General features: G+C 42.5%; 1 protein-coding gene across 1 annotated transcript; it reads left to right on the top strand.

The window, feature by feature from the left end:
- The first annotated feature begins 35,157 nt into the window (after positions 1-35,157).
- Pamr1 (peptidase domain containing associated with muscle regeneration 1) lies at positions 35,158-117,229 on the top strand. Its single transcript, XM_027422388.2, has 11 exons — positions 35,158-35,358; positions 62,188-62,364; positions 69,020-69,148; positions 84,361-84,475; positions 86,239-86,456; positions 89,099-89,206; positions 107,467-107,679; positions 109,376-109,442; positions 112,508-112,740; positions 113,990-114,282; positions 116,175-117,229. The coding sequence occupies exons 1-11, from the start codon at positions 35,286-35,288 to the stop codon at positions 116,706-116,708; spliced, it is 2,160 nt and encodes a 719-aa protein (XP_027278189.1). The 5' UTR covers positions 35,158-35,285; the 3' UTR covers positions 116,709-117,229.
- Positions 117,230-123,655: the final 6,426 nt, after the last annotated feature.

Below are 123,655 nucleotides of genomic sequence, written 5' to 3'. Positions count from 1 at the left end.
GTGAGCTAAAAATGATTCCTTCCTCCCTTAATACCGTCTCAGGTATTTTAGTCATAGCTACACAGGACTGACTGAAATGGGTGTACATTGGGAGGGTGAGGGCTGAGACGAAAGGACACATTTCTGCAAAACAGCTGGAAGAACTGAGGTCTCTATGTGAGAGAAAGCCTCATAAATCAGAAATTACAGGGACAAACATATTTTATTATGAGATGATTCTGTTTTGAAATTCACTATTATCTTTGGAAATATGAGTGGATGTATTTGATTTCAACTAACCAACATGGAGAGTTATGAGGTTTTACCTCTAATTTTCACTTGCAGAAAAATTTCAAAAACATGGCAGAATAGTCTGAGAAAATCCATGGGCTGTGGATTGCTAAAGTGCAGGGCTGAGTCTAGCTATCACTTCCTCCAGTCCCCAGTCAGTCTAAATGAATTTGTCTTCTAGATACTGACTCTTGGGGGAGGATTAAGATCACTGGATAAGCCCCATTTCTTTGCTCCATAGATTTGTAGAGAATATAGAAAAGTGGGTAGCAGGGGGTTGCTTTTTCTACATTCACTGGCCTGCAAAGTGGAAGGTGAGACAGAATTGTGGGTACACCCAAAAATATTTTCCCAGGGACCCTCTAGAAAAATATTAGTTCTTTTATGAATCTTTTACATGTGCCTCTAGGAGACCAGGAAAAAAAAGTCCCTGCTCCCAAATTGGACCCTGTTTAAAATATTTATCAGGACAAGAGCCTCTTAGCTGCTGTTTAAGGCTCATCTACTGAAATTAAACAGTTTTGCCTCTGCCTTAGTATAAAGCTGTTAAATTAAGGAAAGAATTAAGACAATCACGCAAATAATTTAGCCTTCCAATATAGTTTTCCCTGAAAAATTAATCTAATTAAGGCAACAGATTTTCTTGCTTGAATTTTCTTCAAACTCCTTCTGGGTTATATCACCTGAGCTCATGGCCCAGGTCTGCAGCCCATGAGGGCTCTTAGTATTGGCAGGACTGGGTGTAGGGATTTATTTGGGGGGGTGGTGGGAAGATCATAATTGAATAAATGAAATGGCTGGCTGCTTTTCCACATTTAGGAGAAGAGTTAATATTAATTTCACCATATTTATATTTAATTTAGTGCTAGAAGTGGGTGGCTTTTTGATGGAGGAAGTCACCTTCATCAGCCTTGATAAAACTTGGATGAAGTGCTGGGGGTGCAGCTTGCTTGTTTGAGTGCCTGCTGAGTTTGCATGAAGTCCTGAGTTCTGTCCACAGTACTCAGAAAGCCTATGTGTGGTGCTATGCATCTTTAATCCTAGCATTCAGGAGGTAGCTGCGGGATTGTAAATTCAAGGTCATTTTTGCTACACAGCATGTTTAAAGCTAGCCTGGGTTATGTGAAACCTTGTCTCAATAACCAAAAAAAAAGAGAGTGCTGGGGAAATGGCTTAGTTGGCAGAGTGCTAGCTTTCTAAGTGAGGAGACTTGAGTTGGATCCCCAGATCTCATGTGAAAAGATGACTTAGCGGCATATGCCTATAATCCCAGCACAGGCAATGTGGGGGGTTGAGACAGGTGGATCCCTGGCAGTTCACTGGCCAGCTGGTCTAGACTGCCAGAAATTCTAGGACAAGTGACTGTATCAAACAAAACATGGAAGGCACCTGAGGAATGACACCTTAGATTGTCCTCTGATCCCAACATACATGTGCTCTCACACGCACATGTGTACCTACACACAGACATGCCCCACCCCCATCCTCATCGCTCCACAAAACCTGGGCACTAAGAAAGCTAAGAACTCTGTGGATAAATCTGGATGAACAAGTGTAAAGTGGTCTTGATTTAGAGTCATTGAAATCAGTTTTCGGGTTGACAGTTGGAACAGAGTGGAGACACAAAGACAAAGTGAGTCAGATATGCTTTTGAAGAATTTCTGTAACAGAGAATGACCAATGAATTTTAGGGAGGAGATGCCAAATCAGAGGTTTCAGAAATATATGATTGTTTCTTTTGCCCAAATTGGAGGTCTCAATTGGATCCCTCCCATTGGAACTCAGGGAACCCCATGGAATAGGGGTAGGAATATTGTAAATACTGTAAAACCTTTAACAAAGAAACAGAACGTAAGGTTAATTTACATGCTGGTTAGGAGCTTTTGCTTTAGGCTTAGGTCTAATGTTTTCAGCTGTACCATTGTTAGTGGGCAAATTCCTTAACTCTCTGGGTTTTGATTTCATAGCTACAATGTTTAATGTTCCCTGCCTTGTAGCATGGCTGAGGAGAGTGGCTGAGCAGATGTAAAGACTTTAGAGCAGTGTTTGCCCCACCACAGCACTTCACAAGCACTAGGTTTAGATTGCAATGGGACACCATAGAAAAGGTTCTTTTAACTCTACCTCCTGGTCTATGGTTCTTTTATTCTTTCCACAACAGATTCAGCAAAGTAAAACTGTCTCCAACTCTGTTCCTCATATTTTCTCTCTAACCAGCATTCTCAAGGTTTCTTTTTTCATTACTCTCTCCTGTCTTTTTAGATACTTTTAAAAACCACTTTCCTGACTCATGCATCTAGGAAGTCCTAGACAAGTCTTCCGAAACCATTTGGTGATATATCTGATCTAGCAATCAGACAAGGAGCTGTGCATACCCATTGTGAGATCATCTAATATAGATTGTTTTCATTTGAATAACAATGGCTCCTGATGATAAGACTCCAGAAAACATCTCCTGTGGACTGTGGACCCTGGGAAAACCTCTTACTTGGTTGATATCTACACTGTGTCTAACAGATCCCCCCAGATTAACAGTTGCAAGTGGTCTAAATGTCACAATGAGCAAAGCTTAAGCAAAAGAGAACTCAAAGCTCACCCCCACAGTAACACACTTCCTCCAACAAGGCCACACCTACTTCAACAAGGCCACACTTCCTAAGTGCCACTCTTTTAAGGGGCCATTTTCTTTCAAACCACCACAGGCAGTATTTCAAAAGATGACCCTTGCAACTGTTAATCTCATCCTTCTTGAATCTTTGTGGCTTCTCCCATCCCTTAAAGCATTTGCTCCAGTACCACTTTTTCAGTGTGGTCCATTGTCCATGTATTTGAAACAGTAACTCTCTCACTTCCTGTGCTTCTGAGCCCTGTGAAAGGTTCCAAAGAATGTGCCATCTTTTAATATATTGTGAGCTTAATTTAGTTATTTTGTGTCCTACCTCTGAAATCAAGCCATTGAGGACAGCATTTTTCAGTGTTTCCGCTCACTGACATCTCATTTGGATATTCTTAGAATAATGGTTACATATATAAGACACTTGGATAATGTTTGTTTAATGAATGGGAATCATCCTTCCATGCCAGACTCATGTTCTCCAGAGTACACACTCCCAGGGGTGTCCTATGCACATATAAGAATATGAAATTTAAATTTAAGGCAATGAATTTTGCTAGGCTGTAATTCCATGGTTAAAAACCTTCAGTTAACCAGTTAATACCCACAACTTCAAAGAGCTGAAGGAATGGTTGTTGTTTCCATGTAGTAAGTGGGAAAGAGCAGAGGCCAGAAAGAAAAGTAAATTGGTCGTGGGTCATAGCACAGGAAAATAATTCAAGAAAATATTAAATGGCTCCGACGCTTTATTGCGATGATGTAAACTTAACCAGGGAGGGCGACCAAATAACTTGATTCTTTCTCCCCTCTCCTAGCTACCTCTCCTTCCCTCTCCCCTCTCTTTTTCCCTCCCTCCATCTCTCACTCTGAGGTTGTACATTATAACCTAGAACTCATTAGGTAGCCCAGATTGGCTTCAAACTTGTAGCAATCCTCCTGCCTCATCATCTCAAGTGCTGCAACTATAGATGTAAGTTGCCAAACCTAGCTCTTCATTGTCTTTCTCTTATTCTTAAGGAATCCATCTCAGTTCTGATGGCTGGGACCAATTGTGATCCCAGTGTGGCAGAGGGTGGACATTCCTGGAAGTGTATACAGTTCTTCAGGATCCTGTTTTGGTGGGTACAGACAGGACTCCACTTTGTCCTCCTGGCTTCTGCAGGCATTGAGAATGTGGGAGTCAGCTCCAGCCACAGGGTTGGCGGCCTTCTGGGCAGATTTTACAGCAGCACATTGATATTTCCTTTTGGCTCAAATGCCTGGGTTGTAGGTCTGGAACATGTATTAGTGGAGTAATGTCTGGAGAGAAAAGGGCGATAGCATGAAAACCCTGGCTGCTATGACAACAGCTGGAATAATAAACAACCTCCGTCCCCCTAGCAAAACCATGGAGTTTGGCTTTGTGGCAAACATTAGGAAGGGAAATGTGTAATACACAAGTTAGATCTTGTGTTTGGCTTGGGTTCTATTCTTTTTTCTCTCTTGTGTTAAAGAAATTTCCCGAGTGCCTCACTGGGCAAATAGAGACAATTACACATCATCCAATACCTCAGTTACCTTCCTAGACATTTTAAAACAGCAGTAATTCAGAATATTTGGATTGAGAAGTCAGAACTACCCCTCTCCCTTCTCATACTCACTCTTCTAGAGTAACTACCACTGTATTGACAATCATAAAATTCATACACATGTACACACATACAATCACAAACACACACACACACACACACTCTTGCTTTGAGTGGATAGGTCTTAGTGGGGTCTAATCAATAACTAGTAACTCTCCCCATTCTCAATTACATGTGCTGTAGTGATTTTCCCTTATAGTTTCTCAAAGGCATCTCAGATGAACCAGATTTCCGGTTACTGTCACGTGTTCAAAGATCCACCCCAGTAAAGTTCAGTCTTCAATCTCTCACTGAATTCAGTTTCTTTCTGTACCTCTCCACCAACACCTCTGACTCCAGCTCAGTCCTGACACAAAGTGATGTGATCCCTTCTTTTAAATTCTTGCACTTGATGTTCTTGTGGGTATTGGTTCACACTGGGTGGAAAAGAGGAAATTAGAAAGCTCTAAAGTCTTGCCTTAGTGCTGTATGCCATTTTTTAAATTGAGCCATACATTTTTTCCTCTTCCCCTTCCCTCCTCCCCTTCCCCTTCCACCCTTTCCCCTGCCCCCCATACTGCCAATTTAACCAGGAGATCTTGTCTTTTCCCCCTTCCTAGGCAGATCCATGTATGTCTCTCTCAGGGTCCTCTTTGTTGTCTAGGTTCTCTGGGGTTGTGGCCTTTAGGCTTGTTGTCCTTTGCTTTATGTCTAATATCCACTTATGAATGCATGTCTAAAACCCACTTATGACTATGTACATATTATATTTGTCCTTTTGGGTTTGGGTTACCTCACTCAGCATGGCTTTTTCTAGTTCTGTGAAACTCAATGCAATTCCTCTAAAATCTGTGACAAGACAAGGCTGTCCACTCTCTCCATACCTCTTCAATATTGTCCTTGAAGTTCTAGCGAGAGCAATAAGACAACAAAAGGAGATCAAGGGAATACAAATCGGAAAGGAAGAAGTCAAACTCTCACTATTTGCAGATGATATGACAGTCTACATAAGTGACCCAAAAAACTCTACCAGGGAACTCCTACAGCTGATAAACACCTTCAGCAAAGTGGCAGGATACAAGATTAACTCAAAAAATCTATAGCCCTACTATATACCGATGACACATTGGTGGAGAAAGAAATCAGAGAAACATCACCCTTTTACAATTGCCACAAACAACATAAAATATCTTGGGGTAACACTAACCAAAAAAGTGAAAGACCTGTACCATAAGAATTTTGAGTCTCTAAAGAAAGAAATTAAAGAAGATACCAGAAAATGGAAAGATCTCCCATGCTCTTGGATAGGTAGGATCAACATAGTAAAAATGGCAATCTTGCCAAAAGCAATCTACAGATTCAATGCAATCCCCATCAAAATCCCAACACAATTTTTCACAGACCTTGAAAGAATAATTCTCACCTTTATATGGAGAAACAAAAGACCCAGGATAGCCGAAACAACCCCGTACAATAAAGGAACTTCTGGAGGCATCACCATCCCTGACTTCAAGCTCTATTACAAAGCTATAGTCCTGAAAACAGCTTGGTATTGGTACAAAAATAGACAGGTAGACCAATGGAAGAGAGTTGAAAACCCTGATATTAACCCACACACCTACGAACACCTGATTTTTGACAAACAATCCAAATTTATATGATGGAACAAAGAGAACATCTTCAACAATTGGTGCTGGATAACTGGATGTGGACATGTAGAAGACTACAGATAGACTCAAGCCTTATCGCCCTGCACAAAACTTAAGTCAAAATGGATAAAAGACCTCAACATAAACCCAGCCACACTAACCCTATTAGAAGGCAAAGTGGGAAATAACCTTGAATTAATTGGTACAGGAGACCGCTTCCTGAACATTACATCAGTAGCACAGACACTGAGATCAACAATTGATAAATGAGACCTCCTGAAACTGAGAAGCTGTAAGGCAAAGGACACAGTCATCAAGACAAAATGGCAGCCCAAAGACTGGGAAAAGATATTCACTTTTTTGATGGCTTTTTTGTTTCTTCAACGGCTGTATAATCTTTCCCATAGTGTGTGTGGATGGACCTTAATTGGGTAAACTGTTGTCCTATTGATACTGATGACTAAGGCCAGTTTTAAATATAAGCAGTTTTTCAGTGGCTAACCCTCTAACACATAGCCTCTGGTCATCATACAAATATCCCAAGAAATGTGACTGGTGAGCAAAAGGCACATATATTTTATATTTTGGTAGGAGAAATATTTTGTGTTTTGATAGATAGAACCAAATCGACATTAAAAATTGTGGCAATTTACACTGGTTCTAAATCACCCCCGCCCCCAAACAGTTGCCAGCACTGCATACTGTCAAGCTAAGCTAATTGGGTCTATTCCAATCTAATTGATGAAAAATGATCCCATTCCTGTTTTAATTTGCATTTCTGAGATCGCTAATGAAGTTGAACATTATTTCATGGGTTTACTAGTCATTTGCAACTCGTGAATTGTTTATATCCTCTGATAATTTTTCTTGTTTTATGTTTAGAACTTGTGTTCTTTAGTCATAAAGCTTTGACTATAAGATATATGACAAATATTTTCCTGCCATCTGTGAATCTCAAGATGCTTTCATGATAAACAGACAGAAGACTGAAGCCAAAAGATTATTCTCTTAATTTTTATTTTTTTACAGTGTCTTGTTATACAGCCAAGGCTGGCTGAAACTCATTACGTAACTCAACCTGTTCTTGAATTTGTAATGATTTTACTGCCTCAACTTCTTGTTCTTGAGTTGCAAATGCAAGCAAGCACATGTGACTATGTGCGAGCACACACATGTGTAGACCAACACCAGGTGTTGTCCCATTCTTTGTTTTTTTGAGATACGTTCTCTCACTGCTCCACAGTTTGAGCTTCACAAGTCTGCTAGGTCTGGATGGCCACAGAGTCCCAGTAATGCACCTATCTTGGCTTCCTGGTTCTGTGATTATAAACATGTGCCTCCATACCTGGATTTTTTATGTGGGTTCTGGGGTCCTCATGCTTATGCAGTAGGAATTTAGGACTGAGTTGGCTCCCCAGGATTACTTCAGGTTGTTTCTGGAAAACGTTAATGTGTTAGTCCAAATAGACTGACAGTTGCAACAAATTACCCCCACATCTATTGTTTCAATCAGTAGAGGGTTCTCCTCCCTCCCTCCCTCCCTCCTCCCTCCCTCTCCCTGCCTCCCTCCCTCCCTTTCTTCATTCCTTAACTATAAAACAGTCTACAGGGGTACTCTTGGTAAGTAGTGTCCTAGAGGTAACTCTTGGGTTTGGGATCCTTTCATTCTGTGACCCTGTTCTTCTCTAGGTCTTCATTCAGCTGGAGATCAGGAGGGAGAAGGGGAGAAGGAAGAGGAAGTGGAGAGGAAGGGAGGGGGAGAGAGAGACACAGAAACACGGAGACAGAGACAAAGACTTTCTCTTGATGTTTTTCTGGCTAGGCTTGGAAGGACACATTACTTCTCTTATATTTTCTGGCTAAAACACAATTATATAGCAAGAGAAACTAGCTATGAAGTCTGTCTATGAACCTGCAGGTGCAGGTGAACACAGCCAACTATGCAACTTAAGGGAACAGACTGACAAACTGAACAGCTATACTTAATTTTTCATAGTTGCCTCGTGTTTCTGGAGAACACCAAGTGGTCCTTCAGGAGAACAGAGGATGATCCTTGAGGAAGAACCTTCAGAACACAGAGGTCCATTTGAATGCCCAAAATCATGATTCCCTATGAAGAAGTCTCATATAATAAAAATTATTTAAGGTCTTCCTCAAAAAGACAAGGCTTCTTCTGTAGTTATATTACAGGGATAAAAGGTAAACTCTCAGTTCTGAAAATAGTCGGGAGGTCTACCTGCCTTTCTCAGAAGTATTTAGAAATGTGTGAAGAATGGCGATTAAACAGAAGGGCTTCGATCAATCAGCATCTGTAAGACTTGGGACTAGGATATTAAGATGTGGATGTGGTCGGCTGAGAGTGCACAGGTCTAACTAGAGCCAGGGTCGAGCTCAAATCAATATCTGTCAGGGTTTGGAAGCCGCTGTAGGGAACTTGTGTGGGCCTTTGAAATGTAATTCTTGTAAAGAATGACTTCTAGGAAATACATTAGGAAACAATGAAGGAGAAACCAGGATAGACTATAGCGGGGGCTTTTGACCTTGTGCAACTTGAGGAGTGAGGCAATGGCCTAGGTTGGTGATAGAAACAGCACCCACAGTTACCCTCCAAAGTGGAGTGTGGGTTTCCACACACACCAAATTATTTGATCTGGCTACCTTCAGTAGCCTTGATGTCTCTTCTGCATCTTTGGAAGTGAGATTGTGAACTCAAGTCTCTATGTCATCGGGAAGCAGTGCATGATCATCTGGTGGTTTACCGAGATTTGCCATTGGTAGTGGAGCCTCCAAAAGTATTTGGTTAGCTGGAGGACTGGCCAATGGATGTTTATAAGCAGAGTGATAGTGAATTGTGTAGTCTCTGTTTCCCAGTTTGTTAAACCTGGGCACTGATGGGAATACCTTTGGAAGTCTCCACCAATATACACAGTGTGTGTGATAGGAAGAAGTCAGCAAGATTCCTGACATGTTTTCTTTACTATGAGTAAGAACCAAGTAAAGAAAGATGACTACTTCTCTCAGAGCTTCAGGTTCTCTTGATGTACACAATCTTGAGCAAGTCATTGTCTCTCCCTGGGACTGCATTATCATTTGAAAAACTTCCATACAGTTGATAGGGTGATTTGTCCTTTTATCTTTGATTTTCTAGAAATCTAAAGACAGCATGTGAAACATGACTATGTGGGAGAATGTGAGCTCTGCCATTATACATTCAGGGTAGGTCCCCATTTCTGGGTTCATGTATAATCCAGTGCTTTTTATATTCCTTGTGGCTGCTCAGAGACCATAATGACCTCCTCCCCACTCACAATGGAAGGCAAGGAGGTCCAAGGGCAAATTCTGCCTCTTGCTTTGTTCTGGTGGCTTCACCTAACATTCTTCACATTCCAAACCCAGTCACATCTGCTCTTAGAGCCCCAAGTATCCCCACAGAGATGGTAGTGGGCAGTTGCTATACACCTAAGTGCATGACTTTGCTTTCCTGTGTTGCAAACTTTGAAGAGTAGAAAAAGTCATTAAGTGATGTTTAGCTCAGAGGGGCTGATAATCAGTTCTGTGAAAGATGATAGAAATAGTGGCCTTTTCAAACTGACTGAATACTTAGTGGAGGTAGACTATACACATGATAGATCCTGGGACTACCGTGAAGAGTGCATTTGTCTCAAGTAAGCTAAGAGGTGAGGAGTGTGAGAATTGAGTGTGCACTGGCAGTAGTGACAGGTCTTTAGAAACAGACAGATAACTGAGGATGTTTTGGCCTCCATTTGCTGGCACAGGCCACCATTTCCAAAAACCTAGGCTTCACTGTTTGGGGATGCATTGGGCTAGAAGTGGTCTAGATGCTTGATGGTCAGCCTATTGTGTTTTTATCTGGTGCATTCTCCCATTTAATCCATCAAGCAGGACAGAACAGTAGTTATAAAAGGTAGTGTTATTCGATTAATTAGCTAGCATAACCTAAGCAGATAATTATTCCCACATTGACCAGGCCTTGTCCTCTTCCCCTTTATAAGGGCATATATTGATGAGATAAAATAATCTACAAACCCCAAAGGAAATGTGGGTGTGGAGCTCACATGAGGCAAAGTTAAGTTCCTAGCAGAACCGTTTCAGTCAGGTGACACACCCTGGGCTCTGACAACTTGGATGAAGGGTTTTTTTTTTTTTTTTTTTTTTTCGAGCCAGGGTTTCTCTGTGACTTTGGAGGCTGTTCTGGAACTAGCTCTTGTAGACTAGGCTGGTCTCGAACTCACAGAGATCCACCTGCCTCTGCCTCCCGAGTGCTGGGATTAAAGGTGTGCGCCACCAATGCCTGGTGGGATGAAGGGTTTTCTTACCATCATTTTGTATACAAACAGGTGGATAGATATAGAATGCGTGCATTGTTCTGAGGTTTCCCTGCGATACTCATGTTGTCTGCTCATAGTACCAAGATGCCCTCCTAGAGAGTGAAGACCCACAATGCTCACCTGCAACTTGACACACTCCATTCTAATTTTCTGATGCTATAAATTTGACATTGTTGCCAAATATTTGTCATTTAATACATATTGTGAGGCCCACTGCAATTCCTAGAAGTAAATCATCAATCTGACTGCTGCATAATATTTCAATACCTCTTAAGGCCAAACCCTCTAGAGACAGGCAATGCAATTGCCTCCAAGAATGAACTTCAGTTTCTGGCTAGACTATCACTCAAAGTACATCCTTCCAGTTGTCTTACTCCAAAATTCAGTTTGTCCTTACCTGTTTAGGGCTTTCTTAAGTGTTCTAAAGTATTCGCTCATTGCTTTCTTAATAGTTTGCAAGTTTCCCTCAAGCAGATACTAATAGAGGCTACCTTGTGAGGTGTTTGCCAGTATAAATGAGATCTTGTATATGAAGTGCTTAGCACATTATCTGGCAAACAGGAAATTCTCAATAGATGGAATAAGCTCTCCAGAGCCTAGAACACATTAGAACTTTAATAAATACCAATTATAGTAATGAGTGTTTGATTACCTCTGGTGATCTGGGGTCTACTTCTCTATAAAGCTAGGTCCCGGAACACTTGAAATATGAGGTATGCAGAAGACAGTAATTACCAAGTCACCATCAATCCTTCCAAATTATTCCCCTTTCACAGATGGCGAAACTGAAACTCATAGAGATTACACATCTCATTTAGGATCATTCAGCATATTTAGTGGCAGAATTGGGGCTCAAACTTCAACCTGAAGTAAAAGCTTTTTATTTTTAACTATCCTGCAATATTGTCAGCCTGGGGAAATGTATTCAAATTTTGCTATTTCAGCAACAATAGTTATGATTGTTCTATTTGGGTAGATAATGATTACTAAGTAAGATTTCTAAGACCTAACATGTATTAAGCCCTGCCAAGACTATTTTTAGAATACCTTTGTGGATCTTAGGATACATTTTTAAAGCATCTTTTAGATAAATACATCTGTAGAGATATAGATAGGTCAGTAGAAGTTATTCTGGCCTCCACTTGTCCCATAATCTAGGCAACCTGAATACAGTGTACAAACTGCCCAGGTATATTTAACACCATTGGAGCTTTTTGTATCATGGAATATATCTCCCCACAACAATCCTATGGGCAAGTTCAGTTCCACCTCATGGAGCATGAGACTGAGGTTCAGTGTTGTAACATGTCCAGTGTTATGTGGGTCTGGTAATACATTGTTCAGTATTTCTAAGTTGGAGTCTTCTGACTCAAAAGTGTTTAAATATAAAATGGATTGATTTGAGTGGAGTCACATTGAAAGAATCTGGCTCAGAATTCATGAGTCACTGGCTAGAACCCACCACGTTTGATGCCCATAGGAACCTTTTGCTTTGGCGTAGCTATTTCTTTGGTAAGGGATGTATTTAGTTCTTCCTCGGCTGTTTGCAGGAGAGAAAATTTGAGGCAGGTGATAAGAAAGTACCAGTGACTTGAGACTGTGAAGTGGGTGCTTGTAGGATTTGGGAAGCTCCCGGAATAGGTAGGGGTAAAGTTTGGTGAGTAAACTGTTAGTTCTTGTAGAGGCACCTGCATGTATGGGGAGATGGAGATGGGAGCATCTGATCCACAGAGAACCAGGAGATCTTGCTGGACGTTGAGCAGAGATGGTTGACACACTGTTGGGGACTGTGATGAGTTTCTGGGATCCAAAGAAAGCTAGGATGGAGTCACTGCTTGGCTTGGTTTTACAGAGGCTGTGGGAGAAATTAGGAGAGATGTGATCATCATTGTAAAATCTAGGCTATACTGTTTGGGGTTCTATAGGTTTAGAAGTGGTCTAGATGCATTGAGCAGAATGCTGGGCCCAATTTCTCAGAGCAAGTGCTATCTTCATTATTCTGCTTTGAGAGTGGAGTGAGGGAGCAGTTTCAGAAGGAAGGAGCAGTCTGTGCAGGGGCCCAGAGCAAGTCAAAGCTAGTCTGTGTGCAGATCAGAAAGGTTAGAGGAAGTCCCACTGTGTATTTTGGCCACGTTAATATATTAGGACATGATCCAGGGACAGTAGGTGTCCTGGAATGATGGATTTTGATGGGAAGATCAGGCTGCTGCCAAGAAAGAGAATAAAGCTAGAGAGGCTAGAAAGAGGGAAATAGGGAGGACACAGACAGCCGGCAGGGAAACCAGCTGTCATAGTCCAGATGGGGGTTAGTGACACAAACCTGAAGCCAAAGCCTGGCTGAACCCATTCAAAGCAGTTTCTTGAGCAGCCGGGTCAAGCTTGTCTGCTTCTGCACTGTCAGGCGTCTGTGTTGAAACAATCCAGTCATGCTGGCTCTCAGATCAAGGCTCTGCTCAGAGCTACCCTGCCTTTTCTAGCTTCCTTGTTCCTCATATTCCACAGGTTATTGGTTCCTGGATTCCCCCTCCCCAAGATCCAAAATGCCCCATGCTCAAGCTACATTTGAATGTAACCTATGCATATCCTCCCCTTATTTCCACTCATTCTTAAGAGTATTTGTAAGATGTAAGTGCTATGTAAATCATTGTTATAGTGTATTGCTTAGGACCCAATGATAAAAATCTACACATGTCCAGATGTATTCAATTGAGTTTGGTTGAATAAGATTGTCTAGAACCCATGGGTACTGAGCATCCACTGTGGTCCTTCCACCTTCCAGTCAATCTTACATTCAACATCGCAATGGCTTCCAGACTCATCACCACAAGTTTCAGCCTGTGCCCTTCAGTTTCACCATGACTCACCTCTGACCTGCTCTTGACCTCCTCCTCCTGGGAGCTGCAGAGATAATTCTGTGACTTCTTGGCTGGTGAGCCAAGACTTCTGTCTGGCTGTGGCTCAACACTGACACAAACCCTGAGCCCAGCAGGGTAGAGGTAGCAGCTTCACCAAGGCCTGGAACAGGGTTGGGATGCTTGGGTTGTGGAAAGACATGGAACCTAAGGCAAGAAAGAGAAGTGAATTATACCCCTCTTTCTGGGATTTTCCCTGTCTCCTTAGTTCTCACTTGACCATGGCTGTACATATAATTGCCTTGGACTATGCCTGAGTTTTATTATTTTAAAAAGTGCACGTGTGTGTGTGTGTGTGTGTGTGTGTGTGTGTGTGTGTGTGTGTAGACATGTATGCACCATGGTGCTTGTAGAGGTCACCTGACGGCTTGCACAGAGTCAGTTCTCTCCTTCTACTATGAGGGTCTTGAGGATTTAACTCAATTCTTCAGGCTTGGTGGCAGATGTCTTTAACCACTGAACCGTCCTATCACTGCTGGCAGTGTGATGATGATAATGAGGATCATGACGAGGATGAGGATTTTAATGCCTGCTCCTACCACCAACAGTTTTTTATTTAATTGACACAGGGAAAATCTAGGCCTCTATCACTTTAAAAGTTGCCCTGGTGGTTGAATGCACCACCACAATTCCGATAACATTAGGCTTGTGAGACAGGCTGACAAAGGGCCTGGGCTATGGCAGGCCTTTTGGGGATTATTTGGACAATTAGATCTTCTTTGAGTTTTGCTTATTTCCTCCTTGGTAGAACCAGGAAGTTAAAAGCACCATGCTTGAGGGTGGCTGATGTGCCAGGTGCATGAAGCTTGCTGTGGTTGGGTCCCTAACATCCCTCATGTGTTAAAAGCTTGGAATCCACCCCCATCCTTATGAAAGGTTGTGGAACCTTCAAGTATGGCCTAGTGTGACATTTAGGTCATGGGTTCATGCCCTTAGAGGTATAGTGGAACCTCTCCCAGCCCCCAGCCCTCTCTCCTTTTTTCCTTGATAAGAGGTGGATGGGATCCTCTCACCACTTGCAGAGGTTCAGTGGGGCTAAGTGACTATGGTATAATGGCTTGTGAAAATTGTCAACTCCACACAATCTAGAGTAATTAGAAGGGCCTCTAGTCAGGGCTGTGAGGGATTATCTTGATTAGGTGAGGTGGGAAGACCCATCTAACCATTTCCTGACTGGAATCCTGGACTGATGAAGAAAGGGATCTATTTTCTTGGTGATGAGATGTGACCAACTACTTCATGCTTCCGTGCCCTTGCCTTCTTGCTCATGGTGAGCTGTTACCATAAACTGTGAGTTGAAGCATACCTTTTCTCCCTTAAGTTGTTCATCTCAGGCTCTGTTTTCATCATAACAACAGACAAGAAACTAAGACACATAGACTGAAACCCTTGAAGCCACAAACCAAAATATACCTTGCCCCTTCATAAGCTGATTATCTTGAGTGTTTGTGACAGTAACAGAAAGCTGATTAACACAGTGTCCAGCCAAGAACATCAACTGCTATTTTTCTTCTTCTGCCTTTAAGATGGTACTGCTCTCTGACTCTACCTTTGAAACACAGCTTACTTTAGTATGAATTAGACAATCTGAAGAGACATGGAATGAGGAGAAAGCACTGGGCTAAAAATGTAACAAGATGATTAAATAGAATAAGTCTGTGTCCAGGGGCCCCACCTACATTTTCTATCCCCAAGCTACTTTATTTTTTACAGGTAGGATTTGAGGCCAGCCAAAGTGCTTCAGGACTAAGCAGGTGGTCTAGGAAGATGGAGGGGGAATTATTTCGGGAAATTTTCCTTTCATAAGTATCTTCAATACCATTATGCAGTAAGACTTTCCATAGCCTCCCTCTGTGGTGTTCTTTGCTCTCTGGCAGCACAATGTTCCTGGAGGCTTGTGTGGTCTTTGCCTGCAAAACCTCCCTGTCACCACTGCTCATCTCACCTCCTGTGAGTGTGAGTGAAGGGGCGGATGACACCTCGCATGGCCAGGACATGAGTCCTCCTGGTCACAGTTGTCTTTACAGGGAACTCTGCTCCCTATTCTTGATATTGCAAAGCTGGTATTCAGGGTACAGAGGAGACATCAACAGAGGCTACAAAAGATGGTACAAACTCATTCCCACACGAGGAAAAATAACTCACCAAACACTCTTCATAATGAAAAGAATGCCGTGTCTCTCTCAAAGGAGTTCAAGAAACAGGCTGAAACACAGTCCACAAAGAGTGAACCCAGTCATGATGGGAGAAGCCTGAGCTCTCACCTCAGTGATGATGCTGTTCCAACCCAAAGGCCTTCACATCACCTTTTCCTAGAGACCAGCTTCCCACTAAGGTGAAACACAAACAACCATGTCAAAGATGAGCAATGAATGTAGTATGGTGAAGAGCCTGACAGCAGTTCAATTTCTCAACAGGAATGCCATTTTAAGATGAGGTACAATTATCCCCAGATTTTAACATGCTGTTCAAGCACCTGGAAATTCTATGCATCGAGTCACTCAGCTCAGCACACATCAGTGGTCCTAATCAGCATCTATTTATCCTTCTTCACCACTAATATGTTACAGGGCAGACCCTCCAAGCTGTCGGCATTGATTGGTAATTGAATGCTTCGCATACAGGCAACTTTATGTAGCATGAATCAATTGTGGGAAGTAGGTGCATGGATTTAATGGTGTGTTCTGGTGAACTGAATAAGCAATTCACTATATAAAGAAGCTTTATTGCCAAATGAAAAAAGTATAATAGCTTGGTATTAATTATTAACAATTATAAAAATATTATGACTTCAACATTAATTTTATTGTTTCCATTAAATTTTATTTAATGGTGGCTACTCATTTCTCCTGACCCAACCTGGCATTAATACAGTGAGTGAAACAAAAGATGTCAAATTCTTACCACAGTGTCAAATACTGAGAGAGAAGGGAAGAAATGATGTTTTATATTTTATAATGGTGAAATTTTTATTCTCCCCAAAGGCAAAGATTTTTAGAAAAAAAAAACAGAACAATTTCTAAAGAGAGGATAAGGATTGTTCTTCTGATTATTCCAATAGCCACAAAGTTCACATTTTGACTCTGACTGATACCGAGGTTTTGTTTGTTTGTTTGGCCTCAATATGTAACCTGGACTGGTCCTGAGGTTTCTATGTAGCCCAGGCTGTCCTTCCTTCTTCCTGCCTCCATCTCTCTAAATGCCATGATTATAGGTATGTGCCACCACACCTACAGACACTATTTGTCACTTTTGGGTGGTTTTGTCCTTCCTTGGATGAACAATGAATCACTAATGTTAACAGCTATTACTTTGACTTCTATTTTTTGTGTATGTGAGTGGTGTATATAGGTGTGTTCCTGTGGATGGACATGCTCACGTGTGTACATGCTTGTAGAGGCCAGAGGTCAACCTTGGGTATCATTTCTCAGTTGCTGCCCACTCTGAATTTTGAGACAGAGACTCTCATAGGTTGACCCAGGGTTTATTGATCCAGTTGGCTGGCTGGCTAGCAAGCTCTAGTATCTGCCTGCCTTAGCCTCCCTAGTGCTGGGATTACAAATTAGCAGTGCTATTCATGGATTCTGTGGATTGAACTTGGGTCTTTATGCTTGTGTGGCAGGTATTTTCCTGATCAGACCTATAATTATTAATACTAGATGCCTTAGTGGTAGTTATTGTTGGCATCAATTGATTAGGCTTGCAAAGCCCCCTGCCTTTGCTAACAGCTACATTTTCCTTTGGATAACCACTCTTCCCCTTGGATCTGACCTTGATTATATGTCAAAGCATACACCTTCCTCTGAAGAGAGACCTGGCGTTGGTACCCAGGTGCAGCTCATGATTCTGATAGCATCATGTTGATGATAACATCTTTCCTTCCCATCACTGGTGCATCTTGGCTTTCCTGCTGTTAGGAGCAGTGTGGCCATTCAGCTTATGCTCTGATTCTGTTACCAATCTCAGACACAATGTCCTTTTCTTTTTCTTTTTACAGTGAAACAAAGGTGATTTGCTTTACTTACAAGCTGTGCTTGTGACACAGTGGGGATATGGAGGCCAGAGGACAACTTTTCGAGAGCCGGTTCACTCATTCCACCATGTGAGTTTGGTCATTCCAAGTTTGTGTGACAAGTGTCTTTATCCACAGAGCCATCACATCTGTCCAAACAATAGAATTTGTGAAGGAGTCCTGACTGTATGCATCCTTACAAAAGAAGAAACTCCCAGGCGGGTTTAAATGCCTGTGCAAGGTCGCTGCCCAGCAGCTACCACTCTGGGCAAGCCATCCAGCCCCGGAAAGGTCTGAGCTTGTCAGGAGAAGGATGGAGAAAAGAAAAGGGCATGCCTGTTCTCCAGAACAAAAGAAGCTTTGGAGGATGTGCAGGATTGCTTCCTTTGGAAGCTCCCCAGGAGGCTTCAGCAGAAAAGGAAAACTTCCCTGTGCTGAGATAACTTTGAAATCCTCAGATCTAGGCCAGTTTCCCTGCTCTTTCTTCTTTCTTTGTTTCTTCTTTGAGAATGTGAGGCCTGATTAGGTCATGCCCTGCACTTGAGCCAGCCCAAGGCCGTGTTTTAAATGACTGTGCTCCTGGTGACCTTACAAGAACACCATCTGAGGCTAAATCTATTTGTTTTACCCTGAGATAATGGAAAATAAAGCCACCTCTGCTCCCCTCCAGACCTGGCTTGCCAAGTTGGTTTTCATAACATACTTTTACAGTTGATTTAGCGTCCCTGAAAATGGAGGCTTAAAAACTGAAAAACCAAGACACACTTAGCTATGCTTGTGCCAAAAAAATTAAAGGCGAAGGCTACAGGTATCGTCACAGAGTCTGTCCTAGGATAAGCAGCCAGCGAGCTTCCAGACACAAGAAAGAAGATCCCGTCTTCCTCTGAGACCAGAGGAGCATTCAGTGGCCATGTGGCTAGGGTTTTGTCTGGAAGTGTGTGCTTGAAAAGCACTTTGCAGACTGCTGTTGGGCCTCTTCTGCCACATTACAAAATCCCATTGGTATTTCTGGTCTCCACCTCCAAATTCCTAGGTCTAGTGGGGTTACAAACTCAGGATTTGCACCCAGTCAGTACCTGGAGCCATTGTGTGTGTGTGTGTGTGTGTGTGTGTGTGTGTGTGTGTGTGTGTGTGTGTGCTAGATCGTGATGAGTGGGGGCAGTGTGAGGAGTGGTGAAAATGACAAGGTAAAAAAGCAAGTGTAGTGCTTGCCTTTTGTGGTAGTTATTTTTCGACCTAAACAATCTTTCAGAAGCCTGATGGGGCAGAAATGTCCGGAACTTAATGTCTCTGGGCCTCATATTCACTTCTGTGAAATGGATACAAACTAGTGTCTAAGTCAGTTTAGATGATAGAATCCTATATACTAGTGTATACATGGTGTCTGCCACAGGGATGTGAACAAGGTCTGTATCACCTTCCACTCTTCTGCCTTCAGGGGTTTGTGGTCCACTAAGGCCCCCATTAAATTTCTCCCTGGATTAATGCTCTATCGCCTAAGCCCATCCCTCCTGCTTTAGAAAACGGATGCTCAGAGACGTTGAGTGGCTTGTTTGAACTCACACAGTTAAGTTTAATTCTTTGTTGATTTTATATGTTAGCTATCTCTCACTGCGTGACAAATCACCTTGGAAAGTATAGCGTGTTAAAATAACAATCTTTTATTTCAAGGGTTGTGAGGTTCAGGGATCTGAGGTGGGGGTGCCTTACATGTAAAATTCTTGTTCAGATTCTGTCTTGAATGTTCTGTCAAGGTTGCCTGAGGCTGTGGTTTCTGAAGACTTGAGTGGTCCATTTCCAGTAGATCCATTTCCAAGGTGGCTTTGAAGGGTACAGAACATGTAGTCTGGCTATTCCTTGCCCCAGTCCCTTCCTGTTGTCACTCTGCTCTGCCTTCTGTCCACCACGATAGACACTGCTCCACCATGCCTTCTCCATCATTATGGAATGAGACCCCTGCAAACATGAGCAGAATAGACCCTTCCTCCTTCTAGGTCTTTCACAGCAGGCATTTTGTCATAGCAACAAGAAAGATGACAGGTAGAGTCACATGGACCCACTCTCCTACACTGTGCAACTTCATGACTGACAGGAAGTAGAAATCACAGGACACCACCTAGGAGGTCAGTGGCTACACTTCTTATGTAAAGACAAACTCCTAGCATCTCAGGCTCAAACTTACCATCTCAGGCTGGCCCCATCAGTGAGGCTGTCCCCATCAGTGACTCTCCGCTTACCATCTCAGACTGCCCCCATCAGTGACTCCCTGCTTACCATCTCAGACTGCCTCCATCAGGGAGGCTGCTTCCATCAGTGACTCTCCGCTTACTATCTCAGACTGCCCCCAGCAGTGACTCCCCATAGGTCTCAAGCTTGAGGCCACACTGCTGTTTCCAGTTTCTTGCATATGCCATGCTCTTCTGCAGCTGCCTTCCAAGCCTCCTTCCTTCCTCCCTCCTGGCCTAGGACATTCATGCTTCACTCCATTTTCTTGTCAATTCCTCCTATAAAGCTGGCTCTGCCAGCATTTCCTCCAAGAAGCCTCCTTCATTCCTGAAAGTTAAGTCTTGTTTCCTGGTTCCATGTGTGATATTATTACTATCAGGTCAACTATCACATGCACATTTCCCTTGCCAGAATCGACAGTCTGGCTTACTCTCTCCAGATGCCCAGCACAGAGCAGATTCCAGGTGAGTTCTGAGTGCAGACTGGTAACTACTTTTTACTCCTCATTCCTAGAGGGAGAAAAATAGCTGTTATTGTGCCTTGTTCTTATATAAGGATATTTTTCATTAGTCCTAAAAATAGAATCAGGCGTATGTTCCAGACTGAGCATGTGGCCTGTAGTTTTGCTTTCAAACCCCCTACATTGACCATCAGGAAGAAAGCACTTTCTTTACAGTATATGACTGTGTTTCCTTAACAACTTGACCTTTTTAAATCAGTGAATCCAGGGTTTGAAAAACCACCAGCAGCCCTACCTGTCACAGGTTGTGTGGAGATTAAGATCTGCTTCCAGAACACATGGGGTGAAAGAGTTGGAAGAAAGAATTCTTAGTTTTACTTGATTTTATGGTTTGGCATATTGAGTGAGATGCTTAGAAGGCTGCTTTCACACCAACCCCCCTTTATTTGTTTTCTTTCTCCTCCTCCCCCATCCCTACCCCCATACCATGCTCTCTCCTTCAACTTTTGAGACAGGGTCACATGTATCCCAGGCTATCTCCCAACTTTCTGTGTAGCCATGGATGACCTTGAATTTCTTATCTCCCTGCCTCTACCATTGAAATGTCAGGGTTATAGGTATTGACCCACCAGTTTATGCAGTAGCAGGGATGGAAACTTCTGTGCCCATGTCAGTGTCTTTAACTGAACTGTAAGTCCAACTATGCCATGTCCCTAAGCTCTCTAGCCCTCCTTTCTTCCACTGAATGGACATGCACACACACACACACACACACACACACACACACACACACACACACACACACACTATTCACTCAACTCATTACTTTATTTGCTGCAATGATATAAAGTGCAGGTGTGTGTGTGTGTGTGTGTGTGTGTGTGTGTGTGTGTGTGTGTGTAAGTCTTAACTTGAGCTAACAATGGAATTCACATCTGTAAAAGCGGTGGTGGTGGGGTCTCATGAGGTGATTTATAGACAGGGTCTCCTACCCAAAGCTGGAAGGAAGGAGGGATGGAGAGAAGCCCATTTTTGCAGCCCATACCTTGTATTTTGGGCACTTAGAGAGGAGGTGCATAAGGACAGTAGTTGAGAAAGTGTCTGTATTAGACAATAGACCCCATAACACTTGCAGGCACAGAAGGGCCTTTAGTAGGTCTGGATGATCCTAGTTGTGGAGAGAGAGAGTTTCCTCCCTTCTGAACAGATCAGAGCAGCTCATTGGCAGCTGGAGACCCAGCAGTTGTGGGGATGAGTAGGCAGCACCTTTACTGTGATTGCTGGCCTCAGAAGCTGGGAGCACACTGAGAATGCTTGGGGACTTTAAATATGGGCAGCAAAAGCAGAGTAGGAGAACATAAAAACCAAGTAGCTGCTTTGTGTCTGTGGTGACTGACTAGATGGCAAGACCCCTCCTGGATGCCTGGGGATGTAAAATTTACAAGGTAATGGCATTCTATGGGATCCTATAAAAGAGCCAATGAGGAATGGCTGTGAGAAGTGACAGTTTCCTGTCCACAGATGACAGAAAATCTTGAAGCACAGATTTATACACAGAGCATGATCATTGATGGGAGAGGCTTGCAGGACTTGGCAGGTGAGCCACCCAACCCTCACCTTCTAGGGAGGATGCTGAATTCTACAGTCTACTTTCCCCAGAGCTCATTAATTTGGCTATTCCAGTTAGCCAGATTGCTATGGGGTCTCCTGTCCTCTGGAGTGCTAGGATTACAGAGACTGTCTAGAATTCATATGGGTACTAGGGATCCAAACCCAGAATCATGCTTGCCTGGTGAGTGTATTCCCCACTGAGCCATCTCTCCAGCTCCAGCAATGGTGCTTTCAACAGAGCAGTTATCCCAGTACTGATAGACAGTCCTCGAGGATATGGATTCCTTGTGTGTATGGATTCCTTGTGTGAACCTGTGAGCGCCTGTGAGGTGCGAGTTAATGACTGCAGCACAGGCAGAGATGCTTCCAAATCTGAGCTACAGCAGGATTGGGTGAGGCTTGTAGGGTTGGTCTCTGGGGGTGCCAGGAAAGGTAAGCAGAAGCTAAAATGGGGGAAATGATAGAAGTGGAAAAAATGACATTTTCTATGCCTCCTTTTGGCAGAACCCATTGGTTCTAAATGCTCTGCAGGGCATCAATCCTGTTTATAAAACCTCTCCCCCAGTCAAGAGTGTTCAGTATGACCTCATGTTCAGACTCTTGGCCTTGCCTTCCTGTAGGGAACTAAAAGAAAAGAAGAAAAGGGGAAGTAGGATAGAGGAAGGGCAGAAAGACATGTGCACAAGAAAATGAGAAACCAAAAAGCATGTGTGTTAAACAGAGAGGCTTTGCAGAGATCCATAATGAGAAAGAGCAGACAAGGGCAGTAAATTGTTTCCAGGGTGCAAGGAACCCAGCACACTTGTAGAAGCCCCACGGGGCCACTGTTTAATAGCATCCAGTCGTCCAGCTGCAGGTAGAGCTCTCACCTGACTCCCAGGAGTGTGCCTTGCCTTTAGAAACCTGTGTGATTTATGAACCCCTCTGGGCTTCTGGCCAGACTGCCGTCCCATCCACTACCTTCAGGCTGACCCTGACTTGCCCTCTTTCCTGAACTTGGTCCAGCAGGTGCACTTGACTTTCTAATGACTGTGGATACTGATGTTTCTCTGAAGCACTTGCCATGGTGGGGGAGAACAGACCCAGGCTGTAGACTGGAGAAAGTTAGACTTGTTGGAGGCATGAAATAGCACTGGAAGTGTGGACCCTGTTACATTTCATTACCTGTTTACATTTCTCTGGCTGCCGTCCACTGGTTACTGGTCCAGAAACAAAGCTGGAAACTAACCTCAAGTGAGATCAGATTTTCCAATGAAATATGATAAGGCAAAGTGTCCAGAGCCAAATCACAGGTAAATGGACCTAGTCTACCAGAGGGACATTCAAGCAGAGCCTGGTGTTGACATGGCCCTGGTCCAGCCTGACTGATGGCTATCCAGAGGCTGGTGGCAGACCACTGTGAAACAGAAGCAGGCAGAAGTTTTGCTGAGACCAAAGGAAGGTATGGACACACTGGGAATTATCAGGGTCCCTGCCAGATGCCTCCTGACCTCTAACTCTTTTGGAGAGTAGCATCCTTCCCCTTATGGTAATTCTGCTGCAGGTCACATGGTCAGGCCAGCAGGGTAGAGAAAAAGAGACTATGAATCCTGGGCTGGGGAGGTGGCTCAGACCTAAGTTCATTTCCCAGAACTTATATATGTTAAAGAGAGCCGGAAAAGCCTGGCATGGTGTTGTAAGTTTGGAATCCCACTTGAGAGGTAGGCAGGGATCCTGGGGCTTGCTGGTCAGGCATCTTAGCTTATTTGGGGAAATTCCAGGTGGGTAGGAGAGCCTGTCAAAAACCAAAAAGGAGGACCAGTGAAGTGATGTCTTCTAGCCTCCGCTCACATATATGCACCTGCACACGTGTATACACACACATGAACACACACACCACAGAGAGGGAGAGAGAATGCCAGTCCTAAATCTTTTAAGAGGAAACACAGTTCATGACTCTTCTTGGTAAGCCACCTGGCTTCATTCCCAAAAGCATGCCTGGAAACCATCCTAATCCATCTAGACTCAGCCTGTGATGCCAGCTCCCTAGGGTCAGGCACTCTGGCTTTTCCTTTTTACTCAGAGAAGAAAGTATCCCCCCATAACCTGATCATGACTCCTTTAGAGCCCATGAGAAGAGCTTTCCTCTGTGACCTTAGGTAAGGCAGCATCTGTCCACCTCAGTCGTCACTATGCAAGTGGCAGCTCATGGACCTACATCTCATTGGAAAAATTTGGTATCTTGTTAGAAATGTGACATCTCCAGTCTCTGTCCCAACCTTACTGGACCTGAACAGAGCCTCATGGGAACTCAGCACAAGGCCCTGTGACACACACAGAAGTTCTAGGCTTCTGTGAGCCCAGGGTGCTGTGCCTCGGTTAATCTCCATCTCAGCCACCAGGGCCATCTGTCCATGCATGCATGTCAGGGGCTGATAGCTGTCCCGCGCCCGCTCTGTATTCCTCGCCAGCAAGAAATACACGCAGGACACTCGGATCCTTCTGCAGACAAGCTTTAATGCATTTTACCAGAGTGGAGACTGAACAGAGACACTAAACCAAGAAAACCATCCCTATATAAAGGCTGACCAGCCGCCTGGGACGTGTTACCCTAATGAATGGCTTCAGCTCCTCAGGCAAAAATGAGCCACGGGATAGGCAGAGATCAAAGGAATGGAGATTACCCAGCGCCTGTGAAGTAATTCACATCTTGGTGTCTTCAGGCATCATTATAATGCAGGAACCGGCTTCCTACATATCCCCCTTTTTTTATTAATTAATGAAAAGGCTTTATATATATTTTTATAAGCAAATAGGTCACCCAAATGTTGAGGGATAGAGGTAGAGGCTGAACCTTCCCAAAATCAAACATTAAGACTGTGTACGGGAGTCACCATCAGGCTGTTAGCTTGACCCGAAGTACTCTCGACCTGTCCTCTGCCGTTTTTCTGGGAAAGGGAATTCTCAGGGCAGGTAACCCTTATGTAGGTCAACGTACCTCCCAGAGAAGCCTGCATAATAGGCAACTCTGTGCGATGCCTATGCTCAGCATCCCTCTTTGGGCTGCTCAGACCAGACACTCTACCCTGTGCAATGAGCCTAGGCTCCGGGTGTGCAAGAGCTGTCTGGCCGGCGGCCTATTGCTTAGCCAAAATATAAGTGCTTGGGTGATCTCTTGGTTTGAGCCCTGGAGCTTACATGCCAGTCAAAAGTAACAGCAATCCGCAAGCGGCTGCATCAAACAATTTCACCCCCACCCCTTTTCTCACAGACCAGCCAAAAATAACAGCAATCCGCAAACGGCTGCATCAAACAATAACACCCCCACCCCTTAAGCAGTGACAATCTCTCCGCCAAGGGCAGGAGTTAATCTGGATAACAATAGCGGCTCTCAACTCCCGGGGGTAGAGGGTGGAGTTCCGACTTTTGAAGGTCTGTAGGGGCTCTTCGGGTGAGTCTTTCTGGGATCCACAGAGGATTTTCTTCATCCTGTGAGAAAACACAATATCGCTCCCCTGGATCTTATGAGAATAGGATCCGGGCTTCTCCAAAGATCAGTTAAGATATCTTTTCATTTTACCATTTCCTTTTGGTTTTTTAGGTTTTGAGGTGAGACGCTTGGCCCGAGCGTCAATGTTAATGAGGCTTTAAAGCCCCAGGCATTCCAGGCCTTTAAGAAGTGTTGAATAGCAGGCATGGCCTTTTCCCCTATCAAAGACTGGGAAAGCCATCTGTAATTTTCTCCGCTCCTCTGATGGTAAGAAGGAGTCGGTTCCAAATAGTGGGTGTGCTGATAGAAGTACACCCGCTGAATTAACAGGCGATGGCCTCATATTTGTTTTTACTTTTGGCAGCTCCTCCTCTAGCTCTGCTTCCTTGTTAGAGTCTAAAATCTCAGAGTCTGAGCTGCTCAGCTCCAAGGCTTCCAGTTTCGTTGCAGGGCAGAGGCTAGGTTCCGAGTCCTCATCTCTCCTAAATTTACCGGGGTGTGACCGGCCATTCCCCATTCTTTCTCCCTCCTTCTCTGTCTCTCCCTCATCCAGCTGAGCTGTTCCTTTTAAAACTTTATCTCTTGAGCTTTTAGAGTCATCAGAGCTATCAAGATTTAAAGCTTTATACACTCCCTTGTCAGTAGACATTCCAGGAGGTCCTTTTTTCTTATTTGTTGCTGTACACACTCCCTTGTCAGTAGACATTCCGGGAGGTCCTTTTTTCTTATATTTTATTGTTAGGCGCGCCCCATCTCTCACCATATTCGGTTTCTGATATGTAATTCTGGACTTCTTTAAGATTGCTGTAACAGTGAGAAAAGTCAAAATAGCTCCTAGTAAAAGCATAGAAGCCTCTATATTAACCTCCCACAATAGCAACATTCCCAAGCCAAAGTCCAGAAAAATCATACCTCTCCGAATTTCTCTCATTACATTCGGTTTCTGATATGTAATTCTGGACTTCTTTAAGATTGTCCCAAGCCAAAGTCCAGAAAAATCATACCTCTCCGAATTTACCATCCTGCAGTTCTGAATCCGCCCTGTAACCAAGGGGTCTCCGCGGTGCCGGAGATGTTAAGCTTCCCGGGTTTCAGCACCATATGTCCCGCGCCCGCTCTGTATTCCTCGCCAGCAAGAAATACACGCAGGACACTCGGATCCTTCTGCAGACAAGCTTTAATGCATTTTACCAGAGTGGAGACTGAACAGAGACACTAAACCAAGAAAACCATCCCTATATAAAGGCTGACCAGCCGCCTGGGACGTGTTACCCTAATGAATGGCTTCAGCTCCTCAGGCAAAAATGAGCCACGGGATAGGCAGAGATCAAAGGAATGGAGATTACCCAGCGCCTGTGAAGTAATTCACATCTTGGTGTCTTCAGGCATCATTATAATGCAGGAACCGGCTTCCTACAGATAGCCATCTCTGGCTATTGTTAACAGGTTGAACAGTTTAGGTTTGTAGATTTTCTTTGATTTACTATCGGCGAGCTCCTGATAATCCCATCATAAGCTGATAGTGGAAAATGTGTTTGAGCAGGCAACCTCCCAAACACTGTAGTTTAGCAACACAGCACAGGTGCAGGGCTCATTGTTACCCTTTGTGACCTGGTGGCCTCTTAAGAGCTGTTGCTCACTGATTCTGCCAGCATCTCATGAAATTATCACACTGCTCATCACTATCTGGAAGAAAGATCCTTTTGCAGCATCACTTTGACACCATCATAAAGTAAAACAATCTTAAGTTGATCCATTGTGACTCAGACTGTCTACACTTGGTTGTCCAGTGCTTATTCTCCGTGACTGCATTCTCATCTACTATTGTCACACTTTACAGTCCTACTTAGTGCCCACTACCATATACCTGTCTACATGCCTCTATTATACACTTTTCCAACCATTAAGGCTCTTAATCAGCCAGCAGGACCCCAAGCCATAACTAGTAGTGGCCCTCAAGCCCTTGCCCACAGTGAAGATTCTCTTTTTTGAGTTCACTCCTGAATAAGGCAGCAACACCACCACCCATCTTTATTGACTATGATTAGGAGGTTGAGTCACACAACAGGGAAATTGATGGTGGTTGCTTCTTCCTTCTCCTCTTTCTTCTTTCCGCCTCCTCCTCTCTTCCTCCTCCTCCTCTCTCTCTGAATATAGGGGTTCCTTCTGTCATGCATAAGGTAGTATCCACACAGCCCTCAAACATGGAAGTTGCCCATGGCTCCTCTCTCAATCCTTCACATGCCATCAATCACAGGTCCCATCTTTCTGACCTCCTTATTGCCTCTTCATCAAGTCACTTCTCTCCACAGGATTGAATGCAGGGTGCAAAGAGCTGTTCAGAGGTTCAATATGACCCAGTAACTGTCTGGTTTTCAAATTGTTTCTCATTGTCCTTGGAGTAAAGTTCATTGTTTTCATTGTCTTGTTCCTTATTAAATGGTACATTCTGATTTTCTATCCTCTGCTCTCTTTTTCTAGGTCTGAAGTTCAATGTCCCTTCCTCAGAAAGGGTTTCTGACCCAAAGGGAAGATTGAGCTCTTTGTTATTGGCATCAGGGATATTCTGTCTTTGCTTGTTGTTGTAGTCACTGCATTTATTTAGTGTTTCCCCCTGTATGTTCTGTATATATTGAAAGTGGGAACTCACACAGGTTTCACTCACAGCCAAACTGCTAGGACCTATGATGACGAGGATAACATACACTAACTTGTGTTTTGACTTGCTTTGTGTTGTTTCCTTCCATAGAAACAAGCAGCCTGATTTATATATGAAACCTTCTCAATCTAGTAAACATTGTGATGAAATTGAACGAGATATTCAATGTCAGGCTCCTGGCAGGGGTGTTTCTGGGACCTGGGCAAGATCCAATTAGAATAAGCCTCATTTTTTGTCTTCCACTAGATGCATATTCTACCTCTAGACCTCCAATTAAAAATGTAATTGTATAAGAAAATCAGTTTTTAAATGTGCTTTTGTCTTGAACCAATTGCAATATAATGTAGCTTAAATTACAGATCTGAGGAAAATTGTACCCACTTTTTAATTTCATCTAACAGTTTGAATAGACTATTGTTTTTGAAAGAGCTACAGTAAGATTTTATAGATAAGTGCAGTAATGGTAAATATTAGTTCTTATGTGTATTACCAGGGTCATTTCAAATTTAACAAATTTATAAGGTTGCTACTATTTTCATTTAAATTTGCTATTTATTTGTTTAGTGTGTGTGTGTGTGTGTGCGTGTGTGCTTGCCATGAAGGTCAGAAAACAACTTGTGGGAGTCAGTTTTCCTTCTAACATGAGGGTCCCAGGGATCAAACTCAGGTTATCAGACCTGGCTGTAAGCATCTCTTTATCCATTGAGCTGTCCCACCCAACCCCTTGTTTTGTTTTAAAGATGTAGAAACTGAGACCCAGAGGGTCGGTGAACTTTTCTACGTCTGTACACCCAGTCAGCAGTATATCCTTGGTGTATACGGGGTCTGCTGCCTACAATGTCTGTTTTGTGCTGAGGTCATATCCAACCCCACCCTCTGCTGCCTTCTTATGAAATGACTTTCCTTTGTGTTCTCACCTCGAATGGCTCAACTCCTTTTAACTCATCAGCTAGCCACTTAGATCATGGCCAGACATTGGCCAGTGTTTTTGTAAAGCTGTGTGTAGCAGCCAGCTATTATTTTCAGTTGAAGTTCATAAATACACACATGGAAGTCAAGACCATGTCTCCCAGCTGTTGCAGGAGCACACGGACTGTGAAGCAGAGAGGCTTGCTGACTTTCAGCAATTCGCATGAATGACATAGAGCCAGAAGAATGTGGCCAGAGAAGAACCACAGAGGCACCTTCTCCTAGCCTGACTCCCATCAGGAAGGGGGTGGAGCAGAGCCAGCACTAGAGACAGAAACATGGCTGTTTAGGAGAACAGCAGGGATTAATTAAGTGTGGAGACTTCCATGGTGGGGTCAGTCATAGCAGGCTCCAGGCAAAGGCCTGTTCTTTTCCACAGGGATCCCCTTTTCTTCTCCTGTCCTGGTCAACTTGAACACGGTGTTTTGTGATACTGATGAAAACCAATCTTAATTACCCCACTCCCTTCACAGACCTTGATCCCTGTCCTCTTTCTTGTGGCTTCTCCAGTGTGTAGGTGGTCTGCAGAGAACAGAACAGAACCGCTGGCATTTGTAAAGACAGCCAACTGTCTTTATATGCTGGCGTTCCCTGTGTGTAGTATATGTGCAATCTGGAGGTGCCAAAAGGGGTGGGATTTGTTGGGGCATCTCATCCTTTCATGTGAAAGTTAGCAGATATTATGAGTGGCTTGACTTCATCTACTACAACCCATTGTTAAATTCTGAGCACTGGTTAAAAGGATATAATTACTATTTCATGTTTTTTCTTTCCTCCCCACTTTTTGAGACAGACTCTCACTATGTAGCTCTGACTGTCCAGGAACTCATTATGTAGACCAAGATGGCCTTGAATTTACAGAGATTTTCCTGCATGTGCCTGCTGAGTGCTGGGGTTAAAGGTCTGTGTCACCACATCTGGGCAGGAGCTAATTCTTCACCCTGTCTGTCATTCCTACTTCCTAGCATGCTATTCTGCCCTTTTCATACATAACCTCTTACGTGGGATTTATTACTTACTCGCTGGAGTATTGGCTAAGAAGTATGGATGTCTGGGAGGCAAGATGGCTTGGTAGGTAAAGGCACTTACTGACAGGGCTATAGGGTTTCTATGGCTACGAAGAGACACCATGGCCTCAGCAACTTTTATAAAAGAAAACACTGAATGACTTCAGTTTGATTGTCAGAACCCACATGGTAGAAGGAGAGAACCAACTCCTAGACCTACACACACACACACACACACACACACACACACACACACACACACACACAGAGAGAGAGAGAGAGAGAGAGAGAGAGAGAGAGAGAGAGACAGAGACAGAGACAGAGACAGAGACAGAGACACAGAGAGATAAATAACTGTGAATTTTTAAAAAGACTCATGGATGTCACTATCATATACCAAGTAAGTGTTAGATTTTAGGTACTGAAGTGAATGCTTTGCTCCAATCCTATGGGAGATGGAACCATTATTTTCCCACTTAACAAATGGGGGAGATAAAACCACATAAGTCCATAGATTATAAGGGTCAGTCAGGAGTCAACATTAAGGAGCATGATCCAGGGTGAGTGCTAAATCAAGAATATTATTTTCTTTAAGAATTCATTTTTATCTCTGTATGTGTATGTCTGTGTACACACTGTGTGTGTGTGTGTGTGTATGTGTGTGTGTGTGTGTGTGTGTGTGTGTGTAGGAGCCCATAGAAGAGAGCGTGTTGAACACACTGGATCTGGGGTTACAGGTAGTTGTGAGCCCCCTTACACTCGTGCTGGGATCAGAACTCAGATCTTTTGCAATAGCAGCAAGTTCTCTTAATGCCTGACCCATCGCTACATCTCTAGAAATACTCCCTTTTAAAGGTTGGGTACAGGCCTTGCAAACATCTCGTTGTTCAGGGTCTGGACACAACAATTGCTTAGATGTATAGAACTATTTTTCCTAAATCTAAAAACGTAATATTTATTCATGTTTTTAGAAAATCTCACCGAGATCAATGTTCATGAAAGTTTGTAGATGAGACCCCGAAAAAGGCCATAACTACTTCTTCCTCGAAGAATTGTGGACAAAATACTTGCATTTTGAGACTTTCAAGGCCCCTCTTAAGCCCACTTTCTCCATGAGTCTCTTTCTTCTGAAGACCCGATTTAGAATAACAGTAAACTTTGTGATAAAAATGATGCTGATATTAATGGGAGCACAGGACTCTACACTTGAATAGGAAAACATAGATTTCAGTGGAGCTGCCCAATCTCAGATAAACTACTGACTTTCCCATATCATTTTTACAGCTTTGCTGATCCTCACCCAGCCCAGCAGCTCCTGTAAAGTTTAACAGAGCATTATTGGATGATTGCTGCTTTCTAGTATTCACATAAATGCTCACATTACTTTGTACAGCAGGGCTTTTTCCACAATGGTTTCTAAGTTCCTTTGCCCAAGGAAACCTGCAAACTCAAATTAGTGGCTCAAACTAGCATGCAAACTCCTGTGGGGATTCCAGAAACAGAAAGGCACTTGTTTTTAGTTCTTAGCTCCTTACAAGTAAAGAGCTGCAACGCAGGACTTCCTTAGGAAGCAGCCAATTAGACTTATAAAGGAGGGGAACTATCTTTTTTTTCTCTCTAACTGTCTTGTGATCAATTAGACAGTAGAAGACAGATTAATAAAAAGAAAATCAAATACGTGCACAACCCATCTACCTGGCAGTATACATGTGCTTATGCATGTTTGTATGTGCTCACATGCATGTATGAGTACAGTATGTATACATGTATGTATGCCTGTATATAGAGGACAACCTCGGGCCATCCTTCTCAGAAATGTTGTCCACCTCCTTTGAGAAAGAATCTCTCATTGGCTAGGAGCTCACCCATTAGGCTAGACTGGCTGGTGAACAAGCCAGGGAAGTCTTCCTGGGGCTGTATTAGAAGAATGCACCACTATGCCTAGTGTTCACAGAGCATCTTAGCAAAGCAATGCATTTGTGAAGTGTCAAGGATAAGGATGATGAGTTTCCAGGGGTCCAAATGTGAGAAGCATAAATATATAAGGGAGCTATTGGGAGACAAGCACTAGATAGTAGGGTTTGTATATAAGTTCCTCCAGGCTCAGAAGGGCTATATAACTTGTGCCTTTCCTCATATAGACAGGAAATGAGGACTCCTTTGTAAGTGGGCTTTTCCAAATGGGAGGAATACAGAGTTCTTCTTACATTAGCTTCTTCTCAGTTAGCTTCAGCTCAGTCTTTTTGTCAGAGTGGCATGCTTGGGTGGCATGTTCTAGTGTTCTTCAGGTTCATCACCCAGAACCCAACCTGTCTGGGGTACAGCTACCATAGGGAGGGGGCTGTTGGGTATTGGTGCAGGGAGGCTTGGATGATGGAGGCAGAGGAAAGAATAAAATAGTTCAATAAACTATTAGCAGACCTGAGAGGCCTTAATATCCACAGGTATTTAGAAATGGAGCCATCTCTACCCCATTGCCTTTACCAAAGGGCCAGGAATTGTTGTCCAGGCACAGAGCAAATTTCCTTTCTCTAATCTGCCTTGCACTCTTTCAGATACCCTGCTTTTTGTCATTTTTTTCTTGTCTTTGATGCCATTCTTGATGCTCATTTATACAAATATCTCCTGGACAGAGAAGTTGACAATAAAGAAGAAAGCCCAAACCGTGTATTTCCTCAAGGTCAGTCTCAGGATAGACAATGATGATGCCTAACAGTCAGTGTGTGCTAGGTGGGGCAGTATCCTTGCATGTATAATCTCATCCCATTTTCCCAAGAGTCTCCAAGACAGGTTTGATCATTACATGCACTGTATGCTGAAGGCAAGTTGAGAGAGTAGGTTAGCTCACTCCACATCATATAGTTTAAAAAGTGAAGCAAGTGGGTGGTGATGGCACACACCTTTAATCCCAGTGCTCAGGAGGCAGAGGCAGACAGATCTCTGAGTTTGAAACCAGCCTGGTCTACAGAGAGTTAGTTCCAGGACACCCAGAGCTACACAAAGAAATCCATGTTTTCCTAAGTAGAGAAAGTAGAGCCCTGGGTCATGGTTCTCGTCTTTCCAAGCTGTCCTGAATTCTGGTGTTCACCCTCCCTCAAGTTGTCTCAGTCATCATTCTCCTTCCATTTCTATGGTTTTCTCCTTGTTGCAGGACTTCATGTGTAGTCCAGAATGATTGTCTTCTTGGGTCTTTGCTTTGGGTCCAGTATCTAAATCATCAAGGTCCCCAACAGCTAGAGGATGAAATTTAGACTCCCTGGCACACTCACACTATGTTCTTGCTCATTGCTATATCCAAATCTCTCTCTCTCTCTCTCTCTCTCTCTCTCTATATATATATATATATATATATATATATATACATATATATGTTCATCTATATATGTATGTATCTATCTATCATTTATATCATCTATCTATTACTTATCCATTATCTACTATGTATCTATCATCTATCACTTACCTATCTGTCCATCCATCCATCCATTTGTCATCTACCTAAGCCATTTAAAATGCATCTTATTGGTTAACTTTGCCATAGATACTTTGGAGGAAATGCATGTCTTAAGTTTTCTATTGCTGTGAAGAGACACCATGACCAAGGCAACTCTTATAAATGAAAACATTTAACTGGGGCTGGCTTATAGTTCAGAGGTTTAGACCATTATTAGCATGGCAGGAAGCATGGTGGCACTCCGGCAGACATGGTGTTAGAGAAGGAGACAAAAGTTCTACATCCAAACCAGTAGGCAGCAGGGAGAGAGAGACAGGGGAGAGGGAGAGAGTGAGACTGAGCCTTGATTGAGCATCTGAGACCTCAAAGTCCACTCTCAGTGATACACTTTCTCCAACAAAGTCATGCCTACTCCAGCAAGGCCACACCTCCTAATAGTGCCTCCCTCTATGGGCCTATGGGTATCATTTTCATTCAAACTACCACAGTGAATATGTACAAGTTTTGAGGTTAACTCATAAATACACATTGTTTCCTAATGGCATTGGCCAGCTTCAACCTTCCTTCTAGAAAATTTTTACTATTCTCTTCCATGAATGGAGATCCTGCTTTTCTCACTAGTTCTGGCCTGGAAGAATCACCCATGTCTCATAACTTTGTGTTTAATCTGCCATCACAAACTAGTACTGGCATAGCTCAGAGCTCCAGGTCTTGAATATATCTTGCTTTGCCATTTGTAGTCCAGTGATCTTATGCAAGTCACTTAAAATCTGAGTCTATCTTTCTGTTTCCAGAATCTGTGGAAAATGTCACTGATTGTACATCTTGACTATAATGGTTATGTGAGTTTTTTATGTGAGTTTACTTTTGAAGCCATGTAGCACAGCAGTTAGGGCTACAACTGGTAGGTCTGAGAGCCACAGGCTCAAACCCCAGCTTGTGTGACCTTAAATGTGTTAACTCTCAAGGGCTCATTTCCCTATTTGTGGGCAAGAGGCACCAGGGTCCTGCCTATATGCACCGGGGGAAGTACTTTCTGCTGCTGAACTCAGTGTCATGGGTTTTGTGGAAGATCAGTATTTCCCATAGCCTTCGTATGCAAAGGATCTGATTTCTAAATTGCAATTGCTTGGAGCAGAAAAGGGGAAAGAGCGCTTGGAGGTAGAGTCGGAGTATTGAGGAGGGAGTACAGGTGGGTTTCCTCTATCTGCCCATCAACTATTGGGGAAGGGGAGTACACAGCTTCACATGGAGTTTGAGGAGATAGTCTCTCCATCCATGGCTTTCAGGGATTAAACTCAGGTCCTAGCATTTAAACAGTAAACGGTTCTGCCATCGTGCTTGTCCCCGGGCTACTCTTCTAATCTGGGTCGGCCTGGCCGGTCCAGGGATATACAATCAACACTTGGTCCAAGCCTCCCATTTTATTCTTCCATCTTTCTCTGTCTCTTCCATCAGCTTTCCATCTCAGGCTCCAATCCCACCCTTCCCTTTCAGCCTGCCATCCCAGCCCCATCCTAGCTTCCCATCCCAGCCCCATCCCAGCCCCATCCTAGCATCTCATCCCAGCCTTCAATTCTAGCTTCTCAGCTCAGCTTTCTAGCTCAGAGTTTGTGGTGATGTGGGATGTTTGAGTGAGCATCGTTCCTAACCTCATAACCTCCCACAACCATTCCTACTTCTATTCTCAGCCTGGCATCTCTACCCTCACCCTCACCAGAGGTTGACCACAGGGAAGTTCAGAGGGACAGAGCTTGGTGTCGCGCAGCTTCCCCGGGGGTCACAGAGTACCAGCCTCCAGGCGTGGCTACATTGCCCCGGGTTTCTGAAGGGTTAAGAGGAGAGCTTTGGGCTGACGTCGCTCTTGCTGAAGGTGGTTCCCCTCGCTGAGGGTGGGAGAGCCCGGCAGGCTGAAACCCGAGCTCTGGCTCAGCTGGGACTTGGGGAGGTCCCGGCAAGAGCAGAGCCGGCTGCCCTGCTCTCACCCAGGCGTCATTCCAGCGCAGCAGCGTGAACGATGGAGCTGGACCGCTGGGCGCAGTTGGGACTGGCTTTCCTGCAGCTCCTTCTCATCTCATCCTTGCCAAGAGGTACTGTTAGTGACTGAGCCCTCCTGGGGATTCATGGGGAGCCAGACCAGGCTGGGGTTGTTGTAGCGATAATCTGGGGTGCCTGCTGATGGCTTTGATGCCTCTGTTGTCTTCCCTAAGAACTAGCTAATATTTCATCCCCTAATTGTGGGAATGAACTATGTCCGGAAAGAAGAGAGCACCTACGCTGTCTGTCTGTCTTCTTAAAGCACCACATTGCCCTGGGAAGTCCGTTCCCTGTGAGTTACTGGTTCTGATTTGCAAAATCCAAGTTTCCGGGGCGAAGCACCCTGCAGGGGTGAAGAGCAGGGGTTGGGTGAGCATTTTTTTTTTAAATGAACCTTGCTTGGTAAAGTCTCAAGTTGGGAACTCCTCTTAGCAGGTCCCCAGCATAGGAGCTGTGCTCATGCAGAAAATACCTCACACCTTGGGAAAGTGTGAAGCAGGAGCTTGGAGAGAATGGGCAAGCTGTTTCTGGGGCTGCAGTGTTTGATTTGAAAGAGTCGTGGCTCCTTTGTTTCTCACATGTTATATGGGTTCCTAGTGGCCCAAGAGGCTGGCACATGACATTGTTTATGACAACCTCTTGGCAGATCATGGAGCAGAAGCCAGGGAATAGCAGGTCTCAGAAGAGATCCCTAGGAGGTGGGAATCATGGGCTTCTGTCTACATCTGTCTTGGATGACTAGAAGGGTGAGGTGTGAGGAGGGCTGAGATGCCAGGCAGGAGGCTCAGGGACAGGTGTGATGCTTGGAGAGAGGAAGTGTGGAGCTGGAGGTGTGAGGTGTGAGGAGAGAAGGTAAGAAAGAGCTCACCGGATGAGCACAGCAGAGATTTGCCTAGGAGGTGAAACTTTGCTTGGGGGAAGGGCACCTGTGAGCCCCTCCTGTAGGCAATCTGAGTTCCTTGGCTGTACCCTGTGCTCCATACAAAAAAGGGTGCTTTGCTCTAGCAGGTGGCTGCCAAGTGCCTGAGAAAGACACAGAATGGAATGGCACTGAATGTGGTGGCCTGCTGCAGAAAAAGAGAACGCAGCCTTCAGAAGTTTCCCTTTATGTCAACACAAAGCCTAGAAACATAAGACTCCCCTTCCCATGTTTGGTTAATAATTTTCATGTACAGGAGCATGCCTGAGTTCAGCTAAAATTTTCCTTAATGATTTACTGCCCAAATGGTGGGAATGTTTGGCCTGGGTATACATCTCAGCAGCACGGAGGAGCTTGCCTGAAGATGGTTAGTTTGTCTCATCCAAATTTCACCTCCCTGACATCTTGTGCAGCCTAGATACAGTACTGAAGGAAGAGAGGAGCCTTTTGAGGAGGGCTCATAATCCAAATGCCTAACTCTTGAGGACTCTGTATTAAGACCCATCGATACTTCGTCTCTCCTTTTGGATACAAATCTCTAGGGTATTCTGGGTGGCCTAGACCCACTCTACTCTAGAGGGTCCTGCTTCCTCTAGGTTCCAGGGCCCAGTGCACCAGACCCCCAGGGTGCCACCAATGCTCCCCTACTTAGTTTCTGTGCCGTGGCAAGTGAGACAGTATCACCCTACACAAGTTCGGAAACACAGCTCAACTTGCCCAGGGGCTGAAAACCTCATTTACTGTTGACCTAAGAATCTCCTTTACCTCTTGCTATGGAAAAGCTCTGAGGAGAATGTAAGGTGAGCTGTTAGCCAAGCTGCTGGCTGAACCAAACAGCAGCTTTATGTGTTTAGCACGATTATCCATTGTTGAGCTCAAGGCAGAAGGCAGAGTGGAAAAGCAAAGTATTTCTTCCTGCAGGGAATGAGTCTACTCCCTGGGCCTGTCAAGAAAAGCTTGGAAGGACATTTCCTCTAATTGCTTTTCTAAAAAGAGTATCTGGTATGTAAACACCCTGTGGGTTGGTCCGGGAAGTTGTTGTTCACGAACATGTGATTCACATTGGAGGAGGAGAGTCTAAACACAGGGCCAAGTGATAAACCTAACATAAACAGCGTGTGAGGGGGAAACCCAACTCCACTGAGTCCACCAGACAGCAGCAGTGCTGCCAATGGGACTCTGCCTAAAAGGAAAACCTCATTGAAAATATGGGGCTCTGGGGAAATGAAATCTTAATACGGATCAGTTCACAAGTGTCGCTTCCAACAGGCACTAGCTTGTAGGGAATGAACATAAATGCAAGTGGGGAAGAAAATTGGAAGCACAGATATTCAGTGAGCAAACACAGCCAGCCGAGGAAGGGAATGCGGAGAGTAAGCAAGGGAGAAGGAGTGGCCAGAAAAAAAATTAGAGCTTCTTTATAAGGAGAGCTATGGAAATCAGCCTTCTCGGCAGGGGTGGAGTTGTGTGAGGAGCATGAAGAGGATGTTACCTTAACACCTACTCTGAGAATGCCTGGAATCCCAACAGGAAAATAATTTCATGGTGGATGTACTTTAGACACAAGACCCGGAGGGCCCTGAGCTGAATCTGACCTAAAAGCTTCCCCTCTGAGGACTAGCTCTCATGGTACCATAAGGCACTATGCAAGCTTCCAAAGCAGGGAAACAACCAGCAGTCCTACCCATCCATGATGCCCATGAACCACAATAATCCTAACTGTGCAGTAGCAGCACCTATGCATCAGTGGTAACCAACAGCTCTCTAATTGTACTTAAGACTTGTTCAACAAGAGGGAAAACATTGTGTGATTCCTTTTATGAATGTCATAGTTACTTTTCTATTGCTGTGATAAAACACCATCAACCAGGCAACTTGTAGAAGAAATAGTTTAATCAGACTTACATTTCCAGAGGGTTAGAGTTTATGATGACAAAGGAAGGAAGTAGGTAGCTGGAGCAGCAGCTGAAAGCTTACATCTTGGACCACAAGCAGCAGGCAGAGAAAAACAAACAAATAAAAACAGGAACCTCAAAGCTCTCTCCCAGTGACATACCCTCTCCAATTAACAGTTCTACCAACTGGAGACTAAGTATTAGAAAGTATGAGCCTCAGGGAGTCATTGTCATTCAAACTACCACAATGAAGTACAGTGAAAATCATTATGAAGAAAATTAAGATGTCAGTTGCCAGGGCCTGCAGGAAGTAATTTGAAGTTAGTGTTTAATGAATAGTGAGTTATGCCTTGATATGATGAAAAGGTTTTGGCAATAAATATTGGTGACATCAACAATGTGTTGTTGATGACAATAAACTATGTATGGTGTGTGTGTGTGTGTGTGTGTGTGTGTGTGTGTGTGTATGTGTGTATGTGCAGTTAGTGAGTTATAAAGATAATTGTGTTATATATTTTTTCATATAATAAAAAATATTTTCAGGACATGGCAAGTGATTCATGTCTACAATCCTGGAACTTGGCAGGAGAACTGCAAGTTTCAGGATAGCTTAGGCTATACTATGAGACTCCCTTATTCTAAAACAAACAAACAAACAAACAAAAATATCTAAATATGCAAACTAGTGGAGCCTTAGGTAAACTTTGGCTGTATAATTTTCAAGATCACATTACCCTGTAACTTTTTATCTAACCTATCTAACCTTGATAAAGCTTAAGGTACACAAAACAGAGGAGAAGGCTCTTGCCAATCTTGTTCAGAGTTTACTATTGCTCTAATTTGGGTAGTTGGGGTGCTGAGAGAGGTCACAAATCCAATAACTACACACTAATCACCCAGAGACCACATGACCTGAAGTATCTTGTCGTGATCCGGCATGTCTCATCTTTAACCCACGACAGCCATGAGGTTTTACCTGAGTAGGGGTGTGTGGACCTGGAAGCTCCCAGCAACCCAACGGCGATAAAGACCAAACACAGGCATCTTGTCATCTTCAGAGAGCTCTCAGTTCCATGTTGTAGAACTAGAGTCATTTCTTTATTAGCCATCTTTTCTGGTGTTTCTTAACCATCCTGCCAACACCACAAGGGAACCATCTCTCTTTGTTCTCTCTGCTCTCTGGTGGCTCGCCCCTAACTCCTAACCTTCTGTCCTCACAAGTTACTCACACACCTCTCACTTCCTCCCTGATGAGGGACTATCCAGATGCTTAGGCGCATAGAGATGCAAATAAGAGGCATATTACCCTGAGGCCATGGTATACAATAGTAGCCTTACTGGCATTAACAATACAATAGTGGGCCGGAGCTTTTCGGTGCTCCATGTTTAGTGAAACCCCAGGTTGGATATCAAAATATTGCATATTTTGGTCCCCCACAGTATCTAGTGGGACACAAGGGTCAGAAACATTGAACCTGACTGAGTTGAGGGAGGCTGGCTCCTCTTGTAGTTGGCACATCCCACCTTCTCATGTTTGATACTGGTTACCAGCACTTGAGTTTATGATTTACATTCTTCAAGAGACAGGAACAGAAGAAAGAGCCAGGGGAAGAAAAAAACATGAAAAGCTGGAGAAGTACAAATGTATAAAACTTCTATGGACTGATTGGTTGGCTAACAGGACTTTGACAAGCTCCTGCTCTATAGCTGTATAATCCTTAGCTATGTTCCAACCCACAGGAGTAGGGCCTACTCTTGCTTCTCTCTGTGACCTCTTTGCCCTCTGGTACAGTATTAACTCCCATCCCATGAATACCCTTGAGTGTGAACTTGTGGTGGAAACTAAGGGTGAGGCTGGATCTGTGCCTGGTCATAAACTGTGGATGAAATACTTCGGAGCATAGAATTTTAGAAGTGGAAGTGTCACAGAGCATGTAAGGCCCTTGTGAATGCTCAGAGTCTTGGGACTCATTTAATGTCACTGGCATAGACTGTGAGTTTGACTCAATCTTGCCTACATCTGAGTTACACTGGAGAGACAGAACTGGCAGAAACCCTGGTGTCTAAGGGACCTATGACTGGCCTCAAGTTACAAAATTATTTCCATCAGCCCAATTAGGGACCAGAAAATTCTGATGTAAAAGAAAACTTCTCCACCTGCCTCCCTCGAGGCCAGCACTAGACACTACAACTGATTTGAGGTGTGTGCATGTTGGAAAAAGTGCCATTTCCATGATAAATGAGGAAGAATGTGATTTCTTCCTCCACATGGCGAAGGGACTGTCAGCCTCGGTCCATGGCTATTTTAGAGTTACAAGCACTCAGCCTCCTCTCCTCTTAGGCGTTCAATGGAAGTGAGATGCTGTGTTTACGTGTTTCAGTTTGCAAATTCCGGAATAAAGAACTCAGAGGCCAATCAGAGCACTCTAGCTACCACATCAGCAGTGAAAATTCCACCAGATTCCAAGCCTGGTTCCCTGTGAAAGAAATTTGTCACCATAAGATCTGAGCCAAAGCTATAGATTTATAATGGAGAAAAAGAAGTTTTTTTTTTTTTTTTTTTTTTTAAAGTATGACAAGCAAGCCTCATATCTGTAAACAGCAGCCTTCAAGCTGGCTGGAATGTTTCAGGCTCTGAACAATGTGACTTTCTGTTTACCACAACCTACTCCACTCCTATCATTTTCCCAGGCTGCAATGACCTGTGAGATGGACTCAGCTCCTGTAGGTTGAGAATGGAGCAAACAGGGAATACACATCAAATTCTTTACTGTTGTTGAAATACCAACAGTGGCGGCAACTTTGAAGGGGCTTCTATCATATTATACTGTACTTGAGGGATTTAATTACAAATTTCGTTACCCAATTGACTGTTTATGATGAATACATGGTTTATTTATATTTACTATTTCTGACAAGAAACATAGGAAGAAATAGGATTGTGAGCCTAAGTTCACATGTGGAAGAACTTAGGCAACGTTTCAGTCCTTGCCTAGGTTGAATGTGGAGTGCCTGTCCTGAGTGCAGATGGTATACGACATGGACTGTAATGGTACACAACAGTACCACAGTAAGCAGGCAGTCCAACGGACTAAATGATGAAAGACCCTGATGTCTGACTACCCCTTGGATGCTACAAGCTCTCAGCCTGGCCCAAATGAGGGCATATGCTCACCTCTGTGGAGACGGATGAGGAGAAAAGCCAGAAAAATCAGCTCCAGTGGAACCACATGGAATCTGAGAGGAGCCATTCCACAGAGTTGAAATGGCTGCTAAGCAGACTCAAAACCCAAGCATTTTCAGGGCTACAGCACTGCACATCCCTCTCTGATTGGGCGTGGGAAGTGGGAATGGGACTTGCCCTGTGGTCAGTTTTAATAATCTGAATCATGTGTATGTTTTCAGGGAAGAGAGCCGAACATGAGGCAGATTTCAAGTTCGGCCCTGACACTATGTATTCCTGCTTTCTTATGGATTTGTTTGTTCTGTCAGGTTCACCAATTGAACACTTGTGAGGCATGCAATAAGGGGATATGGCCTGTGAGCTTCTTTTCCTTTCTTTTTTGGCATAACATAGTTGATGGATATTGCAGGAGATGGAGACTTGGTCCTTCCCCATAAATACCAGGATGCCTTTTAACCAAGTCATTTCAACCTGGAGAATCCAGTGCCTTCCAGACACCATGATCATGGATTTTGTGTCACACCCCTATGTCTGTCACCCTTCAGCCCCCACAGTTGGATAAATACTTTACTCTTGCAGACTTGGTGCTTTCATCACTGACCTCACAGAGGTTTTGGCTGTCTCAGAGGGCTGAGTTAGTGGTTTGGCAGCGTGTGTCTCCATAAGTAGACGCCTGGTCATTTGGTTTTGTGATTGGAAAACCATGTCTACTGCTGTTGCCAAAAAGGAGCAAGAAACACATTCATCCAACTATAGCTCACAGGGAGAGTCAAGGATTGTCTTCATACCCTGAACTTTGGTTTAAAAAAAATCCCAGCCACTTTAATACAAAACCCTTGAGTGGAGGGGAGATCTCAGTCCAATCTACTACAATTGATTTCATTTTTTGAGGACTAAGGAACAAATACTGTTTGTTTGTTTGTTTGTTTTGATTTTTCGAGACAGGGTTTCCCTGTGTAGCTTTGGAAAATATTGGTATTTTCAAACCCAGTTTCTCTTCTCATTACTTCAAAAGATTTCACTAAAGGTAACCAGTGAATCCCCTTGATCACATGATCCCTCTCCCAGAGTTAACAATAATGATGGGGAATGTCTTAGATAGACATCCTAGGATATGGCATCTGTACTTAGATTATGGCTGGGAATTCCTACTCTCATATTTCCAACATAACCCCTGTCTTATCTGAATTTAAGCACAAAGGAAGATGTGGCTGGAGGCAAAGTATATTTGTCCAGGACTTCTTGACATGGCTCTGTCTCTAGAGGGTGTACTACCCTCTTCCAAATGGTGCCCAGAAGCTCCTCTGGGTAAGCTTGACTTCCTTGGCTCATGTGTCAACAGAATAGTATCTGAAGCCTTATAGAAATGTGACAAAAACATTTATAGATAAAACTGTGCAGCTTGATGGATGTGACAGACCTCCAGACTCATCAATAAAGATGGGAACATCATAACAAGAGTCTAACATCCATCTTTGTCACAAATAGCCTTCACTTCAGAAATTATTCCTGCCTCATATGTTCATAGTCATGTGTCTATTCAGCAATGTTTAGTGAGTACATATCAGGCACCAAGAATGTTTTTAGGTGCTGGGATATCATGATAAATAAGAAAGTCCTTTTTATAAAGTCATTTGCAACCTTTTGGGTTCGTCATAGCAATGCCCTCTCAATGCGAGTTTCACAAATTGCAAGTTGAGATCGATACTTAATAACAAAAGAGAGAATCCAGGAAGTTAGGATGAAATAAACCCAAGGATGTAGAGATTAATAATATACAAAGTACATTATAGATTTGAAGAGTTCAGTGACAAAGAAAGCCATCCCTAGTATATCACAAAATTGGTTGGCTATAGAGTCTTCCTTGGCATAATATCTTATTCTACTGGGAAGAATTAGTGCTTCATGAGATACAGTTATAAAAGTTCTAGTGTCTCACAATGAGTAAAACATTGAAGAATATTTTACCACTACAGAAGAAAGGGTTAAAAAAAAAAGGGCATTTTAAAGTCCAAAGAAGTATGGGCTTCTCTTCAGACATTTTTTTAAAAAGTATGGGCAGAATTCAATGCTGTTGCTACTAGTTCTTGCCAAGATAATGAAAGGATCCTACAGAGGATGATGCATCCCTGGTACTGTAAGAAAATTCTGACTAGCTGCCTGGCTCACTGAGAAAATTCATTTCCTGCATTCAAGTTGCTTTAAGCAATGTGATTGGCCTAGGATCACTGGGTATTCTGGGGTGTGAATCTGATTGATGAACACTCGCAGTGGTGTGATAGTCCTGAGGAGTGATGAGGCTTGTGACTTGACTTCCCAATTAGATGCATCCCCTTCAAGAAAGACAGGAATAATTGAGCATCATTCGAATTCTTAGGAGCACTGGTTCCAGTGCCTACACCCATGCCTGCCCCCCACTCCTGATAAGATCCACCCCTGTTCTCCTTGTCCTCAGTCCAGTCTCATGTTATTTCCTCACTACTTCTGGAATAGTTCACACACAATAGCTGATTTGTACAGCCCAGAAGCAGTGTTTGGCTGTTTGCAGTTGGGACATACTCTTTGGAGAGAGCACATGCATTTCAGTTGTTCATTGAGCCTTTGCTATTTCTGCGACCTTGTTTTCTTCCTCTACAAAATATTGTCTTTGTTGTCATGCAACTTGTTTTCTGTGTTGGTCTTCACATGGCCTGTCTCCTCTCTCTGCCTAAACTTGTTTCAGATGCAATGGCAACAGTAGTCGTGGGTGAGGAACAAAAGCAGCTGTTCCTATAAACGGCATCTTGTCTAAGTGGACTCAGGAACACATGATCTTCCCGGAGATTCAGCTCCCACTCACCATGTATATGAGGTTCATCTTTGATGTAAATGTCTCAGTGGCTTTCGCCTTTATTTGTACATGTACACAGAAGAATAAAAGTTTAGATTTGAATGCTTATATATTTATGTATAGATGTGATATGTGTACACATGGGATATAGTGTATTATGATTTAAAACACAACCTGGGATCAAATCACAGATCTGTCATTTACTATTATTTCCCCTCTCTTGGGAGATCATACCAGCTTCTAGTCTACAGACTAAGTATAATGATAGATATAGTGGAGGTTTATTGAAAGTTTTTTTTTTTTTATTTTGTTTTGTGAGACAGGGTTTCTCTGTATTGCTTGAGAGCCTGTCCTGGAACTCGATCTGTAGACCAGGCTGGCTTTGAACTCACAGAGATCCACCTGCCTCTGCCTCTCAAGTGCTGGTATTAGAGGTGTGCACTCCCAATGCCTGGCTGAAAGTTCTAAATGAAATAATTTAATGTAGTTAGCACATTCCCTGGAAAATTGACCATTCTCACTCCCTGCCTCCCAAACACCTCATCTGCCTCCCCACGGTCTTCCTCTCATGTTCATGTCAGTTCGTTCTGTTTTTTGACTCACTAAGATTAGCCAATATCTTAGGTTTCAGTTATGCATTAGAGCCTGGTAGAGTCAGCAGAGGGTACACAAAGACAGTGATTTCCCCTCTCCCAGATTCTTTTGACTGCCAATATCCCTGTGAAATCCCTCCCTTTCTTAATTGATTGTTGGCAGGGCTGGTTTTGTGAGGACCCAGAGTCAGTAACCACAGTTGTGTGAGTTAATAAAAGCAATGTTTGTGCTGAGTCTAGAGAATAGTGTTTCATGGCCCTTCATCCTATCCAGTGTTGCTTGTCTCAGTAGCATAAAATTCGAAATGGAGAAAGAGAAGCAGCAATAACAGGCTTCTCCACCTATAGTAGTAAGGACTTACATGGTCCTCTTGAGGCTTACTTTATCTGTCTTTAGTCCCATTCTATTCATCTGTGATCCTGTCTGAAAAGAAAATCCCCAGACACTTAACATATATTTATATCATGAAGCATGCTCTCTTCCTTTGGTTTTGCCATCCATGCATTCTTTAGACTTAGGGAAAATGCTTTCCTATTTTGTGCCCCAAGGTCTCTTTATTGGAAATGGGGCCAATGGCAGGGACTCAAGAGACAGTGTTTAGCAGAAGAAGTGATTCTGGGATGCTTACATTGCAGCAGAAACACTGAGGTTCCCTTAATAGTATGAAGATGAGATGTTGTCAATGACTGTCTTCTGTGGAGTAGCCAGACAGCCTCAGTGAGAAGTTTCCTTCTTCTTGTTCTAGCTTGCAGAGATGGAGGAGATTACTATAGCAATGATTAGACTGCCTGAGTTGCCATGAACCTCAGGGGTCAAGGACCGATGAGACTCACAATTGCAATTGCAAATTATCTCCCTTTCTTGTCTTCCTGCATTTGATAACTATTATTAGTCAACTGTCTTTAGTAGAAGGAGAATCTGGCTTCCACTGGCATTGGTGAACATGGTTATGAAGACACTAACTTTATGAGCTCTTGGCAATGGCATAGTGGGTCCAGTTATGTCCAATCTTTTGATATGTAACACATTGTTGTAATATACAAAGCTCACCTAAAAATGGTTCAACATAGTAGCTAAAAAAATAGCTTTAAGTACTTTTATGTATTGGGCTACATTCATAGCTATCTTTTGATGGACTGTGGACTCGACATACCTAATTTTACTTGGTGGAAGATCAAGATACCCAATGGAAACCCTGACAATACCCTCATTCACAAGGCTTTGACGTGTGGGAGATTAGGAACAGGGAAATGATTTACAGAATGCCTGGGTCTAGGGAAATACAGATTGGATGTTAAAGGAACTCCTTAAATTTCATAATTTTTAACATAGCCATTGGAATTCCTCAATTGATAAAATTATTACTGGATTCTACTGCCAAATGTGTTTAGATGCATCATTCAAGTGTTTTTTACAATTTCTTTTTATTACTTTTAATTGTGTGTAGGCATGTCCATCTGCATGTGGGTATGTGCGTGTGAGTGAAGATGCCCACAGAGGTTTAGGTATCTGATCCCCTAGAGCTGGAGTTACAGACCTTTGAAATTGGGTGCTGGAAACTGTCCTCTGGAAGAACAGCAAGTGCTCTTAACCACCGAGCCATCTCTCTAGCCTGAGACATTTTTCCCCCAGTGACCAATGCTCATAAAAAAGAAGAGAATCTGCCCATCTTATATTCTCAGATTCAAAATAGCCCAGAAACAGCTGTCTTTGAAGGACTTCTGCACCACAGTTGTTGAGATAAAGGCAACTGGGGGGTTTTCCTAAGACTGTAGGCTTCGAGTACCTTTTGGCTGTGGATGTGAAATTTCCATTTCTAAAGAAAGGCAGCAGGCGTTGCTGGGCAATGGTGGCGCACGCCTTTAATCCCAGCACTCGGGAGGCAGAGGCAGGAGGATCTCTGTGAGTTCGAGGCCAGCCTGATCTCCAGAGTGAGTGCCAGGATTGGCTCCAAAGCTAACAGAGAAACCCTGTCTCAAAAAAAAAAAAAAAAACAACAAAAAACAAAAAACAAAAAACAAAAAACAAAAAAAAGAAAGGCAGCAGGACATGATGTACGTATGCTACCTGAATGAGAGGCACTATGGTTTGAATGTGTTCCCCGTTTTATATGTATGAAAGTTAATCCCCAAGTTCCTATGTGAAGTAAAGGTGAGAACTTTGGAAGATAATTAGGTCTATTCACAAATGAATTAGCCCTTGGATTTTGGAGAAAGTGGCTTTGTTATATAAAAGTGAACTTCCTTTAGCTTGTTTTCACTGTCTAACCTGATGAAGCCCTCTACATAATATTATGCAGAGAGAAGACGTTCACTGGAAGCCAAGCCGAGAAAGTTCCATTGATATGGTTTCAGACTTCCCAGCATCCAGCACCATGAGATAAATAAAGCTATATTGGTTACAAATTATCCAGTCTTGTGTGTTTTGTTACAACAACAAAAAACGGACTTGAAGAAGTGATGTGAGCAGTGCATTTACTTCCCTACTTTTTGTCCTAGAAGATTTATAAAGTGAAATATGGCTTAAGAAAGAAAGCTCAGAAATTTTTAGTTAAATGAGGTTAGGTGGCATGGCTCTGGAGGTTTTGGTGAACTCAAAGGCAGTTTCTAACATCTAGAAGGAGGTGTCATCATCTGGTAAAAATGCCTTTTCTTAACACCTTCTGGGGAGGTCCTGGCTAAGACCTCTGTTGTAACAAATGATGTGGTGTAGTGATATCTTGTTTATAGTCTAACAAGTAAAGCTTACCTGAAGATCAGAGGGCAGAGCTAGCCACTAGTTAACCATCGAGGTCTGGAGAGCTGTACAGACATATAGGAAATGATATGGCTGGGCAGAGAGAGGAAGTGATAATGGGAGGAGACAGGAACTCAGTCTCTTTTCTGCTGGGAAGTTAAGTAGGCAAAGGTGGCTGTGGTTTTGTTCCTTCGCCTCTCTGATCTCAGAATTTCCCCCTATGTCTGACTCTGGACTTTTATTATTAAGACCTATTAGAACTGGTGTTACAATGTGGTACTTACATAGGGTTTGAAACAGATGGATTCCTGTTTTCATATAGTGCCCCCAGTCTTCAGACCGATCTTAGTGGCTATCATGCCCTCTTATATCTTTAATAATGTTGAAAACTTTGTGCTTTAAGGTTCTGCTAAGGGGACATGATTCTCCCCTGTCCCTCTGCCTCTGTAAGTACAAACTGCTGAAGGAATTGCTTCTCCAGCTCATCAACAATAGAAAGAGACCAGGGCCAGATAACCCTAAAGCAAACTGCCAGCACATTCCAGGACAAGTGAAAGTGGGTGCAAAATAATGATGGTGACAATGATGACAGCAGCCAGCTGTCTTTTCTGTCTTACTCATTTGTTTCGCCAAATGTGTGAAAGCTGTGCTGATTGAGCAGCCTTGTGTAGATTGCCTTGAATTCTCTCTATAAGTCAGAACTAAGATATTAAGCAACTCCTGATATTGGTTGACCCTGACTTTTTGGGCATAGAAAACCCCTGGTACATACAGGATAATTATGCAGCAATTTCAAATGACCATTGACTTTTCCATGTCAAAAGAAAAAAAACTTAGGAGAAAAAACTTAGAAAGAAGTTTCTAAATCACAGTATGCTGTCAATTTTGAGAGGTCAGAAGATACTATGGTTACACAAATCAATAGCAATGAATATATATATATATATATATATATATATATATATATGTGTGTGTGTGTGTGTGTGTGTGTGTGTGTGTGTGTGTGTGTGTGTGTGTGTGTACTCAAAGCATGAAAGAAAAGATAGCCACCAAAATGTTGAGGTTATTTCTAAATATTTACTGTTTTACTGATGATTTTCTCATCTTCTCAAAGTGGTTACAAGGATATATCTTTCCTCTTTCTTTTGTACTGAAGCATGTATTATTTTGTGGATGGATGAGGAAGAGAAGAGATGTACATGAGAAGAAAGGAACCAGATATAAAAATGGTCTGGGTGATAATTAGTGGATTGTAACCAGTTGCAAAGTATGCTGTCAATTTTGAGAGACCAGAAGATACTGTGGTTACACAAATGAATACCAACGAGTTGATATATGTGTACTCAAAGCATGACAGAAAAGATGGCCACCAAAATATTGAAGCTATTTCTAAATACTTATTATGTTTTACTGATGATTTTCTCATCTGGAGGGGGATACCATGCAGACATGAATGGTCAGTCTCTATAACTATCCCCTGAATATTAACATGAACCTAAAATGGCATCTTAAAAAGTATCTGGGAATGAAAAAATATTTTATCCAATGAAAAAAGCAAGCAATGAATGTACATACAGAGAGCCCAGGAGCAAGGAAGATGATTTCCTGTGGAGGAATACTTGCTTGGCAAGAATGAGGACCTGATTTGAATCTTCAGCAGACATGTAAAAAGCCAGGCATGGCTAGGCATGCCTGCAACCCCAACACTGAGGAGGGCAGAGACAAAGGCCCCTCCAGAGATCTCTGGCCAGTTAGCCTAGAAAAGTGGTGAGCTTCTAGTTTAGTGACAGCCCCTGTCTCAAGGCAATAAGGTGGTCAGAGATAGATCAAGGTACCTGATGATTTCCTCTGGCTTCTGTATGAGGGCCCATGGACCCTCATACCACACACTTACGTGTGTACACCACACATCCATGCATTTCCCCCTATAGAAACACACCTGAGATTTGAGAAGATTAGTTTTAGCCATGGCACACAGAGAAAGTAAAGTTGACCTTACCACAGGAGCTTGTTTCCCCTAAGTAGTGAACTTTTTCACCTTCTTCCAGTTCTGGATTTTTTTTTTTATTTTTTTATTTTTAGACTGAATTCCCTAAAGAGATGCTTGAGTGAGTTTTAGTTAGGGTTTCTATTGCTGTGAAGAGATGTTAATGCCCATGACATCTCTCCTCACCCCTCTCTCTCTGCAACTCTTATAAAGGAAAACATTTAACTAGGGCTGGCTTACAGTTTTAGAAGTTTAGCCCATTATCATTATGGCCAGAAGCGTGGTGTGTGCAGTCAGGCATGGTGCTAGAGAAGGAGCTGAGAGTTCTACATCTTGATCTACAGACAGCAGGAAGAGACAGTTAGTCACTAGCCTGGCTTATGTTTCTGAGACCTCAAAGCAAGATCCTACCCTGTTTCTGTTCCCTGTTAGCGGCTTTCCTTGGCAGGTATTTCCTATGACTCTGGCATCTTCAACATCTTGGAGTTTCCAACACAATCCAGACTTCACTTTCACCGCTTCACTCAGTGGCCCCTCTATGCCTCCATGCAGGGACATCCCTGACATATACCAGACCTCAGCAGCTTTCCTGAGCTGTGGAAGGAGAATCCATAAGCCCTTTCTTCTATCCTTGACTCTAAAGTCAGGACTATGTGGCTGAAGCTGCTAAGTTCTGATTCTTGCTGAGACTGAAACATGACCCCTTCGTTCAAGAACATTTCACCAGCTTTCTGTTTTTGATGGTTTCCTTCACTGCCTAAGTTTGGATGTCCTGGAACTTGCTTGGTAGGCCAGGCTGGCCTTGAACTCTGAAATCTGCCTGCTTCTGCCCCCTGAATGCTGAGGCATGCACCACTATATCCAGCCCTAAAATTTTCTTTAATTCCTTTTTTTACAAGTTGGAAGCTTAGCTGGGTAGGATCTTACCCTGAGGTCACTACTTCCTTTTTTCCATTTACCATCAGGCTTTTCTTTAATCTTTTTATCTCCTTGAGCACAGGATTGAGCTCCATTCCACTTCCTGGTGCCCCATTTCTTCTCAAGCTGTACATTTTGTATTTTTCCTTGCTTGGCTCACTTCTTTTCATTATATATCTGCATAAGAGTGAACACTAAAAACCACGTGACAGCATCAATATTAGGTTATTTTGAGATTTCTTCTGCCAAAGAAATTAATTGAAAACTCTTCAGTGTAGCCTCAGGCAGACTTTTTAGACAAGGGCAAAAAAATAGCCAAATTCTTTGCCAAAATATCACAAGAATGATTTCTAAGTCGCATATTAATATACTTCTCCTCTGAAACCGTTGAGCCAGGCTCCCACAGTTCCAATCACGCTCAGCACCACTGTCTTCCATGGTTTTGCTAGTCTGGCTCATTAAGTCCCACTTACAGTGTCTATTCTGTTTTTTTTTTTTTTTTTTTTAGTCCAAAACCCCAAAGTGTTCCATATTCCTCCAGGCAAAATGATGGTCTAGCCAATCACAGTAATACTATAGTCCCTGGTACCAACTGGTCTTAGTCAGGGTTTTATTGCTTTGAAGATACACCATGACCAAAAAGCAAGTTCTGGAGGGAAGGGTTTATTCAGCTACACTTCCACATTGCTGTTCATTGCCAAAGGAAGTCAGGACAGGAACTCAAGCAGGGCAGGAACCTGGAGGCAGGAGGTGATGCAGAGGCTATGGAGGGGTGCTACTTACTTATTCAAACCACCACAGGTTGTTTTTCTGTGCTTCCATGAATAAGGTATCTAAGGTTTCCCCTTAGACTTTCCTCATTGGTAAAGTGAAGGCCAAAGTCAATGATTCTGACTTAAAAGAAAGCACACTATGGACCTCTCTGAATCACTTTGAAGAAGACATTGCATAAAGACTACTTACTTTCATAACTTTCTCCTATCACAGTTTATGATCCCATGGGGTCAAGTGACCCACATCTATTCCTCTACCAAAATGTGACCTCCTTGAAGTCAGGAATAGTAGGTATTGCTGTTTGTCTATTCAGCAGTCAGCCTCCTTCCTAGGACACATCTAACACTCAGTAATTGCTTGTGGAATGAGAGAGTTAATTCATCAATTCACCCATGCTCTTGGTACTCAACCTAGAGGGGAAAAAGGCACAGGATGATCATGTGACTTGCTGTGGATTACCCTGTCTCTGAGTGGACACAGTGTGTTAATCTGTTATTGATTTTCCAGTCTATTACTAAAAAACACAATGACTTCAAATAGCCTGCATTGATCACCTTCTACTTCTGGAAGACAGCCAAATCTGAAATGAAATTTACAGGCAAAACCAGGATATTCGACCTACTGCTTTCTCCATTCTAGTTTCTAGAAATCCTTCCTCTCACTCACCACCTGATCCCCTCCTATAGTTTCAAAGTCCATTGCTCCTCCAAACTCTACTCCTTGGCTGTCCCCCTCCTACTTTCTTCTTACATCCTCCTTGTCGTTCCACTGGTCACATCTGGACAATCCAGCATCCTTTTCCCTTCCCAGGGATCCTTAATAAGTTGCATCTTCAAAATTCCTTCTGCCAGATTCCCCTGAGGTCATTATCTGGGACTGAGATTGCTCTATTAATAGAACAGGCTAGCAGGGCTGAGCTGGGCTTGCTCACTGAAGTGGAGACATGCTAGTGAAATTACTTCAGGGAATTAATTCTTGGATAAAATGAAGGCACCCAGGCTGGAAGTGAACCAATCTGCTGCTTGGTGAACAGAAAGTGGCAGCTACCAAAGTAGAACAAAGCTTATTTGGCCTTCCATATCAAAATATGAAGTCTTAGAAATAATGTTTAAAATTTGCAAATGAGTTTCATCTGTGTGGTGGACTGCTTCAAGAAGTTATCAGGATCTAGAAATTTTAGGAAACCTGGGAGGGGATGATGCTCTAGGGCGGAGAAATGGAGACTGTTAAGACATGAGGCCACACCTTTCTGTGATTATATATTGTTTATGATTTAATAAGCCACTGAAGATAGATCAGATGCAAAGCTAGCCATATCCATAGAGCCAGGCAGTGGTGATACACACATTAATTCCAGCAGCCATACTAGTTAGCCATAGAAGCCAGGCAATGTTGGTACACACCTTTAATCTCAGAAATTGGGAGACAGTGGCAGATGGATCTCTGTTAGTTCAAGGCCACACTAAGCTATATGAACTTGATCCACTTTAAAAGAGAACCAGAGCTCACACAAAGGTGATCTCAACACTTGGGATCACAAGTCTTTAATCCCAGCACTAGGGAGATGGAGACAGGAGTGGTGTGGCTGGGCAGAGAGAGGAATATAAGGCAGGAGGAGACAGGAACTCTGAGAATTGCAGTCTAAGGCTTGGTGGAGAGCAGTATGCGTTGCACTCTTGAGGATTCTCGGAGCCAGGATCGCCATTTCAGTCTCAGGTAGAGGTAAGAGCTAGTGATTGACTGCTTTGCTTTTCTGATCTTCAGCTTGAGCTGGTTGGTGGGTTTGTATTATTCATGTTATACTTTGCTGTTCAGAAAGTGAACATTTGCTGTTCAGAAAGGGCAAAAAACATGCAGTCTGACAAGGCAAGGGCTGTATTAGAGGAAGACAGACCCAGAGTGGAGGTAACCTGGACCAGCTGTTCTAGGCACTCCTTCAATGGGAAGAACATGTCCCAGCGTTGATACCACTCAATGGGGGCAAAGCTGACTCTCCTGACTCAGAGATCCAGGATGGATCCTGTGAACTTGAAGGGTGAGGGGAAGCTAGCTCTAAAGTTTGATGAGGGCCAATCAGTGCTTACTTCCTCTGCACTTCTTGGCTTAGCCTTCCTGGCAGCTGTAACTGAGTTAGCAGCAGTTGGGTCATGCAAAGGAGACAAGAAATAAGCAAGGATAGTCACCTTACCATGGTATCCAAGGAGATTGATCCAAGCACCACTGTGTTTATGTAAAATCCATGTATGCTCCAGTCTATAACATAGAATCAGTCTCTGTGTAGCATCCAGCACATTCTCCTGTATACTTTGGAGCATTTCTGGCTTGTCTGACTTACAGTATAACATCCCATAAATAGTTGACATATTGTTTAGATAATGATTTTATCCTTTTTATGAGACTTCCCCCCTTTGTTTTTAACAGGAAAATCACTTGAAAAGACAAAAGACTAACCCTGCCAGATAGCCTGTATGCCATGGCTGCATCAAACCCAAACATTCCCAATCTGCATTACAGAATTCAAGTTCATTTATCAAAAAAGGAATGAAGAAAAATTAAAATGGCACCCTCAGTGGAGCACAACAAAACCTACTTTTTAAAGAGTCTATGTATGTTTAATATAGGGAAATTTGATTTACAAAATTTGACTAGAAGCTGTTTGAATCTGGTGGCGCCAAGCCCATAGATAAGGAGGGCTGTCCGAAATGAAACCAGGAAGAGTAAAAGCAGCTCTAAGTGCTGAAAGACAACCGATACAATGCAGTGTGTGGTATGTGGCAGAGGCACAGTGGGATGTCTGTGGTAGAGAAATGTGTCTTAGTGGGATGTGTATGGTAGAGACATGTGTCCTCAGTGGGAAGTGTGTGGCAGAGGCACCTTAGTGAGAATTGTGTGGAATGGGCCTCTGATGAGAAGGCCAGAGAGCCCCCTGCCTCTCCCTGATCATGTGTGATACAGAGCTGGGATGTAGGCCATGGGAAAAGTACAGAGGAAGGTCCTTCAGTGGGCAAAGGCTTGGGGAGGAGGATTCAGAGAAACTGAGAGAAGATGAGAAACAGTGGCCAAGGACAGACAGCAAGGTAAGCAGGGAGAGGGGGAGGGGGAGGGGAAGGGGAGGGGAGGAACCAGGCTCTTCATAGTTCTGAGAACCACAGCAGAGTTTTTTGTGTTGCCTTCTTGACCATTATTTGTATTTCTTTTTATTTTTTACTTTTATTGAAAATATATTCTTTTCTCATACAATATATCCTCACTACAGTTTCCCCCTCCCTCTATGCCTCCCAGTTCCTCCCATTTCCCCTCCCTTCCAGATCCACTCCCTTTCTGTCTCTCATTAGAAAAGAACAGGCTTCCAAGAGATAACAACCAAAAATGACAACATAAAATGTAATAAGATAAAAACAAGCCGTCATATTAAAGCTGGAAAAGGCAACTCAACATGAACAAAAGAGTCCCAAGAGAGGCAAGAGTCAGAGATCCACTTGGACTCAGGAATCCCATAAAGATATTAAGCTGAAAGCTACTATATATATGCAGAGGACCTGGTGGGTCCTGCTTTTGCTGCTCCAGTCTCTGTGAGTTTTTATGAGCCTTGCATAGTTAATACAGAGGGCCTTGTTCTTCTGGTGTCTTCCATCCCCTCTGGCTCTTGCACTCTTTCTGCCTCATCTTCAGTAGGGTTCCCTGAGTTCTGAAGAGAGTGATTTGATGGAGACATTCTATTTAGAGCTGTGTGTTCTGAGGACTCACTTTCTCTGTGTGGCTGTGAGTGTCTTTGCCTGTTCCCATCTGCAACCGGAGGAAGATTCTCTGATGATAAGTGAATATGGTTCTGATCTAGTATAGCAGAATACCACTAGTAGTCATTTTATTGATACTTAAAAAAAATACCAGTAGTATTTGATTTTACATTAGGTTTCTGGGCTCTCTTGTCTCTGTTTCTTGGTCACCCAAGCAGTGTTGGGTATGGGTTCCATCCTGTGGAATAGGCCTCAAGTATAATTAATTGGACATTGGTTTGCTACTCCCACAAGCTCCGCACCACCATGGTCCTGGCATATCTTTCAGGCAGGATGGACTGTAGGTCAAAGGTTTTGTGACTAGGTTGGTGACTCCATTTCTCTTTTGGTAGCCTGCAGGGTACCTTCCTGCACCTAAGACATTAGAATGTAGGGGTGAAGGTTCCATGTAGGCACCAGCTCTACCTTTCCATGTTCAATGAATTGTGTGAGTGTTGTCCTTGGAAAAGCAGCCCTGCTTCAGTTTTTGAAGATCAATCCACTGTTTTAGCCTCAGTTATTTGGGGGATTTCTATGGGACCACCTTGACTGACAACTAAATGCAACTGAATGCAAACTGAATGCAACCCAGTCATGGTACTAGAAGCCTCATTTGGTGACAAGAGATGGCCAGTTGGAACTCCACATCCCCCAAGATTAGAGTAACTCACTGGAATCACCTTCTTATTTTTCAGGCAGTTTCCACTGCACTAGGTTTCCACATCATCCTTTAAATGACCCTCAGCTCTGGCTGACTTTCCCTAAATTCCCTCCCTCAACCCTATCTCCCCTCCCCACTCACCTTATATTCCTGTTCTCATCCCTACCTGCCCCCACTTCACCCTCAATATCTAATCTATTTCCCCCTCCCAAGGAGATCCATGTGTCCCCCCCCACCCTAGTCCCTTCTTCTATACCTAACGTCTTTGGGTCTATGGATTATATGTTGGTTATCATTTACTTTACAGCTAATATTCACATGTAAGTGAATAATACCATATTTATCTTTCTGGGTCTGGGTTACGTCACCCAGGATGATTTTTTTCTAGTTCCATCCATTTACCTGAAATTTTCATGATGATTTTTTTTTTAAAAAAAGCTGAGTGATACTGCATTGTAAATATACCATATTTTCTTCATCCATTCTTTTGTTGAGGGACAGCTAGTTTGTTCCCAGGTTCTGAGTATTATGACTAGAGCAGCATTGAAACAGCAATGGTTGAGCTAGGACCCTGGTGGTAGGATGAAATATCCTTTAGGTATATGCCCAAGAGTGGTATATCTGAGTCTTGAGGTAGATCAATTTCCAACATTCTGAGGAACTGCCATATTGATTTCCATAGTGGCTGTACGAGCTTGTACTCCCACCAGCAATGGATGAGTGATTTATCTTACTCCACATCCTTACCAGCATGAGCTGTCACTTACTTGTGTAACTGATTTTAGTCATTCTGACAGGTGTAAGATGAAATCTCAAAGTAGTTTTATCTGCAATTTCCATGATAAACATTTCTTTAAGTGTTTATCAGCTATTTGAGATTCCTCTATTGCAAATTCACTGTTTAGGTCTGTACCCCATTTTTAATTGGGTGATATTTAGTTTCTTGAGTTCTTTATATATTTTGATTAATAGTCTTCTATTGGATGTGGAGTTGGTAAAAATCTCTTCCTATTCTGTAGGCTATTGCTTTTTCTGAATGATGGTGTCCTTTGCTGTACAGAAGCTTTTCAGTTTCATGAGGTCCCATTTGTTAATTGCCAATCTTAGTGCCTGTTCTATCAGTGTTCTGTTCAGCAAGTTGTCTCCTGTGCCAATTTGTTCAAGGCTATTCACACTTCTATTAGGTCCAGTGTATCTGGTTTTATTTTGAGGTTTTTGATCCACTTGGACTTGAGTTTTGTGCAGGGTGATAAATATGGATTTATGTCTGGGTCTTCAATTTGATTTCATTGACTAATATGTCTGCTTTTATGCCAATGTGGGTTTTACTACTACAGTTCTGTAGTAGAGCTTGATATCAGGGAAGGTGATGCCTCCAGCAATCCTTTTATTGTTCAGGATTGTTTTAGCTATGCTGGATTTTTGTTTTTCAATGTGAATTTGAAAATTGCCCTTTTAAGGTCTGTGAATAATGGTGTTAGAATTTTGATAGAGATTGCATTAAATCTGTAGATTGCTTTTGGTAAGATGGGCATGTTTACTATGTTAATCATACTGATACATGACCCTGGGGGAATATTTCCTTCTTCTGATATCTTCTTCAATTTCTTTCTTCAAAGAGTTGAAGTTTTTAATCATTCAAGTCTTTCATTTGGTTAGAGTTACCCCCATGGTATTTTAGAGTATTTGAAGCTATTGTGAAAGGTGTTGTTCCCCCTTATTTCTTTCTCAGTTCATTTGTCATTTGTATATAGGAGGGCTACTGATTTTTTCTTAATCTTGTATCCGGCTACTTTGCTGAAAGGGTTTATTAGTTGTAGGACTTTCCTGGTTAAAATATTAAGGTCACTTATGTATGCTATCATATGAGAATAAAGATACTTTGACTTCTTCCTTTAAAACCTGTATTTCCTTTATCTCCTTTAGCTGTCTTATTGCTCTAGCTTAGAACTTCAAGTACTATATTAAATAGGTTTGCAAAGAATGGATAGCTTTGTCTTGTTCTTGATTTTAGTGGAATTGCTAGAGTTTCTCTACATTTAATTTGATGTTGGCTATAGGCTTGCTGTAAACTGCTTTATTATGTCCCTTGTATCCTTAAACTTTCTAGAACATTTATCATGAAGGGGCGTTGGATTTTATCAAAGGCCCTTTCTGCATATAATGAGATAATCACATGTTTTTTCTTTCTGTTTGTTTACATGGTGGATTACATTTACTGATTTTCAAATATTAAACCATCCCTGCATCTCTGGGATGAAGCCTACTTGATCATGGTTGAGATTTTCTTTATGTATTCTTGGATTCAGCTTGCAAGCATTTTATTGAATATTTTTGTATCTATGCTCATAAGGGAAATTGATCTGTAACTCTTTCTTTGTTGGATCTTTGTGTGGTTTGTCTAACAGGGTAACTGTTGCTTCATTAAATGAATTTAGCAATGCTCCTGCTGTTTCTATTTTGTGGAATAATGTGAGAAGTATTGGTGTTAACTCTTCTTTGAAAGTCTGGTAGAATTCTGTGCTAAAACCATCCGGCCCTTTTTTTTTTGTTTGTTTGTTTTTTGTTTTTGTTTTCTGGTTGGGATATTTTTAATGACTGCTTCTATTTCACTAGGGGTTATAGGCCTATTTAAATTGCTTGTTTGACCTTGATTTAACTTTGGTAAGTGTTACTATCAAGAAAATTGTCCATTTCTTTTAGATTTTCCAATTTTGTGGAATACAGGTTTTTTAAGTGTGTCCTGCTGATTCTGTGGATTTCCTCAGTGCCTGTTGTTATGCTCCCCCTTTCCATTCTAATTATGTTATTTTGGATACTGTCTGTCTACCCGCCTGCCTGCCTGCCTGCCTGTCTGTCTGTCTGTCTGTCTGTCTGTCTGTCTTTTAGTTTGGATATGGTTTTGTCTGTCTTATTAATTTTGTAAAAGAACCAACTTTTTGTTTGACTCATCCTTTTGTATTATTCTCTTTGTTTCTATTTTATTGATTTCAGTTCTCAGTTTGATTATTTCCTGCAGTCTACTCCTCTTTACTGGGCTTACCTCTTTTTGCTCTAGAGATTTCAGGTGTGTTGTTAAGTTGCTAGTGAGATCTCTCTCTCTCTCTCTCTCTCTCTCTCTCTCTCTCTCTCTCTTTCTCTCGCTCTAATGTGGTATGAAGTTTCATTTTAGCACCACTTTGAATGTATTTCAGTTGGAAAAATATTTTTACTCCTAGGTAATTTTCATATTCGTACATTGATAAAGTGGTGACCAGTTTTCAAATTCCTAAGCAAAGGAGGGTAGGACTCAATGAGTTTAAGAGTGATGTTAATTCACTGAGATTTGCTGCGAGTGCATTTCTTATTCTGTGGCTTAGAGTAAAATTTATGGTTTAGTGCTTTTGTTATGAAGGAAGATCTATAAATTAGATGGAAATTCTCAAAAGATGCATCTATTTCATTGAGTAATGTCACAAAATCATGGGAGTAATTCAGATTGCTACTTCAATGCCATTTTTTATAAATTAAAAAAATTGTCTTCTAAAAAGGTTTTTTTTCTTAATGTTACTTCAGTTAGATTACTGTATAGTATTTATTTCTTTAATCTCTGTCTCTTGTTCTCCTGTAATAAAGTAATTTTATGGACAATGTAATTTATTGTATAAAGAATACAAGGGCATTCATTGTATAGAGAATCAAATTAGTCAGCGAATTGTCCTACTATTATAGCTTCAAAACCGATATTGGGAAGAAAGAAACATGATCAGTACTTATCTTAGAAGGTAGAAAGATGTATGCTATGTTGCAAATAATTTATTTTATAAATCTTTAAGAAGATGTGATTACAAGTCTGTCTTTTTCTTGATTTTTACCTCCTGATCACTTACATCTTAGTGGGTGGCCAATCATGGTTCAAAAGTCTAATTGTTGATAAATGATTAAGGCATAGATAAAAATATTAAAATCCACTGTTTACTACAATATTATTCTAAATGCAATGACCAACTTCTTGCTTGAAGTTTTTGACAAAAGAGTAGCAATATACATCATCTGTACATTGTCTTGTTTTATGGAAAGCAGTTATATATTCTGTATATAAAAATTGTGTAAATAATAGTTATTTTATTTAAAAAAAATCCCAATGATATATTACCATACTTATAGATCAGTGCATTCTTCAGCCCTCATCAGAGAAGCTTTTTCTTGCAGTAGATAGTAAATTAACACAAAGACCCACAAATGAACAATGTACAGAGAATGAGAGACTTTGGACTTTGTCTTTATCTTTCCCCTCCAATCAGTGCTCAGGGATCCATGTGCAAGAGGGGTCAGAATGACTATAAGAACCAGATGATGCTAAGAAAATAGCATTTCCTGGACACAACAGGGCAGATGTACACAAGTGTACAGAGACTGACATTGTACACAAGACCTGCACGAGTTTAAGCCAGACACACTCTCAGGAGGAAGGAGGGGATGTAGGTACAAAGTGTGACCCCAGCCAAGAAGCTACTTGCAAGGGATACCTGTTGGGAAAGTGAAAGTCAGTTTTCTCCAGTGGAGTGACACTGGCTATATCAACACACACAAGCCCTGTGTTTAGGAGTAATTGGCCTGCATAAATCAGGTTCCATGTTTTTTAGTGGCTCTTTTCTTTTTTAAGAGGAGAAAGAACATGAAGATTGTGTAAGGGGGGGATCTTGGAGTAGATGAGGGACAGAAAAGAACAAGATAAAAATATAGTATACAATTCTTAGAGAATAAAAACTAATAATAAAAAATAAAAGTTCATCGATGAATTCAGAGTCATGTGATTTTCCCTGTGTATCATTGTGTATTCACTCTTCCCTTCCCACCTAGGTTTTAGAAGTTAGGCTAAGAGCATGGAGGCACATGCTGAGTAAAGCATAAAGTTCCTGAAACAAAATCTCATGTCAATCTAACGCCAAGGTGAGGGTCATTGCTGATCCATAGCTATTAGTACAAAAAGATGAAAGAAAGTCAGCCTTTTATAACACTAAACTTACTCAATTTAATGAAATATCCATTATGCGCAAGAACCCATAAATGCGCAAGAAGTTCTTTTGCATGTTTCAAGAACATTCTTTTAACTGGAGCCTAGGAGTAGATGGTGAATTTTTTCTTTATGGCTCTATTAGGTAAATTAATAGTGGCCAATCTTGTGTTGGAGTTTTCAAACATGGGGAGAAAAACAGAAAGCTGAACTATGAGATTCTGATGCCTTGAGGCCATCACAGATGCTAGGCACAATGCATGCTGGGGATCCCTGCAGAGAGTTTCTAGGGAAGACTTCATGGGACCTTGCCCAGACAGATACACTTTCTTCCTCAAATACTTGACCCACTTCTGTTTTCATTATCTTATGAAACATTTTTGGAAATGGAAATTGGGGAAAAAGAAAAACAAGAAGACTAAATAAGAGCTGGCAGGTCTGTTTTTTAGCATGAGTTTTTCTGTGCAGCCTCCAGCTGATCCCTCTTATAGATTTGGCCAGATGGTTTTCTTTTTTACTTAAGGTATATTTTTGCAGATAAAAAAAGAAATGAAAAAAAAAGAAAGGAAAAACATCCCACCCACAAACAAATACTTTTTCTCCTGGGAAAGAATGCTTGGTTGTACTAATTTGGGTTAATGAGTTCACCCTTGACATTTTCCCAAACATTCTAATGAAGGTACTTGTTGTCTTCTCTGTTGGTTTTATATTTGAAGATACTATTACTGCAACATTGAAGAACTAAGTTTGGAAACCATGACATAGTCTCCAGTTGGCTACCAGCCTTGCACTTGAATGGCTCCATCTAGAGGGTGGTCTCTGGGCTTTTCTGATGGGCCCCATTGCTAGGATTTCCTATTGTAACCCTGCGGTTGAATGGTCTCTCTTGGTGTTGTGCAATGAAAAACACATGCAGCTATAAACAGTGGCCAGACATATCTCAAGAAAAATAGAAATAAGAACTGAGAAGGGGGATGCAGTTTGGCAATGAGTGCTTTGGTACAGCTAAAACAAACAAATTCAGAACCTAGGGAATCTGTATTGATGTATTGATTATAAAAGTATTCTACTGCTTGTCTACTTGCATTTGCCAATTTAAATTTATTTATTTATTTATTTATTTATTTATTTATTTATTTGAGAAAAAGTCTCCTGTAGTTCAGGCTGGCCTAGAATTCACTCTGTAGACCAAGGATGACCCATAATTCATAACCTTCCAGCCTCCACAAACACTGGAGATTACATGTATATAACACCACGTCCATGTTTTGTGGTCCTGGGGATCAAAACTATGGCTTCAGGAATACTAGATAGGCAAGTACTCTACCAAGTGGTTTCCACCCACGCCCCCTGGAGCGTGATTCTTTAAATATTAAAAATAAGATGAAAAACAGAACAAATTTCATCTGTATACCAATGAGTGGCTTTGAATACCCCTTGGAGTAGGTCACCTTACTTTGGAGACACTGGCCTGGTAAAAGGTTACACCAGTGCCTCTCATTCAGACAAGGCAACACTGTGGTAGGGCAAGGTTGTTTCCTAATAGTGGAATGTTTGTGGGTTTTTCCATGCCTGCTAGGTGCTAGCCTTACCTGCCTGTTTTCCATTGCAGAATACACAGTCATTAATGAAGCCTGTCCTGGAGCTGAGTGGAACATCATGTGTAGGGAGTGTTGTGAATATGATCAAATTGAGTGCATCTGCCCAGGAAAGAAGGAAGTGGTGGGTTATACCATCCCGTGTTGCAGGAATGAAGACAATGAATGTGACTCCTGCTTGATTCACCCAGGTGAGTGGGCAATGGACACCACAAGTTGTCTTCCCATTATCTGGGGGTAATGAACAGGCACAGAGTGAATGTCTGGATTCTAGCAGCAGCCATCCATCCAGGGCTGTGGTGCCATGGTTATTAAGAGTGACACACTCAGCTAAGTCTGACTGCAGGAAACGGGATCAAGTTGTAAATCTGAGAGTTTGTCTACTTATCCGTTCACTTAGCAAGCAGACTGAATAGCACTTAGGCAGTTAGGGAGATGACAGTGTGACGGTTTTGTTGTTGTTTTTGTTTTTTAGATTTAAAATTTTTATTGATTTATTTGTGTGTGTGTGTGTGTGTGTGTGTGTGTGTGTGTGTGCGCGCGCGCTTGGACATGCATGTTCACACAGACGTCAGAAGAGGGTATCATATCCACCTGAGCCAGAATTACAGGCAGTTTTGACATGGGTGCCAAAGCTGAACTCAGAAGAACATAATACTTTCTTAACCACTAAGCCATTTTGTTTAAAGACACATTTCCAACATTGTCAGAGCTTATAGCCTGGTAGGGAAGGTGAGGAAAAGGGATCTATGACTGGTGCTATGTAAGTATTATGGTAGAGATAGATGCACAAGATACCATGGTAACGGGGATGAGAATGGGGTAAGGCAGAGGGAAGATCAATGAAGACTTATTAAGCAAGGTGATGTGATGTGTATACTGAAGATGGAAGCAGCAGACTTGAGAGGATCTGGGGGGACCAGAGGGTTCAGCTGTTGACAGAATGTGCAAGGGACCTTGCATGAGGTTTGAGAATTCCAAGGAGCTCACTCTGGAAAAAAAAAAAAAAAAAAAAAAAAAAAAAGCACTTTTGTGTTTTGTGCTGTGAGACTTGAGGAAAGTGATACAGAAAGAAGATATTAAGGGAGAGCAATTTGAAAGAAGGGGCACCAGCCAAATTGGAAAGAGCCTTTCCAAAGCCCTGCTATAGGATTCAGGCTATTGGAGATCTTTTGGTAAAAGGTTAAAAGCAATTTCTCTTTAGCTATAGATGGGGAAAGGACCTGGAGGAGGGCAGGATGAGGGGCAGGAGGGAATTAATGGGGACTGAAATTAAGGTCAGAGCCTGGTGGACAGAGCTAGGTAAAGGGATGAGAGTCATCAGAAAGTGGAATTGGCCATGGTTTGGAATTGGTCGGGAATAGCAGAAATCAAGGACAATGGATGCTGAGCCTCTCGCTGTGTTTCTATTGCGGCTGGCACTGAACGTTTTCCAGCATGAAAAACAAGGAACTCTTGCTGCCTTCCACTCCGATTCCCACCCCCTAGAAAGCTCATCTTGTCCCTCTAGGACAGGTCAGATGGGGGACACTGAGACTGCCTGGTGAACTTTCTGAAGGTTGAAAGATGAAAGATCAAAACTGTGCTGGTGGAATTTCTTTCATTTTTGTGTTCCCCTTTCTGTTAAAAACAGACAGTAGCTTTGAAAACAAAAACAGGACTGGCTTCAGTAGAACTGCACATTTGATTTTGGAAAGGAAACTTAGCACCCCCAACTCCCTATCTGGCGAGAAGATTCTGTAGAGAAATGACTTAACAGTGCCTCAAGATTCCTCTATTATGGGACAGTAGCTGAGATCTGTATGATTTTGAATAGTTTGGGGGAGACCTGTTTATTGTTGGGTAAGCACAGGGTAGCTTCGGCTATTATAAGGTAATGTGGGAGTCAGTCAGTCATGTGATAGGCAAGAAAGGTACAACTTACAGACAGGCAGAACCCAGAATCTGCAGTCCATCCTTTAGAGGTTCTGGGTGTGATCACTGGCTCAGGAGAGTGAAGAATTGTGCACACAAATTATTCTGCTACCCTGAAGGGCAGGCAAGGCAAAGGAAGAAGGCTGCTTTGAAACCCCTTTTCAGAATAGTGAGCTGGTGTCCGTAGCAGCTACCATTAGGACCCAAGAAGTCTCAGTGTGTGTCATTGGGAACTGCAGTTTGTTTATATTTGTGGTTTACCAACTTCAGTCATTACCTTCTTTAACATACACATGATCCCATTTTAGGGCACCGAGAGTCCCTTTAGTCTTTAGTCCTTGTCCTTCAGACATGGCCACTGGCATGATCACACTAGTTTTAGAAGGCTTGCTTGGGTCTCTATCATGAATAAGTCTTTCAGATTTCATATATATTCTCAGCCCAGATCTGTAATCAGCCATTTCTCCAAGAAACTCTTATCCTAAGAGCTTGTTGGGTACTGAGGCTACTCCTGGATTTTGATTGTCACTGTTGCTAGGTGTAGTAGCTTGAATGTAATTGGCCCCCACAAGCTCATAGGGAAGAGCACTATTGGGAGGTGTGGCTTTGTTGGCTTTTTAGGTAAGGCTCTGTTGGAGGAAGTGTGTCACTGTGAAGGCAGGCTTTGAGGTCTCACATGTGCTCAAGCCACACCCAGTATCTCAGTCAACATCCCGTTGCCTGTGGATCAAGATGTAGCAGGTCCTTCTCCAGCACCAAGTGTATCTGCATGCTATCATGAACCCCACCATGATGACAATGGACTAAACCAATGAAACTGTAGTCAGCCCCAATTAAATGTTTTTCTTTATAAGAGTTGCTGTGGTCATGGTGTCTCTTCACAGCAATAGAAACCCTAACTAAAACCATAGATAATTATGTTTTAGTTTCTTTCTTTGTGTGATATTTGTTAGAACACACACACACACACACACACACACACACACACACACACACACACACACACACCTGCAGTGATGGGAATCAAACCCAAGGTGCCTGGCATGCTACCATTGTGCTACATTCCCAGACCCTGATACTTTTTTTTTTTTTTAATGCTTGAAGTTTTCATTCCAAAAAAGAACACAGCCACCAGTAACCTGGAAATTCAGTAGGACAGCAGTAGTAACTAGACTGGGTGACCTGTGAAGGATTTCCCACCATTCCTGGTGGACATAGCCTTAGGAATGGGAGTCTGCCTGCTGTAGCTGATGCTAACCCTGACACTTTTAAGACAGGATCACTCTATGTAACTCAGGCTATTCTTGAACAAAACTCACCTCTTAAAGAGTGCTGAGACTAAAGGTGTGGTCAATCTGTATGTCAATTGTTTATCTATAAATCTGCCTATCTGTCTGCCTATCTATCACCTCTCAAATGCAAATATTCAAGTCCAAATATCACAGTATACCGTTATTCACTTCTTTGATTTTTTTCTCTCATGGTGAAAAACCATTTCCTATTAATGTTAATGTAATTCCTTATTTTCCCCTTCTTATAGCATACTATAAATGTGCAAAATAACAATAACATTATCTGTACCACCAATAATCGCACTGCATACAGTTATGCTTCTTTATGGTTACTTTTGACTTTAGAATACATGCTGGTAGATGTGTATAATAAAAGTGCTACACTGTAAAAATCAATGGATGTGGCTTCCTTTTGGATGTTATGCCACTTATCTAATATCTAGATAGGTTAATTGTTCTCTATATTTAAAAATGCAAGTGAATAGGCACATGCATTTATTTCTCTTTCCATATTTCACAAAAGGAAAACGCACTATAAACATTACTCACTGTCTTGTCATATTTTTTTCATACCAATATGTGCTGGAGATATTTCACATCAGATAGATCTGTCCTCTTCATTGCTTTTTACGGTTGCATATGACTGCATTGTGTGGATTACTATTGCTTGTTGGCCTTGGGTTGTTGCCAGCCCTTAGCTATTATAAGTTGAATATTTACTATCTATAGTGCCTGGGACCCAACACATTTTGGGTTTTAGTGTTTAGGAATTTTGTGTATAAAAGTAATGAGATGCCTCGGAGGTGACACCCAAAGCTAATTGTGAAATTCCCTTATTTCTTATACAACTTATATTCATAATTTGAGGTAATTTTATACCGTATTTTTGATATACCCTTTGTTTCATATATTATCTGCCTATGGAATTTTCTAATTGAGGTGATACATTTGCACACTCACGCAAATCCTATTTTGAATTAAAAAAATCTCAGATTAGGGATGCCCAACCTGTTCCAACACACTATAGTGAATACTCTTAAACACACATCAATTAGTATAATTGCAGTTTATTTTTGAGGTAGATCCCTAGAAGAGAGATAAGGGATGAAAGGAAGGCAATATGCTGTTCTCTGGTTTTTTGCCTACTTTTTTTGCTATGTATTTAGTATTCATGCTGAGGGTATATGAGGGTATATCATCTAGATTATATTAATCCCATATGTGGAAAATGGAATGTCATTATGGCTTCAGATTACATTTCTGTCATGAAAGAAAGTGATGGTTTCAGTTTTGGGGGCCCATGAATATAGCTAAATTGGTTGAGTGCAAGCCCTGGATTTGACCTCCAATACTGCATAAGCTTGGTGCAGTGGCCTATTATCAATCCATGAACTTTGGAAGTCAAAGGAAATGGGATTAGAAGTTCAGGTTCATCTTCAGGTACATAGGAAGTTTGAGGACAGCCTGTACCTTTTTTTCCTCCCTTTAAACCAATCATCTCTGTGCTGTTGTAAGTGATATAGGGCAGTTAAGATCATGTCCATGATAGCCTTCGGTGGCATTCAGTTGAACCTGGGTTCTGGATGTGCCAGTGTGGATTCCTTTGATCTTAGGCTGTGTAGTTCTGCAATAGCTCCTTTGGCAACTTATGAGCATCCTAGGCATTTCAAACAAAGCCTGGCTCACCTTCATCTCTAAGATGGGTTTTGTGGCTAGAACCTAAGGACCCTAATGTGTGGCTGTGCCAAGGAACAGAGTTAACAGGGATGTTGAGGATAGGTTGTGAGTCCATTTGTCTCTTCAGTATTATGAGTGAGACTGTTCTTTGGAAGGGATCCTACTGGGACTCATTTTGGGGGCGCAGGATGAGCCAACCACATTAATCATATCATCAACTCAGCTTCTCTGGTAGGAGAGAAAGCAAAGTCAGGAGGAAATGGGAAGAAGACCGTGAGTCCCACAGCTATAGAACACCACACACACACACACACACACACACACACACACACACACACACACACACACACACACACGGCAAAGAAGCATGTTATCAAACCAAGCCAACAGTGGCCATCTTCAGCAGTTCATTAGTCATTCTTTCTCTGAGATAATTTTTATTTAGTACTAAACTGGGTTCTGGTGATTTCATGCACATCAAGATATATCCCTTTGATTGATTCTGTTATAGCAGAATGGCAATAAGCAGATAACATTAGGTATGAAGTATACAATGGTAAGGATAAGCCAGGTGGAATTCTGGGAAAGCAGCTTTATAATAGTCCAGAATCTGAGAGTACTTACTACTATGTGTCAAACACTTTACACATGTTAATGTGTTTTTAAACAATTCTGAGAGGTAGATACAATTTAATCACATTTTGGCAGGCGAGGGCATTAGGGCAAGGCTTAAGTCTGTGTTTTGATAAATGAGAAGGAATAATTTCTACCTTTTCTCACACTCTCTCAACCTTTCAAGAGACCTTGCTTTTGAGGCAAACCACACCTGAACAACACTCGGCTCTCTCTAATGTGCTTTGCTGTTGGCTGCTGCCTGCCTGACCTTTCCAGGGCAAGACTATGGCTACTCATTGGGGCTGATTTCATGCTGTATTTTTGTTATAAAAGTGCATGACATAGATGGATATTTAGTAGAAAGGTATTTACCATTAGTCAATAAAAATGAACTATTAAAATGGATCATATAAAGAAGAAGCTAATTTTTTGTGTGTAAAAATGTATTCAGGTGTATGTATGTGCATGCATACATGCATGCTTATGTGTTTGGAGGTCAAGGACAACATTGGCTGTCATTCCTCAGACATGGCTCATCTTGGTTTGTGAGACATGGTCTCTCATTGGCCGGAAACTTGCCAAATAGTTTAGGTTGGATGGCCAGTGAACCCCAAGGAACTGTTTGTCTGTGCCTTCTCAGAACTGGGATTACAAATTCACACCATTATACTCAGTTTCTTTTCTTTTATTTAAACCTGGGTCCTGGGATTTGAACTCAGGTGTGGATTATCTTCCCAGCCACTAGGTATAAGAAAGAGTGTTAACAGAATTCTCCAGGTGATTCCATTTGGGGTGATTTTTTTTCCTTTTTCTTAAATACATTATTTTTGTTTGTCTGGATTTTCTATTATACAATAAACATGAAATAAACTTGAAAAGAACAAAAAAACTAGCATTACCCTAGCTGATTCCATCTTGCACTACAAGCTATTTTGTATTACTTTCTATAAAACAACAACCACTAATCAGGAAGATGCTGAAATGCCACACTTCTTGCCTGAATCCCGTTGACTCTCTGGTTTCTTGGGATGAGCAGGTTCACCTAAGATCTTTGGCATTTTTCTGGATACAGATTCCACAGGCAGAGATGGGGATTTGCAGAGAGAGGCAGGGGAGGGAGGAGAGAGGGGAGAGAGAGGAGAGAGAGAATAGAGAGGGGAGAGAGAAGAGACAGAGAGGAGAGAGGAGAAAGGGGAGAGAGAGGGAGAAGAGAGAGAGAGAGAGAGAGAGAGACAGAGACAGAGACAGAGAGACAGAGAGACAGAGAGACAGAGAGAGAGAATTAGTTTCAATCGGGAGAAGGCTCAGAATCAGCAAACATGTAGACTAACAATTTGGGATGTTTCAGGTTGTACCATCTTTGAAAACTGCAAGAGCTGTCGGAATGGCTCTTGGGGCGGAACCCTGGATGACTTCTACGTGAAGGGATTCTACTGCGCCGAGTGCAGAGCAGGCTGGTACGGAGGAGACTGTATGCGTAAGTAGACACCCTGCACACATGCAGAAGCTCCATCCTCACTTGGCTCAGCTTACAACACAACTCAAGTTTATCTTGTTAGAATCGAGTTTTAGAAAGCTTGTAGCTAGAGGGCTTTGTAGGTAGGACTGATAAAAACAAAGGTGTATTTTCATGTAAGGAGGGTGGATAGTGGACATGTATTTGGGATTGTTGACTTTAGAAGCTTCTTTATCGGGTCTTCAATTTCGCCTTTTGCTCAAGTGAAGCTGAACTGCTCCACACATGACACACTGGTGTCCATGCCAAGAGAACTTGAGAGGTGGCTTTGGTCAGCAGGCAGTGAAGTAGTCTGTACTGTTGTCTGTAGTGCATTTAAAATGGGAATTTCTTTGATAAATTTCTTAACTCAGGGGTTAAATTCTTGAAGCCACAGCAAACTGCCAGCACACCACTTTAACCCGGGAAGGGAATTCTTCTGCAAAGCACTTGATCTGGGAGGATTAGTCTTTGTTATTCTCCTCAGAGTTTCAAAGTTCTTTGAAAGTAGAATAGAAATCCAGCACCTCTCTCAGGTCAGGCTGTGCCTCCCCACTGGCCTTGGCTATCCTGGGAGAGCCTGCATCTGCAGCAATGCCCATACTGTGTGATTTCAGCAACTCTGCTTTATTTGCTCTGTAGTGGAACCGAAGTAGTTAGGACGACCAACTTCACTTCTATGAACAACATTCCCAGTCTATAAAGATGGTTTGGAGTGATGTTGACCCAACCACTGGACTCAATGTGCAGCCAGAACCTTGTAGTTTTGAGGCTCCACCATACCCAGGGCAGGAGAGGGGTTTATCTGTATTCCAGGGTGAACCTAACTGTTCTAGAAGGTGAGAAAATTTTGAAGTGCTGGTCTCTACTAAAGATTTAAAACTTCCATGTCATTTTAATTGGGTTCTAGGAAATTTAATTTGGGGTTTGTGGATTTTTTTTCCAGGTAGGTCAGCTGCAGGAAAAACTCACTTTTCACCTTGGCAGCTATTTTATGAGATAGTATGGGAGGACAGTGATCAGGATACACAGACCTGGTTTGAAGTAATGATTGCTTGAAACTTCATATGACTTTGAGCAAGTCATCAAGCCTCGGTGATAGTTGCTGTCTTCTCTTTAAAATAGGGAAGAGCAGGGTGGTTGTAGTACATACTTTTAATCCCAGCACTCGGGAGGCAGAAGCAGGCAGATCTCTGTGAGTTTGAGGCCAGCCTGGTCTACAAAGTGAGTTCCAGGACAGCCATGGCTGTTACACGGAGAGACCCTGTCCCGAAAAACAAAACCAAACAAAAAACAAAACAAAAATAAAATAGAGAAGAATGCTGCCTACCTTGTGGAGCTGATTAAATGAGATAAATACATGTGAAGCATTTAGTGCTTTGCTTAGAGATAGTGAAAGCCCAATGCCATGTAAACATATGATGTATTGAATGTTTTCCATATGCCTCTAATCAATAAGATGGGAAGAAGTCCAAACACTAAACTGCTTTCAGTAATGGATTAGGAAAGACACCAGGTCCTGGAAAGATAATTCAGTCAGTGAAATGCTTGTCTTGTAAGTACGAAGTCTGAAGTTTGATCTCTAGCACCTATATAAAAAGCTGGGATGGTGGTATTGGGGATGTGGAGGCAGGTGGATCATTGGAGATTAAAGATGGCCAAGCTTAATCAACTTGGTGAGTGTCAAGCCAGTCAGAGATAAAAACGATGGAGAGTATCTGAGAAATGACACCTGAGGTCCTCTGATCTCCACATGAATGCAAATAGTAGAGGATGTATGTACACACACACACACACACACACACACACACACACACACACACACAGCACATGGACACCCAGGAAAAGAAAGAAACATCATTGTAATGAATTACTTTAGATTTCTTGGATTTTTTGTAAATAAGATAACTTTGGGGTTTTCACTTTAGGGTATACTGGGACTGTGTGTGGGTGAAATAGAGAGTCAACCATATGTGGCCCTGTGGGTAAGTTAGGTAAAGAGTTTAGATGCTATTCAGGTGTAGTAGGAAGCCAAGAATGAAATGTGAACTCAGGTTGGATTAAGTGCTCTGAGAACACAATTAAGTGAACAATTATTACAGACATAGAGTCCTAAAGGGGGCTTTTTTGAAATTATAATTTAGTTGCAACATTTCTCCCTTCCCTTTTCTCCATCCAAACCCTCATGTATACCCTCCCTGCTCTTTTCCACCTCATTCAGGCACAGAGACACATTTAAGGTCTCTGCTCACATTGATTCACTAACATCCCACCAGCCAAAAATAAGTCACACAGTGAAGTTACAAATCAGTACTTTGTGCCAAGGGGAAATGCACTGCGTTTACGTTATGTGAGTGAGTATGTTTGGGGTAGAAGGGAGGGTAAGAATATTTGCATTCAGGAAATCAATAAGGCGTAGTTACAGAATAGCAGGTACCCAGAGATATTCCACATATGGCCTTTCCTAAAGTCTCTGTCAGTTGAGCCTCAGTATAAGAGCTGGCTGTAAAGTCTGATTGGTTGGGCTGCTGATGGTAACATTCTAGGAACGAGGCTCTCTGAAAGACAACAGAGCTGGCTCAGGGCAGACAGTGATCCTACTGACAGGTCAAACAGGAGACTTGTGATGTTATTCATCAGTTTGCAGATTCATTCAAAAGAATGCAAAAGAATGTGCTGGACACAGGACAACAAGCAAACAGACATGATTTCTTCTGTTGTAGAGCCGCTAATCAGCAAAAAGGAAGTAAAAACAACATTAAGGAATGAAAACAAACAAGGAAAGCAGTTTATTCTGTGAAGTAAACAAACAGTATAAGGGCCAGATTCCTCTCTGCATCTGATTCTGTCTTGGACACATGGGATGGCATGATTGCATTCTGCCTGTTTTGAGACTTGTTCCACACACAGGTTATGTCATCACAGCTGCAAGAACAAATGGGGCATTTATTTATATGGGCTGGTCATCTCGGAATACAGTGATCCCTCAAAGAAAGTGAATTCCATCTGTGGAAAAAGGTCAACCCCAAGAAGACATCAGTTTTATGTTATTAGATTCTTATCGCCTACTCTTCATTCTGTCACTGCATAAATTTGAAGAAAATCCAAGGGAAGAAGTGATTCATATGGCTGTATGCTGATTGCCTGTCTGGAGCTGGGCATTAAGCTGCCTTCTGTGATGAGGGGACCGGATACTTGGGTGGCCCTGTCATGGCTGGGGCACAGTACAGGAGCTACAAGGCAGTACCAGAATTTTCCCAGTAGATGGCGCCCAAACAATCCTTTCCATCAGTTTTTATCTTGAAGGAGGAGGGCTTCTCGGTAGGGTACCATTTGGAGGGCTCCAGCAGTTTCCCTCCCTGAGTACCATGCACAGCCTTAGTAGGAAAGGGGAAAGCCGGTCAACACTGAAACACATCGAGTTATAATAAAGCATTAGCGCATTTGGCACTGGAGAGACGGAATAGCATCTTAATTTGTTAACTGACTACTGATGATATTAGTTCACCTCCTAGTGGCCTTAAAACTTCACATGTGATTGTTTCATCCATTGTTACAGTCAGATTCTAGCCTCCAGGACAATGCTTCAGTCCAGGGCTCAGAGCGTACTCATTTTCACCTTCCTGTGCAAGAAAGACAGTTGGGTGATCTCCAATTATCCATTCTAGGAGCCAGGGTGCTGCGTAACTAAAGGAAAGGTCTGCTTCTTTGCTCTTCCTCCCAACTTCTAAATTAGAATAATTTAAATTTAAAATAAATAAGTCTACATTATTTCTCTTTTTCTGTACTATAAACCTTACCATTCTGTGCCCTACGTTAGCATAATCTTTCTTTCCTTCATTTTCTTTTTGAGACAGGGTCTCAGGAGGTAGCACAGATGAGCCTGGAAGTCTCTGTTTTCCTCTGTCATCTTTACACATACTGGAGTGACAGCTGTATTTCATGATGCCCAACTAATTTTTCCTCCTGAGCCTCAAATCTGGTCAGTGAAGATCCTCTCAACCATCCCCCTTTTCAGTCCTTAGAAGCATTTCAAATTCACTTGTACTTCTCTCCTGTGTCCTGAAACCTGCCATTTTTCGGTGACTCTTGTTCATTTCAATGGGAAGCTGTACTCAGAATTGTACTGGCTAGTTGGGGTGCTGGTATCTAAATTTAAGAGTAAGGCTGTCTTCAGAGATCCTTAGACTGGAAAGTTGGCTTCTAGAGTGGATCCATCTGCTGACCTCCAGGGATGGCTTCTAAAATGGGATTTATTTATTTACTTGTGTGTGTGTGTGTGTGTGTGTGAGAGAGAGAGAGAGAGAGAGAGAGAGAGAGAGAGAGAGAGAGAGAGAGAGAGAGAGAGACACAGAGAGAGACAGAGAGACAGAGAGACAGAGACAGCAAGAGGATGTTTTGCTCTTTTATAAATCTAGTTTTCATTGCATATATTCGTTGTACATGGTACTATGTTACCTAAGGACAATTTTACACAATATGTATTATACACTGAACATAGTCTTTCCATAGCTCCACCCCCTTTGTAATCCCCACCCCTTTTCACTTCTACTTCTGTTTCATGTATACACACATCTTTTATATAGTTTTACAAAATGTAGGAACCACATTTTGGAGAAAGCATATGATATTTGTCTTTCTAAGATTGCTTAATATGATCATCTCTGGTTGTATCCATCTTCTTGCAAATGACAATTTTGTTCTTCTTTACGGCTGAAAAATTCCACGTGCATATAGGCCACATTTCTTTATCCATTGCCATGTTGTTGGACACTTAGGTTGGTTCCAAAATTAGTCAGTGTGAATAATGCTGCAATAAATGTCAGTGTACATGGGTGTCAGGAATGTTATGTTGGCTTGGAGTCCTTCAGGTGAATTCTCAGGAGTGACAGAGCTTGGTCATGCATTCTACTTTAGTTTTTTGAGAAAACTTCATAGCAACTAGGCCCATTTCCCTCCCATTAGTATATAAGGGTTCCCTTTTGTCCACATCCTTGCCAGTATTTATTGTGACTCATTTTCTTAGTGACTGCCATTCTAACTGGGCATAGTTTTAATTTATATTTCTCTGTCCATTTTATTAGCCCACTTATTGATTGGGTTGTTTGATGTCTTACTGTTTAGTATTTTGAGTTCTTTGTATATTCTAGATATTAATCCTATATCAGACCTATAGCTAGTGAAGATTTTCCGACCATTTTTATGGGCCTTTTTCCACTTGAATAACTATTTCCTTTGTTACGTAGAAACTTCTTAATTTCACAAGGTCCTATTTGTCAACTGTTGTCATTATTTCCTGAGTGCCTTGATGCTTACTCAGAAAGTCTTTTGCCTACTCCTTATCTCTAATCATTTCCCTGCTTTCCTTAATTGGTTCAGAGTTTCAGGTCTTCTATTAATACCTTAGATCCATTTGGAGTTGATTTTTACACAGGATGAGAGCTAGGTATCTAGTTTTATTTTAGAATGGTATTTATTTAACTTAACCCTCAGGCTGCTCCTTGTTCACTCACTTTTGAGCAGCAAGAGGACCTGGAATCATAAGGATGTTACCCTTGTGGCCAATATCGTAGTGATCCCAACAATTCAACCCCTGAAGGATATTGGAGATCTAAGAAGGTTAGGGAAACAACCTAGATGAGAGGATTTATGGGGAGAGATTACAGCCCCCTAATACGTTTATCTTCTTATTTATGTTTTGGGCAGAGGCAGAGGAGCAGAGGAACTGGCTGTGAGCCATACCTCCAAATGTTTGAGGGCTAGGAAATGTGAGATGATTTATGCAGGCTATACCCAGAAATTATTAAGAGAAAATTTGAGAAGGGAAAGATTAGAGGAAGAAGGAGGGGTGGGGTGGAGAACAGGGATAGAGAGGGGGAGACAGAGTTCATTCATTGAAAACCAGATCATCTAAAGATCCTTAGGAATACAAGGAACATACCTAAACATAATAAGGGCAATATACAGCAAGCCGACAGCAACATCAAATTAAATGGAGAGAAACTCAAAGTGATTCCACTTAAATCAGGAACAATACAAGGCTGTCCCCTCTCTCCATTTCTATTCAATATAGTACTTTAAGTTCTAGCTAGAACAATAAGACAACACAAGGAAATACAAGCTGGAAAGGAAGAAGTCAAACTTTTGCCATTTGTAGATGATATGATAGTATACATAAGTGACCCCAAAAATTCTACCAGGGAACTCCTAAAGCTGATAAACACTTTCAGTAATGTGGCATGATACAAGATTAACTGAAAAAAAAAACAAAAAAAACAAATCAGTAGCCCTCTATACATAAATGATAAATGGGCTGAAAAAGAAATCAGGGAAACACCACCCTTTACAATAGCCATAATTACACAATATAACTCTAACCAAGCAAGTGAAAGACCAGTATGATAAGAAATTTAAGTCTCTGTAGAAAGAAATTGAAGAAGATATCAGAAAATGAAAAGATCACCCATGCTCATAGGTAGGTAGGAGCAACATAATAAAAATGGCAATCTTGCCAAAAGCAATCTACAGTTTCAATGCAATCCCCACCAAAATACTGGCACAATTCTTCCAAGACCTTGAAAGGATAAATATCAACTTCATAAGGAAAAACAAAAAACTCAGGATAGCCAAAACAATAAAGGAACCTCCAAAGGCATCACCATCCCTGACTTCAAGCTATGCTATAGAGCTATAGTAATGAAAACAAACAGCTTGGTATTGGCCTAAAAACAGACATGTGGATCATTTGAATCAATCGAAGACCCTGACATTAAACCACACACCTATGAACACCTGATTTTTGACAAAGAAGCCAAAACCTTACAATGGAAAAAACAAAGCATCTTCAATAAATGGTGGTAGCATACCTGGATGGTAACATGTAGAAGATGGAAATAGATTGGAAATAGATCCATATCTATTCTATCCCCATGCACAAAACTCAAGTCCAAGTGTATCAAAGACCTCAACATAAATCCAGTTACACTGAACCTGATAGAAGAGAAAGTGGGAAGTAGCTTTGAACACACTGAGATCGATAATCAATAAATGGGACCTCCTGAAACAGAGAAGCTTCTGTAAGGCTAAGGACACAGTCAGTAAGACAAAACAGCAGTCCACTGAATGGGAAAAGATCTTCACCAACCCCACATCTGACAGAGGACTGATCTCCAAAATATATAAAGAACCTGAGAAACTAGGCATAAAACACCAAATAATACAATTTTAAAAATGGGATACAGATCTAAACAGAGAATTCTCAACATAAGAAATTCAAATGGTTCAAAGACATTTAAGGAATTGCTTGGCATCCTTAGCCATCAGGGAAATGCAAATCAAAAATACTCTGAGATACATCTTACACTTGTCAGAATGCCTAAGATCAAAAACACCAATGACAGTCTATGCTGGAGAGGATGTGGAATAAAGGGAACAGTCTTCCACTGCTGGTGGGAGTGCAGACTTGTACAGCCACTTTGGAAATCAGTATGGAAGTTTCTCAGAAAATTAGGAATCAATACACTTCAAGACCCAGCAATACCACTCTTGGGCATATACCCAAAGGATGCACATTCACACCACAAGGAAATTTGTAAATATGTTAATAGAGCATTATTGCTAGTAGCCAGAACCTGGAAGCAGCCTCGATGCCCCTAACCTGAAGAATGGATAAAGAAAATGTGGTACATTTACACAATGGAGTATTGCTCAGCAGAAAAAAAAAATGACATCTTGAAATTTACAGGCAAATGGATGGAACTAGAAAAAAAGAACATCCCAGTGAGGTAACCCAGACCCAGAAAGACAAACAGAGTATACATTCACTCATAAGTGGATATTAGATGTAAAGCAAAGGATAACCAGGCTGAAATCCACAACCCTAGAGAAACTAGGTAAAAAGGGGGACCCTAAGAGAGACATGCATGGATGCCCCTGGGAAGGAGAAATAGATATGATCTCCTGAGTAAACTGGGAACTTTGCGTGGAGGGGTGAATGGAGAAGGGGAGAAGAACATGAGGGTATGGGATGGTGAGTTGGGGGAGGGACAGTGAGGGAGAGCAAGGAAAGAGAAATCTTGATAGAGGGAGCCATTGTGAGGTTAGGGAGAAATCTGGTGCTAGGGAAACTCCCAGGGAATCCACAAGGATGACACCAGCTAATACTCATAGCAATAGTGGAGAGGGTGCCTGATCTGGCCTATCCCATAGTCAGATTGATGACCACCCTAATTGTCATCATAGAATTTCCATCCAGTAACTAATGGAAGCAGATACAGAGATCAACGGCTAAGCTCTGGGCCGAGCTCCTGGAGTGCAGTCAAAGAGAGGGAGGAAAGGGGTCAAAATCATGATGGGGAAAACCCACAGAGACAGCTGACCCAAGTTAGCAGGAGCTCCAGAGTCTGTACTGAGGGGAGCCTGCATAGGACTGAATTAGGCCCTTTGACGGTGACAGTTTTGTGGCTTGGGCAGTCTGTGGGGCACTGGCTTCATCCTTGACTCTCCTTGTTATTGTGCTTTCCTTCATGCCAGTTCTGGTGCTGAACCAGGGCACTCAGTGAAGGTGCTCAGAATTTTCCCACCATCGGCTGTAATCAAACTTCTCCCCCAGGGTACAAGAAAACTGCGTCGTCTTCAAAGTGCTCTCAATAATGGTGTTATTGTTGCCATCACAAGTAATGATGCAGTCTGGTTTGGTCATGGCACCCATTTTCCTAAGAGTACGTCCTAGCTCCTTCACGTATCCCTCAAAGCCTTGGCTCTTGACAAAATGACCAATCTTTATCTCACATTCCTGAGAATGATAAGAAGTGATATGCTGTTTCCTTTCAGAAGGAAAGAAAGAAACAAGAAAGAAAGAACTGGAGTAAAGAGAGAAATTAGCAAAAAATAAGTTTCTAGATGATCAAATAGTGGACCTTTCAGACCAGAACTTTGAGTAACTTTAAAATAACTAACAGGCAAATGGATGGAACTAGAAAACTCATACGTTACGGACTAACGTATGAGAAATGTCTGGCGAGATTTAGAAAAATAAAGAACAAAGTGAGCATCCGAAAATTATAAATACAGTATTTGAAATAAACATCAATGAAAACATCAGTTGAAGGGAACCAAGGAGGAGGAAGAATCAAAGATAGGTAAATAAAAATCAGTTTTTTTTATTTACTGCTGCCCAGAGAGGAGACACACCAAGTCCTCAATGTTATTATTTTTAATAGTGTATAGTAATTGTATAAAACACTGGTTTTCATTGTGATATTTTTGTATATGGAAGAAGTGGACTGGGGGAAAGGCTGGGTGGAACACAAAGGAGAGTAATGGGGGCAGAATGCAGTCAATCCAATTTCTTTTCTATCCTCCTCCAGTTCCTATCTTTTTGGCTGGATTGGCAAGGTGATTAAACATGCCTTTTTTTTTTTTAAATCCAGGCAGGTTGGGGAGGAAATCTCTCCTGTTTCAGGGTGGTTCATATTTTTGATGCTTAACAGTCATTTTAACAGAAGGCATAACACAAGCAGTCTAGGGAGAAGGGGCTTTGAAATGCTTTGATTGGGCAGGGAGCTATTGAATTATTTGGTATGGTCAGCCATTTGATTAACAATTCATTGGGCACCAGCTTGATACTTACAAAGAGGTGAACAAGACAATGTCCCTGCTCTGGAACAACTGTGCTATTAAGTACAAAAAAATAATTCAATCAGCAGTCTTCATAAAGGGCCAGGCTGAGTGGGGTCTTAGGCCAAATCACAGCTTGGAAAGTCACTCCAGGCTGCCTAATGTTCCTGATGAAGACAGAGTCCCTATCAAAGCAAAGCCGTTGCCTGGCTCTTACTGTGAGCTAGGCATTGTTCTAAACACTGTCATGCAAGATTCCTTTAGCCTTCACTGCAGCCCTCATCAGAGCTATTTTATAGATATGGACACTAATGCACCCAATCAGTGAAGGGATGGAGTAGAGGGGGTATTGTCACATAGCTGTAAGTGCCTGGGCCAAGATATGAATCTGGAAGCTTGGCACCAGAGCCGGTCTCCACCGAACCACCCCTGTAGAATTGGGGCAGCTGAGGTTGTGGCTTCGAGGGTCTGTCTGAGGACCTGAAAAGTGATGGTGGGATGACTGGAGTTACACATGAGGTTCAGACTTCCTTTCTGACCCTGGTCTAGTGCACTGGGGTTAACAGGCCACCATTAGGCCTCAGCTCTGCCAGCTGTGTTTCTGCTGGGTTCTAACCAGTGTTAACACATGGCTCTCATGAGATCTAGAGGACAGGGCATAACCTGAGCTCTCTCTGGGAATCTTATGCTAAGAAAGGGTCTCTGATCCAGACAGGACTCAGTAGAAAGAATAAAATGCCATTTACAGAATATTTTTAGGAATCAGTTACTGTGTTGAAAACCAGGGCTGGAGTCGGAGCTCAGCCCAGCACAAGTGGACCTAGGCTTGATCCCCAGCAGCACTGAGGTGTACCTGTGGAATGGTCTTACTTGGCAGGTGGAAAGAGAAGGATCATAAGTTCAAGGCCGTCCTCAACCCCCTGACAAGTTCAACACCAGCATGAACTACAGGAGATGCTGTCTCAAAAGAAAAAATTCAGACTTAATCCAATAAGGCAATAAGAAAAGCCATGATGACCGTTACTACTATTATTCTCACCTCCAAATGAGAAGCATTGGCTCAGACAATAGTTCAAACCCAAGCTGTTTTTATGGACTGAGTTATCTTTGGAAGAGAAGAGAAAACACCAGCTCCACACTGACTGGACAGCTTCTTCAAGTCTTTTTTTTTTTTTTTCCTTAAGAGAGAAGATTAAAGAAAAACAAAAGGAAACTACTTCTTTGAAGTGTGCTGTGTCTCTCTCCTGCCACTCATTCCCTATACCTAATGCTGGAGATGATGAGAGTTTTGTGAATGTTGGAGGTGTTCCTTCCTGTGGGGAAACTTCCACTTCTCTTACTACTTTGGAAATTAAGGAAGACTTCTTTTCATTTCTGTAAAATAGAAGCAGGTCTGTCCACCTGTCACCATGTTGAGCTGTAACAGTGGGCAAGAATAGGGGTGATTGCAGGGTTTGGAAGCCTTGGGGTTGGTCTGGACACACACACACACACACACACACACAAAACACACACACACACACACACACACACACACACACACATGCACACACACACACACGCTTATGCACAGTAAGACATCATTAGGGAACCTGATCATGTCTTCTGGGCCCCCCGTCCTGCTCTGGTCTTTTAACTCAGGGCCACCTGCCTGGTTGGCCAGAGGCACTTCCTTGGCAGGGATGCTGGCTGTATTCACTGTTCTGTCCTGGACAGAGAGGTATATTGGTTTGTTTCTGCACCCAGATCAGCCCACTCCAGAGGAGAGGCAGAAGTGGAAATGGAGCTGAGAGAGCCCCTGATGTGGGAGAGAGTAGAGTCCCTGCTCTTCCTTTCTGCCCAGTCCCCTCTCCAAGCCATTTTCAGAAAGTGGCTTCTTTGTCTTTGGTTGGCTGGAAGTTGTTCCTCCTCTTGGAGCCAAATATTTTCTTCCCTTCAGAGTGAGAGGGAACAACATGAAGAGCCCAGCTCCTGCATGTATGTCTTGCAATCTCTGGGAACAGCTCTAAGGCAGGCATAAATGGTCCAGCCTACCTTGGGTGTTCCTGGGTGCTCCAAGCCCTCCAGAGGCTGCATGAAATCCAGGAGCTGTCCTAGCTTCACCAGGGAAACTGGAATGAGGAGGGGCCCACAGACACAGGCTGTCTGATTCCAGCTTTCACAGGGAGGGAAAGGAAGAAATGGGAAGCAGGCTGGCAGCCTTCAAGCTGCTTCTAACTTGGGGCTCCCAGCATGAGATTTGTAGGGGGGAGCTGGGATTTAACACCTTGCAGGCTGGGAATATGCCAGGCTCTGGAGAACTGAGGCTGTGCAGGGAGGCTTCTTTTTCTGTCTCTCTCGCACCCAGTGTAGCACGTAGCACTTCCTTAGCCTTGCAACAGATGGGCAGATGTGGGCGAGAAGAGTGAGGTGTGCAGGAAGAAAGAATGTGTGCTTCCGGTGGGGGCACTTCATGGATGATGTGCTGAAAGAAGAGGAGAACTCTTGCTGCTTCCTAAAGCAGAGGGAGAGAGTTAGAACAGAAAGTTACCAAGGCAGTACAACGTACCATCCAAGACCCACTACCTGACTGGACAGATCCACATGCATATTCCCGAAGCAACTGATTTTCACTGATTTTTCTGTTACCACTTGCAAATGCAATCTGTTTGCAGCTTCCCAAGCCATGTTACCTAGGGGCTGCTTTATTCACATGTGACTGAGGTTGGCAGAGGTTTAGAGAAGTAATGTAACTTGTGCAAAGCTGCACAGCTAGAGAGCATGAAGCTGAGCCTCCAAGGACAGTTTTGTCATTCCTGTTCTAATGTAACAATGCTCAGAGTCTTGTGGGGTCTCTGTTGGCCATCTGAGCTTGGGAGCATCATGTTCTTAGCATCCAGGCAATGAGAAGATGAGCATTATCTCCCCCAGGTTTATCATGAGAGTTATGTGACATAAGCCTGATACGGCTTCTAGCCAGAGCCTGACTTACCATTCCTTCTTTCCTTCCTTCCTTCATTCAACAAACATTCCAGGTACTGTTCTAGCTGTATAAGCTAGTTAAGGTCCCAGCTCTGCCAAAATAGGTAAGGAAGTAAAGTCAGATGATTTTAACTGCGTGTGTGTGTGTGTGTGTGTGTGTGTGTGTGTGTGTGTGTTACAAAGAAGACAAAACATGACGAAGTTAGACTGTAGAATTGGGGGGAGAGGATTTTCATGGATGCTTGAGAAATGGGGACAGGCATTTCCACGGATGCGTGAGGAAGGGTCTTTGAATAAGTGGAAGCTGAGGTTTGTTGCCCAGAGGAAGGAAGATGATGAGTTCCTAGGTTGAAGGAAGAGCAAGTTCAAGGTCTGATGTTAGAAAGACTGTGTGGCTGGAACAGAGTAGGCAGGCAGATGGGTGGGATCAAGAAGGGGATTAAGAGATGATGTCACATGGTCAACAAGGCAAGGCTGTTCTTGTCACTGTGTTGTGTGACTTTCCCTGGGGAGATGTGAACAGGTGTCTGTCCACTCCAGATGGGACACTGATGTCTAGCTTGGTGAGTCACTGCGTTTATCTGGGTTATTTTTTGTTGTTGTTGTTTTGTTTTTTCCTTTTACCTGGGTTATTTACAGGAGGAGCCCATGTGCAGAGTTATTTATAGGAGTGTGAATGACTCAGAGACCGCTGCATCACAATAAACAAACAAATAAATTTCCTAGAATAGGCGACCATGCACTGCACAAATTACAGGCCGCTTAACCTACCAGAGACTCTCTACTTGATAATACTTTTAAAGCATCAGACCTCGTGAGCCTTGTAAGTTTGTGGATCATCCTCAGCCTTGTGGGTTTCATTAACTTCTTTCATATTACAAGCTTCCTTTACTTCATTAGTCTTACCAGTTTCCTCTTCTTTCTGTAAGGAGTGTTTCAATGCAGAGGAAATAACTATACGATACATGGGAAGATGCTCACTCACACAGGGGTGACCTTTGATGGACTAAAAATGAGAGTGGTATCTGATTTACTTATTCATTTAAGATAAATAAGGCCAGGTCTGAGATCTGTGTGGAGAAGAGAATGCTGGTGTTAAGGATGTATGCAGAGCAGCTTGGAGGAGGCTGGGCCATCACACGGGTCCATGGTGGACAGCAGCAGATGACACTTCTCATGGTAGAGCAGGGCAGCAGCCACACATCTCAGTGAAGAGACAAATTAGACACATTAGTCAGTCACAAAAGCCTTGGGTTTCACCCTTGGCAAAAGTAGGGTTTAGGCTCTTTTCCTAAGACCATATCCATGTTTCTATTGACATATTGCCATGGACAAACACCTACTGACATTACCATTTTTCTTCTTAGTTTTGGGATTAGCTTTTCTGAGGGTGGGCTTTGGGATGGAACTGTTATATATCTAGAATTTATGATATATTGATTTCTGTATAGAGCCAGAGTAGATCAATTTACCTTATGATACTCTAGATAGTAAATCCTTTCATTTGCTGAGATCCAACTGTCTCTGTGACTTCTCAACTCTGCTACCATTGTGGTGAAGAGCCAAAGACAGTATCCTAGTGGACGGGCATGGCTGTGGGCAAGGAAACTTCATTGTTGTTTAATAAAGTCTTGCTCTGTAACCTGAACTATCCCTAACCTTACACTCCTCCTGCTTCAGCCTCCCTGGGTGCTGGGTGCATCACCACATCCAGCCCAGTGAAACTTCATCTAAAGCAACAGGGAACAGGCTCCATTTGGCTGTTTGGGTCACAATTTGCCAAGATCGGGTAAAGAAAGCCATTTATTTACATTACTCAAATGAATTTTTTCTATAAAATCACCTGAAAATGTTTACCAATAACCTTTTTTTTTACAAAAATAGGGTGTACCTTATCATGAGTAAATATATAATTCAAAGAACTCCTCTGTTAGACACTTTGAAATCTCAGGGTTGTCTTTGGAGACAGTTTGTAAGACCAGTGAAGCAGGGATTGGAATGCTTCTGGCTCTTGCTTTTGCTTCAGCCAGGAACTTGTCTTTATCCATGTTTTGCACTTTCAGTTGACAGACCATGAGAACTTGAACAAGAGAGCTTGAGGGTAAGACAAAAAGTACAAACCATTAATCTAGCTCACGCCATGGAAGATCATTTGTCTTTTTCTAGTGTCTTACATTAGGAAAGCATTTATTACATAGTTTGTAACAGAACAAATCCCACAACTGGTCACAGAACAGATTAACACATACATTGTCTAAATGGGTGGGAGGGAGGGAGATGATGCTGCAGAGTCCGAGCCTTCTGCAGGAGGTAGCAGGAAGATGAATGAAGTCATAGAGAGGCAGATGATAGGTGTTATAGACATTACATCAGGCACGGGCCAGCCTTAGCCTCTCAGTGACAAGACTGGAAAGCTGGGACAGCACCACTCTGTCCCACATGACTGGGTGGAATAAAGGAATTAAATTATGCAAATTCTCTAAAATCCTTCTTCCTTTTCTGCTTTTATTTTGTTCTTAGGGGTAGGACTAAAGCACAAAGGCCCTGTGAGAATTTCTCCGTGTCTCTTCTATCGACCGCATTATCTGTGTCTTGAACTTTTTGTCTCTTTTCAGGCTGTGGCCAGGTTCTTCGAGCTTCAAAGGGTCAGATTCTGTTGGAGAGTTACCCCTTAAATGCTCACTGTGAATGGACCATTCATGCCACACCTGGGTTTATCATCCAGCTGAGGTAAGTGGCTGAGTCCCAAAATAAGGAGTAAGAGCCTGTAAGGAAACTGAGATGGAGTGGAAGGTCATGTATCTTGGTGACCGGGATGAAACATTTCCTTTCCAGGGGATGGAGTGAGTTCATCAGTCATAGGATTTATGAAGATAATTATTATTCTCTAACTAGTGGTGATGGGGAGGACATTAAAACCCCTGGTTCTCTACATTACAAACTTTCAGTATTTTCTGAGTGAACCAATTCATGCCAATGTTGCCATATGCCATGTGGCTTCTTAAATGGCTTCCTGTCCTTCAAAAGGAGCAACATGGCACCAAAACTGACAGGGAGAAGAAAACTAGATCCCTTCTTAAGTACTCCTTATCCAAACAGGATTTGAAATCTGGTGTCCTCACAACCCAAGACCTGGGCTTGGGACTGAGACTGGGTGGTTGGGTTTTCTAGAGGAAAGCTGATCCAAGGAGCTGGTGAGGGGCCATCCAATCTTCCTGCTTAATGGACTCTGATCTGGGTCTGTGGGGATGAAAAAGCAGGTGTTAAATGTTACAAGTTAATATTTCAGTAGTTCAAGGACCAAGACAAATGGTTACTTCAGAGCCTCTGAGAGTGTCTGCAAGACTCAGGGCACAAAAATAAACCTCTCCTAAAATAAAATGGGAGAAGCATGTCAGTTATTCAAGAGTCCAGGAGAAGCACAGAAACATGGGATTTCATTCCGCTTGTTTAAATATGGGCCTCCTGGCCAGGGACAACTGAAATGGTGGGAACGTTTGGAGGCATATGTGGAATGTTTTGCACAAAGTTCAGTAGTCATCCACATTGGGTTCAGCTTTAGTCCCCATTTACAGCTTCATTTGTAGCACTTACCACAAGCATGCTGCTATGCAAATCTGTTTCCCTGCCTGGAAAATAATCTCAAGCCCATCCGCATCCCTTTTTACCCTCTGTCATGATTTTACTGCAAGTATCCTCCATTCTCCCAGAGATGGGTCTTGGATCCTGCCTCTACTTTGACCAATACTACCATTTCCTCCCTTTAGAGTGACTACAGTGATCTTTGTTTAGTGGAAATCTAACCATCACCCCCTTGTTGAAACCTGCCACTGGCCATCTACTGGGCTTACAGTGAAATCTGAATTCCTTAGAGTACAGGATAAAACTCTAGTTGTCCTTGTCGGCTTTAGTTCTCATGTTCCTCTCTTTACTCAGCCTAGTTCTCACTGTTCCTCACAGCCGAGCTCTCAGTGTTCCTCACAGCCTAGATCTCACTGTTTCCCTCACAGCCTAGATCTCACTATTTCCCTCACAGCCTAGCTCTCATGGTTCCTCACAGCCTAGCTCTCACTGTTCCTCCTTCACTCACAGCCTAGCTCTCACTGTTCTGTTCCTCTGTCATTCACAGCCTTGCAGTAACTTTGACTTTCTTTCAGGTCCTCATACATGGCACACTCATTACTGCCACTAGGACTTCTGCCCTTTCCGATTCTCCTTCCGAGGCCACTGTTACCCATGACCTTCACAAATCTGACTCCATCGCATCACTCAAATCTTGGCTTAGACATCAGGCTCTCAGAGAGGTCCTATTTGACAGCAGTCATTTTTTTCCATCTGAGTTAATTTCTACTTCTGCATGTTTTATTCTTTATTATCTGTTTTCTATATTAGAGTTTTTCTCCATGAAGTCATCATCTGACCTTGAGTTCACCCCTAGGATCTCAGGATAGACCTGGGCCCACTGCTTCTTCTGTCACCCTTTCCCCATACAGGTTTGGCATGTTGAGCCTGGAGTTTGACTACATGTGCCAGTATGACTATGTTGAGGTTCGTGATGGAGACAACAGTGACAGCCCCATTATCAAGCGTTTCTGTGGCAATGAGCGGCCAGCTCCTATCAGGAGCACGGGTTCTTCACTCCATGTCCTTTTCCGTTCTGATGGCTCCAAGAACTTCGATGGATTCCATGCTGTCTTTGAGGAGATCACAGGTGAGAAGCACAATGACAAATGTAGCAGTGGCTAGCCTGCTCCATGAAAGCACCTTTTAGGTCTCCTTGTTCATCTTTAGTCAACGTTAGGTTGCCCAGCTCTCAGAAGCAGCCTACCTAATGAGGGGGGAAAAGAGGAAAGATGAGGACATTTGTTTTTTCCTTTCAGCAAAGCTCACCCAAAATTGGAACAAGGAGTATGTCTCCCTCATCTAGAGGAGGTGGCTAGAGCCCATAGGGCTTGTGTTATTGCATTGAGGGTCACACAGGTCCGAGGGTGGAGTCTAGGATTTCTATTAAAGCTACTGACTCTAGCAGTCATGTGGAGGGATTCCTCATGGTTAAGAGTACTAGCTTTGAAACCAAGCTGTTTGATGTTAGAAAAACTCTTCTGCCTTTCTGGGCCTTGGTTTTCTAAGAAATAATAAAAGGAAGAGAAGATGGGCTGATCCTTAAAGACACTGGAAGAAGAAGCTTGCGACATCCAAATCCTCAGCACTGCCTGTAAATACGTATACTGCAAGTCTTAAGTACAAGCTCATGCTCCAGTAGTAACTCCTGTTGTGTTCAGGCAAGCAATGCTAATTAAACTGAATGGGTCACAAAAATAAACAATCAAAACCAAGAAAGACACAAAAGCAGGAAGGTGTATGGTAGGGCTAGGAGGGGTGTGAAAGGCTAAGAGGGGGTGTAAAACTGATCAAAATGCACAATATCCATGTGTGAAACTGTCAAAAAACTAATTAAAAATATTTATTTTATGTGTATGGGTGTTCAGTCTGCATGCAAGTCTGGGTACAATGTGCATGCCTGGTGCCCACAGAGGCCAAAAGAGGGGAGCAGATCACCTGGGACTGGAGTTATAGAGACTTGTGAGCTGCCATGTGGGTGCTGGAACTTGAACCTGGGTCCTCTGGAAGAGCAGCCAATACTCTTAATCTCTAAGTCCTCATTCTAAGCTCAGAAATGTATTTTTAAAGTCTCAAACTTAAGTACTATTTACTTGATTAGTCCAAGCTCAACTTCAATCCTGCCCTACCTGGTCATATGTGGTCCTATCTGGTTATATCTGGAGGTAGGGTTGACCATCTAGGCAAAACACTGAATTTGAAGAAATCACTTCTGCTCTCCTTGGTGTGAGTCTGGATTTCTCATGTTTTACACAAGCTTCTGCTTAAAGGTCAGTTTTTAAAGCCACTGAATAAAAGTAGTGGAGAAAAGAGCAAATGTGCACAGGCGATCTGGTTATCAGAAGGCCGTGGGAGGAAGGTGTAATGTGAGAGTCTTGGGGAAGGAGCTAGCTCCTCATTCCATAATGGCACCCTGCAGAATAGACTGAGGAGATGCAGTAAGAATCATCAGTGGATTTTTGGAACTGCAGCCAGAACTGGCTGTCAAGTTAGTCAGGTTAGACAGTGGCAGCTCATTAGCTTGTAACCCTGGTCTTGAAGAAGCATCGTCCCCCTCTGAGGAGCACTGGCAAACAGCAGGCAGTACTGCCTCTTGTCCTTCAAGCACTCCCAAGTGTTGGCTTACCCTTGAGTTACTTTCTCTGGCTAAGGTCACCTGTCCCAAGCCTATACTTTGAAATCTATCTTTGCAGGCCCCATAGTCTCTCTTCTTTGCTACCTTTTTTTCATTCTCCACTGAGCTATGACTTTGCCCTTTTGTTAACTACCCTGTAGCACTTCTTTTGTCCACTGTAAACTAACTCCATTATGCTTCAGACTGTAGTTGTTGTATACTCCCTTACATAGCCTTGATCTAGTAAATAAGAAGAAGTCCTGTGTGTCTGTGTCTCTCCAGGGTCCTCACGACTGTTTCATTGAACTGAGCCAAGGAGGGGATATATTTCTTCTACATAAGCATGCATGAATCTAGGAATGAGGGAGAACACATTCCCATTGGTCTTTGTAGGAAAAAAAATAAAATCTCTAAGATGCCCTGTAAGCCACGGGTTCTGAGTGTCAGTAAGATTTGAAAAGACTGAATGTTCTGTGTGTTCTTGGAACTTCACATGTATATCAGGCCATTGAACTAAGAAGTTCTGCAGTAAAGAGATCTGATCCATTACCTGTTGAGTGTCACTTCTTACAGAGTCTAAAACCAACCCACCCAATGCTGGTTTAAGGAAGCAGTGCATTTATTAGGGTTTCTTGCAGAAACATGGGTAAGGGATTCCTTACAGGAACTGTGCCATGCAGGGTGCATATCCCAGCATGGTTATATGCTGTGGCACTGGACTTGCCTGTACAATTTGCAGGCAGCTACACCACTGAAGATTCTCCCTTTTTCCAACATTTGCGCACTTGTTATATAATCTGGAGGAAGAATCTGCTGAGTCCCTGTGGGAGATACTGCATATGCTGCTTTCATTGATGTAATGCCTCTGTGTGTTTGCCTTCTGTATGTGGGTACCTTGAGCAATTTTTTAGGTGCTGCAAACATGTTAAACACCATTAACATTATCTGACACTTAATATCAATGTGTTTTCTGGATTCTCTAATCACAGCATCATGAATTCAGTAAAATGAACAATAACATTGTAAGAAGTTGGGAAAAACACATTGGTTCAGATTACAAGCTTGGGGAAGTGGATTCAGTATTGGTGGTGACACTAACAGATGCTTTTCTCTTTTAGCGTGTTCCTCATCCCCTTGTTTCCATGATGGCACATGCCTCCTTGACTCAACTGGGTCTTACAAGTGTGCCTGCCTGGCTGGCTACACTGGGCATCACTGTGAAAACCGTGAGTATGCCTCCTGGTGGGGTTTAAGGTTTTAGTAGGGCATGCAAAGGGATTTGGGGGCTCACAGCACTCTGGTTTCCTGGTGTCTTCAGTTGTCTGAGATGGCACATTATATGGACACCTGAGTCATAGTTGTTACCATCGTTGTTGCCATCATGGTGTGTACATGCATGTGCTCACACTTGTAACGATAAATCTTTCCGCCAAGCCACCCGAGCTCTGCCACCATGTGGGCGCCCAAAATAACACACAGAGACTTATATTAGGTACAATGATGCTGGCCAATGACTAGGCTTTCTTATATGCTTGCTCTGTCTTAAGTATCAACCATAGCTACTAATCTATATATTTTATAAATACTTATCAGATGCCAGTGGCAGGCGTCTTCTCTTGCCAGGATCACATGGAGGCTCCACAGAAAAAAGAGGAGGAGGAAGAGAGCAATTTCCTGCTTGTCCCTGCTTAAATTCTGAGTCTGCCTGCTATGTCACTTCCTGCCTGGATCACAAGACTTCTCTTTACTACATTTCCCAGAATCCTCCTCGACTCCTAGTCCTGCCTAACTTGCTTCCCTATTTGCCAACAGTAGTTTATTTATCAACCAATAAGACAAACATATACACAGATGGACCTTCTTCTTCACACACTCATCCACATACATGCACATCTGTGTGTGCTTATGGAGGCCAGAGTGTTTGCCTTCATCTCTCTCCTCCTTAGTTTTCTCCATGGAATTTGAGAGTCATTGGTTGGCTAGTCTGTCGGGACAGCAAGGCCATCTTCCTGTTTGCTTCTCACCATTCTGAGACTGCAGATGTGCACTGTCATGACTTTAAATAAGTGGATGCTAGGAATCTAATCTTAGGCCATCATGCCTTTACAGAAAGCAGTTTACTGTTGGAATCATCCCCCCAGCCTCCTAAGCCATATTCTCTTTCCCTTCTTTCTGTTTCTATCTATGTCTCTTTTTGGTTTGATTACTAGGGGATAAACCCAGGGTTTCTTTTATGCTAAACACATGTATTTCCACTGAGTTACAGCTTTAGTCCTTGTGTCATGGATTGACTCTACCATTAAATCGATAGCTCTTTGGTTCTTATGGACAGTCAGAAGCAAAGCAATAACAGCCCTCATTAACCTGCGCCCCCAAAGGAAACCAGGAGAAACGAAATTAAACAAACTATCCACACCAAAGCAGCAGGACTTTCTAAATTATGCCCTTGAAAAGGCAAGACATGATTCTTTTCTGATACTAGAGTTGAGCTTTTGCCAGGGGAGAGAGAAACTTGAACCCACCGAATTTAAGCATACATATAATAGGGTATATTCTTTGGCCTTGGGAAGTATGTGTGCCATGGCACTACAATTTCTAGCTCAGCTAGAAAGAACATGTCATTGGCAAAGAGGAAATTCACTATCATGATCTGAAATCATTCATTATGGTGCCTGGTAACCAGGATCCAATGTATAATGTGTGTCCTAGCAGAAATTGGAGACCTAAAATTAATGCCGCTGTCTACAGCTATCACTTTGCAATGAAATGTGCAAAGTGAGATGTACAGAGCAAGAATAAGGTTTGAGGATTAGTGGAGGAAGATAATGTCCTGAGCAGGGCTCCTCAAAATAGATCCAGAGATGGGGTGTGGGCAAGTAGGGCTGTAAGGACTGTCTCCCCAGAGGTGCTCCCATGGCTTGGGAGAACTGACCTAGAAATGGAAAGAAGTCAACCAAAAAGCAATTTCAAGAAAAATCCCAGTCCCTCTGCCTGGCAGTGGTGAAATATGGAATGCCACTGAAGTGCAGGCAAGGGTCCTGGGTTCTTCTATCCACATAGCAGTTAGTCACTAGTCAAGGCTGCTCTAGGGTAGTAGGGAAATGTGAACTCAGGCGTGCTTTGACACCACCTAGAGTCAGCTGAGAAGGGAGTCTCAGTTGAAGAATTGCCCAGAGCAGACAGGCCTATGGGTGTGCCTGTAGGACATTGTCGTCTCTGTTAATTGATAATAGCAGGACCAAGCTTGGCACCATTCTCTGGGCTTGTGTTCCTGGGCTGTATAAGACCCCCTATGGAAGGCCTCACCCTCCCTGGGGAGCAGAAAGGATATGTGATAGTTAGGGTTCTAGTTGGGGAGGGGTGATAAGAGAGGAGAGGAGGGAGAGGGAACTGGGATTGATATGTAAAATAATATTGTTTCTAATTCAATAAAAAATCTGCAAAAAAAAAAAAAGAAAAGAAAGCTAGCTAAGCTAAGCATGAGCCTGCAAATGAGGCAGCCAGTAGCCATCTTCTATGGTTTCTGATGCACTTTCTTGGCTTGGAGTGAGTTTCCTGCTTGGCAGTAATGCTATGTGGAATAGCAAGTGGCCCTGCTGTCAGGTTCCTGACTTGAGTTCCTGTTCTTGACTCTCCTCAATGGTGCACTGTGACCCAGAAGTGTAAGAGAGATAAACCCTTTCCTCCCTAAGTTATTTTTGGTCAGAGTGTTTTATCTCAGCAACAGAAAGGAAACTAGAACATATGCCTAGCTTCCTGAGCAGATGCTCACTGTGGTTCCAGGAACGGAGTGAGGATCAGTTTCCTGAAATCATACAGGGCACACAATTCAATGGGGAGGAAATGGAGAACATAGGAACAGCAAGAGGAAGGGCTTCAAGGGCAGAGCATCAACCGCATCTTCTCCAGTCATTCCTGACCAGCACACACATGTTCTGTGAGCCTCTGCTGTCTGAGAGCCCTCTGGGAAGTTGACGTATTTTTTCAGGGGAATGTTTACTGGCATTCTTTAACAAACAGTGTGGTTTCAACAATGGGACCCAGACTATGCCACTGGGATCTGCTAACATCTCTGGTTTGGCACAGCTAGCCTAAGTGTCACTGTCTAAGAGGCTTAGAAGATGATTCTGGGATTCATGGACCCTCTCTTAGTTGAGGCTTCTGTGTTATGTGTAAGGCAGATGAGAGCAGTGTTGTTTCTTCCTTGTTTCAAGGATTTGTATTATTCTATAGAGTCTCAACAATGGCAGACTCTGAGTTCCATGTGGGGAAATGAATTTCTGAATGACTAGCTACAGTTTTGATAAACAGAGGTAACACTAGACAAATGCAAAACATGACCACATAAAGCCAGACACCTTTAAGGACTGCTTCAAATCAGTAGAGAAAAGTAAATGGTTCCAGACGTGATGACTAAACCATGCCTGGGTTGCTTGTAAGTCAAGTGGATTATTCTGTAAAGGTATTCTGTCAAAAGAAAAATGAGCATCATGAAAAAAGAATGTAGCATAAAGCATGTGAATTGTAGCTTGATTCCCAAATAGCCTCAAATCACTTTAAATACCAGGCGAGGTTGGGGTGTGGCTTTGTGATGGAGTGTTTGCACAGCATGTGCAAGGCCTGGGCATGGATTCCCAGCACTGAAAACAACAAAAAAGCCACAAGCAAAAACAAGCAGCCAAATGACCACCACAATCTCCTAGGAAGTTGGTGAAGGGAATAATTTTCCATTTCCAGCTTTCAAAATAAAGTTCAGAAACTGCAACCCCCAGTACTGTGTGGTTACAGCTGGGTGAAGAGTTGAGTATGGACATCTCATTTGTCATTTGCTCACACCAGTCTGGGAAATTAATTTTTTATTATTTTCTATAAGATCCAGGTCTATTTTTCCTGGTAGGAAGTTTAGAGTGAATTCCAACTCACTCAGTTGGCGAGACATCTCAAAAATTCAGCCATGTAGTTTACCTTGTTATTTCTGAACCATTGTTCATGGCAGTCTGTCCATGAGGAGAGTGAAATTGAGCAGGTGTGTGTGTGTGTGTGTGTGTGTGTGTGTGTGTGTGTGTGTGTGTGTTATGCTTTCCTTCTGAGGATATCAATGGGCTGGAGCAATATCCCCAGAAGGATTTCTCTCAAAATTAGCAAGAAATACAAGCAAGCATTTAGAGAATCTCCAAACTCCAAAATACCTAAATTGGATCTGGCACTTGTTCTTAAAAGCAGCATGACTGTGAGCCCTGTCCTTTATTGAGGGTCCCCAGCAAATTCAGAACCAGGATTCAGAATCACACATTTTGCACATAGTTTGTGGTATCTCACATGCAGATCTTACCACACAGTGTGGTGAGAGTCCAGGCGATTGATGACCTCTGCTCAGCATTTGAGTCCTTTCCCCCAGGTAAGGTTCATCTGCCCCTCTGTTCTAAGCATAGACCTTGGCGTTAGATGATCTCCTCATTTCTCACATCCATGAATGGGAGTGGAATAGGAATAGGTTTTCCACTTAATTCCTGAAGAAACATATACTTTAAAAAAGTCAAATAGGGGTTTGGAAGGTCACCCCATGGATAAAATGTTTGCCACTTAAGTATGAGGACCTTAGGCCAAACCCCCAGAACTTACATAAAGCCAGATACAGTTGCATCACTGTGCACATCTATAATCTCCATGACCTAAGGGGAAATGGGTAGAGACAGAAGAATTCCTGGAAGCTGGTGGTGCTGGTGTATGCAATGTGTGTGTGAGCAGGGGTGGAAAATCCCTGCTTCAAAGGTGGGAGGCAAGAACCAATCCTGGAGGTTGTCCTCTGTTTTCCATATGTATGCCATGACCTGTACATACCAACATTAACATACACAAATGTTCATACACACACACACATACACTACACATGATTATTTTTAAGAAGTTGAGCAGTATCAGGTACATAAAATAAAAGTGAAATATTATTTTTTCTGACCCATCTTTGTTCTCAGAGGAACCACTTTGATTAACTCTAGGTCCATGTTTCTCAGACTTTTTCTAAGATATGCAAAGTAAAGTTAGCTATCTAAATCATACTTTAAATCTAGTGATTCTCAACAGGGGTGGCTTTGCCCTCCATCTCCCCATGTAGATGGCATTTGGCAGTACTGGAAGATTATTGGGATGCAAATTGGATGATGATGCATCCTGTGGACTGAGGATGCTGCTGAGCATCCTTCAGGACCACAGGTTCTCCTGCTGCTATCCAGCCCTAGTGTCAGCAGTAACAAGGTGTGAGAGTGTTTTTAAAAAGTACACTAAAACACACTTACAAATCTTCAATGTATTGTCAATGTCCATGGCATAGACTTTTTTCCCAGATGAAATGATTGTTGACAATTCTGTGATGTGAAAATATGTTCTCATCTAATTCCTTAAGACAGAGTTGTTGTTTTAAATATTTTGTTATTATAAAGAGAGCTGTAATCAGTATCCTTATATTATTTTGTTGTTCACATGTCAACTGAATTCCCAGATTCTGTACTGTTTGTTCATGGGGCATACATGCTCATACTTTTGAGAGCCAATGCAGAAAGGGCACTAGAAGATTTGTTTTAAACCAGTCTGGTACCATCTACGGTTGTAGGATTGGGTGTGTTTTCTCTGCTGATTAAAGGGTTAAAAAGGCAGGAAGAGTTTGAAAGTCATCAAAGCCAATGTTTATTCAAAGAGGACGATTTTATTAGAGTTTAAAAGAAAAATTCTGAGGTCAGGCAAGCTGTAAATCTCAGCAGTTGTTCAGAGGAGGATGTATAAGAAAGGGGGGCAGGGGCAGGGAAGCCAAACCATTTGAATTAAGCTATCATGAAGGGCAGTCATGTGGAGGTAGACACATGTTTGGGGGAGTGGCTTTTAGAGGAAGAATGAAGCTCTGTGCATTGGGGAAAGCATGGTTGGAGAAGGCATAGAAGAAAAGAAAAAGTTGAACTTTTCTCAAAGTGGATAAACTGCACTCCTTAACAGAGTGCTGGGGTAGGAATTCTGGGAAGGGAAAACATTGATGCTCACTAAAGGGCTAATTGTTCTGCCTGTCCCTTCAGCATGGTTTAAAGTTACCTACTTCTAGGAGTGCTCCTGCCTTCCAGAAGGATGGTCTCTTGGCCAGGTGACCTAGCCATCGGCCCACCTGGATTAATTCCTTTATGCTTGGGGTAACTTGGAATAGTAGGGCTCCACCTGGCCTGAAATTCATTGCCTTGACCATAAGGCACCAGTTTTCCTTTAATGGGCCTTTACCACTGTTTTTTCAAGTATACAGGATAATCCAATATAACCGCTGTTCTTCAAAGTAAGAACTGGGACTTGTATTTCAGAAACTAGAGGCTATTCTCATCAAACTGGAAATGGATTTCTACTCAAAGGAACTCATCAGTCTGAGGGGAGAGTTCCTGATTTGAATGTTTGACTTCCTTCCGGTTGTCAGGAGGATGTTAAAACCCCTGACAGAACAGTCCGTAGATGTTAGCTCTCAGTCTACCTTCCCTGAGTCCTTTCCCAAGGTGGAAACCTTTCCTCTGCTCTTGAGTGACCTTCTCAGAAACCTAACTCGGGGAAATGGCCCCTCCTCTGCCCTCAGACTCAGCTTGGCTCCTGCCAACACCCTCAGCGACCTCCAGGATCCCCGGGCCACCATGTGAGAAAACGGGGCCCTTTCTTTCCTCTGAGGGTTCCTGTTTCATTGCACAGAGCACAAGGACAAAGCAAGTCTTCTAGTAAATGGTCCGAATCTTGTTTTGAAAGAGTGGAGAGTGAGAGATTCATCGCCTGCTCCAATTTCCATGTTGCCTTTGTTCCTCTGGCCCAGTTGACAGAGCTGGGCTTTCCCTCTGCATCCTAATGAAGTCCGATGAAATGGGCTAAATCTTCAGTCACAATGCTCACACTGCAGGCTCTGACGCTCCTTGGAACAAAACAAATCAGTCCTCACCAATTAAAGTAACACGGTGACTCTGAACGCACTGGGGTTTTGGAGTCCCCAAAGGTTTCCCACTGGTCTGTCCCAAGGACCAGGAGAAAGAGCAGGATGAGAGGTACACTTTATTCTTGAGCTTCAAAGTAGCAGCCTGAGAGTTTCTCATCCCAGTGAGCCATTGGGAACTTTGGGAGGGTCTACGGAAACATGAATGCTGATGCGAACAGAATGTAGGAGACCCCTAGTGGGCAGCTGCCATGTCTCATCATAGATGGGTAAATGAAATATAGTGGGGTTTGATGTAAGCTGTCCTGAGATCCCGCAGGTGAGGCATTTTTAAAAAATGGACTCACTGCCTTTTTTCTCACTTCCAAAGACTTCTCTCGTCCCAAACATATGGGAGATGGGTGGTACATCTTTGTCTCGTGAGAGGTGATGGACACCAGGTTGAAGGTCTTGGAATTCAAGGCGGGATGTCTTTGGGTTGGCTGTGAGTCTGCATTTCCCAGTCAGTCAGCTTTGAATGAGTGATTTAACATGTATGAGCCTCCATTTTCCTAGTTAGAAATTTCAGAAAAATAATACTAGGTAGTTCTCATGGTGTTTGCGGGGATGAAGTTTTGTGATCCATGTGAGACAGAGTTGAGTAATAGGAACTATCGTTTTATAAGTGCCCCTTTTAAAATAAAATGTCATTTAAATTTTATTATAAAGTTTTAGTGAATAAATCACTAAATATTCCATATTATTTATAGTAATGACTACTGACATGATGTAAATGATACATTAGGATAGAATCTCACTAAGATATGGTATGTGAAAGAAAAAAACTACTAATTTTTGATTTCTTATTTTCACTTCATTTTATAATAGTCTAATTTCATTCATAAAATAATCTAAGTTTTAAATTTCTTTCTGACTTAGCTGAAAGATTTTTTAAAATTTTTATTGAAAATGGATCCTTCACTCATACAATACATCCCAACCACAGTTTCCCCTCCCTCCTAATGTATAATTAATGGATTTTATGTGATATTTCTATACATGCATATAGCATTCATTGATCATGCCCATCTACTCTTCAACCCTTTTCCTCCTCCTGTCTCTTGTTTCATGTAGGGTATGTAATAGGGGAGAGTGTTTTCCTGGTCAGAGATTAGCAAACAGTGTGTTTCCCCAAATAATGGGGAAATGAGTGAAGAACTAGAAATTACTAGCTGAACTGCTCTCACAAGCATTCGATGGGGCTGACCACATCATAAGGGTCACCTGCTGTAGGTCTGCTCAAGCTCTGTGTCCACCTGCCTGCTCCTTGTCCTGGTCCACTTGGCTTTTGTTTTGGCAGATGAGGTCACTAAGTCAGGACTTAACACAGGGGGCAGATTTTATGTAGTTCCTGGGTTGAGAGGCAATCCACTAGAGCTGGAATCGGATGTGTGCCCATGGAGATTGGGGACACCAAAGAATTAACCTGAAATGGCACATTTAATCCCAGCACTCAGGAAGCAGAGGCAGGCAGATCTCAGTGAGTTCAAGGCCAGCCTGGTCTGCAAAGCAAGTTCCAAGGCAGTCAGGACTGTTACACAAACAAACAAACAAGAACTAACTTGAAATGGGAACAAGCATTCCTGAGGCCACAGCCCCAGAGCAACTCCAGCCCCAGACACAGGCCAAAAAACTCCTGTCTTTCTTAAAGACCTGCCTTGGAGAACATTCTTTACCTGGTCTCTACCAACTTCAAAAGCTGAAAATGTCCTCTTTGTAAATTCCAAGGCATTCTTGTTGGCATCCATGTGCTAAAAAACAAGTTTTTGTTTTTGTTTTTTTCTTGAGACAGGGTCTTACTATGTCACCTAGGCTGATCTCGTGTGCAATCCTCCTGCCTCAATTTCCAAGTCCTGGGATTACAGGCATCCACTGCTGTGTCCAGTTCTTCTTGTATGTGTGTTTGCATGTGTTTGTGTCTCTGTGTGTATCTCCATATGTGTGTTTGTGTGTGTGTGTGTGTCTGTGCACATATGCACATGTCCAGATGTACATGTAGAAGCCAGAGTCAACCTTAGGCATCTTTCCCAGGGGCCATCTATCTTGTTATTCAGAGAGTGTCTCTCCCTGACCTGGAGTTTCCCCATTCAGCTAGCCTGACTAGTTAGAAAGCCTCAGAGTTCCTCCTGTCCCTTCTTCTCCAGTGCTGGAATTAGAAGCATGTGCCATGTACTTTTTCCATGTGGGTTCTGGGCCTCGAACTCAGGTCCTCAGGCTTGCTACTTCCAGAGCTGTCTCTTCAGTCATATATCCATCTTGATGATGACTCAAAAACTTCTGAAATTTGGAGAAAACCAAAAAGACTATTATATCCATCTAGCTTTTCATATCACATAAGTGGCCCACTTAACTTCATCTACAGTAATATGCCAGGTTGATTTTGAACAAAAAATTAAACAACTAAGACTTTCTGAAAAATTGTCAATGTTGACCGTCTCTTGGACACAGGCAGTTTTAAATAGGCCATCCAAACACCGGAAAATGGTGTTTGAAAGACACAGTGTACTAGAGCCCCAAGACAATACTGATTAAGATCAAATAGCCAATTAAGGCCTAGTCTCCAAATTGCTGCCGGATGAATAAATAACAGTGTGTGCCATCCAAGCCAACTTCACATGGGTAGCACCTCATTCACACCCACAGTGGGCTGGAAAACATCAGGGAAGCAGAATCCTACTGGCTGGAAAGAGATAAAAAGAGATTTTTTTGTCAAGGTTATATCATTAGCTGGTGTCATTATTTCATTAGTGGGCCTTCAAGAGAGTAAAACACCCTTGCTTTAGTTCAGAAGCACCAAACTGAAGCATGAACCCAATAAGAAAAAGCATGGAAGAGAAAGAGGCCACCATCCTCTTGTCTCTTTGGCTTGGTGCTGAGTCGGGTTTTAGAATCACAAAACCTCAGTAAGAAGGCTAATGTCTTGTCCAAACAGAGCCCTTTCCTTGATTTTGGTGATGGGTGAGGTTGGGTAGATGCGAAGAGTGGCTAGGAATTAAAACTAACAGGCTCTAACCTAGCTCCCACCGCTAAGATGATGACTTGCATTGATTTCAGGTCTGTGTCCTTTGTTATAATGCTCAGAAACCCTCATAGAGGGAGAACACCAACCCCAACTTTTGCTCAGTGGGTAACTCAGCTTTCACAAATACTTCATGACTAACATTTGCCAAAAGGCAAATATGCTTCTTCATTCATCATTTTGTGACTCACTATAGACCATTTTGTGAAATCAAGAAGGATGTAAATAACAATAATTAATTTAAAGTAATAAAAAGCGAATAAGAACAATAAAAAAGAGAAGGTGTTGAGGAGATTAGATCAAGGTCACCAACAGTATATCTAGGGATATAAACATTTATTCTGACCCAGCCTCCTTTCTTCTCTATATCCTATGTATATGTGTGCTTGTGTGTGTGTGTGTGTGTGTGTGTGTGTGTGTGTGTGTGTGTGTATGTGTATGTGTTTGTGTGTATACATACATACATACATACATTCAGACAGACAGACAGACACACAAACAATTATATGACTATGAGCCTGAGAAGCTCCACCATCTGCTGTCTGTAAAATAGAGGCCCAGAAATTCTGGTGATGGAGTTTGGAGGTCGGAGAGGCGGTGATGTGGCTATGTGAGCTGTGAAACAGAAGGCTACAGGCCAGGGCTTCCCAACTTTTTGGAGCTCAGAAAGACAGCATTTTCCCCAGATGCTGGGCATGAAACTACAGTGTTTGACTTTTGCTGTGCTGCATTTTGGGCTTGCTTTGGTTTCATCTCTCTTTTTATGGGAATGTTAACTCTGTGCCAATATTGGAAGTATGGAGGGTTTTTTTCTTATTATTTCACAGTCGCTCATATGTCTTAGAGTTTGCCTTGAGTCTCAAAACAATCCTTTGAGTTTTTGAACAGTAGTGAGAATATGAAGATTACTGGGACTTAAGGAATGAACTGAATTGCATTATGAGATAGACAAGATTCTTATGGGGGCAGGAGTGGCATGGTATGTTTTAAAAGTGGTGTGTTTGGGTGTCAGATTGACAAGGGATGGGCTTGTGGTGGTTAGTCAATTAGATCATCACCTACTTCTAAAATATTGGATAAGGTTTCAATCAATGTCAAGTGGCATGTATTTTAGGGTTTCATTATTTGAAGGGTAGTCAAAATCTGAAACATCTGTATTGTTGATTTATAAACTGTTAAAAAGATATATTTTATGTGAGTGTACACACACGTGCATATGTGTGCACATACAGATAAGATAGGTAGATAGATAGATGGATAGATAGAAAGGTAGACAGACAGCATACTATCTTTTTTATGTGATTTTAGAATAAAGACATCAGTCATAGGCAAAATGATGCTAATGAAAAAGGTTTATATATTTATTCCCACACCCCCACTTGTTGTGTCTTCTTTTTCTCTATCATAATGAATTGTGTCAGTCAGCCTAAAGAAATTAAACCAAGTTTTTATTTTCCGGTGACAGCCCTTAAAACAATCTAATTGAACTAGGAGTCTTCTTCTTCATTTTTGTAGGGTTGGAGGCTGAACATGGGATGTCACATGTGCTTGGGAAGCATCCTGCTACCAAGCCATATCCCCAGACCTCTTCCCACGTTTGATTTTGAGACAGGGCCTGACTAAGTTGGGCTGACACCGAACACACTCTGTAGTCTAATCTGGCCTTGAACTTGCAGCATTCCCCTACTTAGCTTCCTGAGTCCCTGGTATAACAGGTCGTGCTACCAGGCCTGGCTAAGGGTTTTCTTCATTGAGAAAGATTTTGCTTGGTAAAAATCAGAGCCAAAGAATAAATAACTTGATGGAATGCCATGAGTCCTTTTTATTTGTAAGTGTTCAAGAGAGGTCGAGGAGAGACTGGGCACCCAAGTGTCTTAGTGGAATAAGACAGAACTAACATCACTTGTGCTTCTGGTTTTGATATAGAAAAACCACTCTGTCTACATATATGAACTTACAGAAACTGTACAAGACTTGCACAGAATCAAGCCAGCTAGTTCTACCATGGATGGGGAGGGGTCCATGAAGTCCCACTTAAGCTGAGAACCTATTGGCAATTGATGGCTGCTGGGAGGAAGGAGAATAAGTTTTCTTCAGAGATGCGGTCCCTGAAAGGCCACCCACAATCCAGTAGATGGTTCCATACCCATAGGCAGCACTGACTAGCTCTTAGAGGGGGGAGGGAGGGAGAGGGAGAGGGAGAGGGAGAGAGAGAGAGAGAGAGAGAGAGAGAACATAAAGTTGGAGGGAAAGGTAGTGGTAGTGGAATAGGGAAGGATTAGGGAGTAGACTGGATCCAAATGCATTATATTCATGTATGTATTTCTCAAACAATAAAATTGTTTTTTAAAAAGACACAGAAAAATATCTGCCAATGCCTTTTTCTGCTTGACATGGGTGGGGGTCACTTGTTAAATATGTAGTGATTGATCAGTATCTCCCAGTTCTCCAACAAATGACCTGATAGATTTTGGAAAGACAAAGTAAGTTGGTTCTTTGTTCACAGAAAGCTTTTTAACCAGTCTTGTCTACAAATATGAATTTAGAGCCTGGAGATCTAAGCAAAAGAAAATTAATAAATATTCACAGACAATTAGTATATCATTAAAATTGTAGATTCATTCATAAAATAGATTTCTTTTGTGGACAGGAATATTATATGGAAATGATATAAAGGAAGAGGGAGCAGGTTGTTTTTCCATGGCTGGGCTCTGTCCCAGGGCCTGCTAACTATCAGGAGCAGTGAGGCAGCTCCAGTATGAACTTCCTTCTGTGATAGTCAATGTTACTTATTTGGATGTTGGAAAGTGGTGCTATTTGTGTGCACCAATGAATCACTCTTCCTGAAGACAATGTCACAAGGTCCTGACATATTGTACAGTGCTGCCATTCATGTCCATTTCTTATAGATCTATGACCTTGGTCATCTCAGCTGTCAGTAGTGATTCTCATTGTACCAATCAGAAGAACAACGTAACTTTATTTGCCCTAAATCAACTTAAATCCAGCTCTCAGATCTATAAATTGGAATTCAGCATTGGTCATCGCAGGGGCCTTCTTCATGCCACACAGGCTGTATAGAATAATATTATATAGAGCATCATCAAGGAGAATCCTGAGCAAGACTTCATTATTCATCTTGAGAAATCCCATTGTCTACCCTGACCACTTTGGGTACACCACTTTGGATCTGCCTTGGAGCATGAGAGTGTATATGGAAGCTGGAAGCCCTTCTGGAGGCCTTATCCTCTAATTTCCTGTTTACCTTCCTTCAAGAACTCATTACCCAGCCATGATGATGGCTCTGTGACAATTACTCACTAGGTTCCCATCATTGTCTGCAGAGTCAAGAAAAGTTATGAGAGATTCTGGAGCCTCAGGCTAAGAAAACAGCAGAGCTATCTTAGGTTATTTTCTCCTGGATCAAGCATTTGGGACCAGGTTTTTGTTAAAACAAGCACTCCTAGGATCAGACAGTAAGGGAACTTGAGAAGACAAGAAAGGGGAGGAAATCAGCCAAGAGTGTTTTCTACTGAATTCCCAAATGCAGCTTGATCCCACAGAGTTCTGAAGTGTAAATTACAACTCATAAAACATGCCCACCACATTGGCAACCCTTGGTTGGACAAAGAGTGAGACAAAATCAAGGTAGGGCAAGCTGGTTTTCATACCTGAGGACGGTCCTCTGAAGGACGGTGGTGCCAGCTCTGAGCAGCAAGACACACCTCAAGAAGTAGAGGGCAGCTCTCTTGTTGGTATAGGGATATGAGGAACCTGGTGGGGCTCCTGTAGAATTCAGAATAAGAACAGTTAAAGTCATTATATGTGTGCCTGCAAAATGGAATCATAATGAACCACCTCATACAGTGCCCTTCAGACAGGGAGGGACTAAGGATATAGACAGCCTGTTCACCTGAAACAATATTCCAGAAAAAATGCCCTTCTGGTGACTGTTTGTTCATGCACTAGCATATAAGGGCATGCTGAATTTAATGTGTTTGTGTCCCCAGGCTGAGTATCAAAAGGAACAAGGCTATTTATTATTAATCATGAGCTGTTCTACTTAGCAAAGCAGGGGCTCTAGCTCCTTTAAGCCAGAGACAGAGATATTTTAAATTCTCTATTGGCTGTGTCTGAAGTATCCTTCCCACTGAGGTGGAATGAGACATAAAGCCCTTGAAAAAAATCAAACAGAAAAGAATCATGAATCTGTCCAATGTTGAGATATAAAGGTTTCTAAAAAGAGAACACATGGAGGATTAGGAATTACTTTGAAGCCTGTGGGTAGGACCTCTGTATACCCACCAGGGAGATGTCTAAATGAAGAGAACCAACGGTGGGTAGACCAAGACTTAGACTTCCTGTCAAAATCATCACAATTTGGTGTGAAGCTTCAGAAGATACAGGGAATGGGAGAGAAGAGACGATAATGTCCAGGGTCTGTTTGCTATACAAGTAAGGTTTTAAGGTTTTCCTATATAGGACTAAAAATGCCAAAGTACAGACACTGCACTGTACCCAAAAGTCTGAGTGAACTTGAATTTGGAAGCTCATCATTTGTAAACTACCCAAAGTTCAGAATATGGAGAGGAATACTATTCAACACTCCCTCACTAGTTTGTAAATATATGTACGTCTATATGCTACTCTCTCTTAGCACATCACTTCTCTTCCATTTTGCCTCTCCTCTCATCTAGGAAAACGAGTTTACATACATATTTATTTGCTTTTCTATAAATATTTATTTTCCTATATATTTTCACCTTTGGACATTTAGGCTTAGTTATCATTCTTTTCTTGCAAGTGTTCTTTCAGCTTATTAGTGTTCTTCAGCCTCATTAGATTTCCTATTAAATTATCCACTGAATTTTTTTATTTTATCATCATACTTTTCCATTTTAGATTTTCCCTGTGATTATATTTCAAGGCTTACTGTTTCCTGATAAAGTTATCAATCTTGTCTTTGGTTTCTTGAGCATACTCAGCATAGCTACTTTTTAAAGTGGTATCACAAACTACATTATCTAGATCTTTAATGAAGCTCCTATTGCTTGTTTCTCTTAGTTTGTAGTAATGTGGTCTTGTCTTCCATCTTGGTCAGTTATGGTTCCTACAACAGAATGCTATAGGGTGAGTGATTTAGCATTTATTTTTCATAGATACAGAGGCTAGGAAGTCCAACTTCAAGACACTAGAAGATGACTTGTCTAGTGAAGACCTACTTCCCAGTTCATAGGTGTTGCAGTCTTGCTGAGTCCTCAAATGAAGGAAGGCAGAAGAGAGAACTGTCTGGATTCCATTTTATAAAGGCAGTAACATTATTCACGAGGGCTCTATCTTCATGATGTAATTATTTCCCAACATTCTACCTTTGAATGCCACACTGTTGGGAGTAGTTAGGATTTCCACACAGGGCATTTGAGGGAGTCACAGTATTCACTCCACTGAATATTCCATTGGATCCTTTCTTAGAAGTATGCTTGATTTATCCTGGCGACATTATATATGCAATCTCTGTCCTGAGTTCTCACCAAGTTTCAGCTGCTCTGTTGATTTAACTGTGGCTTTTCTTAGCTCAGAAGTAAGATGTGCTATATGAAAAGTTTACATATGACCTTTTTTGACAAACGTCATGTTGTAAAATGTACACATTGAAGAATCCTGAAAATAGAGTCATATCCTCACAGCTTGGGTAGAGATGGTGACATATTCCAAATTAGCTTCTCTTTCATTCTTATTTTAAAGCCTCCTCAGCAAGAGAAATGAATGGCTTGAAGGTTCAAGAACTCCTCAGTGTTCAAACCCACAGTAAATGTAGCAGATGTATGATACCTGAAGGTCTAGCCCATGCTAAATCATAGTGTGGGAGTCTATCATACTATGAAAGTGCCTCCTTCCAAGGAAAGAAAACCCAGCTCTCAGGTTCACTTGTCCAAATCCTTGGCAGAAAGGATTTCTTTACCTTCTGCTGAAGTTGATGTGGCTTCAGCTTATCTCTTTAGTTCTCACTGTTTCAGGATTGGCCTTCAATACCACCCAGTCTCTCTTGGCCATGAGCAAAGCTCAAAATGGATGAAGAACAACACTTCAGCTCTCAGATTGACAAATTGGCCACAGATTTAAGTAAAAGCTAGAGCTAGGTAGTCAAGTTGGGGGTCATGGCCAAGTGAATAGCTCTGTCCCATATAGGCAAAGTGCTGCTTATCCAACCCCAAACTCCAGTTGGTTGCTACTATATGGGAGCATAGACCCAGGTATTTCAGTCCCAAATCTTGTGAAAGGCCAGTAGCTTGACTTAAAATCTCACAATTACTATGTCATGACTAATTCCACAGTTTTAAACATGCAGGTGGGATACACTGTGTTTGTTATTATAGTGGCCTTTTGGCTGTGTGTTCAGAATTGAATGTATCTGTACCAGACAAAGGCAACAACCTTGGCTGTTTCCCCTGCCTATTTCTCCCACACCAGAGTCATTCCTGAAAGCAGCACTGAGGTTTTCTGAGTCCATTTGAGGTGGAGTGCCTTGTTATGCCATCTGAGTATTTTTGAACAGATTGCTCAGTGAGGTCTCTTTTCTTACAGTTAAAATAGGAGCTTAGGATTCACTCACAAGGGAGCTGTTTATATTACATAACCCCAAGGCACACAGATTATGATTGATCTATTGCCATATGGCCTGGACAGTCTCTGAGTAGAGGAAAACCACTCATTTGGCTGGTTCTAGCAATCTTTCCAAGTGGCACATGAAACAATGTTCATTTATTTTTAAATTTTGAATATTTTAGAGGTATTATCTGAATGGGAATTCTCTTCTTGCCTGGGGGCAAGTAAGTAAATTACTGAGAAGGTAATTGGGGTAGTTAGAGGGAGAAAGGCCTGCAGAATGTACAATTGCGTTACTTGGGGACTGCTCCGGAGGAATGTGTGTGTTCCTTGGAAGAAATGACTGAAAAGAAACCAGGAATAGGCACTGGAGAGATGGTTCACTTGTTGCTATTGCAGAGAACCCAGGTTCCATTCCCAGCACCCACATGGTGGGTCCCAACAATCCAGCTCAAGGGATTTTTTTTTATTTTTTATTTTTTTATTAGTTCAAATTAGGGACAAGCTTGTTTCACATGTCAATCCCTTCTCCCTCTCCTCACCTCCACCCCTCCTCCCTCACCCCCCCACTACCCCCCACCCCATCTACTCTCCACTCCCCAGGCAGGGTAGGGCCTTCAATGGGGGCTCCCAAAAGCTCAAGGGATATTATCCCCCTCTTCTGATCTTTGCAGGTACCACACACACACACAGTACACACACACACACACACACACACACACACACACACACACACACGTAAACACACATTATACACTTAAAATAAAAATAATTATTTTTTAAAAAGAACCAAGGGAAGCATTGTTCCCAAATTCAATTATTAAAGGTGGTATTCTTCAGGACACTCACTGTCTTTCTCTAGGCTGGTCATATTCATTACTGTGTCATAATCTGTTTCAAACAATAATGCTACATATCCAATAGAGTATTTCCAGTCCATAGCTGAAATGCCCAGAATAGCTGTTGATGCCATTTTGACTTTAAGTCTGTGTCCAACAGAAATGAAAGAATAGACATTTTTTTGTAATGACTGTTAACTGTGCAGATGGAAAGTTCTATTTGGAGATCAGGGAAGTCTGCTAGATCTACAATTATAGTATATAGTTCTATTTTTGTTTTATTTTATTTTGTGCGAATGAGTGTCTTGCCTGCATCTGTGAACCGCTTACACTTATGCCTGAGGCCCAGAAGAGGGAGTTAGATCCTCCTGGAAGTGGGGTTATAGACAGTTGTGAGTTACTATGTGGATGCTGGGAATTTAACCCTAGTCTTCTGGAAGAGAGGTTGGTGTTTCCAGTTGCTGAGCCATCTCTCCAGCAATTCCCCTAACACCATTTAAAAAAAAGAAACCTAAAAGTTTCAGCATACTGTTTTCTTCCTGGAGATGAAAAATGAAGTTTAAGTCCATTTTAGATACTCACTCTTGTTGGAACTCAATTCTACTTCCTGAGTCCAACATAAGTAGGAAACTGGGAGAATCTGGTTTAATTGCCTGTTAGAAAATGAAACATATGACAGTATCACCAAAAAATAAAACTAAGATGTATTAGTTGAAAAATCTACGTGGCATATGTACATTTTTCAGGCTTTCCCAGCTTCTACAGTTTGAGAGAGAAATGAACAGTGTCATTAAGGCCCAGATTTAGTGTCCAACTGATACATGTTTAGAATGGATGATTTCTTGATTTAAGTCATAAAGCAAGGCGAAGACACACTTACCACATGCTTCTGTGTGATGAAGTTCCTCTCAGGCTTTCTTCTAAGCACTGCTGTTAGCTTTCTGTCACTGTATTTTTAATTCAATGAAATGTGAGAAGAGGCTATTCTGAAATCGGATGACTCAGACTTTTAACAATTCTTTCTTCTTCTTCCACTTCTAGTCCTTGAAGAAAGAAACTGCTCAGCCCTTGGGGACCCAGTCAATGGGTACAAGAAAATCACAGGAGGTCCCGGGCTTCTCAATGAGCACCATGTAAAACTTGGCACAGTTATCTCATTCTTTTGTAATGGCTCATACGTTCTCAGTGGCAATGAGAAGAGAACTTGCCAGCAGGATGGCGAGTGGTCAGGGAAGCAGCCCATCTGCGTAAAAGGTAACCCAGGGATGTTACTAGAGTCCGCAGATGTGCATAGAGATGTTGTAATTCTTTGACAGTTCCCTTGCCTGCTTTTGAGCCCTTGGAATAATGTTTTCTTGTAGGCTCACCCTTAAACCACTTGTGACTCTTGGAGGGTATCTTTTAAAACTCTCACTTTTTTTTCTGGACCACAAGAGGACCCCACTCTCATCTTCTCTCAGGTGATGGAGAAGAACAGTTTGGGGAAGATGACAAGGCTGAGTTTTAGATATGCAAATCCAAGGATAGAATTTGTAAGCCTTTGCCTAGCTGCTTTTGTCATGCCTCTAATAAAAGAGTAAATAAGTACATGTTCTTGGCCACCTATAAGGGGAGGCAACAGATGTAGATGGCTGAAAACAAACATAGCAGTCCTTTGAAACACCTAATGGGCAGGAGAGAGAGAGAGAGAGAGAGAGAGAGAGAGAGAGAGAGAGAGAGAGAGAGAGAGAGAGAGAGAGATCAGTATTCCTGAAATAGAGGAGATGAGATGGTGTGAGGTTTAGGTTCCATAGTGGTCAGGAGGTATTTAAGAATGCTAGGAGGAGCTGGGATGGTATTCCAGATGAAAGACAGGAGAAGAAGTGGTGTGGAAGCATCTGTCTTATGGTAAGCTCAAAGCAAGCCAGTCTAGAAAGTAACATCTAAAATCTAGGCTGGGAACAAAGACCCCTGGACTGTTGTGTAGCAAAGCTGGAACCCCCCCCCCCATCACAGTGGAGATGCAGTTTCTCCCTGACTTTACTCAGTTGTTTTGGGCTGACACCGCCTTCACCGAAAAGAAAAGCATGTTCGTGTCCTAGATTGTCAAGATCATCGCCCCCACCCTCCACTCTCTCTGCTGGGTGTTTGTCAACAACCTGAATCATGGAGAAGGGAGTAAAAGAGGAAAAGGGATAAATGTGAAAGGGCTAAATCACTTTAGACTGTCGCCAGAAGCGACTTTCATCCTCCCATCACAGGGCCTGATGTTTTATTTCATTAAGTATGGGAACGGTGTTGCATATGTCCTTGGAGGTTTTTGTCAACTTTTCTCTTACAAATTAATACAACCAAAGTACTCTAAGTTGCTAATTAGACAAATGTTGGCTGCTAGATTGGGAAAATGAGATGGGAAGGATTCGTTTTCCCTGGAAGAAAAAAAAAGAAAGATTTCAGTGAATTGAATTGGGCTCCGGGTTGTCCTCCTGTGACTGCGAAGGACCTTCATTGCAGAGACAGGGCAAGGAATGGTTGGTTACTTGGGATTTATTTATAATTGCCCTTGTGGTCTGGTTTTAAACAGGACTTCTTAATTCCCCCTGTAGGCTATATTTTGGAAACTTCACTTTGAGTTTTATCCCATTATGATCTAGTTTGGTAACACCATTCCCATGAACAGATGGCCCTAATCTATGAAGAGCCACTGTCCCAAATCACCTTGGCAGAACAGGTTTGTTTTTTTTTTTTTCCCCAGAGGGGACTATTGGATTCTTCAGAGGCAGGTTAAGGTGAAAAGCACCTGACATCTTGCTAAGTGCACTGTTGAAGTTTTTCTAAAGCATTCAGCCTCTGAGACTGGACAATGAATGCATGGTATCCAGAAAGGTGGGGACCAGGTATTATTCTGGATGGTGTGGTGTGAACAGTGAAGATGGGAAAGGATCATGCAGCATGGTTTATCTGTTTCTAGCCTGCCGGGAACCGAAGATCTCGGACCTGGTGAGAAGGAGAGTCCTCTCGATGCAGGTTCAGTCAAGGTGAGAACAAGCCCCTTTCAGGGCTAATGACTATCTCCCTTCTCCACTTGTGTTTGGCCAAAGGCAGTCTGGCATTTCTTAGGGACATTTAGTGCTAGCGGGTCATGAAAGAATGGGGCTTGTTAGATGGAGGCTCATTAGCCAGCTGCTTTTGGCCAAGAGGTAGCTACTCCTGGAAGAGGTACAAGTTTTACTGGATCGTGGGAAAGCAGATGGCCGATGAGAAGAGGCGAGGCTTCCCTGACAATCTTTGAAGAGTTGGAGTTTAGTACTTTAGTCTTCCTGAAATGACTGCTTCTTTATTATGGCAGCTTCTAGGAGCTGGCAATCCTGCCAAATACTGTAGCCTGCTAGGGTTTAGGAAGACTGTCTTGATGGTCACCAACCAGATGAGACATACTGGTGGAGCTAGAGATAAGTGACCAATCCTGATGAGGGATGTGAACTCTTGTGCATACTCAGTGCTTCTCTTGGGAAGAGCGAAGAAGCTCACCTTGTGGTGAGAAAGACCATTTCTACTCTCTTCCTACATCTTCTTTCTTACTTTCTCTCCTGAAGCTGCAAAGACATCTTTGGTTTTCTTCTATCAGTCCAAGCATAATTCTGTCTCAGAATTATGGCTTGTTCGGTCTGGAAACTGCTTCTGTTGATCTCATGGAGGCTTGGCACTCCCCCTTTCAGTTCTCTGCTTTTTTTTCTTACTCAGCAAAGAGATCATCTCTGACTTCTTGTTTATTTAAAAAAATATTCTATGGTATTGAGGAATTAACCCAGAGCTTAATATATGCTAGATAAACACTTTACTACTACGTCCCCAGACCCTGCTGTCATTCAAACAAAACTAACAAGGACATATGTATCCTGATACCACATCAGGCTGCTTCTTCCATTACCTGGTGTTCTCTGACCTTCACCATGATTCTGATTTTATTTTGGCAGTCCCTTCCCTCCCTTCCTCCCGCCTCTCCTTTCCCTGCTTCCACCTCAAATGTACAACTTTCAGCTTCAAGTAAAGGAATATTGCTTGCTTTGTTCATGCTAAAGTTTACTTGCTTGATTCTACCTCTGCCACATAGAAGCCATTCAGTAGATAGTTCTTGAATGGATAAATTTGATAGGCAGTCAAGGGTTCAAAATCTGCCTCTGCCTCTCTTTAATCCTAGTTATGTTTAAGCAATTTCCTGAAGCTACTGGACCTTCATTTTCTCATTTGAAAACAAGAGTAATAATGGTCCTGGAGGATTTCTATAAGGGTGAAAACCACACTGACAGATGACACTGACAGCATATTTGCTGTGTGCCAGCTGTTGCTGCTATCACTTTCCATAGGTTGGTTTATTTAGTTCTCATGATAATTTCCGAAGCTGGGCACTTTTTATTATTACTTGCATCTTTTTAACATGTCTTTGCATATGTGGAAACTGAGGTTCAGAGAAGCTAAGCAACTTCCTCCAAGGCCTTGAACAAGAGGCCTCTTCAAAGCAGAACTACTTGGATTATCCTCCAGTGAAGATCACCATTCACAGCTCAGGCTTGCTTCCATATGTGTCTTCCTCCAGGCAAGGCGTTCCCTTGGGAACAAAGGCAGTAGAATGCAGACTGTCTCATTTCTCATCTCTCCCTGGTTTCCCTGGGGTGGGCTCTCTGCTAAGTGCAATCCACTGGCTCCCAAGAAGACACCCTGCTTAGGTGATGATGCCTGTACAGGGATCCTGAGCTACAGAAAGAGACAATAGGGCTTCCTACTGGTACAGCAGTTTTTATGGGAGATTGGGTAGCAAGGTGCTAGGTGACTCCTGCAACTGGGAAAGCAAACCTGAAATGTAGTGAAGTGTCTTTTGGAAGACAGCTGCTGAAGTGGGGGTATTCTTATATTCTGCAGCCTCCCGAAACAAATAGTAGCTTCAGTACCAAAAGGTAGACACACTGCACATTCAGAAGCTCCCAGACCTGGATGTAAACATAGCATGGATATTTGTTGAACGAAGTCAATGTGGACTGAATGTTTCCTGAGCCAAACACCATTGAGATACAAGAAATAGATTTCATTCTAAACAACATCAGATTGATATGGTAGAGACTTTAGGGTGGGAATGGTGACTGCTAAATACTATCTTGGGTGTCATCTTCCTTTACTGAATTCCAAAAGCAACCGTCCACCACAAGTAGCTCTCTGGGCTTCATTTGCTATTCATTATTACACAGGGATGAAGACATCAGTTCCTGAAGGAATCTCAGTTTGCAGACTGACAGCCATTATGCACCAATGTAAAGAAATCCCAAACTGCAAGATATGTGCATCTCTCCCCAGAGAACATCTCTAGGGGACACAACTTCAGGGCTCATTTAAGGCCCCCTTTCACATTTACATGCAAGTTTTTGTATTTCTCACAAGCAGTGTTGCCTGAGAGAAAGTTCAAGTCTCTGAGGTGAACTAATTACATTTGCTAATTGCCAAATCAAGCTACTGTATCAACACAGTTTAGTTCAAGTCAATTCCTAATATTGCCCCATTATGATAATGTTTAGAGAAAAGAATGTGCCTGGCTTTCTCTCATTCAAATTAACTCCTTTTCCTATTTAATTTTGCAATTAAATGTGTTCTCTCTCTCTCTCTCTCTCTCTCTCTCTCTCTCTCTCTCTCCTCTCTCTTTCACGCGCACACACACACACACACACACACACACACACACACACTTACACTCACAGTGTACCTTTGGATAGCAATATTATGTCAGACTTTATTCTGATTTAAACCCTAGGTGCTTGGAAGCATGCCAGGAACAAAGGAATACAATATCTAGTGACATAAGAGAGTGTTTTCAGTAGCAAAAGGAGAGTGAGGAAGGGAGGGAAGAAGGGAGAGTAAGAGGGAGGGAGAAAATGAGAGGAAGAAGAAACCAGAGGGAAGAGAAAGGAGGAAGTGGGTAGACAAAGATGGGGAAAAGGACAAAGAGAGAAAATGGGAAATGGGAGGTTTTTTCCCTCCTGTAACCCACAGCAGCGCAGGAATTGGATGCTAAAGCTTTGCTTTTCTTTCTGTGGTCCTGTGTGCCTTGATCCAGGGAGACACCATTACACCAGCTTTATTCTGCAGCCTTCAGCAAGCAGAAACTGCAGGATGCCTCTACCAAGAAGCCAGTCCTTCCATTTGGAGACCTGCCCCCTGGGTACCAACATTTGCATACCCAGCTCCAGTATGAGTGCATCTCACCCTTCTACCGCCGCCTGGGAAGCAGCAGGAGGACATGCCTGAGAACTGGGAAGTGGAGTGGGCGCGCCCCTTCTTGTATCCCAAGTGAGTCAGGCTCATCTGAGTTTTAGCGTCTTTCCTTTTCCAACCCCACTTGTGAAAGGTTGCTTATATTGTTAAAGGCTTTTATGGAAAGTTTAACCGAACAAGGGATGGTCTTCTATTGCTTTCCCTGGTTTGGAGACCTCCAGAGTTCCACAACAAGAGCTTCCTCCTTTTGGCTTAAACTTACTATTCAAGAGAAATTGACTTATTAACCCTTAGAGGAATATTTTCTTATAGAGAAATTATCATATCTAGAAAAGGGAAAGAGCCACAATTAAATACCAAGTGGGGATAGAGTCAAAGCTGTGAGAAGACCTCTGCCTATGTTATCTTGGCTACCTTGCTAAGGCTCCATTTCTGCACTCATTATCCAATGACTTTTAAAGAACTGCCAATAATCAAATGATGAGGTGATAGTAGATAAAGGAGGTAACTAGATAGGAACCTAGATGAGAGGCTTGCACATTCTCACCTACCACCTTTATCCTCTTTGTGGAAACAGAATAGTATGGCTGAGTTTGTTGTGGTCATGCTTAGGGAGACAGTCAAGGGATTTTGTCTGTTACATCATCCCTTTCAGTCTTCTCAAAAAGCCCCTAAAGTCATAGTTATTTCTCTGCATATTTTCTAGGCAAAGAAACCAAGGATCTAAGGGGCCAAAAATTTGTCCAAAGTCCTATTGTTTCACTGAACTACAAAGAATTCACTTTTAACTCTAGATTTTATAACCAACTACATGTCAGATAGTTGATTAATACCAAAGTCAGGGGTTCTGGGGAAGACAGGTAAGCAGTACTTGTGCAAGTACTGAGGACATGAGTTTGGCTGGGCACGGTGGCATGTACCTATGATGCCAGTTCTGAGTAGCAAAGACAAAAGGATCCGTGGGGTTTGCTGGCTAGCCAGTTGGGCCAAATTTCTGAGCTGCAGGTTCAGGGAGAGACTTTGTCTCAAAGAATAATGTGGAAGGAAATCAAGAAGGCATTAATACCTGGCATTCACTACTGATCTTCACACATATGTGCACATATGTGTCTGTGTGCTAACACACCCATAAACCCATATATACAAATATAGACATTCATTAAATTAAATTAAAAGGAAGAGAAAACCAGGTTGGTTTACTTAGTGGTTCTCACCTCCATCCTGTCTTCCCTTTCAGATTTGTGCTGTCATGTTTGAGTGACCCATTTGCCTTCAGATGGGAATGGTCTGAGTTAATCCTGTTAAACTGATGCTTTCTCCACAGTCTGTGGAAAAATCGAGAATGTTGCTTCTCCAAAGACCCAAGGGACCCGATGGCCATGGCAGGCAGCCATCTACCGAAGGACCAGTGGTGTGCATGATGGTGGGCTGCACAAAGGGGCGTGGTTCCTGGTCTGTAGCGGTGCCCTGGTGAATGAGCGTACTGTGGTTGTGGCTGCCCACTGTGTGACTGACCTGGGCAGGGTCACCATCATCAAGACAGCAGACCTCAAGGTTGTCTTGGGAAAATTCTACAGGGATGATGAGCGGGATGAGAAGACCATCCAGAACTTACGGGTGAGAGACGGCTTTCTTGGAAACTGGAGCTTTGACTTAACCAGCTATGAGCACAGGCGAGCAGAGCCTGTGTCAGCCCTGTCACTTCAGCTTGTCAGTATCTATCCCAGAGCCTAGAGTGCAACAGGGGCTCAGAGTTTCATATTGACAGACTCTGGACAGGGAAAGTTAGCAAACTATTCAGTTGTCCTTCATGCCTTTGCTTGTTTTGAAAACAAGGTAGAGCCAGGTATCCCTTATTACTCTTGTCCTCGAAAGGCATTCACATTACAATAAAATATACATTGACTTTATCTAGTAGCATGTACATAAACTACAGTATGCCAAACATTGATGAAGCTATTTATTTAATGGATATCTCTGTTTGAAATGATTTGTTTAGGGGATGTTGTGATTTGTTACTGTGCCTCAACTACCCAGATCAAGACAAATCAATAGGTGTTTCTTGAATTAAAAAAAGAGAACTAATTGTCTATCATATTTGGATTTGGGAATTATCACAAGTAGGCCTTGAGGAAACTGTTTTTTCCAGGATTCTATTAATTGCAATACTTCTCACTTGTTCTGTACCTTCCTGCCATTCATCCTTCTGTCCATCTGCCCTGTCCTATACTTTTCACTTGTCCATCCATTCTTCTACCCATCATTCTAACTGTGCCTCAGTTTATCCATCTATCTATCCATTATTGAGCCCCTACAATAGGCTATCCATAGAAAACAGAGAGAGAAGAACCAAACATGGCTATTTTCTATAGTCTAATGGAAGGGGCTGACCAGTATGTCATGAACAGTATTTCCTAAGAGAAACCCCCAGGGAAACAGAATTAAGTAATGGAACTATATATTTAAAAATCAAAGAGATAGGAATATGCGTTTTTAGATGCTCCTGTCAAAAACATTGACTAGCAAGGAATAAAATACTTAGGAAAGTATACTGTGGAAAGGTCTTAGAGAGTATTCTGAGAAATTCTTGTGGACAAAGTCTTAGGGACTGTTGTTAGGAAACATAGCTCTATCTTACTGACTTGAAGGTACGTGAAATGCTTACAGTGGACCAGAGACTGCAAACCAGTAACTTGTAAGGCTTATACATGGGTAGTGCTAGCATGTAGGGCTTATACATGGATAGTTCTAGCATAGTATTCTTTTTTTTAAAAAAAAAATCAACACTATTATTGTCTTTAATTTGGAATTCAGGTTCACAGATTAGCGCAGGTTTTGTAATCCCTAATAGAATCCCCAAAGCCCCAGGAAAGGAATATCCATATGTTCATATGTGCAACTTCCTTGTGTTCAGAAAAGACTGTGACCTTGAAGTCATCCACCGTCTCTGGCTCTTTAGTCTTCCCACCCACTCTCCTGCAATGATCTCCGAGAATTAGGAGGACAGGATATGATATACATATGCCATTTAGGGTGGAAAATCTGTAGTCTCTTATTCTCTTCACCTAATCCAGTTGTGGGTCTGTGGTAATTAGCATAATGTTCTTAATCCGTTGATTGACCATTAAATGATTGAGGTGATTCAAAGAAAGACTTGGAGTCCATTCTCTGGAAAAATTCAGAATGCTTATCACATCTTTGTACAGCAGTTATCGTCTGGGACAAAACGTCATCTGCCCACTTTAGATGGAGCATAAACACCCACATCTACGGCCTTACCTGTAGACTCCACTTATTTAATACCACCTTCCAGGCCCCAGTAGGCATTTGATTTGACAACTCTGAAAATGTAGTGATTATTTTTTATGATTCCTTGAGCAAAGTATCTTCAAATAATTGTAGCTGGTACTTAAGACAATTTTTCTCAATAATTTGATCCCTAACTGGCCTCTTCTTGTTCACACTGGAGCTGGCTATTTACCACTGCTATCTCTCCCTTGCATTTGTAGATCTCTGCTGTCATTCCTCATCCCAACTATGACCCTATCCTGCTTGACACTGACATCGCCATTCTGAAGCTCCTAGACAAGGCCCGCATCAGTACCCGTGTCCAACCTATCTGCTTGGCTACCACTCGGGACCTCAGTACCTCCTTTCAGGAGTCCCACATCACTGTGGCTGGATGGAACATCCTGGCAGATGTGAGGAGCCCTGGTTTTAAGAATGACACACTACATTCTGGAATGGTCAGGGTAGTAGATTCACTGCTCTGTGAAGAACAACATGAAGACCATGGCATCCCAGTTAGTGTCACTGACAACATGTTTTGTGCCAGCCAAGACCCTGGAACTCCTGACATCTGTACTGCCGAGACAGGGGGCATCGCTACTTTGTCCTTCCCAGGCAGAGCATCCCCTGAGCCACGCTGGCATCTGGTGGGATTGGTCAGCTGGAGCTATGATAAGACATGCAGCAATGGCCTATCCACAGCCTTCACCAAGGTGTTGCCTTTCAAAGACTGGATTGAGAGAAACATGAAATGAACCAGCTGCAAGGCCACTGAGATGCTTTTCTTAGCATCCATCTGTACATATGGTATATGACTCAGTGTGGACCTGAAGTATGATTTTGCCCATGACATACCTTGGCTACAGAAAGGTTTCTGGTTTCAGGGATATACCTCAATAGAGGGTGAGTAGTGTTTGCTTTCTGGCAGGGAACTGTCTTCTTGACTGCTTGGAAAGCATCTAAAAGATTCCAGGACTTGCAAGAACTGAATTTCACCAGAGAAAACTGTGTGAATAGAAGAGAAGATCTCCCAGATCTTGTCCAACTTACAGTGATGTGAGTGTCATAGCTCTGGTTGACCATTGGGGGTGAAACTCTGGGCTGTATAAGGCGTCAGTAAAAATTCCAAAGAACAGCCTGTACGATAGCCCAGGGCAAAGGAGCTTGGATGTGGCACATGCTCCAGTGTACATCATCACAAGATTTTCTGATCCTTTTTCTTTCCCGTCTTCTGTACACAATTCAATAAAACAAGGGTTGGCTTCTGACCTACAAAACAAAAGTGCTGCTCCCGTTTTTGTGTGTTGTTTTTATAAATTACAAGGATTTGGGCCAGTGATTTGGTGAGGGCTCTTTAACATAGAGGCAAGGAGTATAATTTTCCAATGTGTCTGTCATGGGCTGACTTCTCCATACCAGTCATTGGAGTTTAGAGGGAGGGGCAGGCAAGTCAGAGAAGACAGTATGAGCCATGTGCTGGTTGATCTTGACTGCATGCTTGGTTGGATGAAGAGGTGCCTAGGTGAGTAAAGCACAGCTCAGGTATTTGTTTCCAGGGAGCTGTTTCCAGGGAGCACTAGTCAAGAAGAGAAGACTTACCCTGATTGTGGGAAGCTTCTCACATTCCATCCTATTAGCCAGGGGCTCTGGTGGAATAAAGGGGAAGAAGGAGAAAGCCAGACTGTGCAGGCGTTCTCTTTCTCCTTCCTGGCTGCCATGATTGAAGCTGTTCTCCTGCTCCATGCTCTTCCCGTTCGTTACAATGAAGTGAAACCTCTGAGACCACAAGCAAACAGAATCTTCTTCTCTTCAACCATTTCTCTCAGGTCAAAGCAACAAGAAAGTTTAATGTGAGGTAACTGATTCCAAGTGTCTCCCTGATTCTATGTTCCAGCCTCGGCATAAAACTGCCTTGAACACCTACAAATCTTTTTTTTTTTTAAATTACAGTTATGTGGTGTGTGTGTGTGTGTGTGTGTGTGTGTGTGTGTGTGTGTAAAGAGTGCTTGCCGTCATGCAAGTGTGGAGGTTAGAGGACTGCTTTCAGGGTTAGTTTCTTCCTCCTACCATGTGGGCCCAAGAATCAAATGCAAATCATCAGGCACAGTGGCAAGCACGGTTGCATACTGAGCCATTTGACCTGTCTGTACCTCCACAGGTCTATGTTTCCAACTCAGTTGAATTACAATCACATGTTTGCTTATACCAGATTTGATCTGCCAAGAATCCAAGGCTTTGAGGTTTCTTACAACATATGTGGGTGTCCTTGGATGTCCCTTCTTACTTCCCACTAGAACGGAGGAAAAAGCAAATTCAATCTGGTAAATACCTTCTATGATCTTTCTAGTACACTATCTCTTGGGGCTTGACAAACACTTCTAATATTTTCCCCTCTTTTCTTATCCCAAGTTTTCTTGCTCATAAGATAGTGCCTTATGGGCAATGAAACAATGGGGGGAACTCCTGAGTTCATGCTGTTTCTTGGGTGTGTGTGATGGGTCTTTCCAATGCCTCGGTGTTTTCCTAATATTTAGTGTAGGGTCTGTCTGGTTTCCATGTGGCTCTGTGGTCCTTCCTGTTGACCAGGCTTCTCCTCAGCTTTTGTGGAAACTGATATTCTTATATCTGGCAGTGACCCTGGTCTGGGTCACTCAACTGACTGGCCACAGTGACAGCTTCTCTAGAGATTGCCAAGTCACATTCTCAGTGATACCCTCTTTTTACTTTCTAAGCTTATGGGGACTGTTAAGTCTTTTCTGTCCCTTATAAGAGAGAACTCAAGTCTGTTACAGACCATCCTGGAAGACATTAGCTTCCTATCCATCCAAACAGGAACTTTATTCTCCTGCTACCTGTGTCAGAGAGCTTTACCTTGATGACTTCAGCCCTAAGACAGGAGGTAAGGAAATGTTTGTGATCCAGTTTTCTTTCTCACCTTTGTACCTCTATACAATTCTCTGAGCCAGAAGAGAATTCTATCTACTTTCTTTTTTATCATACATGTATCATACATGGGCCTTTCCATGAGTCGTTTCCTCCTCCCTTCACACAACCCTTCTTCTTGTCCTCATGGCTTAATCGAGGGGCAATGTATTAATTACTGTAAGTTACCCAACTTTTGGTGATTTAAAAGAAGACCCATTTATTCTCATACAGTTAAGGGAGGTTGGGAGTTGGAGAGTGGTTTAATCTGAGGTAGGAGTCACCAGCAGCCTTGCTTAGGCTGAAAAATGATTCTTCAGATAGTCATGAAGTTATTTTTTTTAATGGTGTTTTAAGAAACCTAGGACCTCAAAAAGTATGGTGGGAGTTAGGTCAAGGAGATCTGAACTCAAGTTCCTGTCTATTTCCTTCTGATTGGTACTGAGCAAGTCACTTAGCTTTTCTGCATCAGCTTGACATGTGTTAAGTGGTCATAAGATCATGAGATACCTTTGTGATCCGTGACAACTGAGATGCATAAAGCACTGAAATCACAAATGGTTTGGTTCTTAATTGTTCTCCCTATGGTCTAAGTGGTAAGGCTTGTTAGCTGGCCTGTGGTGCTAGTGGCAAGTGGTACAACGTTTAGCTCATAGAGTCTAGTACAAATTAGGCTGTTGGAGGATTTACCCTGAAGGAGCTATATGAACTCTAGTCTCTCTCTCTCTCTCTCTCTCTCTCTCTCTCTCTCTCTCTCTCTCTCTCTCCTCTCCCTCTCCTCTCTTTCTCCAGCTTCCATCATGATAAGGCATTTTATTCCCCGCATATGCTCTTTTCATGATGTACAGTACCACCATAGGCTCAAAGCAACAGGAAAACAAAACAAAACAAAACCTAAAAACATGGGTTGAACCTTCTGGCACCATGAGTTAAAATAAGTAATTTTTCCAAGTTATCCATCTCAGGTATTTTGACATAGCAGAGGAAAGCTGGCTATACAGATGTCATACATATTATTTGGTGCCCGTAATACTGGGCAGGGCCAGTTATCCTTCTGTGCACAGCTTCACAAGGCTTCCACATCTGCCTCAATGGGAATTTCACACATGCGTACCCATTCTAACGTGTCTATTACTGTCCCGCGCTACCGTCTCGCCAGCAAGAACGACGCAGGACACTCAGGATCCTTCTGCAGTAAAGCTTTAATGCATCTTGAGAGGGAGAGCATAAGCTTACAGAGCGGAGACCCCGAACTCCCAAAAACCCATCCCTTATATAGGCTGGCAACCGCCGCCTCCAATGTGTCACCCCCTGACTGGCTGCAGCTCATCGGACCATATGACGCCAGGGGAGAGGCAGAGACCAAGGGATGGAAAGTTACCCAGCACCTGCGCACTAACTTGTTTACCATTCGGTGCCTTCCGGATGCAGGCGCCATCTTGTAATGGAGAATGCAGGGACGGCTCCCTACATATTACTGTCTATTTTGATTTCTGACCTGACCCCAACTCCCCCAACCAACCTAGACCATCATTTCCCACACTTTCTCTATACTCTCTTTACTGCATAGTGCCATTTACAGGGTTAGGAAGTAAGTGAATCTTACAAGGTCCAGCAAGCTCCTGAAATTTACAAGATGTGGAATGTGTCTCTCTCTCCCTCCAACCCCAGGTTGTAGAAGCAGCAACAAATGCTGAGGAGGGGAAATCTGTGACCCACAGAACTGCCTATAAGTTGTTCTGTGAGTTCCAGAGACACAGCTTTCCTGAATCACCACTGGTGTTGGGATGGGCTTTCTGTTAATGCAGCTGACATGAGCCACTTATGTTCCTCTTAGTCACCCATGCCCCTTACCCATGCTCCTATAAGTAGACCCAGCAAACTCACTGGTTCATTAGGCTAGACTTGGCAGAATACTTTCTTTTTCTTTTTTTGTTATTGTAAGCATTTTGACAGCTCAGATCAGATGGATGGGGAGGGGATGAGGGAGATCGGGGCATGAGGTGGATCATGGCACCTGGGAGCCTAAGAATACTGAATGTTAATGGCACCTGGGAGCCAAAGAATACTGAATGTTACAGCTCGGATGGAAAGTAATCTGGCACTTGTGACCCAAGGAATACCACAGGCCACAGTAAGCATAATAGCTTACAGCCCTGCTTCAGGGAAAGGCTTCACTGGTGAATCAGCTCTGCTCCTGCCCGAGAGGGTTTCTCTGGTGAAGTTGTTACAATTTGGCTCCAGTCTCCCAGAGAGCAGAGTCTAACAACTCTGCTTAGCCAGGGAATGTACTATAACTCTTTCCACCAGCTGCCTGAGTTCCACTGTCACGTTAGGGCCCCCAAATAACACACAGAGATTACTATGTTACAATACTGCTGGCCAATGACTAGGATTTATTTGCTAGCTCAATCTTAATTATCAACCATAACCATTAATCCATATATTTTATAAAGACTTACCTTACCAAGGATGCTGGCCTTAATGTCCTATCTTCCTGGGATCACCACATGGCACTCTCTTCCTTACTACTTTTCCCAGAATCCTCTTTGACTTCCAGCCTTACCTATCTTGCTTCCTTATTGGCCAACAGTGCTTTATTTATCAACCAATAAGACAAACATATACATAGAAGGACTTCCCCCATCAAGGAGAAGGTTCCCCGGTGAAAAGTGGTACATCCCTGCTCTGCTCTGCCAGGGTCGTCTCTGTTCCTGTGAAAGAAGGTTTCACTCAAACCTCATTCAAGAGATTTATTGGGAGGGAAGAATCCAGCAGAGCCACTGCCTTCTGCCAGGGTGGCAGAGGACAGCAAGGCAGCCTGAACAGCCACAAGTTGAGCAGAACAAGATTTATATAGGGATTCTTAGGAGGCAGAGTTTTTCCAGGGTGGGGATTGGTCAGACTTCAATCCCTGAGCTTAGGATGGTTAAATCTCCTGCTCAGGGATTGGTTAGTTTTCTGCACAGGTTTAGGGTCATATTTGGCTCTGGTTTCAGGGCCAAGTGTTTCTTCCACTGGTCTTAGTTAGCCTTTTGGCTCTAGTTTTAGGGCCAAGGTGTATTTCTTTCACTGGCTCTGATTCCAAGGACAAAGTGTGTTTCTTTGGCACTGCTTTCAGGGTCAGGGTACATTTCTTTCGTTCTAGTTGCAGGGCCAAAGTGTGGTTCTTCTCAGGGTGTGTTTCTTTGGCTGGACCATTTTCCCTACAGTTATCAGTGCCCTATCTGAGGCAACTAGGCCTAGTTCATATCTTCCTGTGAAGTCACACAATTCCACTCCAAGGTGCTTGATTCATAGTTTCATGGCCACAGGCTTTCCCTGCACTCATAAATCTCTCTACCTAGCACTGCTCTATGAGACTTAAGTAGTCATTCACATTGTGAACTGAAGTTTCCAGGAAAAAAAAATAAATATTTTACAAGGCCAAATGAGTGAAAATCACAATCATAGAATTAAACTGTTCCAGGCCAAAGCCAATGATCTTGGGCTATTTTTAGTCCCTTCAAAAGCCATTTATTGCCCACCTCTGTGTTTGACCTGACATCCTTGTGACTAGAATAACCTTTAGAATGTGTTTTTAGCAAACAATTATCTTCTACCAATCCAAAAAGCTAAGAATGTCAGTAGATGGCATCTGAAACTTGTAGCAGAGCTTCCTTGCTCTGACCCACCTATTGGTAAACCCTATCAATGTACTTCGGAAGTGCCTTGATTTAGAACTTTCTTGTTCTGTAAGTAATAAAATGCCTCATAATAACTTTCACAATGGAAGATGTCTTTGGGGATAACCTTAAACCCATCCAGCCACAGTCACTCATATCTGAATTAAGAATAAACCATCTCTTACCCTCTTTGAGGTACCAACTATGTCTCTGTGTCTACAACATTAAGACCCAAGTCAGGAAGTGAGACTCAGATACAAGCCTGTTCCTTGGCCATATCTGACTGCTTTGGAATATTCTCCATCTCTGGTGTGGAACTCTTCAATAGAGCTCCAAGGCTGAGAGGTTTTCTATCAGGTGGAAATTTCAAGTTTTCACCCATCAGAGGCTTTTCTAAGAACCAGAACTCTTGAGGGTCATATAAAATGAGAGATCCTGAAGGCCATATGCAGCAGTGGGCACTTCCAGAAATGTGTGTGCAAAGCTGGTACCTCTGCTCCTGGTGATGGATCTGAATCAACCAGGCCAGCACTTGGCAAGGAAAATTATGTGAATCTGGCAGAATAAAGACATACTGGGTTTTATGGAGACAAATGAAAACCCTGCTTGTCTTCTGCTGACCCTAGCCTCTAGGGTGTGTTCTGCTGGAGAACCCAGGCCCTCTCAGATGGTTCAGGATTCACAGAAATGGGAAGGTTTGCAATAGGTTCTGGAAGATCTGGGGCCTGGATACTTTCCCATAGATGGCTGCAAGGTGAACTTAAAGTGACAAGGGGCATGAACTGCCACAGTGTCCCATGGACTGTTTCAACTTCCAGCAAGTGACTCTCAACTGAGGATATCTTGGGGAGATAGAGTAGGTTGGCCTTAAACTCATAGAGCCCCACCTACCTCTGTCTATGGAATGCTGGGACTAAAGCCATATGCCACCCTTTCCAGCTTCCCCATCTTGTGTTTTGATCCATACAAGGTTTCTGATTTAGTCTGGAGCTCACAGGACAGAAAGACTAGCTGGCTAGTGAGCTCTAGGGATTCTCCTGACTCTACCTCCCACATAACACTCTGCTCATCTTTTAAGGTTGACTCTAGGATGAAGTGAACTCCGGTCTCTCTAC

This window comes from Cricetulus griseus, chromosome 6, assembly GCF_003668045.3.
Source record: "Cricetulus griseus strain 17A/GY chromosome 6, alternate assembly CriGri-PICRH-1.0, whole genome shotgun sequence".
In the NCBI taxonomy this organism is placed as follows: domain Eukaryota; kingdom Metazoa; phylum Chordata; class Mammalia; order Rodentia; family Cricetidae; genus Cricetulus; species Cricetulus griseus.
The sequence above is the reverse complement of the archived record's forward strand: the minus strand, read 5'-3'. Positions and strand labels throughout refer to the sequence as shown.

What these genes read in the sequence shown, in the direction of transcription:
- Pamr1 (XM_027422388.2), top strand. Translation starts at nt 35,286, where the DNA reads ATGGAGCTGGACCGCTGGGCGCAGTTGGGACTGGCTTTCCTGCAGCTC. An exon ending in GGGTTTATCATCCAGCTGAG is followed by an intron (nt 84,476 to 86,238) that starts GTAAGTGGCTGA and finishes TTCCCCATACAG; the next exon opens with GTTTGGCATGTTGAGCCTGG. An exon ending in TGGGCATCACTGTGAAAACC is followed by an intron (nt 89,207 to 107,466) that starts GTGAGTATGCCT and finishes TTCCACTTCTAG; the next exon opens with TCCTTGAAGAAAGAAACTGC.